At 39.5% G+C, this 127,284-nt stretch overlaps 5 protein-coding genes across 7 annotated transcripts; 4 read left to right on the top strand and 1 right to left on the bottom strand.

The window, feature by feature from the left end:
• Positions 1-3,708: 3,708 nt before the first annotated feature.
• LOC140347049 (uncharacterized) lies at positions 3,709-5,018 on the bottom strand. Its single transcript, XM_072433376.1, has 5 exons — positions 4,916-5,018; positions 4,688-4,843; positions 4,519-4,618; positions 4,121-4,251; positions 3,709-4,046 (listed from the first exon to the last, which is right to left on the bottom strand). Exons 1-5 carry the CDS (start codon positions 4,952-4,954, stop codon positions 3,756-3,758), a joined length of 717 nt encoding a protein of 238 aa, XP_072289477.1. The 5' UTR covers positions 4,955-5,018; the 3' UTR covers positions 3,709-3,755.
• A 295-nt stretch (positions 5,019-5,313) lies between these two features.
• Positions 5,314-8,446, top strand: polr2g (RNA polymerase II subunit G). The gene is made up of 8 exons (XM_072437749.1): positions 5,314-5,448; positions 5,565-5,674; positions 5,791-5,950; positions 6,095-6,145; positions 6,647-6,712; positions 6,795-6,866; positions 6,956-6,989; positions 8,226-8,446. The coding sequence occupies exons 1-8, from the start codon at positions 5,437-5,439 to the stop codon at positions 8,237-8,239; spliced, it is 519 nt and encodes a 172-aa protein (XP_072293850.1). The 5' UTR covers positions 5,314-5,436; the 3' UTR covers positions 8,240-8,446.
• A 99-nt stretch (positions 8,447-8,545) lies between these two features.
• Positions 8,546-15,123, top strand: eef1g (eukaryotic translation elongation factor 1 gamma). The gene is made up of 10 exons (XM_072437748.1): positions 8,546-8,622; positions 9,212-9,370; positions 9,445-9,508; positions 9,578-9,720; positions 9,867-10,010; positions 10,125-10,254; positions 10,702-10,903; positions 12,459-12,631; positions 13,381-13,505; positions 14,808-15,123. Exons 1-10 carry the CDS (start codon positions 8,611-8,613, stop codon positions 14,964-14,966), a joined length of 1,311 nt encoding a protein of 436 aa, XP_072293849.1. The 5' UTR covers positions 8,546-8,610; the 3' UTR covers positions 14,967-15,123.
• Positions 15,124-27,757: 12,634 nt separating this feature from the next.
• ahnak (AHNAK nucleoprotein) lies at positions 27,758-69,998 on the top strand. The gene is made up of 14 exons (XM_072437745.1): positions 27,758-28,004; positions 33,904-33,965; positions 48,272-48,323; positions 48,405-48,561; positions 48,640-48,863; positions 48,949-50,293; positions 50,387-55,099; positions 55,814-56,527; positions 56,885-59,026; positions 59,384-60,097; positions 60,455-63,310; positions 64,025-64,705; positions 65,042-67,195; positions 67,553-69,998. Exons 4-14 carry the CDS (start codon positions 48,405-48,407, stop codon positions 69,298-69,300), a joined length of 17,448 nt encoding a protein of 5,815 aa, XP_072293846.1. The 5' UTR covers positions 27,758-28,004; positions 33,904-33,965; positions 48,272-48,323; the 3' UTR covers positions 69,301-69,998.
• Positions 69,999-70,964: 966 nt separating this feature from the next.
• klhl4 (kelch-like family member 4) lies at positions 70,965-95,420 on the top strand. Of its 3 annotated transcripts, none has more exons than XM_072437743.1 (11): positions 70,965-71,112; positions 80,128-80,301; positions 81,067-81,203; positions 81,770-81,966; positions 84,898-85,110; positions 86,886-87,072; positions 87,148-87,372; positions 91,609-91,771; positions 92,496-92,708; positions 93,413-93,584; positions 94,080-95,420. In XM_072437743.1, exons 1-11 carry the CDS (start codon positions 71,057-71,059, stop codon positions 94,137-94,139), a joined length of 1,797 nt encoding a protein of 598 aa, XP_072293844.1. In that variant the 5' UTR covers positions 70,965-71,056; the 3' UTR covers positions 94,140-95,420. The 3 variants fall into 3 exon arrangements, with proteins under 3 accessions (XP_072293844.1, XP_072293845.1, XP_072293842.1); XM_072437744.1 differs by lacking the exon at positions 70,965-71,112 and adding an exon at positions 72,738-72,864; XM_072437741.1 differs by lacking the exon at positions 70,965-71,112 and adding an exon at positions 74,210-74,887.
• Positions 95,421-127,284: the final 31,864 nt, after the last annotated feature.

Genomic DNA, 127,284 nt, shown 5'->3' with positions numbered 1-127,284 from the left:
TGTCAATAACAGAATTTAGGTCGAGAACTCTGATATTTATCCTATTCTGTGGTAAGTCCAGCCCATTGGGAGGAGCCTTCCTGAAGTAGAAAGAGTTGTTTGTTTCAACAGAAACTCCCCCCTTGTATCTACCGAGCTAGCCTATTCAGAATTTTAATGGGCTATTAGAATCCTCTTTGTCTTTGTGAGACCCTGGCTCAACCACCCTGAGTACCTGATTATCATCTAAATGTCCTGGTCCTGGTCCTCTACCTTTCCAAGGGTTCAGTATACCATTATAGATACCAGGAAGATTGAATCTTAGCCCTCCATTCCTGTTTAAAGAAGGTCTTTCTTTTTTAACAAAAATAGCTTCCTTAACTCCTCTTTCAAACCATCTTTTCTCCCTGCTTAAAACCTTCACTTCACCGTCTTCAAACTAGTGATTAGAGGCTTCAAGATGGAGATGCACGGCGCTCTGTGGTCCTGAACTTGTATTTCTTCTGTGCTGATAGATATTTTAAACCAGGAAACACTTTAAGACAAAAACTGGTTCATCCTAAGGACAAGTTGCGGACTCAAAACAGAGCAATGTAGTTTATTCGATCCAATGCAGTGAAGAAAGCTGTAAAGAATGGTACATAGGTGAGACTAAACAGCCTCTACACAAGAGGCTCTATCAGCACAGAAGAAATACAAGTTCAGGACCTCAGAGTGCCGTGCATCTCCATCTTGAAGCCTCTAATCACTTGTTTGAAGACGGTGAGGTGAAGGTTTTAAGCAGGGAGAAAAGATGGTTTGAAAGAGGAGTTAAGGAAGCTATTTTTGTTAAAAAAGAAAGACCTTCTTTAAACAGGAATGGAGGGCTAAGATTCAATCTTCCTGGTATCTATAATGGTATACTGAACCCCTGGAAAGGTAGAGGACCAGGACCAGGACATTTAGATGCTAATCAGGTACTCAGGGTGGTTGAGCCAGGGTCTCACAAAGACAAAGAGGATTCTAATAGTCCATTAAGATTCTGAATAGGCTAGCTCGGTAGATACAAGGGGGGAGTTTCTGTTGAAACAAACAACTCTTTCTACTTCAGGAAGGCTCCTCCCAATGGGCGGGTCTTACCACAGAACAGTATTAATATCGGAGTTCTCGATCTAAATTCTTTTATTGACAATGACTCTTGGATGAGAGTCGAAACGTCTATTTTTTCTAACTGAGTCCAGATGACTACAACTGAAGCTTTTTCTACTATGGAACACGCCTGGACGAATGAGGGTTTACACAGACATACAAAGAATATGGTTAATTGTGGGCTTCTTATTTGTCTATATTGACTTGAAAAGACAGACTAGGTTAGATTGAGTGCAATACCCTATGTTCCCTGCAGTAATCAGACGTCATAGTCATAAGTCATAAGATGAGTATGTAATTGTGGATATAAATTAAAATCCCTGCTTCAAAGCCAGATCTCACAGTACATTTGTGTATCTGCCATTTTGTTGCCATGTTGTTAAAAGTAAACATAGATAAATTGTATTTCCTAGAAACGCAGCCGCATCTTATTAAATATACTACTTTACTTCCTGTTTGGACAGGGGCGCAGGAGATGTGACTCAGATACTCAGAGTTACCGGTTATTCCACAACTGTTACCAAGCAACCAAACTGTAAACAATGAATTGACTTGCACAATAGTTATCATTTGACAACTAAAATCTTAAGACAATGCCTTTATTTTGTTAAATTAATGTTTAAACTGGAAATTGTGTACATTTTTCCTGCATTTTGTATTGAATTGTGTGTATTGATGATATAGCGGGATTCCCTTTTAGAACTCACTACTTCCTGTAGTTTTCAACAGTTTTTTTCTTCAGGAACTGGCACTTGATGTGAAACTATAATAAATATTTACCACGGGTACTATCCCACCAAATGAGTAAAGTAGTAATTAGAAAAAAAATCAAAACTTGTCTCATGTTTTCTTAATATAAATTAAAATGAGATGAGACATTACAAAACTGCACCAACAGCCAGTGGCATCGACCCCCTCCACAACACTATATATATTGTGTTGTACCACTGTGTCAACAATAGGCGAGGCAGACCTACATGACCTGGCATGACTTTGCTCTGGCGTGGCTGTGCTCTGTGTAAAGGACGGTTGGAAGTGACGATTACTAAAAAAAATGCCTGGCCCAAAGTTAAAAACACATTTCTGCACAGTAGGGGTTTGAATGAAAGCAGATGGCACCGTCATGCATGAGTCAAATGTAAAGATGCTGAACCCTGCAGGAGAGCAGCGTTTTATGAAACCAAGAAAAAATGAATATATAAAAAAAATATATATATATATATATATATATATACACATAAAAAACATATTTTGTTTTTTTAAGCCAGCATGCTATTATTACAAGCATGCTAATAATAATAGCATGCTTGTTTTGGCAGCCTTTTTTGCCAAGCCTAAACCTGCTTGGCTTGAGCTTGAAAGCATAATAAGGTCAAGAACTTAAAGGGTGAAGTGGACAAAGAATCATAAGCTTGCATTATTACTTAAAACAGACCTCAGAATGTGTAGTTCCATTTAAATCTCTTAAAACTGAGTAACTGTTGCCTCCTACTTACAGCAGATGATCCCCTCTACGTGCTGTGTCCTGTGTAATGCAGTCACCTATCTTTCCATGAGGCCAACTTTCACTTTAAACTCTTTAAAGTGAGTGCCTTTCAATATTTTTTGTTCAGTTTGCATATTTGTCCTTTGTTAACACACATCTGTCTAATACGTTTTTATTCATTTAATGTAACACACTATACCTTATTTGAGTTATCTAAAAGGAGCAAGAGGACTGCTAATGTTAAGCATGACTACTGAGACAACAATGGGTTAAGCTGAGAGAGTGGAAGTGCAGTCAGCTGCCTTGTATAATCATATCATACTGTATATTCAACCTTTTTGTGTTGTTTTATATTTCTTATAGTCTCACATTGTGAACATTTTTTTAATTTAATGGAAAGAAATATTGCTTGTAAAAAAGCACCCACAACTCACCACACTAAACAGTACCACGAGGGAGAATCTGTCTCAGAGCAAGCATTAAATTAGTGATGGTGCTTTATAATCCTCGTGAAGTAATCTACGAGAATGTGCATTTGGATTATCAGTATGAAATATAATCTCTTACTCTTCTCGCAAAGGTTCATGAGGAATCAAAACTGTAGCTATTTGTGCACAAGTGGAGTGTAATAGAACTGCATTAAATCTGGTCCAAACCTGAACTTGCCTGAGTCCAGCAAAAAGTAAAGATAGACAACTGTTGAATGAACTGGACAAGACTCTACACCAAAAGTAGCTTTAAATATTTCGTAGCACACATGTAATAAGTAATGTTCTATGCAAAAATGAGGAAAAAATACAAAAAACGTGTGCCTTTCTGCGTACAGATTTATTAGAAATTGCTAAATAATTAATAGAAATGAATCAGGACCAATAACGTTATTTTAAATGTAATTTATTTATATTTAATTGGGATGGTCTCACTTGGAGAGGGAGCCCCTTGTACATGTGTTTAATGTCAGAAACGTAAGGCCAACATCGCTCACGGTGAGTCTTTTACGTAAAGGGTTTGTTAGGACAACTCTCATTCTGTTCATCAAGTGCAGACCACCACACTGAGGGTGGGGCGCCATCTGATGGTAGAAAAGAGTTGTAGCCACTCAACTTCTGGGATCCCCCTTTCAATGGTAGCAGATAATACAACATTTAAAACCACAATTATACTAAACCTTAGTCATATTTTCATCTGACTTGCCCTTTTCCCTTGGGACACGACCCATATTATAAAACTCCAGGTTTGGCCTCATGTCAGTGACATGGGCAAGCCGATTAGACATAGCAAAGAAAGCAGCAATTGCAGCAATGTCCCAGGCATCCTCTTTATCAAAACCCACATCTTCTAATGACTGAAAGTGCTTCTCTGTGACTGTATCACAACGACACACTGTCATAGCAAAATCCAGCATAGCCCGCTCTCGTGGTGACAGCTCTGCAGTCTGGTAATTAACAGTCACCTGCAAGAAAATGAAGTAGTCATTAACCTGGAGCCAAACTGTGCTAAAGATTTCATGAAAAGACAGACAGATACCTCATCAGAAACGATGGGTTTCTTTGAGTAGATACGGTGCAGTGCACTATGGGAGATCACACAGTAAAGACATTTATTATGAACACTGGTTGCCACAACAATTAGCTCGCGATCTGCCTTGGTTAAGTTCCCTGTAACACACATAATAGAAAGAAATTACACATACTTCAGGGTTTCACTTTAAAGACAGATAGCTCACGTTGCAATAGTACATTTTAAAGTTATTTCTAAATAAGTGTCCTACTGAAATGTGCGTTGCATTCAGATGGAAATAGCATAGACTTTTCAGGTCAACATTGACATTGATTGAATGTATGACGTGGTTAAAATAACTTTCATAATTAGAAAATGTCTAAACGTGACACACCTCAGATTAGGCTAAAGAAAGCGAAACACACCTGTGTCTTTGTTCATCAGCTCGTTGTAATAGGCAAAGAAAGCTCTGAACTCTGCAGGCCTGTGGGAAAGAACTTTAAAAACGTTGGGCAAGAAGCCTCCCTGTAAATATGTAATCTCACATGAAACAAACACTTCAGTTCAACAAACAATGCTTTTGACTTGTGTTACTTTTGACTCCACTTCATCCATTACTTCCACCATGTCATAGGGCAGGTCTTTTTTGTTAGGAATCGGGTAACGACCGATGTTCTCGTGAGGAGCGTCGCTGGAGAAATGTCTGTTTACAGGCTTCGTGGCCGCACTCATCTTGACATAATGTGTCCACTAGCCGAACGACAGTGGCAGTGAGTTATTGAAAAACAGTTAACAATGTTATACCACTTGATCAAAACTTACTAATGCTCTGAACGGCTTGGAGATAACACTGCACGCCATTTCACCAGCCCCAAAACTGCCAAATTTTAGAGACGTCACGTAAAGAGTGTCGGCTCCGCTCTGGTCCAATCGGTGCGAAGCTTCTTGTCACACACCCACGCGCCATAGAAGGTAATGGCCGCCTCAACACAAGGGGGCGCTCTGACACAGGCGAGACATGCATAAACTCCACGCTTGCTTTTCGTTTACAAGGTGATAATCGATTTGAATTTTCAAAAGCGTAAAATACAGTGATACAATTATATAAATATAAGCATTATAAATATAAGCATAAGACTCTCTCTCAGTTGTCAGTTATACCAAAAATAGGTGGAGCCCATAGTCCGGAAGATAAACGCAAGGCAACAATACTCGTCGATACCGTGGCCCGGAAGTGATTTGTTATAGGTTTTGCGAGCCAAACAGCTTGCGTTCGTTCAGTGAAAACATTTCGGGGTCTTTTCTAAATTCCAACCCCGTTTTGCCATTTACTTCGTTCAAATATGTTTTATCATGTAAGTCGACTTCCTTCTTTACTGGTTTCCAAAAACATTTTCAATGCCTAAACAATGCGCCCTAACAGCTACTTAATGATGAGACAAATTATTTAGTGCACGTTTTCTAATTACAGATCTCTCTAGAGCATGAAATATTATTACATCCAAGGTATTTTGGCCCCAATCTTCTCAACACGGTGAAGCAAAAGCTTTTCACTGAAGTGGAGGGCACATGTACTGGCAAGTAAGTGGCTTTTGTATAATTTAGTAAACCTATCGGTTTCTAGGGATTTTAACATTACATGTTGTCCCCAATTTAAAAAAACAACAACAACTAAATAAGTCAGTTTTTATTCTCAGGTATGGCTTTGTTATCGCTGTCACTACTATTGATAACATTGGGGCTGGTGTAATTCAACCAGGGCGAGGTTTTGTCCTGTATCCAGTCAAGTACAAGGCAATAGTTTTCCGTCCATTCAAAGGAGAGGTGGTGGATGCTGTTGTCACTCAAGTTAACAAGGTTTGAGTTCATGCGACACTGTAATTCTATTCTTTCTTTAATTTATTTTTATTTAGCTCTTGTTTTTATGTTTTTTTCGTAAATACATAGTGTGTTTGTTAAAATGGTGTTGTTTTAAAGTAATCTAAATTTTATCTTTTCTAGGTTGGATTGTTCACAGAAATCGGTCCTATGTCATGCTTCATTTCCCGCCATGTAAGATTTATAACATTTATGCTCTAAAGAGACTGGGTGCATCACCTGCTAAAGATGGTCACTAACATGGTGGAACAGACTCTTCATTATATCCAGTGTGTTCGAGTTGTATAACACTTGACTGAGCCGCTCCCCAGATGTGTGGATTTGGTTTTGTGTTCACTCCTAATAGGCAAATTTAGTTGCATTGACTTTAAAAAGCCTATTGATTCTGTGGAAAAAAGCAAAGGTGACAGCCTTTCAGTTTAGGCCAAATAAGATGAGATAAGATATTCCTTTATTGTCCACACATGGGGAAATTTCGTTGTTACAACGCAGTAGATACAGAGAAAAGGACAGATATCTTATAGGAAGTTTAAAAAAAATAGATAAACAAAACAAAAAACTCTTAACATACACAGATGATGCATCTTGTGTGTTTGGGGAGTTTGGCTTGACGTTAAGGTTACTTATGTATTGTCATTAATGTCTTTGATTGTTAAAGTATGTTTACCTTTTCAGTCCATTCCTTCCGAAATGGAATTTGACCCAAACTCGAATCCACCTTGTTATAAAACGGTTGATGAGGTAAGATACATTGACAATATTTCTCCCAATGTTTTATTCTGGAAATTGTACAAATACTTGTATTTTCTTTTATATGTTTTAGGACATTGTAATACAACAAGATGATGAAATCAGATTAAAGATTGTGGGTACAAGAGTTGACAAGAATGACATTGTAAGTGTATGCATGTTTAGTTTGTAACAGACAAAATTTGTGTGTTTTATTTTATTAGATTTGTTATTTACATTTTTCTTTTTTTTCAGTTTGCCATTGGATCTCTGATGGATGATTATCTTGGTGAGTATTAGTTATGATGGTAATTTGTTGTTGGAATAAGCCAAGCATTTGTACTTTCTGAGTGATTGCATTCATTTGTTACATTGCACTTTCATGTTATGAATTGGGTGTTCTTTATTTTTACTAAAAAGTATCTGCAGCTAATTTTTGAGAGACCCATTTGTGAGCCAATAGGCCCTTTGCACGATGTCGCCTGGCTAGTTCCAACAGGCCCTTTGCACAATGTCGCCTGCCTAGTTGTTGTTGTTGTTGTTTTATGGCGGTTGACATCCGAGTGTTGCATTACCCCCAGACTTTATTCCTTAGACTTTGTCGTAGTCCTAAAAGTTCTTCTTCCAGTGCCTTGACTTCCCTAGTTCCAATAGTTCCAATAGGCCCTTTGCACGATGTTGTTGTTGTTGTTGTTTTATGGCGGTTGGCATCCAAGTGTTGCATTACCGCCAGACTTTATTCCTCAGACTTTGTCGTAGTCGCCTGGCTAGTTCCAATAGTTCCAATAGGCCCTTTGCACGATGTCATCTGGCTAGTTCCAATAGGCCCTTTGCACAATGTCGCCTGGCTAGTTCCAATAGTTCCAATAGGCCCTTTGCACGATGTCGCCTGGCTAGTTCCAATAGGCCCTTAATAGGCCCTTTGCACGATGTCGCCTGGCTAGTTCCAATAGGCCCTTTGCACGATGTCGCCTGGCTAGTTCGGGTTGCTGTTAAAGTGTGGATGTTAACATCTCGTTTCATTCATTCTCTGTTGGAATTAGTTTAGGCTTGGGGATCTTTAATTGCATAGTCCATAGTCTTTATGTATTGTCAGCCCTTGGACTACACTTGTATCAAATTGTGGATCAATGTTGTTCTAAACGGTGAAAACCATTTTTAAGTTTATTAAGATGTTATATCAAAAGTAGATGTATAGTTTTGGATAGCATTTTAGAAATGTTCATGTCTGGTTAATCAGACTTTGTTTCGCTGACACAAATAAAGAGGTTAAACATATTTTTTTTTACATTAGTACCAACTGTCCTGCCAAAAGGAAATGAATGAACATTTAAAGCAACCATACAAAATGCCTGACTTGCACTTGAAAGCAGCACTACTGCTCATTTCTTAGCATTGTTGCTTGGAGAAAGTCATGTGTGTTCCTAAAAGGGCTAAGTAAATGAATGAAAATATAATCGATCTTAATTTCAGGACATCCTCTGTTACACTTACTGATGTGTGTGTGTTGTGTGTTTATCTCTAGGTCTTGTGAGCTGATTTGGCCATCTGGAATACTATTTAACGTGGATGTTTTATAGTAACATCACTATGTTCAGTGCTTGTTAAGATTTGATTGGAAAATGAATATTGTAAGCGGTTGCAAAATACATTGTACAACATTTGGTGTTATGATTCTGATTCATATTTTCAACTTTACAAATTGCATTTTTTTTTTTTTTTAACAATAAAACTCATTTAATTTTCGTCTTTTGGTCCATGTCTCCGTCATTCAAAATAAAGCTCCCAAAAATAAAATAAGCTTTGGGCGGAACGCGTTGAGTGCGCAGGCGCGGGGCACGCGCACGCATTTTGGACGTAAATACGTCATTGAAACGTGCCTACGTTCTTTCTTTTCTCTCGTCCTGAAGATGGCGGCAGGGGTGAGTAAGATGGAGAAGATGCCTGCGATACATGGTTTTTCAGGTTTAATGATACCATCCGCTTAAAATCGGGCCCATCTCTGGGTGTACTGGTCACCACGATGTCTACTGTGCAGCGTCTGCCTTGAAATGTTACACTCCGGGCATTATTTTGAGACATTCATTCAGACCGCTTCATATTCGTTGCCTGCGAACCGCTGCCTGACGTTGCGTTAATAGCAAACTACGCCTCTTGTCTGCACCATTGACACGTTACATTGGGGACTACGTGTCATGAATGACTTCTTTGGCTGGTAGTAAATGTAAAATTAGTTGGAACATTTAAGTCTTTTAACGCCAAAACGGAGTTGGTACAAAGTTGGTTCTACATACCGTTCGTCCCTGATGCTACACACGCAAGCTAAAAGCCACGTGAATTTTTCTCTAGTGAAAGTGTTGTTTGGTAAAGAGCTCTGTACAGTGTGGAGGTTTGAAATAATTGCGGCGATTAAACGCTTACAGACCGGAATCATTGGTTGTCCAAACTATCCTAAACTTTATACATTTTGAATTTAAATGTAACTTCTAATTTGTTTTTATTCCCCCTCAGACCCTGTACACATATCCAGAGAACTGGAGGGCCTTCAAGGCTCAGATAGCAGCCCAGTACAGCGGTGTTTCACTCAAACTTGCCAGCAGCTCCCCTGCCTTCATCTTTGGGCAGACGAACCGCACTCCTGCCTTTCTTAATAACTTTCCCCTTGGCAAGGTTGGTACAACAAATGGCAGGGTATTGTTTAAAAAGATTTAATGTATTTTTGATAACTAGAGTACTTTGTGCAGGTACCTGCGTACCAGGGAGATGACGGCTTCTGTCTGTTTGAGAGTAATGCCATCGCTCATTACTGTAAGTATTTCATTCATTGGATGTTGATCCTAAAAGGCAAAAGTGACAATTTTAATGTTGCAATTTCAGTGAGCAATGAGGCCCTCCGTGGCACCACCCCTCAGGCGGCGTCCCAGGTGCTGCAGTGGGTTAGCTTTGCTGACTCCGAGATCATTCCTCCAGCCAGTGCATGGGTTTTCCCCACTCTTGGAATCATGCAGTTCAACAAGCAGGTATACAGTAAAAGTGCATCACGGTTCCTGTTCAGCTTTAGTACTGTCCAGTTCCACATGCCATACTATTTGAGAAATGCAACTCTCGATGAACAGTTATTGTTTTAAAGATAAATCCAAGGGTATAATGTGCTTTGTGTGTCTAGGCCACAGAACAGGCAAAGGAGGATGTGAAGAGGGTCCTGACTGTGCTAAACCATCACCTGAACACCTGTACCTTCCTTGTGGGAGAGAGAATTAGCCTTGCTGACATCACTGTTGCCTGCTCTATGCTTTGGCTTTACAAACAGGTTAGTGTTTTTCTGTTTAAAGAGTTTAAGGGAACAAGCGGTAGAAAATGGATGGATGGATGGAGTTTACCTGTGTTTGACACTAAAAATAACATTTCCCTTTTCACCTTATAGGTGCTTGAGCCATCATTCCGTCAGCCCTACACCAATGTAAACCGCTGGTTTGTCACATGCATTAACCAGCCTCAATTTAAGGCAGTGCTCGGAGAGGTGAAACTCTGTGACAAGATGGCCCAATTTGATGGTGAGGAAAACATAAGATTTTTCCTTTTCAATTCTCTTAGGGATGCAATAATCACATTCAGTCTGTTATCCTGAATATAATCTTGGGTCGTTTGACTCAAGCAGTTTGCAGGTTTACATCTTATCAGGGAAACATGTGGTGTGTAGCAGAATACTGTTCAATATTCAATGGCCTGTATTTCATAAGTCTGTATTCTTGTTGAGGAAGGTATAATGAAAGTCCTTTTTTAATCAAACATAATGGGCTCAACACACGTGGAGCGTCGGTGCTCTCATTTCCAGTGCGGAAATCGGCGCTCTCACTCAGGTCAGCGACAAACCAAAGTAGTGCTTGTGAGCCTGCGACGCGATCCTGGAAGTAGAGAAATGTTCAACTTTCGGTGCTGTCGCCCACATTGCAGCTAAGTGACAAATGGATGATTAAGGTCTTGTATTCCTCAAATTTCAGCCAAGAAGTTTGCAGAGATGCAGCCAAAGAAAGAAACCCCTGCAAAGAAGGAAAAAGGTGGTAAAGAAGTAAAGCCCCAGGAAAAGAAAAAGGAGAAGAAAGAAGAGAAAAAGCCTGCCCCAGAAGAAGACATGGATGAGGCTGATGCTGCATTGGCCTCTGAGCCGAAAGCAAATGACCCTTTTGCTCTGCTACCCAAAAGGTACCCGTGTTTAAAATGTACCATTTTTAAAGCCATTTGATCATTCTGGTTTAATATGGATGCAAAGTTAGAATATGAACATAGTCAATGAATAGAGCCCTTTTTTAAAGTCACACTGACGAGGTATTTTGCATTTAATTACATGCAATTGTATAGATTAATTTTCTCAACGGCTTTTAATCAAATTGTGTCCATGTATAAAATGCATTCATATTGCCATTTAAAAATGTATCAAATTATCACACAAGCTGTCCTAATTTTGCTTCTGCTCAGGACTCACTTTTTTACTTGAGCCCTATTAAGTAAATGTAAAATTAAGCAAACTAAGTTCTGGACTGGTATAAAACAGCTTCATGAAAACACAAAACTAAAGGTATGAACTGTAAATCCCTGCATTCCGGTGCTTTTTGGTGCCATTTTGCTGATCTACAGAACACTGCTGGCTTATGTGTTCCTCCATAATATATTCCCGCTTTTATTCTATTTTACTTAAACCTGAGAATCTTCTTCTAAGGAGAACCCTGAGCTTACGCTGCTGCTTATGTCGGTCCTGGCTCTGTCGCTCTCTGGCCATTTTGGCTACTGTACGTTGACGACAGCAGTTCTGCTTGTCAGTGCTGTAATGTAAGCTTGTTTCAATGTGGCTTTGGACAACTACAAAGCACATTTTGTGCTTGTGATTTATAAAAGGACGAATAGACGATACACTGTTCCAGCGTGCGCACACAAACTGTGGAAAGACCCCCAAAGTCTTTGGTGGCTCAGAGAGGAGAGGCTGAATGAACATGTCGCTACAGAAGTTACTAACCTGCTAAAGGAGGGAGAATGCGGTAGTCATGATTCGTCAATGAGTGCAGCTAGACAGATTTGGACTGTTTTTGCTGCTCATGCCACTACAAATTCCTCCACGTGCCCACTGACATACACGCCTAGGTTTGCTGACCCATAGCCTGTACTAACTAATCTTTACAACACACTATTCTGGAAGGAGCTATAAAGAACCAGACACGGAGAATCTGCGTTCCAGTGCTTTGGGGCAATGGTCTGGAATAGCCTTCCCAAAGTCGTGAGACAGGCTCCCACCCCGGCTGTGTTTAAACCCAAACTAAAAACTGTTTTGTTTAGTCGCGCCTAAGACTGACATAATTTTACTTTTTTTTTATTATTTTTTTTTTAAATATATTTTAAAATGCTACGTTTCTTTACTTTACTCTACTCTAATGTACATTGTTTTACATTTTTATAAACTGTATTGTGTTTTTACGTGTTTAAAACACTGTAAAGCACTTTAAATTGCAGTTTATGAATTGTGCTTTATAAATTTTGATTAGTCATAAGTCCCCTGTCATTGGGCAAGGCAGTGTCCTCTTATGGCACATGCCTTAATCTGACAGTGGAAGACTAAATTCTGGCCATATTCATCCCAGTCTTCTGATAAGTGAGCATAGGCTGGTTCATGCTGTGGGCACACTTTTTAAACAAGTTTTAGAACCCAACTGTCTTCTGTCTGCTTAAAGGCTCTAATTTTTATGTTTCTGTTTTCACTTTTCTTTAGCACATTTATTTTTGATGAGTTCAAGAGGAAGTACTCAAATGAGGATATTGAGAAGGTGGCCATTCCTTACTTGTGGGAAAACCTTGATCGTGAAGGCTATTCAATCTGGTATTGTGAATACAAATTCCCCCAGGATTTAACTTTGACCTTCATGAGCTGCAACCTTATTGGAGGTAAGTGAAGTACATAAGGTATTTTATAATTTAGCTTGTTTTACATGTGGGCAAACTTGTGACAACTTTTCTCACGACTCAAGACAGTTTCTCCATAGAGACGGGGCAGAACATTGCCGATTTCAAGTGGAGCTCAAAGTTGTGTGTTCTACTTAAAGGCCACCCCATGTTTGAGACTTTTCCTGGCTTTCCTCAGTTTCACCGCGAAAACTAAACCTGCTCACAACTGCACACTTCCCTGTCATTTGGCAAGGCAATGTCCATTCATGACTTTGTCTTAATATGAAAGGGGTAAAAGAACTTGAGGCCATATTCATCCCAGTCGTTTCTGTTCAGTGAGTACAGGCTGGTTCATGCTGTGGCCACATGGCTATGCCAATGGAACAGCAGTTAACATTTTATACTTTTGATGAGGGAACTCTGTAGGAAAAACCTTTTTTTTAGACTGATTTGGGGTTGCGCTCAAGCTTATCACTCCCTGGACCATTCTCAGCTTTTAGTTACCCACTTAAAGCCTGACACACCAGCATTATCTGTAAGGCGGCAACATGTATCATTAAGGCGTCTTTCCATGTGGTAAGTTGACTAAGCTGATAAACTGCATTCTTTGAGGGAATTATGACTAAGTGCAGTAGTGATCAAATTAAATTGGTAACGGGGACATTCATTTTGCATTTCAGGTCTTTATTAATGCTTGGGTTATTTCTATGTCTGCAATGTTGCCGATGGTTTCGCTTATATTTTTACAGGTATGTACCAGCGCCTGGATAAACTGAGAAAGAATGCCTTTGCCAGTGTTCTTCTGTTTGGCACACCCAATAACCATGCCATCTCTGGACTTTGGATTTTGAGAGGCCAAGAGTTGGCTTTCAAAGTAAGTCTTTGGCGCTCTCGTCATCACCACTTTTTGAAAAAGCTTGTACTTAAATGTGCACTCGCTCACTGTGTGTCACCTCTGAAGTCTGCACCAGCAAGGTAACCTTCCGTTTGGAAGGGGAACAGGGATAACTTTTAAAGGGAGGACCTTGGAGACTTAATCTCCTGGCATCCATCATTCGCGTGCTTTTCTTGAAATATTTCTGAATAGTCAGAAATTTGGTTTCTTTATTTTCCCCTGTCAATGGGCAAGGCAATGTCCAAAAATGGCATGAGTTCTTAATCTGACAGGGGAAGAGAATTTTTAGTCCATTTTCATCCCAGTCATCTCTGATAAGTGAGTATAGGCTGGTTCATGCTGTGGGCACACTTCAAAGTTTAAAATTTAAAAGTAGGGGACCACTGATGTATCGACTGATACACGTCATTGAGTTATAGCAGTTTCAGTCAAAAACCACCAATATCAGCTTGGTAATGAAAGATAATTCTCTTCAGAAACAGGAGGTAAACCGCTCCATGGACAGAGGCTGTTTATTATATTAACAGAACTGGCTGGAGACTTTAATCCAGTCTTTATTCTGAGGTCAAATGACAGTTAGACTTAAAAGCACAGTTGTTAATAATGAGCGCAACAAATGTTGTTTTTTAACCTTATTTGACAAGGTTTCCTCCGACCATCAGTTCAGACATGTTAACTCCAAATAACTTAAGTGTGAGAGGTTTTAAGAGTGCAGTAGTCAAATACTGCTGCTGGTACAGGGGAAGGAAGCGCTTAGTCTGAAATCTAAAATTTTGTTTACAAATGTGTATTTACGCAAGCGTTAGCCGATAGTCTAATCTAAATAGTGCTACTTATTTCATATGTTTATAGCAAGTATAGGTCTTCGATTTAAAAAGTGTCTGCCCAAAATGTAATTTAAAGTCCGTGTTATAACTGAAACATTTTAAATATGTAAAAAACAAATTGGGTCAGTTTGCCTTCTCACCATATAGGCATTCATGTGGAAATGCAATGTTTTTTGACATAATCCACTTGCGTATATTTCTATGGGACCCCCCCTCCCTCACTTGCATAGTCAAATGTTTATCTGCTCATTATCAGGGCCAACATGGCAAGTTTAGGATTTTACATCTGAAATAGATTATGTTTCTGCATCACTTTAAAATGTGTTTGTGGCTATGGCGCACTCTTCAGAATAACGCATTATTGTGCTAGTTTAGGAAGTGTCGAACTGTAAACACTAATTTCACTTAAATCAACTTCAAAACATCCTTTTATAAATGATCTGATCTTTTACAGTTGAGTCCTGACTGGGGAATCGACTATGAATCATACACTTGGCGCAAACTGGATCCTGCGAGTGACGAGTGCAAGCTGATGGTGAAAGAGTACTTTCTCTGGGAGGGAGATTTCAAGCATATGGCAAAGCCTTTCTGCGATGGCAAGATCTTCAAGTGAGCATTCAGGGACACTGTGCAAATGCTCTTGACACTTACAGACTCTTTGCCACCACGCACTTAACCACAAGATGACTTGGATTGACGACGTTTGAAGATTTGTTTAAGTGGCGATTCTATGGTTTTGATGTGAAAATAAAGCATTTTCCACAACGCCACTTACAGGAGGTTGTTTTATTTATCGTCTGGTATTAAGTTTAACACTTTTGATGAATAAACATTTTAATGTTTGCTTTAACATCTTGCCTTTCATTTTTAAAACATTAGTCAGCCATAATTTTAATAGAACTTTGGCCTGGAGCTACCGTCTTTTGAAGTACTACTTTGTCCTCTAGAGGGCAGACATTGGTAAGGTTTGAGCTACTCTTAGCTGTGATTAAGTAAGTTATACAGATCTTTGCAATTTGTTTCTGCCAGATGTGGCATATGTAGAATTCGTGAACCATGAGGCTGTAGGTATGTTTAAATTTAAAGCCTCTAGAATAAAATATCGTTGCATGTTGGTGTGTTTACTGTCTAATACATTTTGGCTTTTAACATGGTTTCCAAATGAGGGAATTTAGAAGGTGTCTTAAGGCGATTCATTTAGACCTTTAAAAGTAGCACACGTATGCTTGATAATTGAAAATTAAGGAATGGAAAGTACTGTTGTGCAATTGAAGTGATTTCGCCTGCTGGCAGAATGATTCAGGGTCATGTTGGTACAGCCATACTTAAGTCTGAATCATAGAGGCCATTTTGGTGTCTTCTGTGGTCACATGGAAATCAGAAAATGGAAATTTTCCCACAACATTGAAGCGCTCAAGTCCTTGAACACATGACTCACCCATCCTGTGGCTCATGCTGAAGGAGGGCTGAAACCTTGTGCCTGTTCCAGTTATGGGTAACCCTTAGGCTGCTGGAGAGGTGTGGCAACCACAGGCTTTTCTGTTGTCCAGTTAGACATAAAAGCACCATGTGTATTATTCAAAATGTCACTAAGTTTTGATTCACTAGAAATTAATCGTTTTTAACAGTGGGAGTGCGTTGGCTTAGTATTTAGGTATTGAATATGATTGTGTAGCCTCAGAGTTAAATAGTTCCACTCACAAGAACAATACAGTGGCTTATGCCAATAGCAACATTTCTCTTCTAACCCTGCCAACTGTCCTCCCCCTTGTTTTACTTGGCCTTGCGCAGTTGTCTTTTTTTCCTTCCTATTTGCCGCTCCTCACTCAATATCCATTTTTTTGTGAATGCACAAAGAGTTTTTTCCCCTGCTAAGTAGCTGAAGTTTAGGGAGTGCCTGTCAGGGAACAACAGAGTGAGGCCATATTGTTTTACCACCAGGACCAACCTTTAGGCTTGGTATGTGCATGTATCATGTACCTGGTGGTCTCCCAGTGTTTCACAAAGATTCTCAACTAACATATTTATTTGTTACAATCATGTTTCAATTAATCAATTGTTTTAAAATAACAAGCGTGTGTTTCAGGGTGTCTTGGATTGATATACTGGTAAGTTTATCGATCTACCTTTCCACCAACACTGCTTTAAAATATAAAGTCTGGCCCGCCGAACATTTCCAATTTATATTTAAAAAATATATATATATATATTTTTTATTCATAGAACTGCAGTTACATCCGTAACCGTTTTTATCGCTAAAACTACGCGTCCCACAATGCCGCCAGTGGCCAATGCCACGGGGCTCTGCTGCACTGCTGTGTGAAAGTGCACTAAGCAATTTTGAGCAAAAGTTTAGTGGTGTGTCAGTTCAGGTGTACAGATAACTACACAGACATGGAAATGTTAGTTAGTACATTTAAAAGTTTTTTTTTTTAGATCTTGAGAAGTTTATTTTGTTATAAAGTCAAATGTTTATTTTTCCCCTCCATCCCTTGTTGGGAAATGGGAGGTTTTGTCTATAGGAGTTTTTGTTTATAAGAGTGTTTTTCAAACTTCCTATAAGTTATCTGTTCTTTTCCTCTGTATCTACCTCTGTATCTACCCGCGTTGCAAAAATGAAATTTCCCCATGTGTGGACAATAAAAGATTATCTTATCTTATCTCTGTGTAGAACTGTAGATCAACTCTGAAGTTGTAATGCACATAAACTGAAGCACAGTGTTGGTGAAATTACACTTGTTTTTCTAAATACATTTCAGTTTATGAGAACAAATGTTTTGTAGTTTTTTTTTATCGGTCCAGTAATTGCTTCAAAACAGCGTAGACTATATAAAGCTATTTATTTCTTATATTTTTTATAGTTTTATGTTTTACGTTAAGTTCGGCCCGCGACCCAGCCTGAGCATCAAAATTTGGCCCGCGGCCCAAATGAGTTTGACACCCCTGGTCTAGAGTATTTGGGTCCTGACAAACTTTACTGGAAAACTTTGATATTCTGCAGGAATCCTTTGGCTTGGAGAAAGAAGACTTACAAATGAGAAGTTCTCAAGAAATAAAACAAAATAATTATTATAACCCTTTTACTTCCAAGGGGAATAATATCTAAAGTATATAAATACATTAATTACCTGGACAACTAATCTACAAAATACATTAAAACTAAATGGGTGAAAAAGAGGGTAATTTTGTTTTGCTAGACAAGGAGTGGGAAAATTTGTGTACTACTTGGTCTAAGTGTCCACTACTAAAATGGAGGATTGTGGTTGCAATTTTATAAAATACAGTATGCAACCAGTTCAATGATTGGAACACACTGTCACTTACAATATTATGAAGAAAATTGGAATTGGGAACCACATATTTGTTTATGTCAAAAGTAACTCAAGAGTTACATATTTTGGACAGTAATACTGTAATTCAGATATTTATTTTTTTTAGCTGTAACTATAACTATAACTATAACTATAACTATATATATATATATATATATATATATATATATATATATATATATATATATATATATATATATGTGTGTGTGGGTGGTCTCTATGTGGGACCCTCTGGGTGGTTCTCCCCCATCAAGCTACCAGAGGCCCCTGGGAGCTTGAGGGTTCTGCACAGTATCTTTGCTGTTCCTAGCACTGCACTTTTCTAGACTGAGATGTCAGATGTTTTTCCTGGGATCTGCCATTCTTCCAGTTTGGGGCTCACTGCCCCAAGTGCTCCGATCACTACGGGCACCACCGATACCTTCTCCAGGCCTTCTCCAACTCCTCTCTGTGGCCTTGGTATATACATATATATATGGTCCGACATCGTCCCAGAACACGATAATGATGTGCCTCCTCATCTGACTATTTAGGCTTCATATGAATTATTCATACTGGGTCCCCATTTTTATGCCAATTTTGGCCATTTGTGCCCATTCAATTATTAAAAACGTAATTCTTTGTTTCAACTCAGGAGAGGTTTCACAGGTCTTTCCTTCCTGCTGCTGTCAGACTCTACGACAAACACTGTTAGCCCTGACCATGTGTCATTCAGCTTCATAATCATGTGCAATACTGTCATATTCATTTGACATAATGTCAATCATCTCTGGTGCAATAATTTCCTTTCATATAACAGCTGTAAATAAGAGTGTTATTATTATTTTTATTAAGAGTATTAGAGGTTTTTTATAAGTTATCTTTTTTTTTTTTTTTTTTTATTTATTTATTTTTTTACTTCTGTGCCTTATCTGTGTTGCAACACTGAAATGTCCCCATTGTGAACAAATAAAGGTTATCTTGTGTCTTGTCCCAGAATCCCCAAATGCACTTTTTAGGGACTTGCAAATATGGCGGACAAATATATGCACAATTAAAGTACAAAAATGTCAATTTTTGCAAATAGACATTATTTGGAACCCCCTGGGGAAAATGGCCATCTCATTTCAACATGAGGTTTTATTTGTGAACAACTTTGCTCCACCGTAGAGGTGACCCTGGTTCAGCTTCTTTGCTGTACAGTAGTGTATGGGACATCCCAGGCTGACCATGACCACACTCAGCTCCCACAGTCCCACCCCTTGTAGTTGTAGGCTGTCGGAGGCTGGACGACAAAAGGCACACATGCACAGATGCACATGTATCGTAAACTTTGCTGAAAGGAATGGGGGAAGGACAGAGAGAGAAACAAAAAGTCAGTACTTGAAAAAATGAAGAAAAAAAATATATATATACAAACACATACATACTTACATACATACATACATACATGCATTAAGCATTCATTCAAATAACAACAACGTGCACATATCTAGAAGAATTTTTGAGTAAACAAAATAATAGGTGTAGTCATTTGGATGCACTGTTGGCTCAGTTGACAAATACTATCCATTTGTCTCTGATTTTCTCATATGTTTGCCGCTCATTTCTTTGTGGCAGCGTAGTAAGTCAGTCCTGGAATGGAATGAGACAGGTCAAAGGTGAGTCTGCTGAGGGGAAATAGCTGAAATAGGCAAGCAAAGACAAGATGATATTGTGAGGAGTCAGGCAGGCACATCGAAATGGTGTGGGTTTACTTGGGGTAACTTTTGTTTAGTCAATGTGACGTCTTTATGGGTCATTTTCTTATGTTGCCTTGCAACAAAAGTGACCACTCGGGCAGGAGTAAGTATGCTTGTCTTGAGGGAGGAGAGGCGAGGTACAGCAGAGGGAAAACAGACAGCCCCTGCTCTTTTGGACATGAAACCCCAGAGTTGCATCTGGCTCGTATTACAAGACTCTGGAGGTGTGGCAGCTGGAGATATTGTTAAACAAGAGTGAAGTGTTACACGTACTTGTATGGCTGTGTTGCAAGACTGGTTGATTCTTGCTAGTTTACCTGAAGTTTCATCAAGCCATTGACCCTTCATACATTTAGGTTTAACTGTTTATTATGTGTACATATATAATATAACACACAGAAACACTTTCCTTTTTCGATTGAATTGTTAAACGATTACGGACGATTTGAGACTACAAACCAACAAAGACTTACCCCGTGTGTCTTTCTTTTTGTTGAGAGTTTTGATGATCTTTGGTTTATGGCAGCCTCAACGTCAGTCCTGTCTGAGAAAAAGCTAGTCGATACTTCATTGACTTACTGTTGGTTATACTTCGTCCTGTAAAGACTTTGCGTATTGGAATGTTTACAGTTATGGCTGGAATGTGCAGCTCAGAAAGGTATCAGCTTGTGTTGAAGCAGAGATGGGAGTGGAGTCGCAACAGAGAAGTTATTGCGAAACCCCACATCTCTTGCAATGGGCTATAAATGTGGGCAAAACATCTCGGGCAGATCTGACTGAATACTGACTTTGTTGTTGGAAGTTGCATGTTCAAACAATTGAGTAAATGCACCTAGAGACAACTTTTCAGTGTATCTACTTTCTGTGCACCAGGTCCTAGTAATGGCAAGACTGGACCTGACCAGGGTGCTTTTAGGAACTGAGCTGGTTTGATGAGGAACTAAAACTATTCGGTAGTCACAAACCACGCAAACGCCCTTTTATCTAAAATAATGAGTGGCATTGCTGTACTGTAAACTCTTGTGTCACATGTGATATTTATCCATACACGCACAGGGTATTGTCATGGAAACATCCTCGTAGTACCTGCCCCTTGCTTATTATGTTGCTATAGCAGCCATCCCAGAATAGTCGGCTTTCCCCCCTCTGTGTTCCTCCCTCGTGTTCGTGACTCACAACTTGCAGTGGAAACCACAATTCAATCTGTCTCTCATTCCCCTTTTTGCCTTGCATTCTTCACTGCACCAAAGGAACAGTTTGCCTTACTGAATCATCTGCGTGTGCAGCGGGGAATTCCACATAGATTGATCATAAGTTGCTATGGTGATTCCAAATATCAGGCCATGACCTGGTGTTTGGGGATTTGAGGTTCTTCTGTCACAAGCAGATTGTGCTTGTGACAGAAGACTATTGCTACTATTGGTTAACTTTGTTTACGGTGAATTGTCCCAATCTGATGTGCCTTCTGATACCATCATGAATTGCATGGTCAAAGTAAAATTAGTTCATGTCAATTCTAACCTTTAACGCTTAAAACAACTTTTTGTGCAGTCTTGTTTGTTGGAGTCATGTGTTTTGTATATTCAATTCTAGAGGCATTAGTTGCGACATGTAATTATCATATATGTGTGTAATATATGTAACATATAAAATGTTAATTCACTAATTCGTAATGTTTAAAAGATTTGTTGTTCATCTTCACTGCTGAAGCATTTGTCAACACTAACAATGCAGCATTGTCCAAAAAGATCTAATGAAGAAGGCAAAGACAAAGACTGTCTATTTGCACACAGTCTGGTTTGTGTTGTGGAGAGGGCCTGAATGCGTTTGAGAACAAGTCCAATTTAACTGCATGTTACCCCAGAGTAGTTTGATTGGGACAAAAGGTATCTGTTTAGTGTTTACACAAAACATTTGTACTGAATAACAGGCATTATTCATGTGCAGTTTTTTGTATTTGTTTCATAGTCTAGAACCCTCCCGTGATGACTCATCATAAACAGGCTCTCTGCCAATCTTTTCTGCTTTCATGCATCTCTATTGAACAAAAACGCTTTATTTCAGAAGTAGGACCTTTCTGTTGAACATTCTTTCTTTAGTCCAAGTACGCAGACATGATCGTGTGCTTTATTTGAGTAGTTGTCTCATAGATCTTAATTTGTGGCAATCTTTATTCGTCATATTATTTGAGTTGCCCTAATCCCGTGTTGCACAATCTTATATGCAACATCCTGCCAGACTTGGCAAAGTTACATTTAGGTGCGGACAAAAGTATTGTTTTATTCATGGATTTGGTACATATAGCAACTTGTAATCTTTTGAATGTGGAAAGGCCCTCACAAAATCCTTCAAATCAGGAAGGAATCAGTTGCCTGAAACCCATGAATAGTGGCAAATAAGAAATATGATACTTTGAAATCATATTGTGACTTGCATATCAATTTATTTGCAAGTTCAACCCAACTGTCCGACCACAACTAATCCTATGATTTTTGTTTCCTCTGTAGCCGGAGCTGCCCTGTTTTTGTTGAAGCTATCATTGGTGAGTCATTGTATGTCTGGGCCAAGCTGTTTGCACTGGTTCGCACTGGTTGCCACACCTATGAGCAGCAGACACACCCATTCCCACATTTCTTTGTATTTGACTACAGTGAGCTTCCACGGCTCTATGTCAGGCAGGCAAATTTGTAACAACATGCACGGATGTACCACTTTTCCAGCCTTTGTCCTCAAGGCATGGCTGTTTGCGCAACGTTTCTGTTGCACATGTGCCTAGACCTGCTTTAACTGTAACACTGTAACTGGTCTGAATTTGTATTGTATATATATGTGTGTGTTTGTTTTATTTTTCTATTAAATGTATTTTTTCTTACATTTACTGCAATGTCAGTTACAATTTGGGTCAAGTCCTTGATTGTTGGCGCTGTTTGAGTGATACATTTTTTGGCAATGGCCTTCTTTCCTACTGCCAGTTCCAAGCCAAAGGATACTTTCAAGATTTCAAAGCTTTTCATATGATTATCTTTTACAACCTGGTAAAAACATTTATATATTTCATTTTCCAGACCTTAAACCTCAGGTGTATGCTGTTAGGTGTAAAACTTTGATCATTCTGTCAAGGTAAACCCCAACCTTCATTTTCTTTTGATAGCGTTGATAGAGTTTTGAATCGAATACTAGGTATGCCTTGCCATACAACTCTTGAGATGGTTTTATTCCACTCATTGAATATCCTTTGGGGGATAGAAATCAGGGCAAAACATGTATTTTTACGGTTTTAATCCTTTGACTTGGACTCAAGTATGGGATACGATTACATTTTTCCAGGTCTTTCTTTATAGTCGAGAGGGGTATTGTGGACTACACCTATCTATTTAAGGATTCCATAGGTTTTTCTCAAGGTCAAATGAGGGAGCAGTGGACTTACAGAAATCAATCCAGACTGAGTGATGAGCCATTTGTTTCAAGTAGTTAGCAGCTTGCTAATGCTAGTTTACATATTATTGTGTGACTACATGCTTATAAAGCCTTCTTGTAGACAGTTTTAACCAGCCTAATTTCCAACTGTTATATTTCAAGATCAGACAGTCACTCACCAACACATAAAGTCCATTCTCTTGAAAGCTTTGAGGGCTTGTCCAGTCGCTGAGGGCCTGTGGCCGAGGAAGCTTTGATTTAAATGTACACAAAAGTTTGCTGTGGCACATTGTCACTGCTTTTAAAGTGTTGTCAGCGACTTGCCGCAGTAGATGGGGGAATGGAGGGATGTCCATTCCTAACGAAGGGCCCCCTGAATGTCCCCAGCCTTATCCTGGTACCAATCCTCCCGATAAACTGGATACACTGTCTTTCCAGACCACCATGCTCTCCTCCACCTCCTGTATATATATTTATCCAATTTCCAGCAAACCCAACCTCTCACATTTTGCACTTAGTTGAGTGCATGCAACTCAACATAGAGTACAAAAGAGATCGCACATCCCAACTATGTACCAAATGAAAAACTAAAATATATGCATGCATGTATGTAAATATATTTTTAAATTATCATCACCGTGACAACCAATCATTGTTCTGGTATTACAATCATGTGGATCCATCTCTTGCTACGGTTCAGTTCTCTGTGTTTTGCATTTTGCTGAAGAGGATTTCTGCTGTTCTGTTTTGAGCATGTATATTTTACCTTCAAAAGTCACCAGAAGAACTGCAGGAAATGAAAAGCCATGCCTTAGTTGTCACATCTAGAATTCCTCACAGACTTTGACGAAACCTTACCCATTGTTGATGAATCTCGTATGATAAGTCTTGTCTTGGTACTGGAGGTCTCATTTAGCTTTTTTTCAGCAATCATAACGCTCTCCTTCCTTGGTTAAAGAACCCCATTGTCAGGCCTGGGTTGTCCCTAAAGCCTTCCCACCCAGCTGAGAGACATAAACCCTCCAGCGTGTGGCGTGTGGCTTGTAAGAAGCAATAATCAATAGAAATGTTCTGCTACATCTTTTGTGGATTATCTATCATCAAAATGCAATTAAACATGCAGACAAACTTCCTAGTACCTACAATAATTCTAGGAACATTTTCTGTCAATTTACATTCTAACAGTGCACTTAAATGTATAAAATATCACTTAATTAATCCTAAAGAGAAATCTTGCACCAGAGAAATAGATAAAAGACATTAAAATAAAGCTGAGCAGCAATTACAGTTTTTAATTGTGATTAATTGCATGCTTCAATTGCACTAAAAGGTAAAATTATGTTAAGACTTTTTTTTTAAATCCGTAAACATCTCTTTATTGTACCTTTAGGCCTAAATATGTTGTAGAATTTACCCAGTGCTGTGTTATTTTGATTTTCTTTGAATCTGGGACCAAATCATTTTAAAATGTAGTCCAGTCCAAATAATAGCAACAGGCTCAGTATATTTTTTGCCAACGTCTATATTCATATGAGATAATTTTAGGATAGGAATGTTATTTAACTTTTTTGGGCTGAATTTTTATGATGGCCCACATTATCATGTGTTCTGGGACGGGCCTGTTGCTCAAAAATATTGGACATAAATGAACTGGAGACTGGAGATCACCATCCCACTCAATTTTAGAATTATAGCATGTATTTACACCTCAAAACCCCTTGGACACAACAAATAAAAGCGAAAAAAAAAGGATGACAAACTGCGCCAACTATCAAGAACTGGACTGACATTATAATTGTCAGTTGTAATTTAATATGGAAAATGAAAAGAACAAAAATCACATTTGGATTTAAGTTGAAAATGGACACATTTGACTGACTTTGGACTTTTGTTTTGGACATTGTGCGGCTTATTAGGCCCGAGCGCCACAAGCTGGTGAGAGGCCTATTAATCTCGTAAGGCCGTGCGAAGCACGGCTGCGAAAGTGCGCACGTAGTGCGCACGAAATCGAGCGCGAAGCGCTCGCCCACTTCCAAACACTCACTAACGCACTCCTTCACTCACGCACGCCCCGTGCATACTAATTAGTAGTAGGAAAATGGAACTTAATCGTTGTAAATGGGCGAAGCCCGTGCAAAAGTGCGCACTAAACGAGCACTTTACATTGGGGTCGTCATCCCCATATAAAGCACTCATTTGTGCTAAGTAGCTCACGAATACGTTCCCCATCTCTTGCATGTTCCGTGCATATAAGCATGTAATGCAAAAATTGAACATTATTACTGTATAGAGGGCCAAAAACACAAAGTGGGCGGAGCCCACTCAAAATTAACGAAAGTACCCGTCAGTGACCAGGGACCCACACCATGAGGTAGGAAAGCGTGAGCGCTTTCCGAAAATGTATAGTTTATGATATTTGAAAAATGGGAAACATTGTTTTCGCATCGGAATATTATTCTTCTTTCTTCTTTCTTCTCTGGACCAACCCCCCTATTTTTCACCCAGTGAACATTGACGAAAAGTCAAAAAAATTTGCACACCTCTAAAAATCGTGCCTCTCTACATTCTGGCTATTTCCTTTTTCTAAAATAAAAAAATTGGCGCGTCAGCGCCCCCAAATGTACCAAAAATGCATTTTGAGATTGGAAATGACCCAAAAAAAATCTGAACGTAGAATCATGAAATTTGGCGCAGAGGTAGATGGTGACAAGAGAAGTAAAAAATATTATCAACGCCGTCCGCCCAACCAAATGTCGGCCATATTGCTTCAAAAATGGCTAAACATGACTTCGGAGTTTTTCCAAACGTCGTACTTTTACGAACTCCTCCCAGGGCGTTGGCCCTAAAAAGCTGAAATTTGCTGAAAATGCTACTGAGGAGTGGGACATCAAAAGTTATTCAAATTACATTGATACCTGTCACGGTCTCTGTTCTTCAGAAATCTCCCAAATTTAAAATTTCTGCCGTTTGCGCAGATAAAATCCGAATTGCGTCAAATTAGAATCAGTTGTTAAACTCTTTGCGCTAAACGTACTTGAAGTGAAATAAATTAATTTGGAGCCACAGCGCCCCCTACAGATTTTATATGGAGGTTAAATGTTTAGTTTTGCGAAATTATATGAAATTTGACACGCAACTCAATTTTGGCATCCCCATCAAAAAAGTCAATGAGACCCATGTCATAATTGTTATGGCTTTGCCGTAACGATGACTGAAACCTTCCATGTTATTCCAATGGGGAAATCGCCAGAACATGTTTTTGACATGACTTTCACAAACTCCTCCCAGGGCGTTAGCCCTATTAACCTGAAATTTGGTGAGACTCATCTTCAGGACCATCAAAAGTTATCCACATTTTTATTCTAAGAGTCACGGTGTCTGTGCGGCAAAGCCGCATATTTTGCCAAGAATTCAAAATAAAATTGCTTTTTGATGGTAAAACAAAGGGGAGAAGATGTGACAGCGTCACAGATTCAGCAGTAGGCGTACTAAAAGGACAATAGGGGCGCGTTAGCGCCTCCTCTTCTTGCGGCGTGGCAGCAGCGTGGCGAGGGCCGATCATTGGCGCTTACGGCTATATTTTTTCTTTTCTTTTCTTTGGATCTCTGGTGGGCATTTTCTGAAAGTCAGCACTTAAGATAACTCGTGAGCGTTATATGTATAGATGCATGTGAAAGTGGCTGAATGCAGGGTGCTTGTTTACTAAGTGATTGTTATGCTGTAGTAAACTCAAATGCCCTGCAGAAAGTTGCAGAGCAGTAGACAGGTTTTACAGGTGTCCTGCTGTTTACACACGATCACAGGATTTCTTTGTCATGAGGCACCGCGGCCTGGGTTCAAACTGTATTTTAAAGGTTGTGTCTCCGCTTCACAGCTTACAAGTCAAACATGCATATTAACAGAGCAAACAGGAGAACAAGAGACTGACTTTACACTTTACTTTCTAGACTTTGTAGGTTCCTGTAAAAAAATAAATAAACTGAAACATTATTGAACATAGGATGACTTGTTCAGGTGCATTAAATATATAAATATAAATTACTTGGGTTAGACTGATGGAAATAACAGGCTTTGCAAAAACCTGAATGAAGTTAATGTTTCTAGTAACATTTCACACCTATATATAATATTAATGCACATTTAATAGCTACGGTTTATAGCTATGTTCTTCATGAATTGCATTGATGTGACCCTGTTTGCTTAGTAGTAACTGACACAATGGTGAAAGCATGTACAGGCAAAGGCCACAGTTTCAGAGCCAAACTGAAACATGTACAACAATGTATCAAGAAACTTTGGAATTTTGGATTGAGATTGAATTTGAATTTGAAGTTTTTCAGGGGTGGCCAATTTTTTTTTTTGTTGAGGGCCATCATTTGTGTTGAGGCAAGCGGTGGAGGGCCAAACCGCTACCATTGGTGTTACAAATTCTTATTGTTACAAGCATTTTTTCTCAAATATAAGCTATTTAATGTATTATTTCATTCATTTAATTTCATGTAATGTTCATTAAGAACACAAGAGCAAACACATGTTCCATAGCTAAGTTGATGAAAAAATATAAATAAAAAAGTAACAATTATTATTAAAAACAGGTCTAGATTAAAACAGGTCTAGAAATACATCCGGTAGCAAATGCCCCAAAATGTATATGCTTACAACGCAAGCTTGTGATTATAAATTGGGTTTTAGTGTACTCGTCAAATAATTAAAAAAAAAGCAAAGATGTATTTGGTCAACTTTTTAGTAACTTTCTTCATACACATGAGTGGAGCTATCCATGGAAAGCTATGGGTGGTCCTAGTACAGCAGCTGGACACTCCCTCGCACCGGTCACCTCCCCTTGGCTCCCCTCCCTTATACTGCAAACCAGGAGCCATACCCAGAGTCCCGTCCTACCACTCCACTCAGCCCAGAGGAGCAGCTCTACACAGCACATTGAAAAAACCCAACAGGCAAAAATCAACATAGGGGAGGGAGTCCGGGAGGCGGAGGGGAAGGAGGAGGTGAAAACGCCCTGGAAATTTTGATAGAGAACTAGGAAGGCTTGAGAAAAGTAAAGCAGACTGCACAGTTGACCAGTCATTTAGACAGCACTGCTCTTGGGTTGGGTGGAAGGGAAGAGGTTTTCAAGGATGCTCAAGCAGAAGTAAGGCTTCGAGGCGCCCCTGCTGCGCACAGGTAAACACAAACTTTTTAAAACTTAACATCAAGTTTACTTTTTAAACTTTATGTAGATTGTGTTACTATTTTTGTGTCCAGTTTTCCAAACAGTGAAAACCACCTCCCTCTATTATTTACTATCTACATTATGTATTTTATAATGCTATGTGTGTTATGAGTTTGTTAAAACTTGACTTTATTGTTCAATGTTTGATGAGTTTGCTAAGTCACTTCCAAACAGTGAAATTTGTTTCAGTAGTGCTTTAATATTTTATGATTATATAGAATTACAAAGGTTGGTCAGTTTGATAGTGTGAGTGCTGTGGATTATAATCCTAATAAAATGGAGCTGCGGAAGGGAGGTGGGTGTGTACTCAGGATCACATGAAGAGACAGTTGCGCAGTTTACTTTTTTGCACAGGCAAGGGTACCAACAATTAAAGAGTCATGTTTTATATAATGTTGTGGAGAAGGTGGACATGGAAAAACAAAAATGAATAACTGGCATATGTTTTATTCACATATTGTGCAGAATTTGAATAGGGATTAAAAGTTATTTTTTCGCATCTTCAAGTTCATATAAGTTTGGCTGTGCTGGTTTGATATCTTGAAAGCTTGGATTCATGCGCTAAAGCTGTCTAATACTATTGTTGTTTTTATGTGTCTATCATCATCTTTAAGGACTACAAGGTTAGAAAAGTAAACAGGCAGCAACAGGCTTGGGTGTGGATTCTTCTTGTTCAACGCCTTCTACCCCCTTCTTGCTCTGCTCCCTCCCATTTTGCTGTGCTGTCTCCTTACCGAGGCACACCCTTTGTTGCCAAAAAAATAACAACGTCACACAAGCGTCTCGGTGGATACCTCACTGAACAGTTAAAACGCAGGCATATATTTAAGTCAATGGATATCACTTTAGATTTAGAACTTAAATGTATTCTGAAATTGGGATGTGAAATACTGCGTAATTTTTTGTTTTCAACAACTTATACATAGTTCACATTAAAGCTTTCTAATAGTTAATATACGCTTTTGTAGAACAGAAGAGTGAATGATTTGGTGGCCAAAACAGAGTCAGAGGAAAAGTGTGCAAAAGAAGGGGGAAGGGCAGTTAAGGAGGGGAGTAATGGAATGTAGTGGTTTGGAAAGACAAGCTAATTGAAACCAGGGCAGAGCCATAGCAGAGGGAGGCGAGATCACTGGGCATTTTTGGGGAAAAAGAGAAAGAACCCATATTTTTACCAACAGCATTCATGATATGTCATGTAAAAAGTATTTCTGATAACTTCATGCGTGCACCTATCTGTGACACAAAGATCATGTGTTATTTGAAAGTTCATAACAGGCTTCTTCTTGCCACACCCAAGCACTGTGTCGTTCATTTTTGGCTTAATTTTCGCTTAGTTAAGTGGTATGCAGCGCTAAATGTCTTGCATATTTTGGAATGCTTCTGTCAAGGTGATTGATTGTGAAACATGTTGCCAGAAGAGCCATATGGTTTCACAAGGTTTTAGACTCTTTTAGGCTCGAACTGTTTATTGACACTATATTGTATTTAGGCTGAAGTTGGAGTTTTACATGAACGTGCTAATTGCTATGAGGTGTCATTTTACATTACATGTCATCAGAGGCTCATCTATAGATCTAATAAGAGGAGGGGCAGCTTATATATTTGTCACCTTTACGGTTAAATGTCTACAGAGATGTCTGATGGTTAAACAAAAAAATCATCTTGGTCTATTGGTCATGTCTGCGAGTATTCGGAGTTTTAGCTTCTTGGTGTAAGGATATTTGGCACAAATTATCTTTATTTGTTGACTGGCAGCATGCAGGCCTGCAGCAGTACTGGTTTGTGCCATTGTTAAACAAAAGTCTACTGCACACTTCCTTTGCCATTTCCTGGTTTGTGGGTGATTTGAAAAAAGATATGGAGAGCCCATTACAGGGGAGCATCAAGCATAACTACTGTAGGAAAACAGCATGCCATCCATCACAGATATGAAACAAATAAAACATGAAATACCAAAAAGGCGAATAAACCACTGTGTGTGATTTCATAAGCCTGAGGCCATCCACCCAGCCACACCCTTGTCATCCTTCCAACACACCTTTGAAATGCTTCAGCGTGTCCTTGTGCTGTTTGTTCGCACTTGGCTTGTTGTTGGTTAAGCAATAGTAAATTGAAAGATCTGTTGAGATATTGATTTTTAGTCTTCTGGAAATTAATCATAATGTAAATATGATTGTTGTCAGTGCTGGCTCAATACTTCAGGGGAGCCTAAGCTACTTTTGCCTTACGGGACCCGGCTAATTCACTGCCACTCGGGCTTAACTATTGATGATCCATTGATGATCCAACACAGAATTACCAATGATACTGTATGTTAATACGTTAAAAAAGTTTCATTCATGTGTTTCTAAAGCTGCCCCCATTAAAAATCGGATACTTCTCACGCTCTAACCTCCACAAATTGTGTGGGGTTGCCAAGAGTGTGGCATGGCATGCAGCATCTGTTAAAGTCTATTTAGAATGAGCCGCTCAAAATGTCAGGGCACCGACACTTGGAATGTAAATTTAGAGCTATGTTGTGCTTTGTTTAGGTCCGCTTTATTTAATGGGCAATATATTAGGACAACAATTCTTACTAATTCTTACTTATTATTCTTACTTTCTAACATTTAATGCTATGAACAAGTCTTCACCCAATATGATCCAGGGGAAATGATCAACTATAGTTTTGTGTCAGTTCTTCAGCCTTGAAAATTTTCGGATCTAAATCTATAACTTTTCAATGTCCTTATTTGAACTGATTTCAAAATATACACACCTTTTCCTGGGTAGTTAGTGTAGTTTTTTCTTCCGGTGTCTGCAGTTATAAGGTTAACACTTTTTATGTGATGTTTACTTTTATGTATTTTTGTGTTAGCATTGAATACATTTACATTTTAATTTTGGGCTTCCATTAAATTACCATCTCCTCAAGATGATGAAGCCATGCTTTGGGTTGCCACAATCTATGGCTAAAACTTGCAAAGCAGGCAATAAACTAAATGGACTCTAAATGAGCCAAATACTCAATAGTAATAGAATCTCAGCACATGTCCCTAGGTAATCCAAATGAAAGGCTGAGGGTAATTCAACACGGTTAGGCTTTAAACATTGTCCATACTTCTTGAATATGATTTGGCATGTATATCTATACTTTGTTTGAAAGTGCGGAAACTCAGAGTCCACTCAGTGTCATCGTCTCCCCCAAAATTGTATTTACAACTGCTGCCATGGTTATAATGGTTTAAGCTGCAGCAGACCAAATTTGCGTCAGTGGGCAGGACTTGGTTTTCTGGAGGACTTGTGGTCTGGTTTATGACTGTGTAGACTATGCTGAACAAGAATAAGTTATTTATTTTTATTTGCATTCTTCTGCTGTGGATCATGCAGGTGTGTTCGTTTTCAATTGCAGCCTTCTGTCTAGTAACATCATAGCCTTTCTCTGGTAATAGATGTAATTGGTAAATAATGAATACACAGTTTGTCTCTCAGTTGCTCTCAGAACTGCTCTGCACAGAGTCACAATCTGTGTGCAGCATTGGAAAAGTTGGTTGTACAGGCTCGAACACAGGCGTCACAAACTTTCATCAGGATGTCTGAACTCATGTTTAGTGTAACTTATAAGTAGCCTCTATCTTGGAATTATGAGGGAAATATGCTTTGATTTAGCTCAATATAATTTAATGTATTTTTTCAATAAGGGAAAACAAATCAATCACAGCTCTGAAAATATGAGGGCTATCTTCTTAAAATAAAAAATGCTTTTATGCAGTAGAATGCTGTATGTCAAAACGCCCAAAAGGTTCGTAGCCTTCTCGTTTCTACCAGGTTCACTAAGAAGTAGCAGTAGCTTATCCACAAGTGTCATAGCACGCAGCTTGCTCTCCTGAAGATCACCCTGTCTGCCTTGGGCCTGGTGATAAGGAACTGGGAGTGCAAGGAAAGACTGCGTGACGAAGCTGTTGAAGGATGACATCAGGAGACACATGTTGATGTTTTGCACATCACGCACCTGACCTCTCCTCCTCTAGCCGCCTCTCAGGCAGAGCCACCTAAGGCAACTGCCCAGTGCCCAACCTAGCCACCCCAACACCAATATGATCAATTAGTGGGTTTACTGTGCATGTTGCTACTGTAAACTTTCAAGGTATTTTGTACAATACATCAGAAGAGCTCAAGTGAAGGTTGAGGAAGAAACACATGACAGTAGGGTAACACGTTGCATCAGCTGTTGTGTAGTTAGAGGCCTTAAGCTGGATGACTATCACAATGATAAAGGAAAGACACATGTTCCATTCCTGGCTTGATTACCTGCAGATATGTCTATGGGGTTCTTTTTTATTTGATCAGAATCTGAAGCCCGAGCTTGTGGTGGATTGCGTAAATTGAGGAGGGGGGGTGTCAGACAGGCTGCAGAAAGGGAGGCAGAATGAAGCCAGCTTCATGGAGAAAGAGGACATTTCTTTGGAGTTAGTCAGTGTGGGGAGAGGCTGGGCTCAATTCCAGCTGGCCTGACGGCTCTATCAAAGAATGTGTGTGACTGGAGGCCTGGGTGGGGCCATGTGCTGCTCCCTATACAAGCAAAGCAGAGATACGATCCCCTTATGGAGTGTTATGGTATTTCTACTACACCATGGCATTTGTTTTCATTTTCAGCAGTGGTGTCCAAGCTACTCCTCCTTATGCATTGTAAAGATTTTTACACTTATTAATAATATTAAGATAAGATAAGATATTCCTTTATTGTCCCACATGGGGAAATTTCATTGGTGCAACGCAAATAGATACAGAGGTAGATACAGAAGAACAGATCACTTATAGGAAGTCTGAAAAACACTTTCAGTAGAAGATCTCCTATAAATAAATAAAAACTCCCATAGACAAATGAATAAATAAATACATAAATACCATTGCATGTGATCACGACAGTAATTGCACATGAATATGTGTCACGACAGCACATAGATTGCACATGAATTTCACAGTAATTGCACATGAATTGCACATGAATTCCAACAGCAATTGCACATATGACAGAATTGCACATGGTTAGGTCAGTATTGCGAGTGTTCAGTACTAACAGTTTTTGTTATAAAGTCTGACAGCAGCAGGAAGGAAAGACCTACGGAACCTTTCCTTCACACAGCGAGGGTGGATCAGTCTCTCACTGAAGCTGCTCTCCAGAGCGGAGAGAGTGTCCTGCAGGGGGTGACACTCATGGTCCAGCATAGATGTGAATCTAGCCAGGACCCTCCTTCAATTGTACTGTGATGATAATAATGAGCGACATTTGTAGACACAGCCCTGGGGTAAACTGATGGAAGCTAAGCACACACCACATTCATACATGGTCAATATGTTGTTTTGCTCAAGGACACAACGACAGCATGCACTGGTCGGAGCGGAGATTGGTGGGCGAATGCAGAAAACACTTTGATGAATTTTCCCTCTTAGTGCATGGTGTTGACAGTGTACACAGCTGCTGTAGTACATGCACAAACAGTTGGTTTATCCTAAACACACTCTTAATGGGCAAACTGGCCCTTTTAACATATTATATTTTCTTGCTACAATGTTTTATTAAATGTTTAATACATCAAGTATACAAAAATGTGGTCTTTGACTTGCATGGGCTTTTACACTTGCACAGATGAGTGTGTAGTGATTTGTGTACTTGTTGGCTTGTGTAGGTGTTGGCTGTAGTATAATAACTAGATGTTGTTAATACCACCATTGCCAGATAGTTAATTATTAACAGTTGATGAGATGATATAATAAAGAAGTGCAAGGGTCTGTGTTGTACTGATGTATGACAAATGAGAAAATTCCTGCTTGCTATTGATATATATATATATATTTTGTTCTTTGTAGAAGTCAAGAAACAAAGACAAACATTGAGATTGAACGCCTTGGCACTGCTTGAGCAATCCACGGTAGGTTTAAAACCTCACTGTCATCATTGTTAATTATGCTAAATCAAGTTTAATAATGTCTTCATTAAACCACATCAAAGCTATCTAGTCATGACAATGTTCTTTCATGTCATAAATTCCAACTTTGTGCTGGAATTTGACACAGACTTTGACAGCCTTTTTTCACTTGGAAAACCATACCTTTGTCAACGAGCTGTGAAAGGTCTTTTAAGGCCACCGGTTCCACATGTAGCTGCATCCCTCCTAATTTTATGAGCAACCCTGTCAGAAAAAACAAACAAACTCATGTTGCTTTAACTGTTTTCAGTTGGCAGCTGTGTGCAATTCCCTTTTTCAGACTGAACTGAAAGTTTCGAGAAGAAAAACCCACCCCACCACATCATTCAATGAATTGATAGTATTTTTCCATGTAGCCTGGGTTATACAGTAAAATACAGTAAAATACTGTATAACCCTTTATAATATCTACTATATATGTATGTATATCATCTCTCTCTCTCTCTCTCTCTCTCTCTCTCTCTCTCTCTCTCTCTCTCTCTCTCTCTCTCTCTCTCTCTCTCTCTCTCTCTCTCTCTCTCTCTCTCTCTCTCTCTCTCTCTGTGTGTGTGTGTGTGTTGGATAACCATCACATGACTAGAATGTAAACGTTGTAAGAAGTAGCATGGTGTGAACTCCATCTAGTGTTCAATGTTGGTTCCTGCATGGATCAACACTTAAATCCAGGGGTCTCAAACTCAGTTGGAGCAGTGGTTGAAATTCTACAGTGTTGGTCGGAGCGAGGCATATATTATTTATGATATTAAATGTAACAGCCATGATTAAAAGAAGGTTTTTTTTACAGATATATTAGGGACAACTTGATCCTAAACCAGAGGAGCACCCATAAAACTTTATCTATCTCTCGGCAGAATTCCAATAACTTGGCTTTGAGTAGTATTATATTATATTATTGGCATGTGCGATGCTCTAAGATTATAGTTTTTTCAGTCACTTAAGCCACTACTTTAGATTGTTAGGCTGCTACTCAGGGCCATTCTAGATACTTCTCCGGGTTCTCCGGCTTCACCTATTTTACTATGATACTATATGTTATGTTTTAGTTTGACTTATAAAACAACAATTCAAATGTGATTACACCTACTTCATGTATTATAATGGACTGTGACCCTAGTTGGGTCCTGTGCATTTGCTACGTTAGGGAATATTACTGTTGCTAAAGTGGGGCTTTGACAGTCACTGCCTCCTGTTTCTCAATATACTGCCATCAAAAGCCTTGGTCCACTTTTGTTGGAAAAGACACTCTTATTCCTCTCACTATGACTGCAGTGTTTGTGTTCTGCCGCTCCTGCAGTCTGCAGGAAAGGGCCCATGAGAGCACTAGGCTGCAGTGAATCTGTAGTTAAAATTGTTTCATTGCATTTATTGGCTGGCCATAACAATAATAATAGCAAATATAGCCGCAAGCAGCAATGATCGGCCCTCGCCACGCCGCCACCACGCCACAAGAGGAGGGGGCGCTAACGCGCCCCAATTGTCCTTTTATTACGCCTACTGCTGAATCTGTGACGCTGTCACATCTTCTCCCCTTTGTTTTACCATCAAAAAGCTATTTTATTTTGAATTCTTGGCAAAATGTGCGGCTTTGCCGCACAGACACCGTGACTCTTTGAATAAAAATGTGGATAACTTTTGATGGTCCACCCCTGAAGATGAGTCTCACCAAATTTCAGGTTAATAGGGCTAACGCCCTGGTAGGAGTTGGTGAAAGTATAAAGTGTAAGCGTGTTCTGGTGATTTCCCCATTGGAATAACATGGGAGGTTTCGGTCATCGCTACAGCAAAGCCATAACAATTATGACATGGGTCTCATTTACTTTTTTGATGGGGATGCTAAAATTGAGTTTTGTGTCAAATTTCAGATAATTTCGCAAAACTAAACATTTAACCTCCATATAAAATCTGTAGGGGGCGCTGTGGCTCCAAATTAATTTATTTCACTTCAAGTACGTTTAGCGCAAAGAGTTTAACAACTGATTCTAATTTGACGCAATTCGGACTTTATCTGCGCAAACGGCAGAAATGTTAAATTTGGGAGATTTCTGAAATTCTACCTAAAGTTTGCGGCTTCGCCGCTCAGAGACCGTGACAGGTATCAATGTAATTTGAATAACTTTTGATGTCCCACTCCTCAGTAGCATTTTCACCACATTTCAGCTTTTTAGAGCCAACGCCCTGGGAGGAGTTCGTAAAAGTACGACGTTTGGAAAAACTCCTGAGTCATGCTTAGCCATTTTTTAACCAATATGGCCGACATTTGGTTGGGCGGACGGCGTTGCCATAATAATACTTTTTACTTCTCTTGTCACCATCTACCTCTGCGCCAAATTTCATGATTCTACGATCAGATTTTTTTTGGGTCATTTCCTATCTCTCAATGCATTTTTGGTACATTTGGGGGCGCTGACGCGCCATTTTTTTTATTTTAGAAAAGGGAAATAGTCAGAATGTAGAGAGGCACGATTTTTAGAGGTGTGCAAATTTTTGTGACTTTTCGTCAATGTTCACTGGGTGAAAAATAGGGGGGTTGGTCCAGAGAAGAAAGAAGAAAGAAGAATTAAAGCCGCAAGCGGCATCCAACGGCCCTCGCGGGCCGCCGGCCTTCCGACTCTGCACTTTCGACTTGATAAAGATGGCGCCCTTATTGTGTGTTGAATTGAAAAAGAACTTGACAGACGGGGACACATTGGACATGGCCAATCCAGTGCAAATCAACACAAGTGTCAGTCAAATTTGCTGCGCCGCCGCACAGAGACCGTAGCACTTGGAATAAAAATATGGATAACTTTTGATGCCGCGCTTGTGTAGATGATATTTCCCAAAGTAAAGCTTGATTGAGCTATTGCCCACGGAGGAGTTTGTTAAAGTGTGAAGCGTAAATGTGAACATTTCAGAGATTTCGCTGTTTTCCCATTTCTGACATATATTTGCGGGTCCGCCACACAGAGACCGTAGCACTTAGAATCAAATTATGGGTAAGTTTTGATGCCCCGCTTGTGTAGATGATTTTCCCCAAATATGAGCTTGATCGAACAATCGCCCTAGGAGGAGTTTGTTAAAGTGTGAAGCGTAAAAATGTGGTGATTTGAGCGATTTTGTGATTTTCCCATAAGGATAACATGGGATGTTTCTGTCATTGCTACGGTTACGCCGTACAAAATATGACTTTGGCTCTCATACTTTTATGATCAGGATGGCAAATAAGAATTTAGTGCAAAATGTCATGTCATTCGGAAAAACTCTATTGTTTATAGGCCACTCTGAAGGCCAAATAGTCAGAATTCTGGGAAACGTTTGCGGCTCCGTCGCACAGAGACCATAAAAGTTATCCTTAAAATTTGGATAACTTTAGATGCACCACTTGTCTAGAGGACGTACACCGATTTTAAGGTTGGTGGGCAAAACGCACTAGGAGGGGTTCGTTAAAGTGTAAAACATAAAAATGTGGTAATTTGAGAGATTTTGTGGTTTTCCCATAGGGATAACATGGGAGGTTTCTGTCATCGCTACGACTACGCCGTAAAAATTTAGGCATTTTTGTAATTGGCTTTTGTGATCGGGACGGCAAAATAGAATTTTGGGTAAAGTTTAGACAATTTTGGTAAAACTAATTTTTGACCTTCAATGTTAATTTAAAGGTCACTCTGTAGGGGGCGCTATCGCGGCCATTTCAATTTTGTCAGCCTAAACTGGTCCAAACTAGAAAGTTTAACAACTGATTCAAATTTGGTCCTAATCGGACTGGTTTTGATCAAATGGGAGCAATTTTTAGATCTGCAATATTCCAAAATAAGTTGTCCAACTTTGCGGCAACGCCGCACACAGACCGTAAAAGGCATCTCAAAAAATTGGATAACTTTAGATGCCCCACTTGTCCAGAGGACGTCCGCCGATTTTGAAGTCGGTGGGCAAAACGCCCTAGGAGGAGTTCGTCAAAGTTTGACGTGAACAAAATGGCTAACGCAGCGTGTTTTCATTTTCAAAGGAAGATGGCGGCCATAGGGTAAGTCTGGGGGCGTGGCCACAATAATATTTGTTTTTTGTCCTCACAAGAGGAATGCGTGTTCCGAATTTCGTAGCTCTACGACAAAGTTGACCTTGGGGCGTCTCCCATAGGCGCAATGTATTTTGACTTTTGTCGGTGGCGCTGTCGCGCCATTTTTTAACGAAAAAAAAAATGGCCCAGAAAAAATCTAATTTTTCGCCGATTCTGAATTTTGGGCAAAGTTTGGTGAGTTTTTGAGCATGTTCAGGGGGTCAAATTAGAGATCAAAGCGATGAAGAACAAGAAAAATTAAAGCCGCAAGCGGCATCCAACGGCCCTCGCGGGCCGCCGGCCTTCCGACTCTGCGCTTTTGACTTGATAAAGATGGCGCCCTTATTGTGTGTTGAATAAAAAAAGAACTTGACAGACGGCGACACATTGGACATGGCCAATCCAGTGCAAATCAACACAAGTGTCAGTCAAATTTGCTGCGCCGCCGCACAGAGACCGTAGCACTTGGAATAAAAATATGGATAACTTTTGATGCCGCGCTTGTGTAGATGATATTTCCCAAAGTAAAGCTTGATCGAGCTATTGCTCACGGAGGAGTTTGTTAAAGTGTGAAGCGTAAATGTGAACATTTCAAGGATTTGGCGTTTTTCCCATTTGTGACAGTATATTTGCAGCTCCACGGCACAGAGACCGTACCACTTAAAATCAAAATATGGATAACTTTTGATGCCCCGTTTGTGTAGATGATTTTCCCCAAATATGAGCTTGATCGGGCAATCGGCCTAGGAGGAGTTCGTTAAAGTGTGAAGCGTAAAAATGTGGTCATTTTAGAGATTTCGCTGTTTTCCCATTTCTGACATATATTTGCGGGTCCGCCACACAGAGACCGTAGCACTTAGAATCAAAATATGGATAAGTTTTAATGCCCCGCTTGTGTAGATGATATTCTCCAAATATGAGCTTGATCGGACAATCGCCCTAGGAGGAGTTTGTTAAAGTGTGAAGCGTAAAAATGTGGTGATTTGAGCGATTCTACGATTTTCCCATAAGGATAACATGGGATGTTTCTGTCAACGCTACGGTTACGCCGTACAAAATATGACTTTGGCTCTCATACTTTTATGATCAGGATGGCAAATTAGAATTTTGTTCAAAATATCATGTCATTTGGAAAAACTCTATTGTTTATAGGCCACTCTGAAGGCCAAATAGTCAGAATTCTGGGAAACGTTTGCGGCTCCGTCGCACAAAGACCGTAAAAGTTATCCTTAAAATTTGGATAACTTTAGATACACCACTTGTCTAGAGGACGTACACCGATTTTGAGGTTGGTGGGCAAAACGCACTAGGAGGACTTCGTTAAAGTGTAAAACATAAAAATGTGGTAATTTGAGAGATTTTGTGGTTTTCCCATAGGGATAACATGGGAGGTTTCTGTCATCGCTACGACTACGGCGTAAAAATTTTGGCATTTTTGTGATTGGCTTTTGTGATCGGGACGGCAAAATAGAATTTTGGGTAAAGTTTAGACAATTTTGGTAAAACTAATTTTTGACCTTCAATGTTAATTTAAAGGTCACTCTGTAGGGGGCGCTATCACTGCCATTTCAATTTTGTCAGCCTAAACTGGTCCAAACTAGAAAGTTTAACAAATGATTCAAATTTGGTCCTAATCGGACTGGTTTTGATCAAATGGGAGCAATTTTTAGACCTGCAATATTCCAAAATAAGTTGTCCAACTTTGCGGCTGCGCCGCACACAGACCGTAAAAGGTATCTCAAAAAATTGAATAACTTTAGATGCCCCACTTGTCCAGAGGACGTACGCCGATTTTGAAGTCGGTGGGCAAAACGCCCTAGGAGGAGTTCGTCAAAGTTTGACGTGAACAAAATGGCTAACACAGCGTGTTTTCATTTTCAAAGGAAGATGGTGGCCATAGGGTAAGTCTGGGGGCATGGCCACAATAATATTTTTTTTTTGTCCTCACAAGAGGAATGCGTGTCCCGAATTTCGTAGCTCTACGACAAAGTTGACCTCGGGGCGTCTTCCATAGGCGCAATGTATTTTGACTTTTGTCGGTGGCGCTGTCGCGCCATTTTTTAACGCAAAAAAAAATGGCCCAGAAAAAACAAAATTTTTCGCCGATTCTGAATTTTGGGCAAAGTTTGGTGAGTTTTTGAGCATGTTCAGGGGGGCAAATTAGAGATCAAAGCGCTGAAGAAGAACAAGAAAAATAATAAAAAATATAGCCGCAAGCGGCAATGATCGGCCCTCGCCACACCGCCGCCACGCCGCAAGAGGAGGGGGCGCTAACGCGCCCCAATTGTCCTTTCATTACGCCTACTGCTGAATCTGTGACGCTGTCACATCTTCTCCCCTTTGTTTTACCATCAAAAAGCTATTTTATTTTGAATTCTTGGCAAAATGTGCGGCTTTGCCGCACAGACACCGTAACTCTTTGAATGAAAATGTGGATAACTTTTGATGGTCCTGAAGATGAGTCTCACCAAATTTCAGGTTAATATGTCTAACGCCCTGGGAGGAGTTTGTGAAAGTCTAAAGTGTAAACATGTTCTGGCGATTTCCCCATTGGAATAACATGAAAGGTTTCGGTCATCGTTACGGCAACGCCATAACAATTATGACATGGGTCTCATTGACTTTTTTGATGCGGTTGCCAAAATTGAGTTGTGTGTCAAATTTCATATAATTTCGCAAAACTAAACATTTAACCTCCATATAAAATCTGTAGGGGGCGCTGTGGCGCCAAATGAATTTATTTCACTTCAAGTAGGTTTAGGGCAAAGAGTTTAACAACTGATTCTAATTTGACGCAATTCGGACTTTATCTGCGCAAACGGCAGAAATTTTAAATAAGGGAGATTTCTGAAATTCTAGCTACAGTTTGCGGCTTTGCCGCACAGAGACCGTGACAGGTATCAATGAAATTTGGATAACTTTTGATGTCCCACTCCTCAGTAAAATTTTCACCAAATTTCAGCTTTTTAGAGCCAACGCCCTGGGAGGAGTTCGTAAAAGTACGACGTTTGGAAAAACTCCGAAGTCATGTTTAGCCATTTTTGAACCAATATGGCCGACATTTGGTTGGGTGGACGGCGTTGCCGTAATAATATTTTTTACTTCTCTTGTCACCATCTACCTCGGCGCCAAATTTCATGATTCTACGATCAGATTTTTTTTGGGTCATTTCCCATCTCTCAATGCATTTTTGGTACATTTGGGGGCGCTGACGCGCCAGTTTTTTTTGTTTTAGAAAAGGGAAATAGCCAGAATGTAGAGAGGCACGATTTTTAGAGGTGTGAACATTTTTGTGACTTTTCGTCAATGTTCACTGGGTGAAAAATAGGGGGGTTGGTCCCGAGAAGAAGAAAGAATAATATTCCGATGCGAAAACAATGTTTCCCATTTTTCAAATATCATAAACTATACATTTTCGGAAAGCGCTCGCGCTTTCCTACCTCATGGTGTGGGTCCCTGGTCACTGACGGGTACTTTCGTTAATTTTGAGTGGGCTCCGCCCACTTTGTGTTTTTGGCCCTCTATACAGTAATAATGTTCAATTTTTGCATTACATGTTTATATGCATGGAACATGCAAGAGATGGGGAACGTATTCGTGAGCTACTTAGCGCAAATGAGTGCTTTATATGGGGATGACGACCGCTTCGCGGTCGTCATCTCAATGTAAAGTGCTCGTTTAGTGCGCACTTTTGCACGGGCTTCGCCCGTTTACAACGGTAATGTTCCATTTTCCTACCTCTAATTAGTATGCACGGGGCGTGCATGAGTGGAGGAGTGCGTTAGTGAGTGTTTGGAAGTGGGCGAGCGCTTCGCGCTCGATTTCGTGCGCACTACGTGCGCACTTTCGCAGCCGTGCTTCGCACGGCCTTACGAGATTAATAGGCCTCTCGCCAGCTTGTGGCGCTCGGGCCTAATAAAAATAATAATATTTTTAGCAAAAACAATATAGCCGTTTTTTCTATAACAACAAATTATACATCGTTTGAAAGCTCTAAGCCTTCCCCATGCCGCCATGGGGTGGAATCATCATTACGCGCGCTTACGCGCTCGTCACTCCCTATTTCGTCGGGATGCCCCGCCCACTCCCCATAGACTTCCATTGATTTGAGCAGAAACAAGCATGGCCCATGCCTGCGGCATGGATTCTCGCGTACGGGACGATGCCAGGAGGGTTTTTGGAGGAATGCAGCGCTTCGCGCTGCTGTTGTCAACAATTTGTGAATGGGCGTAGCCCATTCACAAATTCACAAATTCACTATTTCTGTCATAGCAGGAGTAAGTATGCATGATCCATGCCTTCGGCATGGGCTAGTTCACTGTACTTGCCAGGGGCGACGGGGCACCAAACATGCAGGCTGCGCCCGCATGTTTGGTCAGACAGTTGCAACGCTGCCTTCGGCAGCGTTGCGGGAGCAATAGGCCCTCCGCCCTGCTGGGGCTCGGGCCTAATAATAATAATTAAAGCCGCAAGCGGCATCCAACGGCCCTCGCGGGCCGCCGGCCTTCCGACTCTGCGCTTTCGACTTGATAAAGATGGCGCCCTTATTGTGTGTTGAATAAAAAAAGAACTTGACAGACGGCGACACAATTGACATGGCCAATCCAGTGCAAATCAACACAAGTGTCAGTCAAATTTGCTGCGCCGCCGCACAGAGACCGTAGCACTTGGAATAAAAATATGGATAACTTTTGATGCCGCGCTTGTGTAGATGATTTTTCCCAAAGTAGAGCTTGATCGAGCTATTGCCCACGGAGGAGTTTGTTAAAGTGTGAAGCGTAAATGTGAACATTTCAGAGATTTCGCTGTTTTCCCATTTCTGACATATATTTGCGGGTCCGCCACACAGAGACCGTAGCACTTAGAATCAAAATATGGATAAGTTTTGATGCCCCGCTTGTGTAGATGATATTCTCCAAATATGAACTTGATCGGACAATCGCCCTAGGAGGAGTTTGTTAAAGTGTGAAGCGTAAAAATGTGGTGATTTGAGCAATTCTATGATTTTCCCATAAGGATAACATGGGATGTTTCTGTCATCGCTACGGTTACGCCGTACAAAATATGACTTTGGCTCTCATACTTTTGTGATCAGGATGGCAAATTAGAATTTTGTTCAAAATATCATGTCATTTGGAAAAACTCTATTGTTTATAGGCCACTCTGAAGGCCAAATAGTCAGAATTCTGGGAAACGTTTGCGGCTCCGTCGCACAGAGACCGTAAAAGCTATCCTTAAAATTTGGATAACTTTAGATGCCCCACTTATCTAGAGGACGTACACCGATTTTGAGGTCGGTGGGCAAAACGCACTAGGAGGACTTCGTTAAAGTGTAAAACATAAAAATGTGGATATTCGAGAGATTTAGCGGTTTTCCCATAGGGATAACATGGGAGGTTTATGTCATCGCTACGACTACGCCGTAAAAATTAAGGCATTTGTCTGATTGGCTTTTTTGATCGCGACGCCAAAATAGAATTTTGGGTAAAGTTTAGAAAATTTTGGTAAAACTAATTTTTGACCTTCAATGTTAATTTAAAGGTCACTCTGTAGGGGGCGCTATCGCGCCCATTTCAATTTTGTCATCATAAACTGGTCCAAACTAGAAAGTTGAACAACTGATTCAAATTTGGTCCTAATCGGACTTGTTTTGATCAAATGGGAACAATTTTTAGATCTGCAATATCCCAAAATAAGTTGTCCAACTTTGCGGCAGCGCCGCACACAGACCGTAAAAGGTATCTCAAACAATTGGATAACTTTAGATGCCCCACTTGTCCAGAGGACGTCCGCCGATTTTGAAGTCGGTGGGCAAAACGCCCTAGGAGGAGTTCGTCAAAGTTTGACGTGAACAAAATGGCTAACACAGCGTGTTTTCATTTTCAAAGGAAGATGGCGGGCATAGGGTAATTCTGGGGGCGTGGCCACAATAATATTTGTTTTTTGTCCTCACGAGAGGAATGCGTGTTCCGAATTTCGTAGCTCTACGACAAAGTTGACCTCGGGGCGTCTCCCATAGGCGCAATGTATTTTAACTTTTGTCGGTAGCGCTGTCGCGCCATTTTCTAACGCAAAAAAAAATGGCCCAGAAAAAACAAAATTTTTCACCGATTTTGAATTTTGGGTAAAGTTTGGTGAGTTTTTGAGCATGTTCAGGGGGTCAAATTAGAGTTCAAAGCGCTGAAGAACAAGAAAAATAATAATAAATATAGCCGCAAGCGGCAATGATCGGCCCTCGCCACACCGCCGCCACGCCGCAAGAGGAGGGGGCGCTAACGCGCCCCAATTGTCCTTTCATTACGCCTACTGCTGAATCTGTGACGCTGTCACATCTTCTCCCCTTTGTTTTACCATCAAAAAGCTATTTTATTTTGAATTCTTGGCAAAATGTGCGGCTTTGCCGCACAGACACCGTAACTCTTTGAATGAAAATGTGGATAACTTTTGATGGTCCTGAAGATGAGTCTCACCAAATTTCAGGTTAATATGTCTAACGCCCTGGGAGGAGTTTGTGAAAGTCTAAAGTGTAAACATGTTCTGGCGATTTCCCCATTGGAATAACATGAAAGGTTTCGGTCATCGTTACGGCAACGCCATAACAATTATGACATGGGTCTCATTGACTTTTTTGATGCGGTTGCCAAAATTGAGTTGTGTGTCAAATTTCATATAATTTCGCAAAACTAAACATTTAACCTCCATATAAAATCTGTAGGGGGCGCTGTGGCGCCAAATGAATTTATTTCACTTCAAGTAGGTTTAGGGCAAAGAGTTTAACAACTGATTCTAATTTGACGCAATTCGGACTTTATCTGCGCAAACGGCAGAAATTTTAAATAAGGGAGATTTCTGAAATTCTAGCTACAGTTTGCGGCTTTGCCGCACAGAGACCGTGACAGGTATCAATGAAATTTGGATAACTTTTGATGTCCCACTCCTCAGTAAAATTTTCACCAAATTTCAGCTTTTTAGAGCCAACGCCCTGGGAGGAGTTCGTAAAAGTACGACGTTTGGAAAAACTCCGAAGTCATGTTTAGCCATTTTTGAACCAATATGGCCGACATTTGGTTGGGTGGACGGCGTTGCCGTAATAATATTTTTTACTTCTCTTGTCACCATCTACCTCGGCGCCAAATTTCATGATTCTACGATCAGATTTTTTTTGGGTCATTTCCCATCTCTCAATGCATTTTTGGTACATTTGGGGGCGCTGACGCGCCAGTTTTTTTTGTTTTAGAAAAGGGAAATAGCCAGAATGTAGAGAGGCACGATTTTTAGAGGTGTGAACATTTTTGTGACTTTTCGTCAATGTTCACTGGGTGAAAAATAGGGGGGTTGGTCCCGAGAAGAAGAAAGAATAATATTCCGATGCGAAAACAATGTTTCCCATTTTTCAAATATCATAAACTATACATTTTCGGAAAGCGCTCGCGCTTTCCTACCTCATGGTGTGGGTCCCTGGTCACTGACGGGTACTTTCGTTAATTTTGAGTGGGCTCCGCCCACTTTGTGTTTTTGGCCCTCTATACAGTAATAATGTTCAATTTTTGCATTACATGTTTATATGCACGGAACATGCAAGAGATGGGGAACGTATTCGTGAGCTACTTAGCGCAAATGAGTGCTTTATATGGGGATGACGACCGCTTCGCGGTCGTCATCTCAATGTAAAGTGCTCGTTTAGTGCGCACTTTTGCACGGGCTTCGCCCGTTTACAACGGTAATGTTCCATTTTCCTACCTCTAATTAGTATGCACGGGGCGTGCATGAGTGGAGGAGTGCGTTAGTGAGTGTTTGGAAGTGGGCGAGCGCTTCGCGCTCGATTTCGTGCGCACTACGTGCGCACTTTCGCAGCCGTGCTTCGCACGGCCTTACGAGATTAATAGGCCTCTCGCCAGCTTGTGGCGCTCGGGCCTAATAATAATATTTTTAGCAAAAACAATATAGCCGTTTCCACTATAACAACAAATTATACATCGTTTGAAAGCTCTAAGCCTTCCCCATGCCGCCATGGGGTGGAATCATCATTACGAGCGCTTACGCGCTCGTCACTCCCCATTCCGTCGGGATGCCCCGCCCACTCCCCATAGACTTCCATTGATTTGAGCAGATACAAGCATGGCCCATGCCTGCGGCATGGATTCTCGTGTACAGGACAATGCCAGGAGGGTTTTTGGAGGAATGCAGCGCTTCGCGCTGCTGTTGTCAACAATTTGTGAATGGGCGTAGCCCATTCACAAATTGACTATTTCTGTCATAGCAGGAGTAAGTATGCATGATCCATGCCTTCGGCATGGGCTAGTTCACTGTACTTGCCAGGGGCGACGGGGTACCAAACATGCGGGCTGCGCCCGCATGTTTGGTCAGACAGTTGCAACGCTGCCTTCGGCAGCGTTGCGGGAGCAATAGGCCCTCCGCCCTGCTGGGGCTCGGGCCTAAATATAGCCGCAAGCGGCAATGATCGGCCCTCGCCACGCCACCGCCACGCCGCAAGAGGAGGGGGCGCTAACGCGCCCCAATTGTCCTTTTATTGCGCCTACTGCTGAATCTGTGACGCTGTCACATCTTCTCCCCTTTGTTTTACCATCAAAAAGCAATTTTATTTTGAATTCGTGGCACAATGTGCGGCTTTGCCGCACAGACACCGTGACTCTTTGAATAAAAATGTGGATCACTTTTGATGGTCCACCCCTGAAGATGAGTCTCACCAAATTTCAGGTTAATATGTCTAACGCCCTAAGAGGAGTTTGTGAAAGTATAAAGTGTAAACATGTTCTGGCGATTTCCCCATTGGAATAACATGGATGGTTTCGGTCATCGTTACGGCAACGCCATAACAATTATGACATGGGTCTCATTGACTTTTTTGATGGGGATGCTAAAATTGAGTTGTGTGTCAAATTTCATATAATTTCGCAAAACTAAACATTTAACCTCCATATAAAATCTGTAGGGGGCGCTGTGGCGCCAAATGAATTTATTTCACTTCAAGTGGGTTTAGGGCAAAGAGTTTAACAACTGCTTCTAATTTGACGCAATTCGGACTTTATCTGCGCAAACGGCAGAAATTTTAAATATGGGAGATTTCTGAAATTCTAGCTACAGTTTGCGGCTTCGCCGCACAGAGACCGTGAGAGGTATCAATGTAATTTGGATAACTTTTGATGTCCCACTCCTCAGTAGCATTTTCACCAAATTTCAGCTTTTTAGGGCCAACGCCCTGGGAGGAGTTCGTAAAAGTACGACGTTTGGAAAAACTCCAAAATCATGTTTAGCCATTTTTGAAGCAATATGGCCGACATTTGGTTGGGCGGACGGCGTTGCCGTAATAATATTTTTTACTTCTCTTGTCACCATCTACCTCTGCGCCAAATTTCATGATTCTACGATCAGATTTTTTTTGGGTCATTTCCCATCTCTCAATGCATTTTTGGTACATTTGGGGGCGCTGACGCGCCAATTTTTTTTATTTTAGAAAAGGGAAATAGCCAGAATGTAGAGAGGCACGATTTTTAGAGGTGTGCAAATTTTTGTGACTTTTCGTCAATGTTCACTGGGTGAAAAATAGGGGGGTTGGTCCCGAGAAGAAGAAGAAGAAGAAGAAGAAGAATAATATTCCGATGCGAAAACAATGTTTCCCATTTTTCAAATATCATAAACTATACATTTTCGGAAAGCGCTCGCGCTTTCCTACCTCATGATGTGGGTCCCTGGTCACTGACGGGTACTTTCGTTAATTTTGAGTGGGCTCCGCCCACTTTGTGTTTTTGGCCCTCTATACAGTAATAATGTTCAATTTTTGCATTACATGCTTATATGCACGGAACATGCAAGAGATGGGGAACGTATTCGTGAGCTACTTAGGGCAAATGAGTGCTTTATATGGGGATGACGACCCCAATGTAAAGTGCTCGTTTAGTGCGCACTTTTGCACGGGCTTCGCCCGTTTACAACGGTAATGTTCCATTTTCCTTCTACTAATTAGTATGCACGGGGCGTGCGTGAGTGAAGGAATGCGTTAGTGAGTGTTTGGAAGTGGGCGAGCGTTTTGCGCTCGATTTCGTGCGCACTATGTGCGCACTTTCACAGCCATGCTTTGCACGGCCTTACGAGATTAATAGGCCTCTCGCCAGCTTGTGGCGCTCGGGCCTAATTAAAAGCATCTTGGTGACAAGTCTGTGCATTCATCTTTGATATTTTCTGTGTTTTACAGGAAAATTGAGGCTGACTTTCCAGCATATCTGAAGTATATAAGACAAGAAAAGGTAACATTTATTTGCTTTATATTTAAGAGAAGTATTATTTTTGTCAAGTTTTATCTGTATAACATAATAAAATTTCTACAGATGGCAGAAGAGGAAGAAACCAGAGAGGTGTTGTTTCCTGACTGGGAAGGTCCAGACAAAACTGGCTTGACCCTTGAACAAACAACAGAAGGTGAGCTTTTGGTGAAGGAAGTCAAAGGAGAATCACCAGCAGGGCGATCGGGAAGAGTTTACGAAGGTAAGAATATGGTACTTTCAGGGACTTTGCCTCAGAGTTTTCCAACTAACAACTGTCACCCACTGTTTGTATTTATAGGTGATCAGGTTGTTGGTGCCACTATCTACTTTGAGAATATGACCTCAGAGGAGACAGCAGACTTACTGAAAACACTGAACCGACATAAAGTTGGTCTTAAATTACAAAATAAGGACAAATCACCTCTTTGTTCACCACTGAGTACACCATGTCGCTCACCAATGGGTACTTTAACATGGGAGGGAAGTCCCCGGTTTGGAGCTACCAGTCCTGACATTCTCCTTGTATGTAAATATTCTTTTTCATTTTCTGTATGGTTGCAAAATGCTGAAAATAAATAATCTTCTATGTTCTGATTTATCTACACAGAGTGGCGATGATGAAGACTATAAGAGAATATATACAAAGAAGATTAAACCCAGACTGAAGTCTGAAGATTTAGCTGAAGGGGTGGACGTACGGACTGAGAGGCATAGCAGCACAAGCAGCGATGGAAGCACAATTACAACCATCACCCGTCGCATTACTACGTACACTGTGGATTTTCCTCATGGTATAAGTGAGCAACACGAACTGTCAAGTCCAGAGCTCAAAGGGCTAAGACAGGATTCAGAGAATGCTTCGTCCGAAGTAAAAATATCACTTGGCAGCCATGCAGGTAAAGAAGAGGAGGGAGTTTTTGAGTCAAAGAAGGTTTCTTACACAGGCCCACAAATTAGTTCAGATGATCCGAGATGGGGCACTGGAGGTATTTATACTCAAAGTATTCAAAGGGGGGGAGACATAGAGGGATTTAAAAGCATTGGTTTTGCAGTGCCTTCATGTGAGCTTAAAGAGCGCACTGAGAATAGAAAGCAGGAGGATGAGGACATAGGTGCACAGGAAAAGAAAAGAAACGTGGCGCAGAATGATAGTACAAACACTGGTAGTAGGACTGTCACAATAGAACGACTGAGAAGTGAAAATGTAATTTCAGCTGATGAAAATGGAGGGTCTATCAGTATGTCTGTCCCAGGGACAATGCAAATATCTACAAAAGGACTTATCAAATCAAAGACATTTAAGTCTGGAATTGACACTGATGAAAAGACAAAGATGAATGTGACTGGAAATACAACAGCTCAGAAGTTAAAAGAAAATGTCAGTATTCCAGATGTTAAGTTAGCTGGCAATGCAATTTGCATATCCAAAGGAGGACCAGAGTTAATTGTGCAGGAGGAAAGATGTATACATTTACCATCAATAGGCATCAAATCCTCAGTAGTTGACAAGGAAACAAGTACTAAACATAGTAAAGGGGATGGTGTTAGTATAGATACATCTGGTGCAAAAATGAAAATGCCAAACATAGATATCAACTTGGGAGGCCAAAAAGTAAAAGCTGACGATGGTATGTTGGGTGCCAGAACTGAAGGGCCAAACACTGATGTTAAACTTCCTGATGTTGACAGTGAAAGACCTGATAGTAAAGAAGCTAAATTTAGTATATCGGGATCAAAAATATCTAGAGCTCCCAATTTGGAAGGAGATGCAGGATTTCAAATGCCAAATGTAAAAATGCCCTCATTTGGCACCAGAAGTTCAAATTTGGAGAATAAAGATGTGAATCCAAACAGGTTTGGTATTGACAATGAGAGACAAACTATTGAAATTAAGGGGTCAAAAGGGGGAATTGAAATCCCTAAAATAAAAATATCCTCTGTTGACATGAAGAGTCAGAGCATGAAGATGTCTGATGTTGATATAAATTGTCCAAAGGCCAAGGTTGACTTGACAGAATCAAAGATTTCAGGAGTTGATATTGAAGGACCCGATGGAAAAATGCCAATTTTAGATATAAACCTTAATGCCCCCATCATAAAAAATGTTGATGTTTCAGTTCCAAATATTAAAGGTGAAGTTACAGGCCCAAAAGTTAATATTGGTGCACCAGATGTTGACGTTCATAGCGAGGAAAGAGGATTTACAATGCCCAAAATCAAAATTCCAACAATTGGCATCAAAGGCCCAAAATTGGAGGGTCCTGAAACTGATGTTGACCATCCAAATGCTGATATAAAAGTGACAGTACCTAAGATTGATGTTAATGCTCCAGGAATTGATATAAAGGGACCATCGGTTGATATAAAAGCACCAAAGGGTGAAATTGAAATGCCCTCTTTTGAAATTAAGGGTCCAAAAATAGAAAAGCCTGATATTGGTATGAACTTTTCCAAAGCCAAGATTCACGATAAAGCAACCAAATTTGATGTTAACCTTCCTGATGTTAACATTGAAGGGCCAGACGGAAAACTTAAAGGCCCTAAATTTGGTTTGTCATCCATTAAGGGTTCAAAACTGCCCAATTTGGAAGGTTCCAAATTGGTAGGAGATGTTGATATTTCAGTTCCTAAAATTGGTAAAGAAAAAGGTAAAGTTAATGCCCCAGAGGTTGAAATACCAGATGTCAACATAGACGGAACAAAAGCAGGAATTAAAATGCCAAAAGTCAAAATGTCCTCAGTTGGTGTCAAAACTCCAAAAATAGAGGGCCCAGAAGTTGACATAAATCTTCCAGGAGCAAATTCTAATGTTAATCTTCCTGATGTTAAAATAGAAGGACTAGATGGAAAACTTAAAGGGCCTACATTTGGCATTCCATCCATTAAGGGTCCAAAAATTCCAGCTATGGACATTAAAATAAAAGCTCCTAAGATGGCGGGAGATGTTGATATTTCAGTTCCAAATATTAAAGGTGAAGTCAAAGGCCCGGAAGTAGATATTGATGCACCAGATGTTGACATTCATGGTGAAAAAGGAGGCTTTAAATTGCCAAAATTTAAAGTTCCATCGTTTGGAATCAAAGGCCCCAAAATTGATGTTAATGCTCCAGAAATGAATATCAGGGGATCATCAGTTGATATGAAAGGAGCAAAAGGTGACATTGAAATGCCTTCTTTTGACATAAAGGGTCCAAAAACGGAAAAGCCAGATGTTAACATCACCAAATTTGATGTTGACGTGAAGCTCCCCAAAGCAGACATTGATCTGAAGGCATCAAAATTTGACATAAAAGGTCCTAACATTGACATTGAAGGTCCAAGTGCAAAAACCCAAGGAACAAAATTCAACCTTCCATCTATTTCAAATCCCAAAATGTCAACGTCGGATGTTGATTTAAATATTAAGGGTCCAAAGATAAAGGGAGATATGGATTTGTCTATACCAAAACTTGAAGGAGATATAAAAGTTCCAGACATTGATGTGGAGGCACCAAAGGGTGGAATTGAAATGCCAATAATAAAAATGCCTTCATTTGGATTCAAAGGTCCACAGGTTGAGGGCCCAGATATAGATGTCAAGCTCCCTAAAGCTGACATTGATCTGAATGCACCGAACGTTGACCTACAAGGTCCTGACGTTGAAATAGAAAGTCCAAGTGGGAAATTCAAAGCACCAAAATTCAACCTTCCATCCATTTCCGGAACCAAAATGTCCATGCCTGACATTGACTTCAATCTCAAGGGTCCGAAGATAAAGGGAGATATGGATTTGTCCGCACCAAAACTTGAAGGAGATATAAAAGTTCCAGATGTTGACATTGATGCTCCAGAAATCGACATAAAAGGACCTAAAGGTGGCTTTGAAATGCCAAAAATGAAAATGCCATCAATTGGATTCAAAGGTCCAAAAGTTGAAGGCCCAGAAATAGATATGAACCTCCCTAAAACTGACATTGATCTGAAGGCACCAAAAGTTGACATTAAAGGGCCTAACCTTGACATTGAAAGTCCAAGTGGAAAAATCAAAGGACCAAGATTCAACCTTCCATCCATTTCCGGTCCCAACATGTCCATGCCAGATGTTGACTTCAATCTTAAGGGTCCGAAGATAAAGGGAGACATGGATTTGTCTGCACCAAAACTTGAAGGAGATATACAAGTTCCAGATCTTGACATTGATGCTCCAGAAATTGATGTGGAGGGACCAAAGGGAGGATTTGAAATTCCAAAAATAAAAATGCCATCATTTGGATTCAAAGGTCCAAAACTTGAAGGGCCGGATATAGATGTGAAACTCCCTAAAGCTGACATTGATCTGAAGGCACCAAAAGTTGACATAAAAGGTCCTGACGTTGACATCAAAAGTCCAAGTGGGAAATTCAAAGCACCAAAAGTCAACCTTCCATCCATTTCCGGGCCCAAAATGTCCATGCCTGATGTTGACTTCAATCTTAAGGGTCCGAAGATAAAGGGAGACATGGATTTGTCTGCACCAAAACTTGAAGGAGATATACAAGTTCCAGATCTTGACATTGATGCTCCAGAAATTGATGTGGAGGGACCAAAGGGAGGATTTGAAATTCCAAAAATAAAAATGCCATCATTTGGATTCAAAGGTCCAAAACTTGAAGGGCCGGATATAGATGTGAAACTCCCTAAAGCTGACATTGATCTGAAGGCACCAAAAGTTGACATAAAAGGTCCTGACGTTGACATCAAAAGTCCAAGTGGGAAATTCAAAGCACCAAAAGTCAACCTTCCATCCATTTCCGGGCCCAAAATGTCCATGCCAGATGTTGACTTCAATCTTAAGGGTCCGAAGATAAAGGGAGACATGGATTTGTCAGCACCAAAACTTGAAGGAGATATACAAGTTCCAGATCTTGACATTGATGCTCCAGAAATTGATGTGGAGGGACCAAAGGGAGGATTTGAAATTCCAAAAATAAAAATGCCATCATTTGGATTCAAAGGTCCAAAACTTGAAGGGCCGGATATAGATGTGAAACTCCCTAAAGCTGACATTGATCTGAAGGCACCAAAAGTTGACATAAAAGGTCCTGACGTTGACATCAAAAGTCCAAGTGGGAAATTCAAAGCACCAAAAGTCAACCTTCCATCCATTTCCGGGCCCAAAATGTCCATGCCTGATGTTGACTTCAATCTTAAGGGTCCGAAGATAAAGGGTGACATGGATTTGTCCGCACCAAAACTTGAAGGAGATATACAAGTTCCAGATCTTGACATTGATGCTCCAGAAATTGATGTGGAGGGACCAAAGGGAGGATTTGAAATTCCAAAAATAAAAATGCCATCATTTGGATTCAAAGGTCCAAAACTTGAAGGGCCGGATATAGATGTGAAACTCCCTAAAGCTGACATTGATCTAAAGGCACCAAAAGTTGACATAAAAGGTCCTGACGTTGACATAAAAAGTCCAAGTGGGAAATTCAAAGCACCAAAAGTCAACCTTCCATCCATTTCCGGGCCCAAAATATCTATGCCTGATGTTGACTTAAATCTTAAGGGTCCGAAGATAAAGGGTGACATGGATTTGTCTGCACCAAAACTTGAAGGAGATATACAAGTTCCAGATATTGACATTGATGCTCCAGAAATTAATGTGGAGGGACCAAAGGGAGGATTTGAAATGCCAAAAATGAAAATGCCATCATTTGGATTGAAAGGTCCAAAGGTTGAAGGCCCAGAAATAGATGTGAAACTCCCTAAAGCTGACATTGATCTGAAGGCACCAAAAGTTGACATAAAAGGTCCTGACGTTGACATCAAAAGTCCAAGTGGGAAATTCAAAGCACCAAAAGTCAACCTTCCATCCATTTCCGGACCCAAAATGTCCATGCCAGACGTAGACTTCAATCTCAAGGGTCCGAAGATGAAGGGAGATATGGATTTGTCAGCACCAAAACTTGAAGGAGATATAAAAGTTCCAGATGTTGACATTGATGCTCCAGAAATCGACATAAAAGGACCTAAAGGTGGCTTTGAAATGCCAAAAATGAAAATGCCATCATTTGGATTCAAAGGTCCAAAGGTTGAAGGCCCAGAAATAGATGTGAAACTCCCTAAAGCTGACATTGACTTGAAGGCACCAAAAGTTGACATTAAAGGACCTAACCTTGACATTGAAAGTCCAAGTGGAAAAATCAAAGGACCAAGATTCAACCTTCCATCCATTTCCGGTCCCAACATGTCCATGCCTGATATTGACTTTAATCTTAAGGGTCCGAAGATAAAGGGAGACATGGATTTGTCCGCACCAAAACTTGAAGGTGATATTACAATTCCAGATGTTGACTTAAAAGGTCCAGAAATCGATGTGGAGGGACCAAAGGGAGAATTTGAAATGCCAAAAATAAAAATGCAATCATTTGGATTCAAAGGTCCAAAACTTGAAGGGCCGGATAGTGATATGAATCTCCCTGTAACTGACATTGATCTAAAGGCACCAAAAGTTGACATAAAAGGTCCTGATGTTGACATCGAAAGTCCAAGTGGGAAATTCAAAACACCAAAATTCAACCTTCCATCCATTTCCGGCCCCAAAATGTCCATGCCTGATGTTGACTTCAATCTTAAGGGTCCGAAGATAAAGGGAGATATGGATTTGTCAGCTCCAAAACTTAAAGGAGATATAAAAGTTCCAGATGTTGACATTGATGCTCCAGAAATTGACATAAAAGGACCTAAAGGTGGCTTTGAAATGCCTAAATTTAAAATGCCAAAATTCGGATTCAAAGGTGAAAAGGTTGAAGGCCCAGAAATAGATGTGAAACTCCCTAAAGCTGATTTTGATCTGAAGGCACCAAAAGTTGACATTAAAGGACCTAACCTTGACATTGAAAGTCCAAGTGGAAAAAACAAAGGACCAAGATTCAACCTTCCATCCATTTCCGGTCCCAACATGTCCATGCCTGATATTGACTTCAATCTTAAGGGTCCGAAGATAAAGGGAGACATGGATTTGTCCGCACCAAAACTTGAAGGAGATATAAAAGTTCCAGATGTTGACATAAAAGCTCCAAAAATTGATGTGGAGGGACCAAAGGGAGGATTTGAAATGCCACAAATTAAAATGCCCTCATTTGGATTCAAAGTTCCAAAGGTTGAAGGCCCAGAAATAGATGTGAAACTCCCTAAGGCTGATTTTGATCTGAAGGCACCAAAAGTTGACATTAAAGGACCTAACCTAGACATTGAAAGTCCAAGTGGGAAATTCAAAGCACCAAAATTCAACATTCCATCCATTTCCGGGCCCAAAATATCTATGCCTGATGTTGACTTCAATCTTAAGGGTCCGAAGATAAAGGCAGACGTGGATTTGTCCGCACCAAAACTTGAAGGAGATATACAAGTTCCAAATCTTGACATTGATGCTCCAGAAATCAATGTGGAGGGACCAAAGGGAGTATTTGAAATGCCAAAAATGAAAATGCCATCATTTGGATTGAAAGGTCCAAAGGTTGAAGGCCAAGAAATAGATGTGAAACTCCCTAAAGCTGACATTGATCTGAAGGCACCAAAAGTTGACGTTAAAGGACCTAACCTTGACATTGAAAGTCCAAGTGGAAAAATCAAAGGACCAAGATTTAACCTTCCATCCATTCACGGACCCAAAATGTCCATGCCAGATGTAGACTTCAATCTCAAGGGTCCGAAGATAAAGGGAGGTATGGATTTGTCAGCACCAAAACTTGAAGGAGATATAAAAGTTCCAGATGTTGACATTGATGCTCCAGAAATCAACATAAAAGGACCTAAAGGTGGCTTTGAAATGCCAAAAATGAAAATGCCATCATTTGGATTCAAAGGTCCAAAGGTTGAATGCCCAGAAATAGATGTGAAACTCCCTAAAGCTGACATTGACCTGAAGGCACCAAAAGTTGACATTAAAGGACCTAACCTTGACATTGAAAGTCCAAGTGGAAAAATCAAAGGACCAAGATTCAACCTTCCGTCCATTTCCGGTCCCAACATGTCCATGCCTGATATTGACTTTAATCTTAGGGGTCCGAAGATAAAGGGAGACATGGATTTGTCCGCACCAAAACTTGAAGGTGATATTACAATTCCAGATGTTGACTTAAAAGGTCCAGAAATCGATGTGGAGGGACCAAAGGGAGGATTTGAAATGCCAAAAATAAAAATGCCATCCTTTGGATTTAAAGGTCCAAAACTTGAAGGGCCGGATATTGATATGAATCTCCCTGTAACTGACATTGATCTAAAGGCACCAAAAGTTGACATAAAAGGTCCTGATGTTGACATCGAAAGTCCAAGTGGGAAATTCAAAGCACCAAAATTCAACCTTCCATCCATTTCCGGGCCCAAAATATCTATGCCTGATGTTGACTTCAATCTTAAGGGTCCGAAGATGAAGGGAGATATGGCTTTGTCAGCTCCAAAACTTGAAGGAGATATAAAAGTTCCAGATGTTGACATTGATGCTCCAGAAATTGACATAAAAGGACCTAAAGGTGGCTTTGAAATGCCAAAAATGAAAATGCCATCTTTTGGATTTAAAGGTCCAAAAGTTGAAGGCCCAGAAATAGATGTGAAACTCCCTAAAGCTGACATTGATCTGAAGGGACCAAAAGTTGATGTTAAAGGACCTAACCTTGACATTGAAAGTCCAAGTGGAAAAATCAAAGGACCAAGATTCAACCTTCCATCCATTTCCGGTCCCAACATGTCCATGCCTGATATTGACTTCAATCTTAGGGGTCCGAAGATGAAGGGAGACATGGATTTGTCTGCGCCAAAACTTGAAGGTGATATAAAAGTTCCAGATGTTGACTTACAAGGTCCAGAAATTGATGTAGAAGGACCAAAGGGAGGATTTGAAAAGCCAAAAATAAAAATGCCATCATTTGGATTCAAAGGTCCGAAACTTGAAGGGCCAGATATAGACGTGAAGACCCCTAAAGTTGACATTGATCTGAAAGCACCAACAGTTGACATAAAAGGTCCTGAAGTTGACATAGAAAGTCCAAGTGGGAAATTCAAAACACCAAATTTCAACCTTCCATCCATTTCCGGGCCCAAAATATCTATGCCTGATGTTGACTTCAATCTTAAGGGTCCGAAGATAAAGGGAGATATGGATTTGTCAGCACCAAAACTTGAAGGAGATATAAAAGTTCCAGATGTTGACATACAAGGTCCAGAAATTGATGTGGACGGACCAAAGGGAGGATTTGAAATGCCAAAAATAAAAATGCCATCATTTGGATTCAAAGGTCCAAAACTTGAAGGGCCGGATATAGACGTGAAGACCCCTAAAGTTGACATTGATCTGAAAGCACCAGAAGTTGACATAAAAGGTCCTGACGTTGACATCGAAAGTCCAAGTGGGAAATTCAAAGCACCAAAATTCAACCTTCCATCCATTCACGGACCCAAAATGTCCATGCCAGATGTTGATTTCAATCTTAAGGGTCCAAAGATAAAGGGAGACGTGGATTTGTCTGCACCAAGACTTGAAGGAGATATAAAAGTTCCAGATGTTGACATTGATGCTCCAGAAATTGACATAAAAGGACCTAAAGGTGGCTTTGAAATGCCTAAATTTAAAATGCCAAAATTTGGATTTAAAGGTCCAAAGATTGATGGCCCAGATATAGATGCAAAACTCCCTAAAGCTGGTATTGATCTGAAGGCACCAAAGGTTGACATAAAAAGTCCTGAAATTAATATTGATAGTCCAAGTCGAAAAATTAAAGGACCAAAATTCAACCTTCCATCCATTCATGGCCCAAAAATTTCCATGCCTGATGTTGATTTCAATCTTAAGGGTCCGAAGATAAAGGGAGACGTGGATTTGTCAGCACCAAAACTTGAAGGAGATATAAAAGTTCCAGATATTGACATTGATGCTCCAGAAATTGACATAAAAGGACCTAAAGGTGGCTTTGAAATGCCTAAATTCAAAATGCCAAAATTTGGATTCAAAGGTCCAAAGGTTGAAGGCCCAGAAATAGATGTGAAACTCCCTAAAGCTGACATTGACGTGAAAGCACCAAAAGTTGACATTAAAGGACCTAACCTTGACATTGAAAGTCCAAGTGGAAAAGTCAAAGGACAAAAATTCAACCTTCCATCCATTTCCGGGCCCAAAATATCTACGCCTGACGTTGACTTCAATCTTAAGGGTCCGAAGATGAAGGGAGATATGGATTTGTCAGCTCCAAAACTTGAGGGTGAAATAAAAGTCCCAGATGTTGACATTGATGCTCCAGAATTTGACATAAAAGGACCTAAAGGTGGCTTTGAAATGCCAAAAATTAAAATGCCCTCATTTGGATTCAAAGTTCCAAAGGTTGAAGGCCCAGAAATAGATGTGAAACTCCCTAAGGCTGATTTTGATCTGAAGGCACCAAAAGTTGACATTAAAGGACCTAACCTAGACATTGAAAGTCCAAGTGGAAAAATCAAAGGACCAAGATTCAACCTTCCATCCATTTCCAGTCCCAACATGTCCATGCCAGATGTTGACTTCAATCTTAAGGGTCCGAAGATAAAGGGAGACATGGATTTGTCAGCACCAAACCTTGAAGGTGATATCACAATTCCAGACGTTGACTTAAAAGGTCCAGAATTTGATATTGAGGGAACAAAGGGAGGATTTGAAATGCCAAAAATAAAAATGCCATCATTTGGATTCAAAGGTCCAAAACTTGAAGGGCCGGATACAGATTTGAAGACCCCTAAAGCTGACATTGATCTGAAAGCACCAAAAGTTGACATAAAAGGTCCTGACATTGACATCCAAAGTCCAAGTGGGAAATTCAAAACACCAAAATTCAACCTTCCATCCATTTCCGGGCCCAAAATATCAATGCCTGATGTTGACTTCAATCTTAAGGGTCCGAAGATGAAGGGAGATTTGGATATGTCAGCACCAAAACTTAAAGGAGATATAAAAGTTCCTGATATTGACATTGATGCTCCAGAAATTGACATAAAAGGACCTAAAGGTGGCTTTGAAATGCCAAAAATGAAGATGCCATCATTTGGATTCAAAGGTCCAAAGGTTGAAGGCCCAGAAATAGATGTTAAACTCCCTAAAGCTGACATTGATCTGAAGGCACCAAAAGTTGACATTAAAGGACCTAACCTTGACATTAAGGGTCCAAGTGGAAAAATCAAAGGACCAACATTCAACCTTCCATCCATTTCCGGTCCCAACATGTCCATGCCTGATATTGACTTCAATCTTAGGGGTCCAAAGATAAAGGGAGACATGGATTTGTCTGCACCAAAACTTGAAGGTGATATTACAATTCCAGACGTTGGCTTAAAAGGTCCAGAAATTGATGTGGAGGGACCAAAGGGAGGATTTGAAATGCCAAAACTAAAAATGCCATCATTTGGATTGAAAGGTCCAAAACTTGAAGGGCCGGATATAGATATGAATCTCCCTGAAGCTGACATTGATCTAAAGGCACCGAAAGTTGACATAAAAAGTCCTGACGTTGACATCGAAAGTCCAAGTGGGAAATTCAAAACACCAAAATTCAACCTTCCATCCATTTCCGGGCCCAAAATATCTATGCCTGATGTTGACTTCAATCTCAAGGGTCCGAAGATGAAGGGAGATATGGATTTGTCAGCACCAAAACTTGAAGGAGATATAAAAGTTCCAGATGTTGACATTGATGCTCCAGAAATTGACATAAAAGGACCTAAAGGTGGCTTTGAAATGCCAAAAATGAAAATGCCATCATTTGGATTCAAAGGTCCAAATGTTGAAGGCCCAGAAATAGATGTGAAACTTCCTAAAGCTGACATTGATATGAAGGCACCAAAAGTTGACATTAAAGGACCTAACCTTGACATTGAAAGTCCAAGTGGGAAATTCAAAGCACCAAAATTCAACCTTCCATCCATTCATGGCCCAAAAATGTCCATGCCTGATGTTGATTTCAATCTTAAGGGTCCGAAGATAAAGGGAGACGTGGATTTGTCAGCACCAAAACTTGAAGGAGATATAAAAGTTCCAGATATTGACACTGATGCTCCAGAAATTGACATAAAAGGACCTAAAGGTAGCTTTGACATGCCTAAATTCAAAATGCCAAAATTTGGATTCAAAGGTCCAAAGGTTGAAGGCCCAGAAATAGATGTGAAACTCCCTAAAGCTGACATTGACGTGAAAGCACCAAAAGTTGACATTAAAGGGCCTAACCTTGACATTGAAAGTCCAAGTGGAAAAATCAAAGGACCAAGATTCAACCTTCCATCCATTTCCGGTCCCAACATGTCCATGCCAGATGTTGACTTCAATCTTAAGGGTCCGAAGATAAAGGGAGACATGGATTTGTCAGCACCAAACCTTGAAGGTGATATCACAATTCCAGACGTTGACTTAAAAGGTCCAGAATTTGATATTGAGGGAACAAAGGGAGGATTTGAAATGCCAAAAATAAAAATGCCATCATTTGGATTCAAAGGTCCAAAACTTGAAGGGCCAGATATAGATTTGAAGACCCCTAAAGCTGACATTGATCTGAAAGCACCAAAAGTTGACATAAAAGGTCCTGACATTGACATCCAAAGTCCAAGTGGGAAATTCAAAGGACCAAAATTCAACCTTCCATCCATTTCCGGGCCCAAAATATCAATGCCTGATGTTGACTTCAATCTCAAGAGTCCGAAGATAAAGGGAGACATGGATTTGTCTGCACCAAAACTTGAAGGTGATATTACAATTCCAGACGTTGGCTTAAAAGGTCCAGAAATTGATGTGGAGGGACCAAAGGGAGGATTTGAAATGCCAAAACTAAAAATGCCATCATTTGGATTCAAAGGTCCAAAACTTGAAGGGCCGGATATAGATATGAATCTCCCTGAAGCTGACATTGATATAAAGGCACCGAAAGTTGACATAAAAGGTCCTGACGTTGACATCGAAAGTCCAAGTGGGAAATTCAAAACACCAAAATTCAACCTTCCATCCATTTCCGGGCCCAAAATATCTATGCCTGATGTTGATTTCAATCTCAAGGGTTCAAAGATGAAGGGAGATATGGATTTGTCAGCACCAAAACTTGAAGGAGATATAAAAGTTCCAGATGTTGACATTGATGCTCCAGAAATTGACATAAAAGGACCTAAAGGTGGCTTTGAAATGCCAAAAATGAAAATGCCATCATTTGGATTCAAAGGTCCAAATGTTGAAGGCCCAGAAATAGATGTGAAACTTCCTAAAGCTGACATTGATATGAAGGCACCAAAAGTTGACATTAAAGGACCTAACCTTGACATTGAAAGTCCAAGTGGGAAATTCAAAGCACCAAAATTCAACCTTCCATCCATTCATGGACCCAAAATGTCCATGCCAGATGTTGATTTCAATCTTAAGGGTCCAAAGATAAAGGGAGATATGGATTTGTCCGCACCAAGACTTGAAGGAGATATAAAAGTTCCAGATGTTGACATTGATGCTCCAGAAATTGACATAAAAGGACCAAAAGGAGGCTTTGAAATGCCTAAATTTAAAATGCCATCGTTTGGATTCAAAGGTCCAAAGGTTGAAGGCCCAGAAATAGATGTGAACCTCCCTAAAGCTGACATTGATCTGAAAGCACCAAAAGTTGACATTAAAGGGCCTAACCTTGACATTGAAAGTCCAAGTGGAAAAATCAAAGGACCAAAATTCAACCTTCCTTCCATTTCCGGTCCCAACATGTCCATGCCTGATATTGACTTTAATCTTAGGGGTCCGAAGATGAAGGGAGATATGGATTTGTCAGCACCAAAACTTGAAGGAGATATAAAAGTTCCAGATGTTGACATTGATGCTCCAGAAATTGACATAAAAGGACCTAAAGGTGGCTTTGAAATGCCAAAAATAAAAATGCCATCATTTGGATTCAAAGGTCCAAATGTTGAAGGCCCAGAAATAGATGTGAAACTTCCTAAAGCTGACATTGATCTGAAGGCACCAAAAGTTGACATTAAAGGACCTAACCTTGACATTGAAAGTCCAAGTGGAAAAATCAAAGGACCAAGATTTAACCTTCCATCCATTCACGGACCCAAAATGTCCATGCCAGATGTTGATTTCAATCTTAAGGGTCCAAAGATAAAGGGAGACGTGGATTTGTCCGCACCAAAACTTGAAGGAGACATAAAAGTTCCCGATGTTGACATTGATGCTCCAGACATTGACATAAAAGGACCTAAAGGTGGCTTTGAAATGCCTAAATTTAAAATGCCATCATTTGGAATCAAAGGTCCTAAGGTGGAAGGCCCAGAAATCGATATGAACCTCCCTAAAGCTGACATTGATCTTAAGGCACCAAAGGTTGACCTTAAAGGACCTAACCTTGACATTGAAAGTCCAAGTGGAAAAATCAAAGGACCAAGATTTAACCTTCCATCCATTCACGGACCCAAAATACCCATGCCAGATGTTGATTTCAATCTTAAGGGTCCAAAGATAAAGGGAGACGTGAATTTGTCCGCACCAAAACTTGAAGGAGATATAAAAGTTCCTGATGTTGACATTGATGCTCCAGAAATTGACATAAAAGGACCTAAAGGTGGCTTTGAAATGCCTAAATTTAAAATGCCATCATTTGGAATCAAAGGTCCAAAGGTGGAAGGCCCAGAAATAGATATGAATCTCCCTAAAGCTGACATTGATCTGAAGGCACCAAAAGTTGACCTTAAAGGACCCAACCTTGACATTGAAAGTCCAAGTGGAAAAATCAAAGGACCAAGATTCAACCTTCCATCCATTTCCGGTCCCAACATGTCCATGCCTGATATTGACTTCAATCTTAAGGGTCCGAAGATGAAGGGAGATATGGATTTGTCTACACCAAAACTTGAAGGTGATATTACAATTCCAGACGTTGACTTAAATGGTCCAGAAATTGATGTGGAGGGACCAAAGGGAGGATTTGAAATGCCAAAAATTAAAATGCCATCATTTGGATTCAAAGGTCCAAAACTTGAAGGGCCTGATATAGATGTGAAGACCCCTAAAACTGACATTGATTTGAAAGCACCAAAGGTTGACATGAAAGGTCCTGAAGTTGACATCGAAAGTCCAAGTGGGAAATTCAAAACACCAAAATTCAACCTTCCGTCCATTTCCGGGCCCAAAATATCAATGCCTGATGTTGACTTCAATCTTAAGGGTCCGAAGATAAAGGGAGATATGGATTTGTCAGCACCAAAACTTGAAGGAGATATAAAAGTTCCAGATGTTGACATTGATGCTACAGAAATTGATATAAAAGGACCTAAAGGTGGCTTTGAAATGCCAAAAATAAAAATGCCATCATTTGGATTCAAGGGTCCAAATGTTGAAGGCCCAGAAATAGATATGAAACTTCCTAAAGCTGACATTGATCTGAAGGCACCAAAAGTTGACCTTAAAGGACCTAACCTTGACATTGAAAGTCCAAGTGGGAAAATCAAACGACCAAGATTTAACCTTCCATCCATTCACGGACCCAAAATGTCCATGCCAGATATTGATTTCAATCTTAAGGGTCCAAAGATAAAGGCAGACGTGGATTTGTCCGCACCAAAACTTGAAGGAGATATAAAAGTTCCAGATGTTGACATTGATGCTCCAGAAATTGACATAAAAGGACCTAAAGGTGGCTTTGAAATGCCAAAAATGAAAATGCCATCGTTTGGATTCAAAGGTCCAAATGTTGAAGGCCCAGAAATAGATGTGAAACTTCCTAAAGCTGATTTTGATCTGAAGGCACCAAAAGTTGACCTTAAAGGACCTAACCTTGACATTGAAAGTCCAAGTGGAAAAATCAAAGGACCAAGTTTTAACCTTCCATCCATTCACGGACCCAAAATGTCCATGCCAGATATTGATTTCAATCTTAAGGGTCCAAAGATAAAGGGAGACATGGATTTGTCCGCACCAAAACTTGAAGGTGATATTACAATTCCAGACGTTGACTTAAAAGGTCCAGAAATTGATGTGGAGGGACCAAAGGGAGGATTTGAAATGCCAAAAATTAAAATGCCGTCATTTGGAATCAAAGGTCCAAAACTTGAAGGGCCGGATGTAGATTTGAAGACCCCTAAAGCTGACATTGATCTGAAAGCACCAAAAGTTGACATAAAAGGTCCTGAAGTTGACATCGAAAGTCCAAGTGGGAAATTCAAAACACCAAAATTCAACCTTCCATCCATTTCCGGACCCAAAATATCTATGCCTGACCTTGACTTCAATCTTAAGGGTCCGAAGATAAAGGGAGATATGGATTTGTCAGCCCCAAAACTTGAAGGAGGTATAAAAGTTCCTGATGTTGACATTGATGCTCCAGAAATTGACATAAAAGGACCTAAAGGTGGCTTTGAAATGCCTAAATTTAAAATGCCAAAATTTGGATTCAAGGGTCCAAAGGTTGAAGGCCCAGAAATAGATATGAACCTTCCTAAAGCTGACATTGATCTGAAGGCACCAAAAGTTGACATAAAAGTTCCTGACATTGACATTAAAAGTCCAAGTGGAAAATTCAAAGGACCAAATTTTAACCTTCCATCCATTTCCGGTCCCAAAATGTCCATGCCTGATGTTGATTTCAATCTGAAGAGTCCGAAGATAAAGGGAGATATGGATTTGTCAGCACCAAAACTTGAAGGAGATATAAAAGTTCCTGGTGTTGACATAAAAGGTCCAGAAATTGATGTGGAAGGACCAAAAATTAAAATGCCATCATTTGGATTCAAAGGTCCAAAGGTTGAAGGCCCAGAAATAGATGTGAAACTCCCTAAAGCTGATTTTGATCTGAAGGCACCAAAAGTTGACCTTAAAGGACCTAACCTTGACATTGAAAGTCCAAGTGGGAAATTCAAAACACCAAAATTCAACCTTCCATCCATTTCCGGTCCCAACATGTCCATGCCTGATATTGACTTCAATTTTAAGGGTCCGAAGATAAAGGGAGACATGGATTTGTCAGCACCAAAACTTGAAGGAGATATACAAGTTCCAGATGTTGACCTTGATGCTCCAGAAATTGACATAAAAGGACCTAAAGGTGGCTTTGAAATGCCTAAATTTAAAATGCCAAAATTTGGATTCAAAGGTCCAAAGGTTGAAGGCCCAGAAATAGATGTGAAACTCCCTAAAGCTGACATTGATCTGAAGGCACCAAAAGTTGATGTTAAAGGACCTAACCTTGACATTGAAAGTCCAAGTGGAAAAATCAAAGGACCAAGATTCAACCTTCCATCCATTCACGGACCCAAAATGTCCATGCCAGATGTTGATTTCAATCTTAAGGGTCCAAAGATAAAGGGAGATATGGATTTTGCTTCTCCAAAACTTGAAGGAGATATAAAAGCTTCAGATGTAGACCTTGATTCTCCAGAAATTGACATAAAAGGACCTAAAGGTGGCTTTGAAATGCCTAAATTTAAAATGCCAAAATTTGGATTCAAAGGTCCAAAGGTTGATGGCCCAGATATAGATATGAACCTCCCCAAAGCTGACATTGATCTGAAGGCACCAAAAGTTGACATAAAAGGTCCTGACATTGACATCGAAAGTCCAAGTGGAAAAATCAAAGGACCAAGATTCGACCTTCCATCCATTCACGGACCCAAAATGTCCATGCCAGACGTAGACTTCAATCTCAAGGGTCCGAAGATAAAGGGAGATATGGATTTGTCAGCACCAAAACTTGAAGGAGATATAAAAGTTCCAGATGTTGACATTGATTCTCCAGAAATCGACATAAAAGGACCTAAAGGTGGCTTTGAAATGCCAAAAATGAAAATGCCATCATTTGGATTCAAAGGTCCAAAGGTTGAAGGCCCAGAAATAGATGTGAAACTCCCCAAAGCTGACATTGACTTGAAGGCACCAAAAGTTGACGTTAAAGGACCTAACCTTGACATTGAAAGTCCAAGTGGAAAAATCAAAGGACCAAGATTCAACCTTCCATCCATTTCCGGTCCCAACATGTCCATGCCTGATATTGACTTCAATCTTAAGGGTCCGAAGATAAAGGGAGACATGGATTTGTCCGCACCAAAACTTGAAGGAGATATAAAAGTTCCAGATGTTGACATAAAAGGTCCAAAAATTGATGTGGAGGGACCAAAGGGAGGATTTGAAATGCCAAAAATTAAAATGCCATCGTTTGGATTTAAAGGTCCAAAGGTTGATGTCCCCGATATAGATATAAACCTCCCTGAAACTGACATTGATCTGAAGGCACCAAAAGTTGACATAAAAGGACCTAACCTTGACATCGAAAGTCCAAGTGGAAAATTCAAAGCACCAAGATTCAACCTTCCATCCATTTCCGGGCCCAAAATATCTATGCCTGACGTTGACTTCAATACTAAGGGTCCGAAGATAAAGGGAGATATGGATTTGTCAGCTTCAAAACTTGAAGGAGATATAAAAGGTCCAGAAATTGATGTGGAGGGACCAACGGGAGGATTTGAAATGCCAAAAATGAAAATGCCATCATTTGGATTCAAAGGTCCAAAGGTTGAAGGGCCAGATATAGATGTGGAACTCCCTAAAGCTGACATTGATCTGAAGGCACCAAAAGTTGACATTAAAGGACCTAACCTTGACATTGAAAGTCCAAGTGGAAAAGTCAAAGGACCAAGATTTGACCTTCCATCCTTTTCCGGTCCCAAAATATCTATGCCTAATGTTGACTTCAATCTCAAGGGTCCGAAGATAAAGGGAGACATGGATTTGTCTGCACCAAAACTTGAAGGAGATATAAAAGTTCCAGATGTTGATATTGATGCTCCAGAAATTGACATAAAAGGACCTAAAGGTGGGTTTGAAATGCCTAAATTCAAAATGCCATCATTTGGATTCAAAGGTCCAAAACCTGAAGGGCCGGATATAGATTTGAAGACCCCTAAAGCTGACATTGATCTGAAGGCACCAACAGTTGACATAAAAGGTCCTGAAGTTGACGTCGAAAGTCCAAGTGGGAAATTCAAAACACCAAAATTCAACCTTCCATCCATTTCCGGGCCCAAAATATCTATGCCTGACCTTGACTTCAATCTTAAGGGTCCGAAGATAAAGGGAGATATGGATTTGTCAGCACCAAAACTTGAAGGAGATATAAAAGTTCCAGATGTTGACATTGATGCTCCAGAATTTGACATAAAAGGACCTAAAGGTGGCTTTGAAATGCCACAAATGAAAATTCCATCATTTGGATTCAAAGGTCCAAAGGTTGAAGGCCCAGAAATAGATGTGAAACTCCCTAAAGCTGACATTGATCTGAAGGCCCCAAAAGTTGACATTACAGGACCTAACCTTGACATTGAAAGTCCAAGTGGAAAAATCAAAGGACCAAGATTCAACCTTCCATCCATTTCCGGTCCCAACATGTCCATGCCTGATATTGACTTCAATCTTAAGGGTCCGAAGATAAAGGGCGACATGGATTTGTCCGCACCAAAACTTGAAGGTGATATTACAATTCCAGACGTTGGCTTAAAAGGTCCAGAAATTGATGTGGAGGGACCAAAGGGAGGATTTGAAATGCCCAAAATGAAAATGCCATCATTTGGACTCAAAGGTCCAAAGCTTGAAGGGCCAGATATAGATATGAAACTCCCTAAAGCTGAAATTGACCTGAAGTCACCAAAAGTGGACATAAAAGGTCCAAACACTGACATTGAAAGTCCGAGTGGAAAAGTCAAAGGGCCAAACTTCAATCTTCCATCCATTTCTGGGCCGAATATTGCAATGCCTGATGTAGATTTTAATATGAAAGGTTCAAAGTTAAAGGGAGATGTGGATTTGTCTGCACCTAAAGTTGAAGGAGATATAAAAGTTCCACATGTCAAAATTGATGCTCCTGAAATTGATATAAAAGGACCAAAAGGTGGCTTTGAAATGAAAGGTCCAAAGCTTGTAGGAGATATGGAGGTAAAAGCAAAAAAAGGGAAAGTCAAAGTACCTAAAATCAAAGGAAAGTCAAAAAAAGGTGATGTAGATGCCTCAGGAGTAAGTGTAGATGTTGGAACACCTAACATCAGCATGAAAGGAACAAAGAAAAGTGTTTTTGGCAAGCTCCATTTTCCTGATGTTGAATTAGATATTAAATCACCAAAAGCAAAAGGAGATTGGTCTTTATCTGAGGGGACGAGTGGTGCACATGTTGCACATGCCCCAAAAGTTTCTTTGGAAGACCCTGCTGTTTATAGTGGTATTAATTTTCCAGAAGGAAAAGTTTCCTTTCCTCGAATCAAAGCACCAAAATTTGCTATTGCATTGCCCCAGATAGAAGGGTCTGAAACGGCAGGAACTATTGAATCACAAACTTCATCAGGAGTTAGTCTTAAAACCAAGTCCTCCTCACTTAAGTATGAAGCAAGTCCTGACAATGCTCATGTTTCAAGTCCAGAATTTAAACGTGACCGCAAAGTAAAGGTGAAAATCCCAAAGTTATTTGGCAAATCTAAAGCAAAGAGCAGCAGTGCAAGTGATCTCAAGGGTCCAGAGATAGGAATGAGTTCTAGTGAAAAAGGAGCATCTGTTGATCTTGGTGGACAGATGGGTGCAGTCAGTATGTCACCAAAAGGCAAGTCAGCCTCATTGGACTTTTTTAAGAAATCAAGGCACAGTCCATCTTTGAGTACAGAGGGGGAAGTTACAATTAGCTCTGGTTCTACTCACTTAGAAGCAGAGAGTGGAGATATTTCATTAAACCTGGGAGAAGGTAAGGGTAAAGAAAGGAAAGGAAAGTTGAAGTTTGGAACTTTTGGAGGCTTTGGTTCAAAGTCAAAGGGCTCATATGAAGTGACTCTTGATGAGGACAGTGAAGCATCAGTAGAGGGAACAACAGGTGTTTCGTTAGCATCTAAAAAGTCAAGGTTGTCCTCATCCTCTAGCAATGAAAGTGGTTCTAAAGGTGGTTTCAGGTTTCCAAAGTTAGAACTTTCTGTCTCACCTAAAACAGAGTGAGTCTTTTAAATAACTGTTACTAATCTTAGTGACAGAGAAATCATCTTGTTGATTTTTTTTTTTTACAAGTAAAGTAACACCTAAGTTTAAATGCATTGTAATTGTAAATAAGATTAATTTGTTTTGTAATATTAAATATTCTTTTGTAAATAGTCCAGATTTATAAGCACATGGCAATACTCTGAAGGAAAACTTTGCAGATTGTTGCATATTGCAGAACATAGCCATTTCCAAAATACATTTCTTACAAAAATCATTTTGCTTATAACAGTATAGTACCATACCATTGTAACTTTTTAAAAATAATAATATTAATGCAAAAAGTAATAATTGCACAATAGAATCGAATGGCCTGGAGAGACAAATTCATGGTGTATGCGTATATTTAGACTACTAGTCATATTTGCATTGACAATCGCAGTTTGTAAAGGTAATCTGGAAGCTCTCTTTGAGTGATTTTTAATACATATTTTAGACTCAGTGCCTTTTCTTTTATAAAAGAGGTTTGAAAAATACTTTTAAATACAGCTCAAAGTTTGTGGAATCGGATATTAGGATAGAGTAAAATAGTTTTAATAAAAGAGTTGATATATTGAGTAACAATGTGATAGAAGTAGAGCAAAGTCTCTGTGTCTTTCTTTTTGTGTGCATTCTGCCAATAACTGTAAACAAATAAACAACAAATGTTTACTTCTCAATCTCCTGATCCTTTTTTTTGCACAGTATTTGTTTCCTTATGGTAATAATTAAATTCAAAATTACCCAATTATAACCTTTTCATAATTGATTATACACCTAAAATAAAATAATTAACTTGATTACAAGAAAGCAGTTCAATAATAAAACATGAATTATAACAGATTTTGACCTAGTCAGAATAAATTTGCCTACAATTGGCACATTTAAGTTGTTTAATAATGAATGAATGCATTAACTTGAATAAATAAAGTTTATTTCTTCACAAATAAATAAAATGTTTATGAGAAGTTTCTATTATTAAAAGTAAAGGCTTTCTGTAAACTATGTTTGAAATAAAGTGAATCATAAGTTGATTTTACTTGGAAAGTAAACAGCTGCTTTTACAAAGCAAAATTGGCAAAATTGCTACTCCAATCAGACGCACGCACGCACGCACACACACACACACACACACACACACACGGACGGACGGACGGACGGACGGACAGACGCACGCACGCACTCACACACACACACACACACACACACACACACACACACACACACACACACACACAGAGACACACAGACACACAGACACACACAGAGACACACAGACACACAGACACACAGACACACACACACACACACACACACATGGAAATCACCCGCAGCAGCACCGATGACAGCCTCTGGACTCCTGTTGAAATGTCAATTCTGCTGTTCGTACTCGAGTCTTCGGTGCCAAATTCATCAAATGTGTTCTTTGACATTAATATTTTTCCTGCCTGTCGCAATATTTCCTTAAATTATTATATTATATATAATATATACTATAAAAATATTTTGAAATTTAAATTATATTTATATTTTGTCCACCTGTTCAATATATTTCTTTTAAAAATCCGTAAACCAAGTAATAAAATAACTGCGGCCTAAATGGAAAAAGTTTGGAACCACAAGACTCTTCCTAGAGCTGGGCCCGGTCAAACTGAGCGGGGGAGAAGGGCCAACATGTCTCTGTGGAGAGAGGAGAACCTTCCAGAAAAACGGCACAGATGAAGACACTCCTCAGCACATGACAGGAGTTCTTTACTTCTTTGCAGAACCTCTCAAGCGCCATCAGGTTGGATGGTGAGAATTGGTTCACAGCCATTTTCATTTGATTTAATACATAGCTTCACGTGACGTCACAACATCCGGGTCACTTGACCTAGTAACGTGCGCCACCATTTTGCGAGGGGGAAGCTAGCTGTCACTAAAACAGTATTGATTCCAAAAAGTTGCTCTGTTTTTGGATGTTCAAACAAGAACATCCAAAGACACAAAGAAAAGGTTTCCCTCTACAGGATACTTCACTTCATCATAGAGAAGAAAAAAACATATATAAGTCGCACTGGAGTATGAAATGCGGTTGCAAGTGTGAAAATAACAAATGATATCACATATAAGTCGCTTCGGAGTATAAGTATATAAGTATAAATATAAGTATAGGTCGCACCCCGGCCAAAACTATGAAAAAAGGTGCGACTTATAGCCCGGAAACTATGGTATACATAGTTTCAACCCAGCCTGACTGAAATAAACAAAATAAAAACATTTTGTTTAAGGCCTAGTTGCACACACAGAATAGAGAGTGAGACTGTTGTCAGCACTAGCACAGGCCCAGGGCAAGCTGAGGCTGAACTAGCTCATGATGCTGCCTCATTTCAAATTTCAACACTGAAGATTGACAAGAAAACATTAACATGACTATATGCCTACCTGAAAAAATATGTAGGCATCAAGACTTTTGTAATTTCTCATTTGCTCTTTGGTATAGACGCCGGGGGTCTCGATAAGGTACTCATAAATGGCTGGCCATTCGAGGTTTGGCCAGCCTGTAGGAATGTTTGCCCACGAATCTTCGAGTATCTTGTACGGACAACATTGTAGCCCAGCGCGTGATATTTTCAGCTCATAACGATGCTTTTCTGTTGGCTCCAAATGCTCTGCGTAACCGTATGACCGTATGCCTTGGAGGACACGCGGTAGTTAAGGTGTGGTTTCCCCCTCGCAAAGTGGCGGCGCGCATTACTAGGTCAAGTGACCTGGATGATGAGGTCAGCGTAAAGCTATGTATTGGGTTCAATTCTAGCCGGGCAACTCGACATTCACAGAGCTGTCCTGCAGCCACTCATTTGTTACCCTGGCTGTGTGCTTAGGGTTGTTGATTTGTTGGGAGATGAGCCTTCGCCTCAGTCAAAGGTCCAGAGGTGTTTGTTTTTAGGGTTTATCTTTTGTATTGGGGTTTAATTTCTTTATTTTGGTTGTGTGTTTTTTTTTTAGTAAATTGGAGGATTTAAAAAGCTAATGATAAGTTTACAACCTTTGGTATTTTATGGTTTTACCTTCTAAAAGGCTTGTGATTCTGTAGTTTCACTGTTCAGCAGCTGAAGATCTGCTAAATCCTCCATTCACTTTTGCATTGGCACCTTCTTTTGTGTAGTTAATGAAAACAAAATGAAAAAAAAGTAGACAAGGCCGAATCTGCCCTAGACTCATTATCCTATTATTATATTTATATTTAAACATATGGTCTAATGGGTGATGTTATGTATGTTTGTACTTTTTTAAACTGTATATTTTTTAAAGCTCTTCGATATTTTTTTTCCAACACAGGATGTTACATACTTCCTGGATAGCTGAAAGCTATTGTTTCACAATCCCCATGCACAAAGGAAGGAAATTGTCAGGGATTTCCTTTAAAAGTGGAAAGTTCTTCCCTTCCTGTCTATGTTTTTTTTTTTTTGCTTGAAGAAAGGAGTGTAGCTGAAGACTTGAGTCTTCTTAAACTGGATTGCAAAGATTTAGAAACAAGAACTCAAACGCTTAAGCAGAATTCAGGTAAGACTGCATTCATATGCATTTTGCAGGGACTGTCCGACTTGTTCTACTTCATGTGTCATGTGGGTAGCTTCCATTTTCACCAGAGTAACAGATTGTTAAAAATACGTTACATCATACATCAATATGTTTTATGATAATGCTATTTAATTTTCAGAGAAAATGCATAAAAAATATAGCATTTGAAAACTTGTCAAAGCTTCCAAAATGACAGAATGTTTTTAAATGTGTAGTTGGGTTATTTGGTACTATATGCACAAATTATATACAAAGCATTACATTGTTTTAACAATCAATATTCAACAGTGTTTTAAAAATAAAATTTGTTAAAAGTAAAGATGATAAAATGTTTCATCTTTACTTTTAACAAATTTCATTTTTAATAATAATAATAACACATTTGAATAATAAAAAATGTTAAATGGTTAAAACATTTGTACGGTTTGAGCTTAGTCAGTGAGAGGTTGTGCTAAAAATGGATTATGTTCAGAAATACTTTTTTTTATGTAAAAGCCTTTTTTTTCTTATATTTACACATAAAAATGTAATCTAAAAAATAAATCAATATCTGTCTTCAATTTTTTTATGTAGTTATTTCAGTTTTATGCTTTGAAAAGTACAGTTGTGTCTAAGGTTTAAGACGATTGTGTAAAGTTTTGTAAATTTAAATTAAAAAAGAAATGAATTGAATAAACAGCAATTTCATCATACATTAATAAATACATTATTTTTGTTACATTTTGAGATATGACTATGTTGATTTGTTAAATATGTTCAGGGGTTTCAGTGGTGAGTGTTATTATATCATGACACTTGGAACAGTTGGAACAGTGTCCAAACTCTTTCTTCTTGTCTTAATGTTTTGCATCATGTGTGTGTCTGACAAATGTGTTCAAATGTGTTAGAATGTGCTCGGTGTTCTGCCGAAATGAGAGGAAGAGTTTTGATAACTGTGTTCAACTTTTTCACAAAGGACGAATGGCATTTAGTTTAGTCTTATTAATTAAGGAAAACTGTTAATATTAAAATTGGCTGTATTTTAATGCAGCCAGAAATGTAGGATGAACTGAATGGAAGTGATGCAGTGGTTCATCTCAACATACCGTTTCTGCCATGTTGCAATCTACATTATCAAGGTGAGACCCCATTGTTTTTTTTGCCCTATTTCCCTTTATATATGGAAAACATTTTTTTCCACATATTGCCTTTATGTCTGTTCAAGCAGAAAGAAGGAAAAGAGGGGGTGGATCATGCATGTGCATTAAGTCAGCTCCAGTTGTACGCAGCAGCAGCAGCAGCAGCTTGGGGGGAGAGAGAGAGGAGAGAAAGACAGCGCATGGGTTAGAGGGAGGGTAGTACAGTCTGAGACACAGGAACAAAAGCTGCAGAGGTTGCCTTTTAGCTCCAGTGGCAGAACAACAGGGAAATGGTGGAGGGAGGAGGAGGTATCATGATAGTACTCAGACAATAACACCAGCCTAGACGTCTTTTGCAGTCTCCCCTGTGCTCTCCATGTTTTGTGGGGCTCGCTGCACTGCCTTCGTCTCTAAACCTACAAAAGGAGGATGTCCGTGTCGGGGAAGAAGGATTTTGACGTGAAGCAGATACTTAGGCTGCGGTGGCGCTGGTTCAGTCACTCATCCCAGGGTTCGGCTGGCAGCGGTGGAGGTGGTGGTGTGGGGGGCTACATCCCACAGGACACTGGCTTGGATCACAGAGGAACTCCTGCCCACGGGCGCCTCAAGAGTCACTCGCGGGAAAGAAGTACAGGAGGACTAAGGAAGAGTAGCAGTCCAGCGCACAGCATCCTTTCACCGACGCCGGCGCCCACACCTGTCTGCGTCAGGGGGGGGCAGCACCCATGGCATCAGCAACACAGCACCATCCAGGGTGTACAAGTCAGTGAGGAGACCCCAAAAAGCTTTTCCTTACCATGTACTCCTAGGAAAGATGACAGCATCTGCGGACATGAGGATGTCAAAAACAGCATGCAGGAGGCTCCAGAGGTAGAGCCTGGAGAAAGGTATGGCTAAGAGGGGGAGAAGATTACTGTTCAAATTACACAGTAGGCCTACAATACTGTAAAAGGGGATGACTATAAGCAAACCTTTAGATCTAAATTATTACTATTATCATTACTGTTATTATCATTATTATTAATAATAATAATAGTAATAATAATAATACTACAGCTTATATAGCGCTTTTCTGGACAATTACGGGACATTGCACTATTCATTCATTCCACATACATCATTTTATCTTTGGCCTGTTACGGACATTACATTAATAAATGCAGATTTCATAATACTTTGTAAAGTTAAGGTATGCGTTCTTTTAGGTGTGTTGCAGTTTAGTGTTAAGTGTTAGAGTTTAGAGTTAGTAATTATGCTTACTTTTAGTACCAGTTTTCTGGAAACGAATGTTAAACATTGCCCCCACAAAATCATGTTAACCTAACGTGTGTGTGTTTCTGGGAGAAAGCCTCTTGTGTGAAGGTTGAGTCTCTTTCATCGTGACATTTTGGCTTGATTGGGTTACTAGATCCATCACTATCTTCTTTACAGACTATGCTTTGTTTTAAAAGACAAGCCTTTCATTATATAAGGATTCTTGAATGGTTAAAAATGAAGACACCAAATAAAAAACAAACAAACAAACAAAAAATTTTGCACCTGGTTCTTTGTGTTGGGATAATTGGCAGATGCTCGTGTTTGCAGGTCTTGGGGTGTAAAGAGTACATGCATAACAAATTTGCCTCACAGTTAGAATCTGTAAGTGAGCTTCTCCCGTGGGGACCTTGAGTTCACACTGTCCATGTAAAACACAGGTCCTTCATCAGATTTACGCTAACAGCAGAATATTATAATACCTCTGCTTCAAAGCTGTAGTGTCTGAGCTTGAACCAGATACTGTATGTTTGGTTTGTGTTGCAGTATAATCATGATTGTAGAAGTTAAAGCTATTAAAAGCACCAGTTTACTTGGGGAATCATATCGTAACCATTTTTGTGAAACACTGTTAACATTGTCAAGGCTGCATAAAAATCTTCAGCTTTAACCTCAAATATCCTCCACAAATGAGAGTTTTGCACTACCATGTATGCTTGTATCCATTAGTTTATATAATAATTGATGTCTGTGTATCTAATTCCCCACCTGAAATGACTTTTTGCCAGACCTGATATGTATAGCACCCCTGAAATGTGGCAGTTCCTCTGTGGTCGATGGCTGTCAGAAAATATATGACTGAAGTTAACCTAAATGGGATAGAGACCCTGACCTGCCCTCATAAACACTAACTAAAGCTCGAGTCAGCAGGGCATTACTTTGAATGATATTTCAATTCTCTTTCAGCTTTATTGAGAAGAAATATTGCCTTGACGATCCTTGTCAAAAGTAGTAATACTGATCCTAGAGGTGGGGTTGCTTGAATAAGGGCCTTTGGGGTAAGAAACGGATCAAATGAGATTGTGTGTGTATTAGTTATCAATATTCCGTTTGAACATTATGTTAGTTAGGCTGCCTGGATACGCATGTTTATCGAAAAAGTATATGCGCTTTCCACAAAGATGGCAGCCTTATAGACCACGAGCCGAACTGCAATTTGGAAAGATGATTTCTGCCTAGATCAGCAGATTCTTCGCTAAAATATGCATCCATGAATGCACCCATGTCATACATTGTGAATTTCTCAGCTCCATAATGCAAACGTCAGCAATGCAGCAACAGTAAACTTCTATCTCCAGAAGTCAAATTCAGTGCTGATAAAATGTGGGAAGTTAGGATTTACCTATAGCCCATGCAATACAGCAGTTACTTGTCAAAAGGTTTTTCCTGTATAGTTTAAAAAAAAATAAATCAGTCAGTACTTCAGTATTACTTCCAAATAACACGTAGTGTACAAAAATAAACATTTGCTTTTGGGGATGATCTTGTTCCAAAGTTTAAAACATCTTTTGGATTGTCCAGTTGTGTGTAAATCCAAACCTAAAACTACAGACTGAACTCATTATGTTCAGCAGGTTAAAGTCAGGCCAGAGCTTCTCACATAATGTTGGAAATGTGTCTTGTGTGTTTCTGATTTATGTAATTGTCTACTTTTGTGTAGAATTTGACCCTTGTCTATATGGACTAAACCCTTTAAAAGCCTCATATGGACAGGTGTTGAAAATCAGTACTTAAACAATGCATCAGGTGTACACCAATGTGATTGTTATTTGCAAATAAAAACATTGTACTGTTCTATGGGCCAAGGCAGAAAACAATATGCAATGTGTAGTACTTTCTGACAGTTAAACACATTAGTTTAGGTACTGTTGGCTTATTTAGAGAAATAGCAGTATTATTCTACCCTCCTTTGTGAATGTCAGTTTAATCTATTATGAAATACTCAATTTCCATTCAGCCTGTTCCATCAGAACCACATCTACCTCCCGATGGCGCAGATAATATTGATCCGGTTTATCTGCTGTTACAAGTCTATAGCAATTCAAGGTCTTTTCTTGTGTAAGCTTCCATTCCTTCCTTGAAATTAAAAGTATCACTGCATATCAAACATCTATTTCTCAGATTCACAATTTGTGTGACTGTGATCTCGGGATTTGTGTGAAATGCAAATGATAGTGCTCCAGGTATTCAGTTCTATTTCAGCATTATAACTCCTTGCATATTGTTTGGTAATAGACAAAAGCAATTTCTTTCTTCTGGAGTTGCTCTTCTTTTTAATGCTCCAGTAAAATTGGGGTATAGCTCCAATGATCACTACTAAAAGCAAAATTTACACCTCTGTAAAATATACTGCTCCCTCGAATGTGATACTGAAGCAATTAGTGTCTGCAAGATTGGTGGCATGAAAAATCCTCACACTATACCGCAGAGCCAATACAAGGGCAATGTATCTTGGTTTTATGGTTTGGCATTGCTTATTCAATGTTGTTTGGTGTTACTTGGTGAGACTCAGTAGGGAATTATTGTGACAGGACAATAAATTGTTTCTTTTTAGTGCGCAATTGACCAATAAAAAGCCCACTATAGAACAGCAGTACCCAACAGGTAATATCAGCAAGTCTCTGAGGTGCTCTGGTAATGAAAGATTGGAAGTGAGTAAATCATGACATCAAATGGATATTTGTAATACTACAGTATGAAATAAATTAAATGATCACCATACCAACAATACACCAAGCATTAATTACATCAAGTCACAGTTGGTCACAATCTATATTTTTTTTATTGACAAATAGGTTAAACAGAGACTACAGCGCATTGTGTGTTCTGCTGAGAAGGTGATCGGCTGTAGACGTCCATCTCTGCAGGACCTGTACGCCTCCAGGTCGGATCACAGCCGATCCTTCTCACCCTGGACACAGACTATTTGAGCCACTCCCCTCAGGCAGGAGGCTACGGTCCATCCAGACCAGAACCTACTGCCACAAGAACAGTTTCTTTCCCTCTGCTGTTGGACTCATGAACACTTAACTGACACAATTATTTTTCATCTTATTTTATTAGTAAATATGCCATGTTTGACTCTATAGACGTTGCTATGATTATTATTTTATTATTCATTGTTTTATGTTGCACCTAATGCCGAGACAAGTTCCTATGTTTGTGAACTGTGTCCAATGACAATCATTTTCTGATTCTGATTCTCAGCTGTGGATCATGAAATAATAATGATAATTTTTTTTTGTATAGCATAGATGCATAATTATATTATTTCTTTCTGACAAGAAACACATAACTAGCGTTTAAATAGCATTTGTGTTTTCAACTTTCTCAAAATATGTAAAGGATAGTAATAACTTACAGCCCCAGTACATAACCTTTGATTGAAAAAAAAATATTTGAAAAAAGCATGGGTTTTTTTGGGATGTTTTGTTTTCGCACTGAAAAACAAACAACACATGTCCTTACTATGAGTGGTCCTTGCAGCTCCACAAACCTGACTTGTATCTCCCCCTGATTGTTTCCACAGAAATGTGCTTTAGCTATTATACTCCACTGTATGGCATAAAACCAATTTATCTCCATGGAGAATGCTTTTTAATCTATTTCCATGGAATCATGCTGGTGAATTTGCACCTCCAGAAAGTTACGTACCGTTGCTTTAAATAGGACATCAATTATAACCTCCAACGACCCCCTCCTCACACTATCAATCTTAGTTTGTGTCAATACACTGGAGCTACTACCCATTAAAGCCTTTACCAGTAGTTTCTATTGACAGGTTTATGAGTCTATATGCAGCTCTTATATCATTGTAAGAACAGTAATAGGCCAGAATATAAAGTGTGGCCTAAAATAGCACAGGCATATTTTACTGTTTCCCCATGCCAATGTTATCAATCCTTCTGCAGCAGAGGAACCATGAGATGACATTAAATTAAAAAAAAAAAAATCTCTCGTTTCAAGCAGCATGACAAACAATCCTAGATAATGCATGGACTTGTTTTGTGAAGGACACCAAATACATGGGGATGTGTTGTTGCTGAGGGATTATTTGGACGCCTGTAAACTCTAATCTATCAGCCAGTTGGAAGAAAAACTTATGCCATTACACAATAGCTCAGTCCCTCGATCTGAAATACATGTGTGAACGGAGATAGGCAGTTGTAAAGACCAGGGCGGAGTTGTGGGAAACACTGTTGCATGGATTGTTTTAGAGGATTATCCCATTGGACGGTAATGCTTTGCGATCCGTTTATGTATGAAATTGTGTCCATGGTGGTTTTAATTTCATTTTAAAGTGGCAGAAAGATGCTCAAGTTCTGTTGGAATGATTCTGAGGCTCTCTTTGTCAAACTAAACCATATTGGGCCCTCTATCTTTTGGCTTTGGGAACACGATTTCTCTTTTGTTTATTTCGATGGAGGTGACACAACAGCTTGAATGACTGCAAATTAAGTCTGTGATTTTAAATTTGTTAGAAGTGCATTAGGAGTGTAGAAAATCTGATCAATAATGTAAACATTTTGAGTCATGAAAATATTTTTCAGATACTTTTTTTGTCATTGATTTTTACCATAGTGTGTATTTCTACTGGTTACAACCTATAAATGCACAATTCAATTAATTCACACCTCAGCAAACAAAAGCACACAAACCAGCCTGTCAATCGCCTGTGAAAAAAGAATAAATTATAATAAAAAGTAGATCCACGTACTTGAGCATCCAAGGCCATTTGTGAACTGGGATGTACAGGACCATGGACAAAACTGTTCTTTCTGATACGCTCTGTTTTTCTATATTTTTTCCAAAGGTTAGCTCTGAGCACTTTCTCCAGAATGAACACCACCAGCACCTCATCGGATGAGTTTTTCCAGGCCACAGACCATGCAGAACAGACTTTCAGGAAGATGGAGACCTATCTACAGCACAAGCAGCTCTGTGATGTGCTCCTGATAGCCGGAGACCACAAGATCCCAGCTCACAGGTTATATCGAACTTTGACACAAGTAATTACTTTGTACATGACAGAGCAAACCATGCAGGTGCACATTATGTTTAGTCAATGCACTGTGTTTTTCTAAAGACAGAATGATTGGAGGAAATAAAATGCAAATTTCTCAAGTTCAGACCCTATATAAATATATACACATATACATTACCAATGTAAACACGCACACACACACACACACACACACACGCACGCACACACGCACGCACACGCACACGCACGCACACACGCACACACACACACACGCACGCACACACACGCACGCACACACGCACACACACACACGCACACGCACACACACACGCACGCACGCACACACACACACACGCACACGCACGCACGCACACACACGCACGCACGCACGCACACACGCACGCACACACACACACAAACACACACACACACATGCACGCACACGCACGCACACACACACACATATACTCTGCTATATATATAATACTCTGCTGATTATTATAATGAATTATTTTATCTGTCAGTTGATTTATGTAACATAATTAGGAACCATACGCTTAAAGCTATTAGCTACAGTATGGGGTAAAGACATCAATTAAACACTGTTGTCGTGTGGAGTGAAATACATGACGGCATGAAACCACAGCTTGATTAATGACTATGTTCACTGCTGTAACATGTCATTTGGATTTAAGATCCATCGGCTCTGATTTAATAACCATTTATGAAAAAGCAAGAGCAATCATTTATGGCTATTTTTTTCGTCAGACTGGTGCTTAGTGCCGTGTCGGACTACTTTGCGGCTATGTTCACCAGCGACGTCAGGGAGGCCAAACAGGAGGAGATTAAAATGGAGGGCGTGGACCCTGAGGCGCTGCGGTCATTGGTCCAGTTTGCTTATAGCGGTGAGTTATGAGATATAAAAAAGACTAAAATCAATACACTGCTTTTACATGCAGTGTAATGAAATTGTGTTGGTACAATACTTAAGGTTTTAGGTTGTTGAAAATGCAGTGGTCTTTGTTCTGGGATTCATTTTTATAACCAAATTAAAAATGACAATATAAAAACTAATTTATCAGAGACTTATTACCTTTGGTCAGTATCCCAAAAGGTACAATGCTGTAAAATTCTGGTGAACAGTGATATTTTTCACAATTACTCTGTCCTGGTTGAAGAGGCATTCCCAATAAATTAATTAAATTCCCAATTATTATTAAATAAATGAATAAAGAATATCTATAGGCAATAACACACTCTTAGCCTTTTCTTCCCCTGTTCAGTATTGCAATGGAAATCCTGCTACTGACATGTTTTGAACAGTCTAATCCTTTGCACCATAACTATCACTTTAATGCAAGTAAAGGTTTCCAACTAGAAATTTGAAATGCATTACCTTCCCCCCATGCTGACGCTTGGGCTATATCCACCTGTCAAATGACTATATATTTTGCTTGCCCTGACATTGCAGGTGTCCTTGAGCTCAAAGAGGAGACCATCGAGAGTTTATTGGCAGCGGCGTGCCTCCTCCAGCTTTCACAGGTCATTCAGGTTTGCTGCAACTTCCTGATGAAACAGCTCCATCCCTCAAATTGCTTGGGTATCCGCTCATTTGCAGACGCCCAGGGCTGCACAGACCTGTTCAACGCGGCTCATAACTACACCATGGTATGAAGGTTTTTATGGGGCTGCACAGCGTTTAACAACTGGGGTGGGCTAAATTATTTATTTTGTCATAAGAAATGACTCTGTTAAAATCAAAACTAGAATAATGTGCCATCCTGCAGCAAGGTGTCTTGAAATTGATCTATTATACAATTGGTAATACTGTATATTAGTGTCTGAACCTGGATGGATAAAAAAATCTCACAGTGTACCATATAAAAAAAACTAACTTCAGCAAGGCCCGGTAATTTGGCCTCTTTTTGCAATACTATATTATTGACCCAATTCAACCTGATTTTCTTCTAACATTTTTGTATTTGTTTAAATGCTTTCTTTATGCTATTGTGTTGCAAGAAATGTTCTATAGAATAGCATTAAATGTATCTATTTTCAATAGATTAAATAATACAGGTTTTATTGCTCAAAAATATAACAACAATAAAACAATTAGAATATATAATAGTTTTTCTGCTATAGCTTGTGTTCCATATCTACTAGTACGACCATTTGACATATTATTTATATATTCATATCATGCTGGCGTGACATCTGAATATGAATGGAATTCTTTCGTGGTTCATTGTTTTCTTGTGACTCAGACATTTCACTCTGCATTGATCATGGCATGGCCAAATTTACAACAAAATTGGATTTCTATATTTGTTTATGTGATTGTGAGGAATATTTGCATTAGATTAAGTTTCATACATGTATGTGTCAGATTGTGTTAGGAGCGTGAAGCAGCGGTGACAGTGTGGCGCTGTTATCTTCTGAAGGACATCTGCTGTCTGTTTACCAGGGCTCTGGAGGTTAATCTAATCATCAAGCTGCACAAGAGGGCTAACTTCCTCCTCAATCGCTCTGGTAATGGAAGCCAGGTCCATGAGGGCTTCCTGGAAGTCTCTTCTCTGGGTTCAGGCAGAAAGAGTTTTGTTTTGACAAAACCAGCCTTTCCTATTTCAGCCCATACATCCTTTTCATATTGTGTATTTTGAACATGGTGACTGCTGTCAAAAAAAAAAAAAAAATTACAAAAAATATAAAAATAATTTGAATATTGAGGAAATAATGTAAATATTGAAATATTATGCGGCTTAACCAACTTAAAATGAAGAGAAATCCTAAATATCTTATTTTCTCTTTCATTAAACCTTAATCTAGGTTGTTTTCCCCCCTTTGGCATGAATAAATGAGACTGAGAAAGAGGACTAACCTCTTTGTGACGTGTGACATTCACTGACATGCATCTCTTTAGTGTTTACCTATTTTCTTCCTTTCATTTTATATTTATCAGGCCTGAAATTATCGTTATTACACACTATTTTACATCACTTAATCAATTAGTATTTCCAAACTGTTTGCAGTTGCACTTGTCATCTGAAAACTCATCTTTTGAAATGCATTATGGAACAAATTTACTTGTGCTAAGCTAATGTTAGTTACTTTTATAAATAACTGCCCCAACTGTTAATTAAGCAGAGTTTCTCTGTGTGCATTTCCAGAATGGATCGATAAGTGTTCCTCATTTCATTAAAGCTGTCAGTGTAAAGCTCTTAAAGCCTGTTCTAGTAATAGATCAGAGCAGGAGTGGGTAATCTGGTGCAAGCATCTGATCAATAGCTACTTGTTCTTTTATAATTGTTGCACATACAGCCAATAATGAGAACACCATATCTGGCAACTTCATATCCAAACCTGTTCAAAACACTAACCAAGAATAATAACCATACACTGCCCTGGTATATGTTTACAGCGTTTGATACCACGCGTTAGAGTTATAAAAGGGACATTTTATAGTGAAGCAGCATTACTGGATTTGTCCTTGAAGTGTAGTAATACTGCCTAGGCGGCTGGCCAGTAAAAAGGCAGATCAATCCTTAGGACAGTAATGGAGAAGAGCAACAACAATGTTTTCACTAGATGCAGCATTCTCGCTACATTTATATTGCAACTCATTAAATAGGCTCAGAAAGGCTTTATTCTGAGATGTCTAAACAGCAAAAAACATGTCAACAAGCTGAAAAGAGACTTTTGGACTTGTTTGATGCCAGATTGATTTGTAGCATGCTGTTACGGAGAGGATTTTAATTAATGGACAGAGATAGACATACAAATATAATCTACTGGTTTCATTCTTCCTCATTGATAAAGTTATGGGTCAGTTTCTGGGAAGTTTGACCCACAATCTAGCCTTCATGTGTGACTTGGACATCAGCGCATGACTAACTGACCCACACCTCCACTAAAACCCATACTTAAGAATGAGGTCGAGGCTGATTATGACATTTAGTATATTTAGTGGCAATGTCTGATCTTTGATCTTGGAAGCTGAGCAGGATTGGGTCTGGTTAGTTCTAGGATGGGAGACAGTTAGGAATACCACGGTGTGCCACCGTGCAGCAGCAGTGGGTCATAGTGTCCTACGGCAAGACACTTCACACTTCCACCTTGCCTAGTGTGACTGTGGTGTGTGTGTGCATAAGCCAGTGGTGCCAGTGGATGGCAGCCTTGCTTCTGTCAATCTACCCCGGGGCAGGTGTGTCCACAATACTAGCAGTGAATGAATATGGCCCACAATTGTAAATGCATCACTATTATTATAATTGTTATGTTTATATGTTTATGTGTGTGCTTAAATTCAAACCTATAATTGTTGTCTGTCTTTTGACATTTTCACTTGCTTTAAACACTCTGGACCAGCTTGACACCATATTCATTTGTAGCTCAACTGTTGTTGAGTGGTCTTTGATTAATAGGATAAAATAGACACTCAGAAGTTGTATGTGTATACTCCTTTTTGTTCTCATTCCCCTCTTATCTCTTTGTATCTCTTATCCCATTTATTCCCATTCACCCTTTTGCCCTTCATCTGTTAAGGACACACAGACCAACCGGAATCCTCTGTAATGACTGATGATTATCTGTCTCTTCTAGGAACACTTCCTGGAGGTCATTCAGAACCAGGAGTTTCTGCTGCTCCCCACGGCAGAGATTGTGAAGCTCCTCTCCAGCGATGACATCAATGTGCCCGATGAGGAGACCATCTTCCAGGCGCTCATGCTGTGGGTGCGCTACGATGTGCAGCACAGACAGCGGGACCTCGGGGTGTTACTTTTCAACATCCGTCTCCCTCTGCTTCCTCCACAAGTAAGACGATGATGATAGTGCTGATGGTAACCGCCATCAAACAAAACAGAACTTCTGATTATCGAATTCACTTACTGTTTTCTTAACCCTGGAAGAGTAAATGTTATGTTTTTGTCAAGTATAGTACACTTTCTTAGAATGATCAATCAATGTTTTTTTGTATGTCCTCCTGCATATTTAGGAGTCCATACATCATTAACAGTAGGGGGCGACCTAGCCCCCTTTGAAAGAAGAGTGTACCGTTATAAGTAATATACTGCAGTGTTTTCAGCAAAAGAAAAAAGTGCTTTGATTCTTTTGAGAAGTTGATAATAAACCGATTTTCTATCTCCGACATCCATATTTAGAATTGGTTGGCGTTTCAGGGCAGCAAAAAAGTCTTTGCTGGGCCAATATGGCACGCGCTACCTAAAATTAACAGTTTGACATAACTGTGTGGTTTTCAGAGTTTCTGAACATGCCCTGTTAGGTCAGGTATGTCAATTTGGGTCCTTGAGAAGATTTGAGGCCATTGTGTGAGTGCTGCCCTTGAGCTAAACAATTCTGGTTTGACAGATAGTATTTGTGCAAAGAGCTGTGGCAGTCTGCAATGACAGACATAAAAATTACAGCTATTCAAGCTTAAAACGTAACACGATTTATTCCTTAGGCTTATAGATACATGCTTTTGAAATGTGGTGGGTGAACATTTTGAAGAAACCATGACAGTAAATGAAAGCACTTATTCTACATGATTTCATGTTAGTGAAAATTACAAAAAAATGACATGTAGTTCTAGACAGCCAAATTAATGTAAGAGAAACTATGTCCTTTAGTGACTTAAAATAAACAAACTCTGGATGGAAACTGCTGGAGCTGTGAACATAATGTGAATACAAATAAATCTATTTATTAGATGGAGGCATCAACGAGAGAGTTGCCGTAAAAGATACATACGCTCAGCACAGACGTTTGCAGAGGCAGATAACGCACTGACGTTTAGGGACGATCAAACATGGGAAAGAAAGAAACTAAAAGTGATGTGCCCATACCGGAGACACCTGTCACGCTGGCTGTTACAATTCTAAAACTACTATTTAGACACAATTATAATTAAATATGTAAATAATTCCGCTCAACACAATTGCCCATTGTGCCGGTGTCCAAGCGCAGCCGCATAGCAGGAGCCTGGGGAAAGGGTTAGAACCCACGCTGGTTAGATTGTCAGTTGGCACTAAGGCCACTGCAAAGTCCAGGAAGAGCCTGGTGCACCTACCCACTGATCAAGAGAGAGTTTTAACACTAAAAGCTTTGTTTGAGTTTTGTCTGGAACAATTAGTTTAGCGAAAGCTAAATCTAGGGAGGGGGCAGACAAGACTGGGTCCGTCGTTAAAGATACAAAAGCGCCACACATAAGGTGGAGGTGTCAAGGAGAGAGTTGTTGTAAAAGATGCATAGGCTCAGCACAGGCGTGTGCAGAGACAGATTAATCTAAAAAAATATTAAATTAAATTAATCTAAAAGCGATCCATGAGCTCATCCAGTAGACACCTGTCACGCTGGCAATGTCAAATAGATATTGGAAAGAGTGTCTGGAGTGTCTGCCAGTGTGGTCCAATAGAAGCACAGAAAATGTATGATTCATGCCTTTTAAATTGAATGAACAGAAATTAAGGTTTTGTGATTTCTGTTATGTCCATGGGATTTGAATGCATCTTTTTTCCTGTTGTGTGAAGCATATTTAATTGCCTTGTGTACAAATTGTGCTCTAAAATAGTTTGTAATGTTCTTTCTAGCTTTTGGCTGATCTCGAAAACAACAAAATGTTCTCAGATGACCTTGAATGTCAAAAACTACTGATGGAGGCTATGAAGTACCATCTTCTGCCTGAACGCCGGCCCATGTTCCAGAGTCCAAGGACAAAGCCTAGGAAGTCCACTGTGGGTGCACTTTATGCTGTTGGCGGAATGGATGCTACAAAGGGTAGGGATAACAAAGTATGTATTGTGAGATTTTGTTTAACCAAAATATCATTCTAATCCAGCGTCTTTAATTTAGGTTCTACAACTATAGAGACATATGACCTAAGAACCAATACGTGGGTCCAGGTTGGACTTATGAATGGCCGCCGGCTTCAGTTTGGCGTGGCTGTCATCAACAATAAGCTGTATGTAGTCGGAGGCAGAGACGGACTAAAGACAACAAACATGGTGGAGTGCTACAATCCAATCAGCAAAGTCTGGTCCACGATGCCTCCTATGTCCACACATAGACATGGACTTGGTGAGAGAAGACTATTCATATTTTTACTATTGGTTCTTCAAGGGAATGTAAGACAATTCCTTTATTATTGTCCCTGTTATTGTTCACATTTCTTCCTATTGTGCATGTTCTGTGTTGATGGGGCAAACTCCGCACAGAAAGACCCAGTTTGGCTCGGGAGTCGAACTCTTAAGCTTCTTGCTATAAGGCCAGAGTGCAAGCTATGACCATATCAAAACACAAAAGCCCCTCCACCAGCGTGCTGCCTTGTTAACATGTTTAAACTTGTATTATCGGCATGGTGTGGTAGTATAAAAGCAAGCCTTCCCCAAAAATATATATATTTATATACCTTATTAGTAAAATAAGGTGACATTGCCTATTTGGGGGAGGTTTAGGCCATCTTTGCAAAGTGAGTAAATGAAATGCTTTGTATGAATATTTTCTTTTTATTTTCTTTTTATTATCTTTTACCATGGTCTGTGTATTTTGCAGAACTAAGTGATTTTGCTTGGTTAGGTCACTTGCTGCAATATAGCCCCAGAAAACGGCAGGATCCATGCTTTGAAGTGTCAAATCACAGCCGGCACACTGCACAAAATCACACTTTCTTTTAAGATGGACTTTTGATATTCTCTTATTCCCTTATCAAAGCTCTGCAGTTTGTTCTGGCCTTACTCCTCTTCTTTTTACCCTCCACTTTCCCAATAAATCTCATATCACACACTCTTTTGATATGCAGTTGAAACAGGTCTGGGGCTAACAGAACAGGGAGATCTGGTCAAAGCGTTCAGCTCTGGCGCCCCGTGTGGCCGGACTTATCACTGTGCATCATCTCAGTAGCCTTTCATTTTTTAACGCTGAGAATGTCATGTTGCCTCGCTTGTTGCTTCGCTTGTGGCCTGAATTCATACAAGCTTAGTGTCAACAAACACTCGCAGCTGTGTGATTCCCGCTGTGTGAATAGTGGGGAAAAACATGGAAAACCTTTGCTTTTTATTCAGAAGACACCTTTTTGACATAAAGACTACCCCAAAAGATGGATGTCCCTAATTTGCTAAAGTTTAATGCATATAACAAGAATGTGTATAATTTGATATTGTTTTAGTCATAAAGCAGTATTTATCTGCACTTAATCTGCAAGACGTAGCTCATAACTTCAGTAAAAAACACATTCAGATTCTTTACATTTATTTGGCAAATCAAAAACAAATTACACAATTGTATAACTCCATCAAGAGGTTGACTTGTTGGTAGTGATGGGTGTCACCAGTTACTTTTGATTCAATACCTAATAATACTTGGCCAATTATCACAATATTAAACCAAAGCCTCTTCATTTATACAGCACATTTGATAAACAGTTTCCCCTGTGCTGTGATGAAGAATGAATAATAGTCACAAAAAAATAAAACCAGTAAAAACAAATTAAAGCAAAAAACCAAAACATAGAAATGGCAATCAATACATAAAACCAATACATTTTAATAAATAAAAGGTAGAGGACCTCACAACTCATGTGGTGTTCAAATCAAGAAAATGTGAGTCCATTTATCTTTCCATCCTCCCCAAACTCCTCCCTGTCCCAAATTTTTGCCTCTATGACTGCATAAGCCGCTGTGCACTTTGCCCGCCGCCACCCTTCAGCTCCCTCAGGAGTCCCACCGGCCAACCAGATAGGACTCTTTCTTCAGACTGATGGCATCCTTTGATTCCAATGTCCACCACCGGGTTGGAAGGACCCTGCGACCACAGCTACGAGAAGCTGCATTGAAAATGGAGGATGAGAACATGGTCCACTCAGACTCAATGTCCCCAGGCTACCCTGGGATCTGGGAGATCCCTGCTGACAGAGGGCTCTATTAGACGTTCCCAGCAGACCCACAAAATGCGCTCAGGCCTGCCGAGTCTGTCCGGTTTCCTCCTCCCCCAGTGGATCCAACTCAACACCAATTGGTGATCGGTTGACAGCTGTGCCCCTCTCTTCTACCGTGTGTCCAAGACATGGCTTAGGGTTTCCTGATGCTATGTGCACTGATGACCCTTTTGCTTGAACATGTGGGATTCCCATGGGACAGGAGCTGTTAATCTGTTAATCCCGGGATCGGGATGGGACAGGAAACTGGGGGTGGGCAGGGGCCATTTATGCAGTGTAGCCTCAGATAATGCAGTCACTAAAGCAGTTGAAACGGTGGGAACATATTTTGGTTGGGGGGGTGCTGAGAATAAAGAGCTAGAACACGGTATTATAGGCCCATATGTAAAATGTAGGCCTACCCACGCTTAATTTAATAACTCCTGGACATGATATGTAAATACATAATTTAACCCAAAACATAGATACAAACATTTACTCGATTGTCAAATGGGGAATAAAAATTATGATCTGATGATCCTGATGCACGGAAAGTGCACCACATGTACAGTGAAAATAAAGTCATAATGCACCAGCAGCAGGTGACAGAGGAGCTCACACAAACTGATCTCTCTTCTCTGTCACAGCTGCAGTGTCCACAGCGTGAGTCTTTGCAAATTAACACACCACTGTCCGTCACATTAAATTACTCAAATAATCCAATCACATAAACCAGAACCGTAAAGGGAAACAGACAGCAATGATATTCAACATTCAGCTGTAAAGAACGTGCATGAACAAATTTAGACTTCTGGGTGTCTGCACACATCATGATAGGGCATACAGATGCATCACAGCCCGGTCCAGCATTATCTCCATGGTTCCTTATTAGGATTAGGGGAAATTTTTAGCGTGTTTTAAAAAAATTCCACCCAATCACTGAAATTTGAGAAATGGTTCTGCACATCCAATGAGTTGGATGTTATAAGTATGCCGTCAGACGGGAGGCACTTACAATCCTAGTTGACATGCCGGTAGTTAACATTCATGTGTGTATGACTCTCACGGAAAATTGCGTCCCATGTTTTAATATGTACAGGCACATATGCCACAAATGAGTTCCCATTGAACTGAGCTCACAGTTCCTCAGTGAGCGCAATGGGATAATAAAACAAAAACAGAATTTTCAAGCAAACAAGATTGCCTATCTTAAAGGCGCAATGGACGATTTTTACGGAAGTGCGCATGCGCACTCCCGTGCGGACTGATACAACACACACGTGCGTTTGTTTATTAGCGCGAAAGATTGCATCGCATCTCTCGTCTCCCGTAGATTTCCGTCTTTTTCTGAGTCAGCTCGAACTGTCTTTCTCCATCTTCATTTTGTCCCGTACACTGAGGGAACTATATTATGATAGATCAATGCGCTTAGACACGCGGAAATGTGGGACGAGCTTCACGCGGCTGCAGGTGAGCGATAGGTGCGTTTTATGATTGATACATGGCAGGACAAATCGCCAGTCCACGCCACGAGGAAATAAGACTCAGATTTGGGCCAAAAAAATCTTCCATTCAACCTTTAATTTTGGTAATATTAGTTTTTAGAAACAAATTTGGTTAGATTATTTAGGCAAATTTTAAAATATTGAGCAGTTCATACAAGTCACCACCAGAGGGTGCTGCATCACCTAACGCACCCTACATTTCCACGGCCTTGCTCTGCTGTGTGTGTCAGTCTCTACTTGACACGCCACTTCTCTGGCATTGCCCATGGGGAGAGGCGGCGAGCTGGTGTGGGTTTGCTTATAGCCCCACAGCTCACCCCAGTGAAGGAGTCAGTCCAGTACCCCTCCCAAGGACTCCAAGAAGGTTCTGCACTTTACCACCCGAACCAAAGGTGTAGGGATGTGACCCTCTCGTTCACTGGGGTGAACTCCAGCTGAGCTGTGGGGCTACAAGCAAACCCTCACCAGCACTTCCCCGTCAGATTATTAGGATTATTAATATGAATTATTATTACAACAACAACAACTCAATACGCTCTCTCTCTCTCTCTCTCTCTCTCTCTCTCTCTCTCTCTCTCTCTCTCTCTCTCTCTGTGTGTGTGTGTGTGTGTGTGTGTGTATGTATATATATATATATATATATATATATATATATATATATATATATATATATATATGCATATACAAGTACATATGTTTTTATTATTATACTTCCTAATCTGTCTCAATCTCTGTGTCAAATATGCATTTGATTTAAACAGGCTAGAGCAGGTTGTCAAGGAATGAGACGGTTGACAGTTTAAATTTTGAACCAATGACCTAGTCCATAACATACTTACTGTTGCGCCCTTAGGCAAGTCATTATCATAAAAACAAGTTTCTATATCATTGGTGCAGGTATCGCTGTGCTTGAGGGGCCCATGTATGCAGTGGGCGGCCATGATGGCTGGAGCTACCTGAACACAGTGGAGCGCTGGGATCCTCAGGCTAGACAGTGGAATTATGTGGCTAGTATGTCCACCCCCCGCAGCACCATGGGAGTAACGGCGCTCAATGGAAAGTGAGTAAAGTTTATGGTCAATGATTATCCAGAATACAATGTGGGGCACAGAAAAGTTTAAATATTATATGTTTCTGTAAAATTAAACCAAGTGTTTATTCTGGATGTGGAGTGGCATAATTAAGGATTACATTTATTGTTTACGTTTAGTTTGTTCAAACCTCACAGTCACAATAGGGGTGCCTTGGCCTTTTTAGGTCACAATTATAAGTTATTGATAACTTAATTACAATTCTAACCTCACCAGCAATGCTTTGTATTGAAGACACAAAAACATTCCGCTGTCCCATGAATAATCAGTTTAAAAAATATTGAATACATGCTTCATGTCAAAAGTGCTTTCATACATCAACACAGCAACTGTTGTCAATTGATTTGAACCCCACTTAATATGTGAGGATATAGTATTAGCACAATGTTGGCAAAACAGAAACAGCAAACAGCAAACAGCGCTCTGTTGCTAGTGAGCTGACAGAATGCAACATTCTTCAAAGCTACAGTATTCAGTAGCTAAAGTTATCCCTGCATCTAGGTCAGTGAAAGACAATTCCTCTTGTCTCAACTTGCTGTTGGGCCTCTGAGCTGCAGGCACTTACAACTGTTATATCACTAAAGTGATATAACAATTTGACAATAAAACAGGCTGCACTTGGCCTCTCTCCACACCTCTAGCCACCCTGCCTATATTATTTACCTTTTTATTCTCAACAATGTTGTTTTTCAGATTGTTTGCAGTCGGAGGCAGGGATGGCAGCTCTTGTCTAAGATCAATGGAGTGTTTTGACCCCCACACCAACAAATGGAGCATGTGCGCTCCCATGACCAAGAGGCGAGGGGGCGTTGGCGTGGCAACGTACAACAACTTCCTTTATGCAGTGGGAGGACATGATGCCCCAGCGTCCAACCACTGCTCTAGGCTGTCTGATTGTGTTGAGAGGTCTGTACACATCACTTTAGAAATATGTGTGAGGTAGCATCATAAATATGTGAGGAGGAATGCGTTTGGCCTAGAGTTTCACATCCACACTGAATTATTAAAATGAGATGGATTCATCTATGATTATTTAGCTCCACCTTGTGGCCACTAACCTTGCATGAATTTGATGGGGTTTATATATACCATAAGTGTGTATAATAGTGTAATGAGTAAAATAATAAAATAATAATAAAAGTGTAACATATTAAGAATGAATCAGCTTTTTTCCTTTCACTTTAATTTTGAAATATTGTATTATACATTTACAAATATTAACATTTAGAAAGCAAAAAGGAGGGCTTTAACCGTGGGAATAGAGAATATACAAATATTATAGTATTTTATTGGCGTTTTCAAGGCAATGTCGATGTCAAGTTCTATATGATATAAAAGTATGAAATGCCAAAGTGGGACTTCTATACTTCCACATTAAAGTATGTCAGTTAAAAGAGCCCTGTCTGTGGAGAGTGTGTCCCTTGCTGATGCCTCCCCAACGACGTATCTACCAGCTGCTACTCAAGTCCACATTTAGCTTTGAAATACAACTCCAGCTCCTGCACTGAACGGCGCTCCCCCTAGTGACCACTGAAAAGTGTGATTAAAAGACCATCAGCTGCAAAAAGCTTCTGTTGGAAGAAGTAAAAGGCTATTTTTTGTATTTTCAGGTATGACCCAAAAACCGACACGTGGACCACTGTGTCGCCTCTCAGTGTGCCCCGGGATGCTGTGGGGGTTTGCTTATTGGGAGACAGACTGTATGCTGTTGGTGGATATGACGGACAGTGCTACCTGAACACTGTGGAGTCCTATGATGCACAGAACAATGAGTGGACTGAGGTAAGCGTTACATAATAACTAACTACAGGATTTGGTTTATAATATTATTATAAACTATTATAAATTATAAATATTATTATATTATTATAAACCAAATCCTGTAGTGGGCAAAACTTGTATTTTAGTACAATTTAGTATTTACTATAGAATATAAACAGCAGCTAAACTATTGGCTTTGAGGCAAAAAGGAAAACCTCAACTGGAGATTTTGCAATTAATTTGGATTCATTATAAAACATAAAGACATCTGAATAATGAGACTTTGGCTGCTAATTAACAGTAATCGATCAAAGTATTACTTTCTGGTGGAACCTATTATAAATAAAGTATTATTTATATGGTTCAAGAGGACAACATGAAGACAGTAGCCTTACTTTATAGAAGTGGTGTAAGTTGATAGATCTTTATTTGTTTGTCCCTGCAAGCCTTTTAGCAGCTTGAGCTACAATAGGACTTTAAAGCGAGCTGCGTGTTAACCTCTGTGTCTTCCTGTAGGAGGTCCCTCTCAACATTGGCCGGGCGGGCGCCTGCGTTGTGGTGGTGAAATTGCCTTGAGCGCTTTGTCCCATGATGGCGAGCAAAACAAGCAACAAAGACGAGTGGACAAACAAAGCCTCAGATCAAGGACACATCCTTTGAGAATCATTGCTTCATTTTTTTTTTCTCCAGCTTTAACTCGGCTCTCCATATTTTTCAGAGCTGGGCACACACAGACACTTGCCTATAAACCATTGTCTCCATCATTAGCGGTCTGTCTGCCCACTGGGGAGCATTTGCCCTGGGACTGGAATAAGCCGCACATTCTCGGCATTCTCAACCGATCAAGAATGTTTTCTGTTTTTTACTGAGTTGGCTAAGCCGTAGCGTAACCAGTGCCAAACCCTTGTTCTGCTGGGCTGTTTTATGAAAAGTTTTGTAAATGTCGTCAGATTTGAGTTTTGAAGCTTCATTTTTATACGAGAACTGGGTTGTTGAACTTTATAATGCTAGTTTTACTATGACTGACATAACATTTGATGCATTTACTATAGCCATTCATGTATAAAAGTGTCAACACTACTGTTTTCAAGCTAATAAAACTGAAAATATAAACTGAAAGGGACAGTATAATGTATGAAGCAATTTTTATTAGCCTGTCAAGCTGCAGAACACCAAAGTATCTTACTGTCTTCTTACACATAGGATGAAAGTTTACAATAGTGTATATTAATTATGAAAATATATCATATTGATATTTCACTCTGCTGTACAAATGTCTTGTGGACTTCCGAAAATGTTATGGTGACACAATGACAGCAAAAGCAGCTCACCATGGCAACTGTTGTTCTCTCTGCATTATTTCTGGGCATGCTATACACCAGCACCACTCTTACAGTATTTATGAAAAGAAGCATCAATGTTGGTTGATGTCATGAATGTTACAAACCAAACCAACTTTCAAACAGTGGTCACATTAAACTGTGTATTGAAATAGAATTACGTGAGTGTTCAGTTCAAAAGGGAAATTAAATATTTAGATTCACCTCAAACTAAATAAAACAACTACCAGGTGAACTTTTGATATTTCTTTTTTAATACTTAGCAAATTTTTGGTAATTACTTCTTCATATTTTTTCAGCAATGGTCCTCGTCTCAATCTAGCGCCCTTTTACTCCAGATGCCCTTCCTGCATCCACTTGCACACTTGTCCTGTGGTGAATCTATTTTGTTTAGTTTATGTACAGCACTTGCACTACTAAAATTAATAATGTATCACAATATATATAAAATTTTAAAATGTATGTAGCATTTTCAACTTTGTATTTACTCTAGTTATAAAAGTAATATTAACATCAAAACATGTAAAGAAGTTTTTGGGGACAAATGTTTATTTCTATGTTTTTACCATGATTTTGTACAGCATGGAAATAAAGCGGCAAGTGTATTTTGTGCATGTTCAAATAGAAGAAGGAGGTGGCTCAACTGATCAATGTTATCAGTTCTTATTTCTTATCTAATGCCAGATACTACCAACTTCTATGTTTACAATCTAAATAGTCCATCCACTCTCCCTTGATATTTTGGGTGCATATGAATTGCTTTGCAAACTGCAGCACAGTGACCTACAACTCTGTTTTCTGGTTTTCCTCCAATGCAGAATCATTGAGCACATTGAGTACGCTTGGACTCCAAAACTGGTAAATAAAAAATATGGTGCAACATAAAACAATAGTTAACTGTCTACATTTGATCTGTGACATGTTCATACTATTGAACATATCCAAATAGATGTGAAATAATATATCATATAATAAGAAGAATTATTAAAGAATCTATGTGCCTCACAGCCTAGGGTCATACATTAAAAGTCTCAACATCTCACCATTTTGTAAAACAAAGAAGAGTAATTCTCCTATCATTCTCCATCTGAAAACATACAACATAATTCTGTCCCGGAGGTTCTACCTGGCCTAAAAATAATTAATCTCAATGTTTACAGTCTATTATCTGAAATCAATAAAGTTCTGGGACCTGATTATAATTGTTATCTCTGAAACCTGCTGACAAAATCTGTATCCGATAATTATGTTTTCATGAATGGATTTCAAATCTATTGTGCTGAACAGTTGAAGGTTGCATATACTGTATACACACTCATCCCTTCATGTCAATTTGATTCAAGCTAAATCCCTCTATTAAAAAAAATAAAGTTGATAGCACTAAAAGTAGAACATGCTAAACGTTTGACAATGTCAAGACCGATATGACACTTTCTTAAATAATGCAGCTGATTTCATAGCACAACCTCTCACTTACATTTCTTAATTTGCCTTAAAACCCCTGCCTTGGACACTACCTCCTGTCAGCAGCGAAAAAAGCCCCACAAATATAGATAATTAAGGACCGGACCGACATCATACATACATTCTGACTTGATTTTAAAATAGACAAATTTGAAAGACATCTTATTTGTGTTCGATGTCAGCTGTTTGGATTTGTGTCTGCTGTTCAGTCTCTGGTTGTGTTTTGTTTTGTTTCAATGTGTTTTATTTTATGTATAGTTTCTATATTTAAAAAACAAAAAACAAAAACAGGAACGCATAAAGTGTTGGACTTTGACTAAATATAAAGACAAAATACAAAGCATACAATATGAACAGGATAACAGTGCAAAACTATTGAGTGAGTTGTTTAAAGTGGCAAAGTGGAAGAAACTGTTCTCGTGGTGAGATGTTCTGGTCCAAAAGCACAGCAGCTCCTGCCTGAGCGGAAAGGCTCAAATAGTTTGTGTCCAGGGTGAAACGACTAAACATCACATGACTGTGAATAGAAATGTTATCAAACTTGCTTTTAATTACATTTAGGAAACTTGTGAATATTCAATTAGTCTCAGTATTCACTATTGAAGCATCGGACACAGCTGTAATAAGACAAAATACAAATGAGCACAATACATCACAGGCTACGTTTAATTATGAGGGGACATCAAGACTGTGCATCCTTTAGAGCTGCTGTTTTATTATAATTCATCAATGACTCTTGAATGGCAACAAATTAAGATACAACAAATGCATTTTCAATGAATGAAAAAGAAAAACATTGCTTTTAACTTGTGGTTTCTGATGTCGTTCCATCATTTCTCATCAACAGAGGGCACTGTTGCCCTGCACAGGACACAATGCAGCATATCACTGCAACAGTCGGACCAACATCTAACATACTACAACTGTTCATAACAAATGTCAACCAGCATTAACAATGTTAAGAACAAATACTTGAGCTAATAACCCTGCATAATTATTGAGGCGCAATGATGAAATGTTGGGAAATCGGTGTCACGACTCTTGATTCTAAATGATTGTGTTGCTGAGTTGTAGATTACTGTTTCAACTTGAAATTGGTGAGCTTTAAATCCATTTTGAAGATTATCTTAATACATGTAACTGATTAATGTAAGCAGATTTTGTGTTTGAGTTATGGAACTGAAAGAACAGATTTTAAATAAATGTAATACTAACAGAAACATGCATATTTTATATTAATCGACTGGTAAAAATGAATACCATTCTAATACATGGACTAACACCTTTTAAATCAAGGTGGAATGTGTGATCAATCTTGGAAAGGTGGTGTCCAGGTTGTTTTTAACTTTCCATGGTGAAGAATTTGACACATAAAATTGCAGCAGAGCATAATTGTTCTCTGCCAAAGTCCTGACAGAAAAAATGTGACGACAAATCAAATAGTCAGAAGGCTCAGTAAAAATGCCTAAAGAGGATTTGGGATGGTTTATTTGTCAAAACACAATGTTGACAATAAAATATATAAAGAAAGATGCCTTACTCGAGATTGTCTGGGGGGACAAAAGACAAGACGGATCTTTCCACGAATGCCAAAACAAACTGTCAACTTGGAATAAGGGTATTTCGTCAAGCCTGCCTAAATAAGCCTGTTAACATGACACTCTTGACATGCTGCAATAGAGCTCTTATGTCAGACCAAATCTCCTCATTCAGGTGACGCCATGTGGAATCTGCATTCTATTCGTAAGTGCAATTCATAACTCATTCTTCAACAAGCTGCTGATTTGTCTTGCTCTACTTCCCATTGCAACAATAGGTGAACCCCGAGTCGATCTGCTGCAAGAAGGTTAGTGCTGCGTGATAGTACGCTCCGGAGGGACTTACTTACTTAACAAACTATTGCTGCGTTTGTATGTTTTTCAGAGTTACACACAATAACACCCGATGTCACCTGTTGTGTGGAGTCAAATGAACATCAGCTGCTTTGTCGATTTATCTTTGTCATTTTAGCTCTTTGACTAAACATTACTATATTTAGAGGTTTGTAGAAGCAACAGATTTGTGCAAGAAAAACCTGACAATATTGTACTAATGATATGATGCTTTTGAAAACAAATAGCACTGACATGACAGGCTAATAACACAATTTACTGGTAGTTTCTATTAAAGCAGATTCAGTTATTTTATAATTGGTGATTCAAATTCCGACTTTACGACTTCTCATCTCGAGCAATTAAGGACCACATGAATGTAACAGGTTAATAATTAAATTCAGGAAGCAAGTGATATTCGGGTTTAAAAGAGTGAATGGTTAGAAAAGGGTGAAAGTGAATGTTTGGTTAAGTTTCGGAACAGGGTTATTGTTGAGGTAAGTGTAACTCAGCTCAAAGTTTAGACCTGTTCATCAAAGTTTACACATTACCGTGGCAACCAGAGTGAAGTCATCACATCTGTCCCTTCAGAGCCGACCATCCTGCACTCGCCCCACTGCAACCACAGCCCCGTAAGTGTCTCTGACAGTGACGCTGTAGTTAGATGTGCTTTTCATGTGTCCGGCTCCGATACAAAGACTGACAGTTGGTTTTTTTTGTCATCTCAGCTGATCAAAGGCCGCAGACAAGTGCCGCTTCTCCCCCCGAAACTCCATCTAATAATAGTTGAATACATTGTCATCTCATTATGTTTGAAGAGGGGAAAGATCCTTGCAGTGTCTCCTGCCATCGCGTGGCCCTTAAGACTGCTGAAGCGCATTCCCGTCTCATTATGTTGAGTGAAAGATATCAAGACACCAGCCCATCTGCCTACAACGCCCCCTGCACACATGTCAGTAGTCTTATAGCCAGAGATGCTGTGTGGGACAGTGTTTATGGACTGGTGCTTTGGCTGTACATTAAGCCCAACCAGGTCTTTTTCAGTTTTAATATCGCTTCATTCGACGTAGTGAATTTCAAATAGCCCTGAAATGACATATAACCTTCCATTTGTTCCAAGAAGTCAAGAAGTCAAGCCTAAATGAACGCAAAGACTGTAGTCCACTTCTTTCAGTTGATCACATCTCGAGTTGGATAAATGATGGCATTATGTTTAAGTCTAAGTGCTAAGTTTCTATTTGAACGGTTCAAATGCAGTCTCCTATAAAGTATAACGCAGTACAAATGTTTAAATCTATAATTCAGTAAAGTTGGTTGTTCAGGAGCATTCGCTATAGCACTAATAACACTGTATGAACTGTGCCTTTCTAAAATACCTGTACATGTGGTATTATATGTCATTTAGTTATAGTTCATCTTGATTGATCAACTATAAATGCTTATTTTCATTCTCCTTCTGTTCTTGAGCTATTATGTTATCATATCCTATACTGTATATTAGTTGCCATTATTTGTCCCATTGTGTTTGTAATGTGTTCAAAATGAGCTATTATTTACCATCAAACGATAAGATGGCTCAGATGAATTATGTATGCATGCCATGTGTGTTTATTTCAATATTTATTAACCACAATAACAAGTAATTGTTTTCAAATGGGTGGGAGAAGTGGGAGACAACATGTGCTCTTCGTACCAGTTTAACGGGTATGAGACATTAATGAGATAAATAATAATAATCACCATAAACCATGTACAGAACAGAGGTTATATAAACATTTGAAAAAAACATCGCTCTTTCACTTCGGCTTATTCTTCACCATAGTGTCAATTTGAATATAAGTGATAACAGACGCCAAGGAGCACTTACATTTATTTATGTACAAGAAATGCCAAATTGCCGAGTCTCTCTTGACTGGTTGCTAACAGATGTCATGGACCAATTGCCAAAACATCTTATCGTGGACACAGTACAGTGGAAGCACAACGCTGATCTGAATGTTGGTTGTCAGCTCCAAATGAAATTCAGCCATGCCTTTTTACCAGCTTTGAATCCATGCATGGGGAAGCCTGTCAGGGCGACGAGACGGTGTGGACACTGGATCTCACTGTTTGTCAGGATTTTACAGCCCTCCCCCTCGCTACGTGTTTGAAGCTAGTCATCTGCTGTCTTTCTGCCCGCTGCCAATACGCTGTGCGGGAACGGAGATTTATGGACTTACAGGAACAAGTGCAATTAAGTCTGTTTTGTGAGCGTGAGACATCCCTTTGCATACACAACATATCATTTTAATAAGCCCCAACTTTCTCTCTGGAACATGCTTTCATTTGGTAACTAAACTTTCTTTCCTTCTTCATGTCTATTTCAGACTCTTCAGTGAAGCTTTATTCTACTGCGTCGTTTAAAAGCGTTGTGTGTCTCCAAAAGGAAGTCCAAAAGTAGAAGTCCACTTTTGAAAGTTGTGCATAAAATACTGTTTAGACATCAAATGGAATAATGAGAAGACATCAAACCCGGAGTCTGTGCGCACACACAGAGGGGCTATTGTTGGAATGAGATGTGATGTTTGTTTGGTGGCTGATGCTGCAGTGATGACAACGTTACTTTAGCAACACACTGCCTTTTTTTAGCATCCATTATACATCATGCTCTCTTAAACGTATGATACAAAACTTGCCATCTATTACTAGGTTAATCTCTTTACTCATTACCAGGTTAATCTGACTATGGCGTGAATGTTTTGAACAAACATCAGCTTTACTTGGAGAAAATGTTACGAAAATAAAGTACAGAACTGTAATTACAAGCTACACCACTTTATTCTACAGAATCTTTCTTAAGATAAATCGTCTTCAATTGATAGTGTGATAATTGACAATCCTCCAGTGTCTGCTATTGTATGCACCCTGCCTCTTTACCCCATGTGATCCTTCTCCCTCCACATTTACGGCTGCCCTGCGAGGCCCGTCCACCAATCGTCTGCGCGGCTAAATCACTTCCCTTTGTCAGACACCACTGCCTTTCTTTCCTGGAGCCATTGCTTACTGCTATTGTTAGTGAAGATGAACGGCCCACCACAATTAAAGGTGTGGACCATTACTTCTGCTGTAAGGGGAGCTTCGACCTCACGCTTCGCAGGCAGATGGAGAACACTGCTGTATCTGCAACTGCCATTCAGGGACATAATGAAAGGGACTCATGGCTGGATGAAAAGGCGCCCAAATGTCCAGCAAGACTTATGTGGCCGTGTCGGGATTGTGAATACTGCGGAAAGTTAGTAAGAACTCAAAATCTGCTGTTGGTGCATTAAAACTGCAACATTTTCTCTTGACAACTGCAGTTTACCAGTATCGAATTATATTTCAATATTGATAAAACCAATGCGCATGATCTTATGCACCCTCCCTCAATCTTGGTTGAGTGGAAATCACTTCACTTAGTAGTATTCCATCAGGATATGAGTTTCAGTGCACTTCCATAGTTCAATATCAAATCTGAGGAACAGCACTTTTTAAATATAAAGAATAAAGAAATATCAGGAGTCCAAAGACGTAAGGCTTCATGTGATGAAGCTGTGAGGGAAGAAGGAATCAACAATCAAGTAACATGTTATTTATGATGATGGGATCTGTTTTGAATCTAATATTTTGTATTATTAGCTTCCTGATTGAAGTGGGCAGTGGATGTGAGATGTGTTGAGTTGGCTCTGTCAGTCATGCAGTGAACTGCGGCTGGTCTGATGTAAACAGTGGTTAAGATTTGACATGTGGAAATATGTGACAACACATTTATTTTGCTGAAGAAATGTTTGAATTGCAGATAATTGTGTTCCTTGTAAATGTGTTTTAGAGTTTTGTGTGTCTGTAACATTTGGGCTGTTGCCAAGGGAAACGTGTCGTAAACATTATGTTTTGTTTTTTTTTGCTTAAAAAAAGAAAGAATTAAGTTAAAATTTGAAAATGTTGACGTTTCTCCAAGTTAGGTTTTACGTTTCAATGGCTTTATTTTGTCGTTTTAACAACTTAATTTTGCGTTTTGATGACTTTATTTTCTAATTTTGAAAACATTCTTTTTTTTTGTTTTAAGAACTTAATTTACACAATGTAATGGCTTTATTTTCTGTATTTAAACATGAATGTATTCTGCTTGTATCCATTGTTGATAAGGCCACGTCATTACCATGCATAAACTACAGATAAGTTTCTCCGTCTGATGTCATGTGGATCTAGTCCCTATTCAGATGTCATGTGGGTCTAGTCCCTATTCAGATGTCATGTGGGTCTAGTCCCTATTCAGATGTCATGTGGGTCTAGTCCCTATTCAGATGTCATGTGGGTCTAGTCCCCATTCAGATGTCATGTGGGTCTAGTCCCCATTCTGATGTCATGTGGGTCTAGTCCCTATTCAGATGTCATGTGGGTCTAGTCCCCATTCAGATGTCATGTGGGTCTAGTCCCCATTCTGATGTCATGTGGGTCTAGTCCCTATTCAGATGTCATGTGGGTCTAGTCCCTATTCAGATGTCATGTGGGTCTAGTCCCCATTCTGATGTCATGTGGGTCTAGTCCCTATTCAGATGTCATGTGGGTCTAGTCCCTATTCAGATGTCATGTGGGTCTAGTCCCCATGCTGATGTCATGTGGGTCTAGTCCCTATTCAGATGTCATGTGGGTCTAGTCCCCATTCTGATGTCATGTGGGTCTAGTCCCCATTCTGATGTCATGTGGGTCTAGTCCCCATTCAGATGTCATGTGGGTCTAGTCCCCATTCTGATGTCATGTGGATCTAGTCCCCATTCAGATGTCATGTGGGTCTAGTCCCCATTCAGATGTCATGTGGTTCTAGTCCCCATTCAGATATCATGTGGGTCTAGTTCCCATTCAGATGTCATGTGGGTCTAGTCCCCATTCAGATATCATGTGGGTCTAGTTCCCATTCAGATGTCATGTGGGTCTAGTCCCCATTCAGTTGTCATGTAGACGATCGGACTGAAGCTGGATATACGTAGCTGCACATGCTGGTGCGTATATTACCAAGGACATAAGATAAATTCATAAAATATTGTTATTTACAAAGAGATAATCCATTAAAAGAAAGAACAATACTCTAGGTGTAAATGTTGTGCTGTTATTAGCTCAAACATGTTGATTCAACGTAATAGCCCCATAAAAGCCCTGCACTTGTCTTTATTTCTTTGAATGAGAATTGTATAGTTGGATAAAAATGATCCGTCTGGGCCTATTAAGGTGCAATATCATATCATATTCCTCACAACCTCTGAAGCAGTGATCAGAGCATTAAGAGAGGTTATTAAGTATCGGCCTGGGCTAAAGGCATTTCAACTATATACAACAAGCAACACACCAACAATTCTTATATTATTCTCTCTGTATATGCATGAAATAACATAATTCTATAACTGATTCATGAACAAAAGGGACAAAAATATATTTAGGGGATAGGAAAAGGATGCCTCAAAAGTTAAGAGGATGTCATAAAAGACAAAGTGTTCTGTAAGAGCATTACAAGAGAGAGAAACAATTATTCATTGAATACAAAGAGGGAAACCAAAAAAAATAATATATATTATAAACATCAACCACAGCACATTTATATATGCACTAATATTGAGATACATTAAGATAACGTTCTGAAATAACATCTTGTGCTATAGAGTTAGATGGGATCTGAGACACTGGGGTTGATTTAATAAATTTTAAGAACATTTTGTTTTTTGCCTTACCCCGGGCATCCCATATCACAGAAGAAAGCACATGGAGTGCATATTGCCAGGAGGATTGCCCACGGTGGACAAAAACTGAACCTTTTTATCCCCCTATAGTCCTGATAGAGTATGCATGCAGATGAAAACTTCAAAGGGCTAATTCTATCTCACTTTCTTCAATGATAGTTCTTGTACCCAGAGAAGCTCAAGACTCTGTTGCCTTGTTAAAAAAAAAAATCCTAAAATGATGCCTAAATCTGCCCTTGTATATGAAATGAGAAGTATTTCATTATTTTGGACAAATAATATTTTTTTGCAGATGGTATTGGTGAATAAAAACAAACTATTGACCTTGTAAATATTGCATGGGCAGATTGCTGGATAAGTGAACCTTTCCCCAGATTCCCCCAAGGCACATTTTGAAGTGGTCCTGAGAGCGTACTACCCTCCGTGTGACATACTATTGCTGAAAATAAAAGTTAGTAAGTCAGTGATTGCAAAATGACCCAAAATGGAAAACCAAATGAAAATCAATTCTAACCCATTCCAACTCACTGTGCTGCTTGGTTCTGTCCTTCAGGGCCCATAGTCTGTGCATCCCCACATGCCTCGGGCTCCGGCGAGCTTAAGCACGATGCAACACAGTGAAAGAAAAGGCTCTGCCTCTTTAAGTCTCTTGTGTAGCATGTTAAGCAATGGTAATCTGCCGCAGTGCAGACAATAAATTCCTCTGCATAAGTAAGCGTCACCATGACATCAATTGCATACCTGTCTGGAATATGGTATGGGCTGATGCAGGGGATAACTGTCCAAGGCCTTGGCCTCTATGTAAATATAGAAAAGAAACGCTTGCGTAATCTGAATGTCGTGTTCGGACATTTTCTGTTGAAGCAGTGGATGTATTTCTAATCCATCCCTCATCCAACACTGTAGGTCTGCAGTCGTTATCGGCGCGTTTACAAGCTAATTGGCCTAAACTGACGTGAAAACAAATGGATTGATGACAAAAGCATTAGTGAGTTCAAATCAGGCTCTTGACATCTTTGCTGCATGTCATTCACCAGTCTCGTTCCCATTTTGCTAATTGACGAAGTCTATTTTTTATTTTATCAGTGAATTCTTAATTTATGCATGCCTTATTAGGCCCGAGCGCCACAAGCTGGCGAGAGGCCTATTAGTCTCATAAGGCCGTGCGAAGCACGGCTGCGAAAGTGCGCACATAGTGCGCACGAAATCGAGCGCGAAGCTGTCGCCCACTTCCAAACACTCACTAACGCACTCCTTCACTCACGCACGCCCCGTGCATACTAATTAGTTGTAGGAAAATGGAACATTACCGTTGTAAACGGGCAAAGCCCGTGCAAAAGTGCGCACTAAACGAGCACTTTACAAGCGGTCGTCATCCCCCATATAAAGCACTCATTTGCGCTAAGTAGCTCACGAATACGTTCCCCATCTCTTGCATGTTCCGTGCATATAAGCATGTAATGCAAAAATTGAACATTATTACTGTAAAGAGGGCCAAAAACACAAAGTGGGCGGAGCCCACTCAAAATTAACGAAAGTACCCGTCAGTGACCAGGGACCCACACCATGAGGTAGGAAACCCGAGCGCTTTCCGAAAATGTATAGTTTATGATATTTGAAAAATGAGAAACATTGTTTTCGCATCGGAATATTCTTTTTCTTCTTCTTCTTCTTCTTCTTTCTTCTCGGGACCAACCCCCCTATTTTTCACCCAGTGAACATTGATGAAAAGTCACAAAAATTTGCACACCTCTAAAAATCGTGCCTCTCTACATTCTGGCTATTTCCCTTTTCTAAAATAAAAAAAAATTGGCGCGTCAGCGCCCCCAAATGTACCAAAAATGCATTGAGAGATAGGAAATGACCCCAAAAAAATCTGATCGTAGAATCATGAAATTTGGCGCAGAGGTAGATGGTGACAAGAGAAGTAAAAAATATTATCACGGCAACGCCGTCCGCCCAACCAAATGTCGGCCATATTGCTTCAAACATGGCTAAGCATGACTCGAGAGTTTTTCCAAACGTCGTACTTTTACGAACTCCTCCCAGGGCGTTGGCCCTAAAAAGCTGAAATTTGGTGAAAATGGTACTGAGGAGTGGGACATCAAAAGTAATTCAAATTACATTGATACCTGTCACGGTCTCTGTGCGGCAAAGCCGCAAACTGTAGCTAGAATTTCATAAATCTCCCAAATTTAACATTTCTGCTGTTTGCGCAGATAAAGTCCGAATTGCGTCAAATTAGAATCAGTTGTTAAACTCTTTGCCCTAAACCTACTTGAAGTGAAATAAATTAATTTGGCGCCACAGCGCCCCCTACAGATTTTATATGGAGGTTAAATGTTTAGTTTTGCGAAATTATATGAAATTTGACACACAACTCAATTTTGGCATCCCCATCAAAAAAGTCAATGAGACCCATGTCATAATTGTTACGACGTTGCCGTAGCGATGACCAAAACCTCCCATGTTATTCCAATGGGGAAATTGCCAGAACATGCTTACACTTTATACTTTCACAAACTCCTCTTAGGGCATTAGCCCTATTAACCTGAAATTTGGTGAGACTCATCTTCAGGGGTGGACCATCAAAAGATATCCACATTTTTATTCAAAGAGTCACGGTGTCTGTGCGGCAAAGCCGCACATTTTGCCAAGAATTCAAAATAAAATAGCTTTTTGATGGTAAAACAAAGGAGAGAAGATGTGACAGTGTCACAGATTCAGCAGTAGGTGTAATAAAAGGACAATTGGGGCGCGTTAGCGCCTCCTCCTCTTGCGGCGTGGCGGCAGCGTGGCGAGGGCCGATCATTGCCGCTTGCGGCTATATTTTGATATATTTTGTATGTTGACCCTTAACTTCATAGCAAGTTTCTGGTTTGTGAATTTTGTTAATATTTTTTTGATTTTGATTTCACGCTGCACTGTCCTGTTGAAAAAAGACCTTTTAAAAACCTTTAGATTACAGGTCACATTTTTCTGCTCAAAGGACCATGCGCTACATTCAAATGAGAGTTAGTATTACTTTAGTAACCCACTAACACAGGGGCTTGGTGACATATCAATTTAACTCTCAATCCATAGTCTTAACGCCAGGCAACTGGGGCATGTGACAGTGGAACCCACCTAACAGTGAAGTAACTGACAGTGGAGCTTAGTGATCAACCAGATACAGAGAACCATAGTTACCAGAGCATAACATTGCATGGATCCTATAGGAATGGTGGCATAAAAGAAACCAGCTGAGAATGGATTACAAATTCAAATAAAAACATTACTCATTGTACCATTATTCATTATACCCCATTGTATAGGTGCCCTCCCTGTGGCAAACTACTACATAATATATATAATGTTTGTATGTACATAAAACAAGAGTAGAGAATTGAGTATAAGCGTAGTGCAACAGGCTCACATTATTTACATGATATCATGTATTCTCCTCATTGTATCTATGATAAACACATGCACATGTTTCTGTCAGTCCCCTATAAGTGTCCCCTAATCACTTCACTAATGGATTACTTGGATGTGGCATACTGCATTCAGGTTAATGAAAGGGAGCATTTGAGCGGACAGACGGCAGATCCAGATTTCCTTACATCTGGTTAAGCATCTGACAGAGCACATAGCTCATAAAAATAGCACTGACTCCCTTTTCCTTTTGAAAGGTGCAATATCTATGCAGGTTCAGGCTCCACTATCCTTGGAACAGAGAACCACCATCTTCTGTACTGAGAAATGAGGACATAAAATAAGCAAGTCTAATTTTTGTTGTTGTTGAGAAATACAAAAAAACACTGATCAAAAATCAAGCATCATTGAACAAGCCACACTTGCGGGGAAGCGTCTCTCTTCAGACGGTTGTGAATAGTAACATCTTTTGGGGGGTAATATGTCCATGCTACAGGGTGATGCAGATAAGGCTGAGCTGAAATGGCGCTCAGTTTGTCACATTGCAGTTGTGTTCAAGTCCTGCAGTGAACATTCAGAGTTCACTTTCATGGCGCAGTGAGGCGGCTGTGTTAAGAGCGCCTAACACAAAGTAGCTTTTCATTTCATCGTACATGAACAGTGTGTGGATCTCACTGGAGATTTGCGTGGTATATTGTGTTCTAGATGATATGCAATAATCAGGCCCTTTGAATTTTCCCAGTCCCGCTTGCTCTTTTTTTATTTCTTTATTTTTCTCTCCAGTCTGCCCTCGCTTAAAGTTGGCGACTATCAACTTCTGTTTCAGCATTACATCATTCCACATGGCCCACTGTTAAACTGCGGTCTTGAGAATGGTGTAATACTGAATTTAGAAAACCACCAGGGCGACCCACAGTGAAACTTTTTAGTCACCACTGCAAATCAACTGCCTCCTCGTACAAATGTGTGGACCTTTCTGAATCACTTCAATGTTGTTCTTGTTCTAGGTTTAGACCTCTTCCCATGTTGTGTTGTTTTCAGTTCTGCTCATTTATAAATGTGCATCAATGTCTGTATTTGACATTATACATGACTGCCGCAAAGCATTCAAATGTTATTATGTATGGTAATAATGGACTCAGACTTGAACTTTAACAGCCACATCAAATCAATAACATCAGCAGCGTTTTACCATCTAAAAAACATTGCCAAAATCAAAAATATAGTGTCAAAACCAGATTTAGAGAGACTTATCCATGCGTTTGTCTCCAGTAGATTAAACTACTGTAACGACCTGCTCACTGGTCTCTCCAAACGAGCTGTAAAACAGCTGCAGTACATCCAGAACGCTGCTGCTCGGGTCCTGACTAGAACCAGGAAGTACCATCACATTAGTCCTGTTCTCAGGTCTCTGCACTGGCTCCTGTGGCTCAGAGAATAGACTTTAAAGCAGCTCTGCTTGTGTACAAGTCTCTCCATGGCCTAGCACCAAAGTACATCTTGGATATGTTAGTGCCATATGAACCATCTCGGACTCTGAGGACCTCAGGGACCGGCCTCCTGCTGGTGCCAGAGTCAGGACTAAACATGGGGAATCTGTATTTCAGTTTTATGCAGCTAAAATCTGGAACAGTCTTCCTGAAGATGTGAGACAGGCTTCTACTCTGACAATGTTCAAATCTAAGCTAAAAACAGTTTTGTTTAGCTGCGCATATTACTGAAAGGATTTTTATTTGCCCTCTTCTCTTTTATGTGATTTCATTAGTTTAGACAATCAGTTGGACTGATTTAAAAGGGAGTTGGACTCCGAAAACACGTTACCCTTTGTGGCTAGGTTTTTTTTTTTTAATTATTATTTTTTTATTTAGTTAATTTTATTGTATTTCTGTTTCTGTAATTTCTTTGTGATTTTAATGCATTTTTCCTGCTGGTTGAAGCACTTTGAATTGCCTTGTGTATGAAATGTGCTCTACAAATAAACTTGCCTTGCCTTGCCTATTTAGCTTATCGTCAACAAGTCCCTCTTGAAAATGGAACATTAGCTGTCAAGAGGCTAACCTATAAATGAAGGATTTATAAATAATAGCACATTTGTCCCAATGTCCACCCAATATGTCAATTTTCCTGTATTTTCCCCCCTTTTGTCTAAATCCATTATTTGAGCCTGGTTCTTGATTGTCAGTTCCTTCTGTGTCATCCATTAAGGTTTATTCATCTCTATACAATATTTATGGACAATTTGACAATCCCAAAACGGATCTAAATTTCCCCCCACCTATTGTATATACTTTGGTGTAGAATGGGTGTTAAGATCAGTGATATGTTTATACAGTTTTGATAATAGTCTCTTTGAGAGTAGATTTATGTGCTCTAATAAAATGAATCCATGAAAGGGTTACGGTGCTCTGAGCTGTTTGGTCTATTTTCCTGGTTCTAATACTTAAAGATTTCAAAACGTTTTATTTGGTTTTCATCATTTTGCTAACCAGATCTTGAATCTCAAGTGAGTACAAACTTTTATCATATGCTAACAAGCTTAATCTTTTCTGGTTTAATTTGTTTGTTGCGATTAGCTCTATTTGTCAGAATAGATTTTTCCCATGAGTTCTTCTCTTCTTCTTCTGGTGTCACACGGCACTCAATTTGTTTCCATTAGACGACATACTCGGGATCACACCAGTAAAGTGATTTAAGCTCTTTTAAAATAGTTTTCTTTTGATAACTGTCAAGTGTTGTATCAAATATGAGATTATTATTTTTTGCCTATGCCTTGAAATTGTTTTGTACCAGGCAGCGAAAAATTGGTGATGGAAATTGTAAAAGTCAAGAATAGGTACTAGAAATGGGCAAAACCTTCATTCCCTTTCAGTTATTTTCAATCCTTTGACTTAGACTCAAATATGGAATAAGTTTCATAATAATGGTAAAAAAGGGGCTGTACTTTTTTTTGTTCCTTATGGAGAACTGCAACTACATTTAGATTCTGTGCCATCAGATTAGAAAAGCATTTCTGAAGATTTGCCAGTAAGAAATCATTTCAGTTTGTTTCTATATTCAGTTTGTATTTAGACATTGCTTCACATGTGGAAGTTTAAATATGGACATAAATTCAAGGTATGTAGATGTAATATTTTGTCTTTATGAGAAATTTAAGTCTGATTTATTATTACGTTTGTTCAATTAAGTCCAAAGGATATTCATTTAATGATTCTATAATACAATATTGCATTATATGAGGCATCTGCGTTTGTGTTTAAAGTGTGATTTAGAGGGAAATATGCTTTGTAAGATGCTTTGTAATGAGGTCTCACTCTGAAGTGCTCTCCTAAGAGTAGTTCTGTCACGTCTTTATTATTGCGTTACAAAAATCAATTACACTTTTATGGAGAACCTTGATCCCATTTGGGGAATTCCGCTTGGAACACTTTGCATTTTACAATCTTCAAGAATTAGACAGCCATTGAAAATCTCAACATTAATAACAGTGGGCAGTTTTACTTTGAATCGAAACATTCTGATGTAACTGATTATAATAAATGTAGCCTTCCAAGAGTAATTTAGTCCAAGATGATTATAACGAATATTATTGGAATTTTGATTTATTTAATTTATTTATTTTGATTTATTATTTATTTATTTGGGACAGATTTAATGTTCAATTAGAAAATATGGCATATGTTAAATACAATGTAAATTGCACATTTTAATATTTTTTTTAATCCTAAAAATCCTGTGTTGAATTTATTGACTAATTTGGCAAAATGTTGATGCTCTGCTTGATAAGCATGTTTTACCCCATATTCTGTTAAATCTGAATAAGAAGTGGCTAGTGCTATATATTAACATTTTGTGCCATCCATGTTGAATACTTTTCATACCAAAGTGTACATGTACAACATGTATAACACAGTCTCTTCATATCACATCTCTGGTCAATTTTCTTTTCCTTTTCAGATCCCAGTCCAATGTGTAGCAGTCTCGAAAAGGTGGTATTCACTATGCATGGCATTGTTATACCCTTGGACCCTTTTGGACAAAGGGTTGAGCTGAGACAGCCAGGGGCATTTCATTTCATGGTCTGCCTCCTCGACCCCAGATGTTCATCTCCCAAATATCTCCACTGATACAGGTAGGGGCTTAATGGCCTGCAAATTGCCCCGAGCTCAAGTAATGAAATGCAACCTCTGTATAATTTTAATTGAGAAGTCTGGATGGAGATCAAATGATAATGTGCTCCATGCATGGAAAGTTTTCAAGTACCGCTTGAATTTGTGTACGGTGTGTAAGTGCAGGCTTATAAAAAGTAAACGAGCTTCTTGTGTGGATCCCTTCACTTTAATTGTGGTTTGCAGCATGTAATAAACACTCTGGTCAAGACTTGGCATGGGGTAAATGAAGCGGAGGATGTACACTCTTGTGCAGGCACCACGCCACTCCATATTTACTATTCCATCCAACAAGAGGCCTAATACAAGCCATAATCTGCTCAACAGTTAGATCAGATCCCCTAAATAACCACATAGAACTATTGTGTTTCTTAATCTAAAGGATTTAAAGTCCACTTTACTTTTACAAGTATTTGCTTATAATCTTTGTTTATGGAATTGTATAATGCTGTGTCTGTACAATTCTTATAATGGTAGAGGGTACAATGAGCAACAGTGAAGATGTGTTCTTTTCTTAGACGTTTATCAAAAATAACCCAATGATGTCACACAATCTGTGTCTTGTCTTTTTGTCTTTATCTGTACATATGAACTGTGTTTTTTTCTTTTTCTGAAAAAAAAAAAAAAAACCCCTGAATAATTACATTTTAAAAATGAAAAAAATATATCTGGTTCCCACTGTCACTATGCATGACGGGAAATGTTAAATTGTTATTTATGTATCTTGAACGTTAAAGCAGAATGTGTATCTGTTTGCGTTTTGTTGCCAAACAATAAAAACACTGTACCATAATTTGAAATATATTAAATTTGTGTTGCATTTTGAAAGTGAAGTCACAGCCTGATGTGGAGACAGCCTTGGAGAAGGTCACACTCCACAGGTGTGCGCTGCTGAGGCGTTGTGTGTGCTCCTCTGCAAAACAGATGTTGTAGCTGTCAAAATAAGACAACTCTAGTATTTCATACCAAACGTGAGTGACGAGAACATGATTACATATTGTGGCGTTATGTTTAAAACGGTATACTATCACCAACTACATCGCAATTACAAAAAAACGCAATTTATATTCAGCTCAGTGGAGATTTTCCTGACTGTCATGTGATATGGTGAAGCATGGCTATCATTGCCAAACACTTATGGGTATTTGACACCTGTCTCACCTCTGCCAGATGTTCAGGAGAGTCGTAATGATGTGTTCCCTCACTCCCCTCGAGAAGATCCCTGCCTAGAGTTTACATTCACTCACACTACTCTTAGGGCATAGACTTGAGCCCATCTGAGGTCCCCTTGACAGGCAGCAGATGATGGTGCCGGGGCCAGCTGTCCGTGCCCCACCTCTGCTCAGCTGTCCGAGCCCAGAGCAGCCTTTGAACAGCCTATTAGCCCCAACATAACGCCAGGGGAAAGAAATACGCTCCAGAGGTAGGCCGCGCTCACGCCAGATGGTGTGGGAGATGAATCAGGCCATTATATCAGTCCTGGATAATTCCTCAGATAAACCTAATTAAAAAGAAAAATAAGTGCAATCATCCCTTCTTCCAATACCAAATTTGAGACACTTTTTTTGAGAGTAGAAGCAAATTGAACAGTATGGGACTGACACAACTAAACCTCAAACTTTATAGTGTTATAGACGTTTACTCTTTTCACAGGCTTTTTGTTGCATTAGACCAGGCTTAAGGAACAGAGGTTATCTGTTTATAAAGTATTTCAATTGAACTGAGACACTTAAGACAGATGGTGCAAGAGTGTCTGATCATGTGAAGTTAATTTTGTATTCACAATTTAAACATTTAAATGACAATGGCTTTTAATATAGAGGAAAATGCATCTGATTAAACGAAGCTGCGTTTAATGCTAATTCTAAACTAAGAGACACCTGTTTGAGTGACAATACTCTGAGCATGTTCTGGCTCTGCACTTCTATTTTAAAAAACGTTACAAAATATGCTTTTATTTGAGACTTTTGTGCTTTGATTTTAAGATTAAAACGGCAGCTGCAAAACATGAAAAGTAACAAATTTTCATCAAAGTTAAGCACAACTTAGATAGTTTTGATACGCTTCAAATTTGTTTTTAAAAGCATCAAAGGGTTTCTTTGAACAACCCAAATTCAAGTTTACATGCAACGCCAGCTGTGTAAAAATTCACTTTGTCCCCTGTTGTTTATGCTCACACCTTGGAAAAAAAAGAAGAAAGGTATGTCAGAGCACTGGGTAAACACAGTACCTGTGCTGGCTTAAATCCAAGCAGACACCTTCCCGGGAATTTCAGTTAGCTTTAAAGGATTTAGGTAAACTCTGAAACAGTGCTTATTGCACTCTTATCCACTTTTGTGTTAATGAAAAGCATGTCCTGAATCTGTCAGGGGAGATTAGGTGAATATCATTACTATTGTCCTTTTGCCAATGTAGATTCACTGTATCCACAGAGATTACAGTCCGAGCCATGGCAGCGTGTATTACCTCTCCCTCCGGTCTAGAAACTCCAGGACGGTAGAGCAGCGGATAAGACTGTGAATCAGGTGTCACTGCATGTCCCCGACTCCATCATATTTCTAAAGGTTGATCTATTTTTGACTTTCAATCAGACTTTAGCCAACTTATATGCCCTCTAAATCATTTCATGGAGTGCGTACATCAAACTAAAGGCCATTAGTAGTAACAGCTGATTTTGTCTAGTGATGCAAGAGACATTTTGAAGTATTTGATTAAAATGTGAACAAATGTGTCAAATTGGTAGTTTGTATTTGTAAAGACTGTAATTACACTTTTTTATTTGGATTAGGACACCACCTTAAAGTTATCGTTATATTGATTAAAGAGTGCACATGTGGTTTATTAAAAATATAACAAAATACAAATTTCTTTGTTCAGATAAGATTTTATTTGCCCATTTGTCTTTCCACTCCATATGAAATGTTTTTATTACACAGAATATGCTCTAAGGCTAATCTTTCCCATTACTTGCACCCTCTGCTGGAGGGATATGAATATTCTGAGGAGTATAACACTGTTATACTATCACTGAAAACAATCTCATCAATTTTGTTATTTTTTGTCCTCAAAGTGGGCTTTATGGCTTTAGTGGCCTTTTATTATTCAAGCATTGGCCTCAAACCTAGTCCTTAACATGGGGGTGACGAAATTATTTGAGGGACTCCAAATTATTAATTGGTAGTTTTGATCAAGGCTTGACACCCTTCAAATGAAGTTGCAAATGTAGATTATTATTTGTTGGCCGACATTTATCTAATTCTATATCTTCAAAATAAAATTAAACATTGGACATGATCACATTGGAGTACCCTTTATGCTTGGGGGTTGCGAATGCTTATTGTTGTTATTTTGGGGGTCGTGGCTGCAAAATGTTGAGAACCACTGATTTAAATGGCCGTACACAGCACCTGCAAATATTGGGCTCTTACTTTCATTTGGCCTCTTGTAACTGTCCCTAATAATTTATTGATAAATGCCCGGAATATGTTCTACATGGAGGATTTTTTTGTGCAAATATGAGGCAAATACCGTATTTTCCGGACTATATAGACTCATAGTTTTGGCCTGGGTGCGACTTATACTTATGTTTATACTTATATACTTATATTTATACTCTGGAGCGACTTATATGTGATATTATTTGTTATTTTCACACTTGCAACCGCATTTCATACTCCAGTGCAACTTATATACGTTTTTTTCTTCTCTATTATGCATTTTTTGGCTGGTGCGACTTATAGTCCAGAAAATACGATATTATAGAATAGAATATGTAATACAATAACCTAACATAGAAGGTTAAATGGAGATATATTAGTAATAAACAAATTGTTGCCTCTTTAACAGTACATTACATTCTTCATTTCAGATTAAGAATTTGTGTTTTATTTATTTATTGTGTGTTCCGTATTTTTAATATGTTGTATGCATTAATTTAAGATGTATAAACTATGAAAAAAAAATGAAAAGCCACTTTTAAAGCCATTGCAATATCAAGATAGACACAAATGTATTGGTCTTACTGTGTTTAATCCTAATAATTGTCCTTTCCACTTGTCCAGCATTACAAAGAAAACCAGCAAGACAATGTCAGCTTGAAAAAGAAAGGAAAAGAACAAAGCCAGAAAAATGCAAAGTAGCCAATTATGTAGTGCGTATAAGTTGGTGTCAGTTGAAAATTCATCAGACATGCCAGTTTGCTGTCGGTACAGCGTTTTAGGACGTACACTTCTGTGTGAGACATGCGCCGCAGCAGCAGAACAGCTAACGTCAAGTCTGTAATAGAAATCTTACAGTGCTCTGATTCTGTGTGAGGCTTAAAACATTAAGTTTACTACTGCTCACTTTTCATTTAACTCAGGCCCTCATCTGCCATGTTTCTATTGCCAACAAAAGAAGCTGCAGTGTTTTACAGATCCATCACTGGCTCTGACTTGCAGAGCAGCCTCGAGCTGCTGCAGTCCAAACTGAACACTGGATCCACTTGTAGATGTCATTAAATATCAGGCTGCACTAAAATCAATTTGTTAGCAATTTGTGGTAATGACTAGGCAGAGGAAGTTTCTTTTCAGTCACAGTTAATCTCTTAGATGTTTCCAATAATTCAAAATATGTTTCATATTTAAATAACATTACTTGGAACACAAGCTCCTTGTCTGGAAAAAGTGTGAATCTTGGAGGTTAGTTTGAGGAGAACTGCTTGGCCAAATGAGAATGTCAGCGCCACCAAGTGTCATTATCTCGGCCAAGACAAGCTAAAAAATTCATAGAGTATTGATCCTTTCACTTGAGCAAGTAAAATACCACATGGAGCCAATATGTTTATTATAAAAGGTCTCTGGATTTTATCTTTTACTTTCAAAATGACATTCAGATATTCAACAGACAACCCAAATTAACTGTTTGCAAGATACGATATTCAGTTTTTCAGTCGTTATTAAATGAAATGTTCTTTGTTCTTCCCCTGACAAGTCGACACCGCTGTAATTCTGGACCAGTCTACAGCAGCGTTTAGCAAAAACAACTAATCATGCAAATCACACCCAGACTGCCACTTTTGTGTCTTTTAAGGTGCCACTTTGTCCAAATACACATCTATTTTCACACCACAGTCTTCAAAATGTTGTGGACAAACAGGAAATTTCCATCATGTTACCATTAACCGCTATTCACCCGACCAGTACTAGAACTGTCTGACCGCAGGAGTCACATATACAATCAGGGTAAAAATAATTTATAACAGGGCCATGCCTATAATTTCCATCTCAACATGTGATTGCAACAGTGTGAAGTGAATAGAAAAGCTGCTTATATTTGTTTGTACTATTGATATTCCCTTCAGCTCAGGGACTGTTTTTAATCACAGAAAAAGAGCTTTGAAGAGGAATAGTTACAGGCAGGATGACAAAACAGCATTCATATTTGTATTCCATATTCAGACATCCTGCATAAAGTTGTTCGTTATTATAATTTAATGTCTAAATGCGTGAATGTTTATTACTATGTTCTGTAAACACATATGTCACAGTATAAATGTATTGTATTTATTTTGCTTCTCACATCTCAATATGAAAACTCTAAAATAAGGAATATTTTCTCACCTTGAAAACTGTGTGACAAGTAAAACATTTGTGAAAAAGGGGTGGTAGTGGCTTGGTGGTTAGAGGGTTTCACACATAACCCGCAAACAGAAACAGAAACCCACCCTTTTCTTTCTTTCTTTCTTTCTTTCTTTCACATCTTTAGATAGGACAGTATAGCTTGAAAGGGGGGTGAAGAGTAGGGAGGACATTCAAAAATTGTCAGAGCTGGTAATCGATCTCATCAATGTCAGCTTTATTTCTATCGCACATTTACATCTACACCAGCTGCCCAAAGTGCTTCACATGCACAATTCCTGGTCAAAATACAGATAAGTACTAATATAATAACAAACAAAAAATACAATTAACTTGTGATAAAAGCCAATGCAATGCAAGAAATGTGTCAAAGAGTAGATTTAAAGAGTAGCGATGGAGCAGCTCTGATCTGCAGAGATAAACCGTTCCACATTTTGGGGGGCAGCCACTGCAAAGGCCCTATATCGCCTCGACTTTTTAATCCGGGCACATTTAACAACAACTGGTTTTCTGACCTCACTGATCTGGCCGGGACATAGGCTGATAACAACTCAGTCAGGTATACAGGGGCCAATCCATTTAGTAATTTAAAAACAAACATCAAAATCTTAAAATCAATGGTGAATGTGACAGGAAGCCAGTGAAGGGAGGCAGGCCCCGGGGCTCACTTTCTCGTCCCTGTCAGCAGGCGAGCAGCAGCATTTTGGACCCGCTGTAAGTGTAAGAGAGGAAGGGTCTAGCCCACAGTACAGCGAGATACAATAATCCATGCGAGAAGAAATAAACAAGTGAATAACTCGTTCAAAGTCACTGACCGGAAGATAATCCTTAACATTCTTCGAGGTCCTGGACTGGTAGAAACGGGCTTTGATCTCATGATGCCAGATCCACGAAAACTTGCTGCTGCTTAGACCACCTGCCTGAGTGTGTTGTATGAGTGAACGTAGAGCATACATTCATGAAGGTAGAGCATAAATTAAGTGGGAAAATATGTACGATTAAAGGGGACAGTGTCTTGCATGATAAGAACACAAAAAACAGATAATTGTGAATATACTGTATATGCAAGCTTGAAATGCTAATAAATGTGCCGTCTCCTGAGCTTCCCTGACAGATACTCACTGAACTAGTTTGATGTTTATGTAAATCATATCTAGCTGACAGATGTATTGCAGTCTTTTGATGCGCAAACAAAATAAAGTGGCAAGTAAGCATTGAATAGGGAGTGGAGTCGGTTGTTTGGACAGTTTGTATCCCTAGCATCTGGCATCAAGCAAGAACAGCATGTCAAGATTAATACAAAGTTACTGCTATTGATCTATGCTATATTAAGCCGCTCGCCTTTACAGTCACATTGCCTCTTAAACTGGCTGTAAAGTTTCTTACATGTTTTTTTCATTCTTTTTCTTTTTCTTTTTAACATGAAATACATATATTTAGCGTTTTGAAATTGTAGCGCACAATTTAAAAACAAATGTCTGTCACAGAAGTTTAGGTATTGGTTAATCCTAAAAGCTTCCAAACTGTATTCTGTGGCTTTAAATTCCAATAAATGAAGTGAAATTATGGAGCATGTGAATGATTTTGAGTGTGGGGCGACTGAGCGGACTTGTTAGCGGGTGCAATGCCGCGGTGACAAGAGACTGCACACTCTCTCTCCTCTCCCCATTTAATTTTCCAATCCACTTCCCCCACACAGTTAGGAGAAGTGAGTTTTGTTCTGGTTTGATACACCATCTAATGAGAGCTACTAAGAGCCTGTTGAAATCTTTCCCTAATAACACATTCTGAAGGAACATTTCTCCCTCTATCTCTATTCACAGCCATTTAATATATGCCTTCACTCACCTCAGCTGCTGCTCACCTTCATCGCCACTGTTTTCTGCCTTTGATTGAGTGTGTTTTGGTGGCAATGTTGTAGTATCATTAGAGTTTGATTTTATGTCTGCTTAACAAGGGAAACGGTTGACTCTACAATGCGGTCACTAGCTAAAAGCAGAGTCTTAAATAAGTGGTGGAGATGCTATAAAGCTAGTACTAGAGTTGCCTGGCTTAAAATCCTAATTCGTTTTCACCATGATACAATAAATTTGTCTTGTCTATGGGAATTTAAGTCCTATTTTTAGCATAACGGTTATGTGGCTGTGGCAGTGTGGCACAGGGTCTGTAGTTAAACACTTCATATAAATGCCTTAATGTTACCAAAAGGATCTCAGGCTCTAGAAGTGAAGTCTAATTAGGAAAGTAGTTGAATAAACATCTGCCTCTTTTGGAGTGACAGGGCCACTCCTGAAGACCTTCTACGACTCTGTGGTGGCATCAGCTCCTGTAGGTGTGGCCTGCTGGAGCAGCAGCATCACAGAGAGGGAGAGGAGGAAGCTGGACAGAGTCATCAAGAAGTCCAGCTCCGTCCTGGGCTGTGCTCTGGACTCGGTGCAGGAGGTGGGGGACAGGAGGGTCCTGGCTAAACTCACATCTATGCTGGACCATGAGTGTCACCCCCTGCAGGACACTCTCTCCGCTCTGGAGAGCAGCTTCAGTGAGACACTGATCCACCCTCGCTGTGGGAAGGAGACGTTTCACAGGTCTTTCCTTCTGCTGCTGTCAGACTTTATAACAAACACTGTTAGCCCTGAACATGTGTCATTCAGCCTCATATTCATGTGCAATACTGTGACATAATGTCAATCATCTTGGTGCAATATTCTCTGTCCATATAACAGCTGTAAATAAGAGTGTTACTATTGATATTATTTTTCTTTTTAATTAAGAGTATAAGAGGTTTTTTTTTAGATACATATAACAGTTTTATAAGTGCTTTTCTCCAAAAGTTTTTTTTTATAAGTTATCTATTTTTTATTATTTACTTCTCTACCTACTTTGTGTCGCAACACTGGAATTTCCCCATTGTGGGGCTTATATAAAGGCTTATCTTATCTTATCCTCCTACTTTGATTAAAAGTGATATATAGTGAATACTGTTATGAGTTCAAATCCTGGCTATGGCAATTTGCTGCATGTCCTCCCATCTCTTCCATCCCAATTTCCTGTCTAATACAGCCATCTAATAATGCAACATTTCCTGGGTGTTTGTCTGTATAGAACTTATTTTCAATAAGTTATATACATATAGTTCTATATATATCAATAATCAAGATTAGCAGCCAAAAATAACACACATTGGGAAAAGGGCCAAGCACATAGAAAAAACCCATCCTGAATAAGGTGCATATGCAAGAGGCAGATGACACAGGTCATGAAGGTCTTTAATAATGCTTGGGTCGTGGTCTAAGTATTCTTATCCATGCAACACTGTGAATTTGTTAACTCCAAAAGATAAAGCAGCTTCTTTCTGGCACATAGTGGATTGTCACACAGCTGGTCTTCTATCTTTCAGTCCCAGCACTGTTCCTTGATCTTTGATTGGATCTTTTCACATACATGCATGCAAATTCACAGATATCCAATCCTGCTCTGAGTGAAAATTGATATATCTTGTCACCCCTTTCACCTGGCCCATTCTTGTCTTTTTTCCCCTCAGAGAGAAGGTTTTGGTGATCTAAAATTTCCAAGTAAAATTCAGACATTGGCTTTTCTCTGACATTTTCACGGCTCTGGAATAGGGCAGATTTTTAAGCAGGTGAGATCTATAATGTGTGTAAATGGTATCGTGCGGTGGGTCCCCGACAAGCCGAGACAGCCCAGAAAGTAGTGCAAAGACTCACAGGAGATAAAAATGTTTGTTCTTACCTCTGTTGTCGTTGCCAAGCCTCTCGGCCCATAGCACAGTTAGTCATAGCTCACCAGAGACAGGCTTGTAGTCTACTTTATTGCAGAATTTGTCCAACAGCTCACAGTATCTATCTCTATGTGCAGAAATTATACCCATAGTGCAACGGAAGATAGAGTACAGATTGCATGAATAATTTAATGATAGAAAATAGTATGAAGATATTTTCTGAATGTAGTGTAGCAAATGTGGCATAGCTATCACTTTGTGCGGTTTCTTTTCAAACATTTAAGAGGATGATTTTAAAATGTTTGAAGCCAATATCAGTGATTCAGTATGTGGTGAGGTTGTATATAGATTTTACTTATGTTTATTTGATTAAACATACTTTATCACTTAATACTGTATTATGTGAATTCATATTGTATCTGCTTTTAAACTAAATCTTAGTTTATTGACTTGTGTGATTCAAGTACCCCATTATCCAAGCATTGAATCTGCACAACTCTTGAATTTGTCTTGTGATCCTTTGTGACAGGTTGCTCTTGTGTAAATCTCTTTCACTGCGACTAAAGATAGAAAATGGTCTTATTTCAATCATAATGAATGCAGACATGGAGAAGAAGCTTATTATTCTGTTGTGACGACTGTATTGCCACGATACCATTTATTCTGCATTGAAAGTCAGATAATTGTATATGATCCCCTCCATAGCGCTCTCATGCATCTGTGTCTAAGGGACTGTGCATTCTGACAGTGGTGATCATTAGTCTTTTCAGCCATCTTTGCAATGAATCCATCCTGACATGATAATTTGCGTGTGCTCTATTTGAGGTATTTTGTGAATCTTTTGCTCAGTGGGGGGGGCGCGACAGCGAGCGTCTCCACCAGAAACAAGAGGCAGATGCGTTTAGCTCTGCAGTCTGTCAGCACTACACAGGCTATTAACAGGCGCGATCACAATGGGACAGATCAGAGCGGGCCTTGCAGGTTTTGTTCACCGTGTCTCGAAATTACACCTGACAAGCTGAGAGGAGATTTCTTGATTGATGAACAAAGTAATTCTCTACATGTAATTAATACTCTACTAATGGGCATCCATTTGTCTTAGGCGGTGTGCAGAAAAAACTCGGAGGATGAGGTAGAGCTGTGCATTGCAATGAAGGCTCCAAACTGCGTCCTGGTGAAAGATAGTGTTTCCTTTGCGAGATTTTGTTACCTCATGGCTTGTCGGGAAACCGTAGGGGCAATGTAATGGAGCATATAATGGATAAAGTATTGTATTGATGGTCATGTGTTGACTTAACAGTATTGACCTGGAAAATGTGTATTGATGAACAGAAAAAGTGTCCTAGGGTGACACTTTAATGTAACTTGGGAGATTAGAGGGACCACATCTCCCATTAGCTGGTTAGACAATAGCAAAATGTTTTTCTTTCTATTTCTTTGTTTTTTATATAAAGAATAGTATTATTACAGCTGCTTGTTTTGATTTGACTTAGCATTAAAGCTTGGGTAACCCGGAAGTAAGTGCCTAAGTCACCACTATTTTATACTATATTACATTTTGGGATGAGATTGTGTTGGCTGTGTGATGAAGTCACAGTGTGAAGTTTATGCATCCAAAAGATTCATGCAAAAACCTTGAGTTCAAGGTTTTGCATGAAAGAATATGCATTATCTTTACCATAGTGAGATTAGGCCTATGCATTAGTGGAGATCAGCTAAATGTTGTGTTTATTCTGCTTTTTAAATGTGCTGATGGAAAAAAATTAAGTTCTTATCAAGAACAGAAATTGCTTTTATGACAATGAAAAGAACTGACATGCAACACTAAATCAGTGTGGAATCAGGAAAAATAAGGTGCAATTGAGTGTTTGATTGAGAATACTTCTCTGGGGAGCACATTAACAATGAGCATGAATAGTTTTGAAGATGTGACTTTGAATTGTCAGTAAAGGGAGGCTAAATGAGTGACTGACAGAGATTAGGATATCAGAACAACAGTGCTGCACCTATAGGCAATAAAAGCAGAGAGAGAAAGAGCAGAGGGAGATTGTGATGGATGACACAACACCACCAGAGTATCATATCTCTACGGATTAAATGCTCTGGGAAGATGGCCCCAGAGTGTGCTTGTGCATATCGTTAAGGCCCATAAAGAGGCGGAGGAGGGCAAGTCTGCGCTGCGGCCAACCGAGTGCACGGATAGGCCACATCCCCCCCGCTCCCACCTGCTCCACTCCAAACACAGCCTTCTCCAGCAGTGACTGGCTTTCAGAACGATACTGTTTTTTCCACCCAGAATTTAAGATGATAAACATTTTATCTGGACACGGGGTGAAAAATCAAAGTTGCCCCACAGGACCTGGCGCAGGTAGGTGTGTGTAGATGGAGGGAAAGCGCGCACTGTTTGGCACGTGTATCTGAGAAACGCTCTATACTGTGAGGTTGCCAAAGTATATTTACCTGTGTGCGCTGGCCTGTGTGTGTGTCATTCTTTCGGAAGGCAGTTTTAAAAACACACTATGTCAGATATTGGAGGGCTACTGTATAATTTGACGGGTTTGTGCACAGAGACCAGCTGCGGTATGAGTCATTGATTACACATCAGCTTAGTATGCAGCAGTGCAGACCCCTACATTGGTGGAAAGGCAACCTGAAGCCTCCAATCAATAGCTGCAGGGCTGTGAAGTTTTCTATCAGGTCCACTGTGAAGGACTCCCAGCCTCTCCTCTGGGCCTGGACTAACCTTTTCCAAAGAAAGGTGATGAGGAAGCTCATCATTTCTAATGAGGAATTAATGATCAGGCTGGAGAAATGACTGTCAGCACCACCAGGAGAGTCCAAGAGATCCACAAGACCGGGAAGTCACAAACATTATTCATTAGGGAGCTGCATATTTTTCTGATTTGCTTTGAATGGCAAACACAGGGCTTTAAGTACAATCCACCAAATCATCCCTCTGATTACATGCATCTGTGTGCAGCTCCTTCTTTTTGTTAGAATTAGTCGAAAATCAATGTTGCATTAAGATAATCTTTAAAGATCTTTCCCATTCTTTTTTTTTTATTTCTGTGTTAAAAAATCAGTACCAATCCCTTCTTTCTGAGATCACATGGTGCATTTCATGTTAAGAGATGAATCATTCCAATTGACAGAAACATATTCACAGCTAATTAAAAACTTAATTGCGTGCACTTTAGCCATTTAGAGGAAGATGAATGTGAAATCATTAGGCATCCTCTGAAAACCAGATGTTCATTAAATTATGTCTATACAGATGTCATTGTTCAATAAATTGCTAGAATTTATGCTTACAGTAAAATTATGGCTAATTCACCCCTTAAAGCGCTTCACGAATTGATTCAAGTCTGACAAAATAACCCATTTACTTGTGCACTACTTGAAAAGCTGAATATAGCAGGATAGGAATTGTTATTTATCTCTCTTCTTTGTACCGTTGCTCATCTATTATTAAGATCCATTTTAAGATGGGAAATGAATTGTGAATGAATAAGAAGTCTGATTAATTTTAAAACAGTTATCCGCCATCCATTGAAAATGCAGCATTTTAATAAATATCTTTAACTCTTCCCGTATAATCTCATCTAGATGCATGGAAATAAGTCAAGATAAGGCCACCATTGCCTCACATTCGACAAAGCCATCTCGGGAGAATGCAACCATCATGGCTCAGTCTCACACTCTCAATTAGCCCCCGCTGTGCAATTCATTGGGTTTGCTGTAACAGTCCCATAACAATACTTACGCCAGCTAGTCATTACTCACTATACCAGACCTACCATCTGCATATTTGGGAGCCATTATGCTCACAACAAGAAAGACTGTCACTAACTTTAGTGCTGTCTACCACATATACATACTTACATGAAGAGTTATATTTTGGAATAATGTTCAATAACATTAACAATCAAGTCTCATCTAATTTAGTAGATGAAGCAATTCTGACCTTTCCATTATTCTGTTTACCCTGAAGCAATCATTTGCATATTTTTCTTCTAAAAATGAGTTGGTGGTATTTTTGTACGATTTAGTTGTTTTAGAAAATAGGAGAAAATGTCCAATAATTATACAAGCCAGAGCTTCACAATCTGAGTAAATGAAACAATATGTTATCATCTAATCAAATCCTGGTAAAATGTCACATAAACATAAATATGGTTGATATTTTTATGCAAATCTGAGTTCCAATTCTTTATATATTTCAGTTTGCTCAATGTCATAATTTAGAGATTACAGTTCCCAGCTCTCAAATGCAGTGGAGAAAGAGAAAAAGTATCACTGTAAAATGTACTCAAGTACAGACACCTAAACATTACAAAAAAGTGTTGTACTTTTTTTTTTTTTTGGCTCTCCTCGTTCCTTTAGATGTGTTTGATTAATCTTTCTGTAATCTTCACTTATGCAGTAGAAGCATTGGTGATTCACTGTCTCTGAGCAGCTGCATCGGGCTGTGATGCACATGTTCCCTCAGAGCCCAGTAGGTGGCAGTCTAGTCACATAAAATCTATTGACCAACGTCAGCCTACATTATTATCAAGATATGCCGGCACAAGCCGTTACGGATTATCAAGATATATTTTACATCTGTATTTAGAAATAGGGTCTAACGCTTATTTGATAAAACAAAATGATCAAAAGCTTTGTAAACTTGACATGTTTTTGATTATTGTATGTTTAAGTCGATCTCTCATTGACTGAAGTGCGTTCGCTCAGATCCAGCCAGAGCTCTGGTGAGCAGCTGAGATTGAAGTCGTTTTAAACTTTACAAATCTGTAAATTGTCTAAATTGTGTTCCTCCCTCGGATACCTAGCCACCTGAAACTGCTGTTCCCACACTTCACTGAAGCAATTATAGAGGAGGACTTTGGCAGATCAATGAAATCCCCTTTAGATGAGAGAGTCGGACTAGCTTTTTGATCAATCTTAGATCAATTCTTCTTTTTTTGCCCAAACCTTGGCCAAATAAAAGTGGGACTTGTGGTTCAAGGGAAGCACTCGCCAATAACGGTAACAACACCTCTGTGGACGGGCGCGTGTGCCGCTCATGTTCTTGTGTACATTGTCTCCTGCGCTTGGCTCGGCACACACACCTGCTGGTGCATCTCTCTCTCTGCATCCACAGCTTCTCCTGCTCCACTATGGAAAAGTGACAGATGCTCAAATCCAGCACGAGTTGGCAACGCACATCAAAGCGCTCAGTATTTTTTGCCAGGACGTTGAAAGTCGTCACTAAAGAGACGTTGCATGGCTAAATCTGACAAGCAAGTATGATTGAGACTGCACAAGATTGAGGATAAAATTGCTATTCTTCCATTTCCATCATTATGTATCTATATATATATATCTATAGACACACACACACACACACACACACACACACACTGTGAAAATGATCCAATATTAAAAATGAGCCGTTGAGGGTGTGCTGTAAAATGGATGTCCTTGTTTACTATAGAACGAGCTTTACAAAAGGACTCCAAAGGGACGCGCACACCTCCCGCAGGTCTCTGTCTGTTGGCCTGATAAATGATAAATGCACTTTTTCATCGGGCAAAAATATGGTCTGACTCAATGCCTCTTCAAAAGGAGAGTGGGAGACGCTTGATAGTGGTTGATAAATAAAATTTATATTTGCAAGGCAGTGAAAGTGCCCTCTTCATGGGTTTCGGATGATATTTGACGACTTTTGTCCATTCAAAAGACATCATATTTAGTTTTGAATTGTTAATTGGTATGGCAATGGTGCTAGATTTTCATCCAACATAAAAGTACAGATACAGGAAAAAATAAAAGTATAGTATAGATAGTAAAACGTATCCATTGTGAAATGTAAAGTAAAGATACCTAAAAATTATACAGTAGTACAAAAGTGAAAATACTTTTACAGTACTTTCTACCATTGTTAAAAAGTGAACATACCAATAAAATGTGATCATTCTTGATAGCTTGAAGCATAATTTAACAAGCAAATAAAGCGTTTCTATATAGAGTATATCACAATCCTGTTTGCACTGTCACCACTGTCAGCAGACTATACCATTTGACTATAAGTGACTGATGGATAATAAGATCGAGAAGTAATAGTAGTTGGTGCAAATTGTAATTTTAGGATTCTCTTTTTATTCTTTTTAGTGTGTGATGATGTTTTATATTTTTGGCAGCAATTGCTCTTTATTCCTTTTACATTTTGAGTGGAGCAAATATTTGTCCTTCAGGTGAAAAAAAGAAAAAAAAGTGGTTGTGGTCATCCAGTTTGTTTAATTAAAATTCTGTAACCCTTGTTTTGCCTTCCACTTGTGTGTCTAACATCTGTGGCCATGTGCCCACTCACCAGAGTCAAC

The sequence above is a fragment of the Eucyclogobius newberryi genome, unplaced genomic scaffold, assembly GCF_026437365.1.
Source record: "Eucyclogobius newberryi isolate DKJ021-1_F unplaced genomic scaffold, fEucNew1.0.hap1 SCAF_11, whole genome shotgun sequence".
NCBI classification, from domain to species: Eukaryota; Metazoa; Chordata; class Actinopteri; order Gobiiformes; family Gobiidae; genus Eucyclogobius; species Eucyclogobius newberryi.
This window is presented reverse-complemented; position numbering and strand designations above follow the sequence as displayed.

What these genes read in the sequence shown, in the direction of transcription:
- polr2g (XM_072437749.1), top strand. An exon ending in TTGTCACTCAAGTTAACAAG is followed by an intron (nt 5,951 to 6,094) that starts GTTTGAGTTCAT and finishes TATCTTTTCTAG; the next exon opens with GTTGGATTGTTCACAGAAAT. An exon ending in CATGCTTCATTTCCCGCCAT is followed by an intron (nt 6,146 to 6,646) that starts GTAAGATTTATA and finishes TTACCTTTTCAG; the next exon opens with TCCATTCCTTCCGAAATGGA.
- eef1g (XM_072437748.1), top strand. An exon ending in ATAACTTTCCCCTTGGCAAG is followed by an intron (nt 9,371 to 9,444) that starts GTTGGTACAACA and finishes TACTTTGTGCAG; the next exon opens with GTACCTGCGTACCAGGGAGA. An exon ending in TGCTTTGGCTTTACAAACAG is followed by an intron (nt 10,011 to 10,124) that starts GTTAGTGTTTTT and finishes TTCACCTTATAG; the next exon opens with GTGCTTGAGCCATCATTCCG.
- ahnak (XM_072437745.1), top strand. Translation starts at nt 48,405, where the DNA reads ATGGCAGAAGAGGAAGAAACCAGAGAGGTGTTGTTTCCTGACTGGGAA. An exon ending in ATCCTCTGTTGACATGAAGA is followed by an intron (nt 50,294 to 50,386) that starts GTCAGAGCATGA and finishes TTGATATTGAAG; the next exon opens with GACCCGATGGAAAAATGCCA. An exon ending in GCCAAAATTCGGATTCAAAG is followed by an intron (nt 55,100 to 55,813) that starts GTGAAAAGGTTG and finishes TTGGATTGAAAG; the next exon opens with GTCCAAAGGTTGAAGGCCAA.
- klhl4 (XM_072437741.1), top strand. Translation starts at nt 74,430, where the DNA reads ATGTCCGTGTCGGGGAAGAAGGATTTTGACGTGAAGCAGATACTTAGG. An exon ending in CACACATAGACATGGACTTG is followed by an intron (nt 87,373 to 91,608) that starts GTGAGAGAAGAC and finishes TCATTGGTGCAG; the next exon opens with GTATCGCTGTGCTTGAGGGG. An exon ending in CTGTCTGATTGTGTTGAGAG is followed by an intron (nt 92,709 to 93,412) that starts GTCTGTACACAT and finishes TTGTATTTTCAG; the next exon opens with GTATGACCCAAAAACCGACA.
- LOC140347049 (XM_072433376.1), bottom strand. Translation starts at nt 4,954, where the DNA reads ATGGCGTGCAGTGTTATCTCCAAGCCGTTCAGAGCATTA. An exon ending in CCAAGCCGTTCAGAGCATTA is followed by an intron (nt 4,844 to 4,915) that starts GTAAGTTTTGAT and finishes TCGTTCGGCTAG; the next exon opens with TGGACACATTATGTCAAGAT. An exon ending in TGGATGAAGTGGAGTCAAAA is followed by an intron (nt 4,619 to 4,687) that starts GTAACACAAGTC and finishes ACATATTTACAG; the next exon opens with GGAGGCTTCTTGCCCAACGT.